We start from the raw sequence: 143,462 nt of genomic DNA, 5'->3' as shown, positions 1-143,462 counted from the left end.
TTACACATTGCTTTTAACAGTGAAAAACTGGACACCCAAATGCCGATCAACAAGGATTGATTAAATAAATTATGGTACATCTACATAAAAAACATACTCTGCAACCACTAGAAAGGAGGTAGTTTGATATGTGTAAATATGGGAAATCTGCAAAATGAAATGAAAAAGCAAGGTAAATTATTATATAAGATGCTCATATCTATGTTAAAGAAAAAATTATGTATGTATACCTACCCATATACAAGTACATACATGGAGATAGGCAGGAAAGCTAAGAAGCTCTTACTGATGGTTACCTCCAGGAGTGAGACTAGAAGACTAAGTGAGAGACTCATTTTTGTGGTCAGTCTATCCTTTTGAGCATTTGAATTTTATTTCACCATGCCAAGTTTTATTTACATAGTAACAGTAATGTTGAGATAGCCATAAATGCTGTATCAGAATTAATCTGCATAAGATAAACCAAACAAGACAGGTGCATATGATTCTGCCCAAAACCAAGATAACTGACATTCGTTAGCCCCTGGAGCCTTACTATGGATGTGATTTTGAAAATACTTAATAGTTTACAGATCCTCATATTTTCTACTCTCCCAGACCCTAGACAGTTGGGAAACTCTAGGTTGCAAACTTCTAATGTTGGTGACACCGCTGTATTTTCCACATAGGTGTCCTTAATTAACCAAAAGCTGGTTTATAAAACAAGGTATGCTCCATGGCTCCATGTTTTAAGACTATGAGCCTTCAGCCTGAGGTGAGACAAAGAATGGCACTGACACAAAGCCCAGTCTTACAACACTGAGACAGAGACACTTACTTTTGGAATTCCCACTCTCTGTTGTCCAGTGGACACACCTGCCGTGTTTTGAGCCAGCGAGAGATGCAGTGGAAGTGAAAAGCATGCTGGAAGAGAAGATACATTTTGTTAAAAATTACCGTGTAGGTTCAACCATCCACTAATAACATGTCTCAAATGCAGTAGGGTGGTTATGTACAGGGGGCTCAAGAAGAGCAACGGGAGACAAGAAACAGCGAGAGGCAAAAGGTTAGGACACCTACAATGAAACATCTGCTAGAAATGTCATTACTACTGAAGGGAGAAACTACTTAGGAAGAACAGCGTATGTTCTAGCAGTGAGCTCTCTCCCCTTCTCTAAGGGAGGTGGAATGTGGCTCCCTGGTCCTATCCAGCCTCTACATTCCTTGGACAAAAGCAGATTTCAAACTTCCCCATTCTTGGTCCCAGCTGCACTCCCCTCTCCTTGGAGAACAGGAACCCCAGGGGAAGAGCCTTCGCAGCCCCTGGCAGTGCACTACCACTGCCACCCAACCACCCACCCAGAGCTGAAGGGTACTTCCCTGACCTTCCCACACCCAGCTCAACTCCATTGAAAGAACTTTATTTCCAGATTTGTTCCTAAATATAGACCTATTACAAGAGCTCAGTACTCAATAAGCCTTTAATGGGTAAAGGGACTTTGTCTTAAAAGGGAATTAGATAAAAATTAGGGTAAAAGGAAGTATTATGATGAGCAAACTGCCCACAAACAGCTGAAAGGGCATCAAAGGACTTATTTCATGATCAAGATAGGAAGTAAAGCCCGGGGCTGGTGTTGTTTAGTGGTTGAGCAATGGACCTATGAACCAGGTGATTGTGGTTCGATTCCCAGTTAGGGCACGTGCTGGGGTTGTGGGCTTGATCCCCTGTAGGGGGCGTGCAGGAGGCAGCCAATCAATGACTCTCGCATCATTGATGCTTCTATCTCTCTCCCTCTCCCTTCCTCTCTCTGAAATCAATAATAAAAGAAACATATATATATTAAAAAAATAGTTTAAAATAAAGATAGGAAGTAAAAAGGCAAGAGTACCAAGAATACTGACAATACTGGTAACTGACAGGGAGCTCGGAGCTGGCTTTCAGATTTGGGAAAAGGACAGCCTGAGTGCCTTGCGCCTTGATGACCTGCGATGCTCATCACAGCCTCGGCAACGCCATTCATCCCCTCCCCTGGCCATACGAGGAAAGCACTAAGATAGAAGGGGCAAGTGCTCCTCCTCCTCTAACCTGTGAGGGGCCAGCTGCGGGGGGACGGGGAGAAATGCTGACACCCAAAAAACGATGGAAGCTCCTGTAGGCTTGGATTAGTAACAGCCTTGAAATCTAGTCAACTGTGTCTCCCGAAACACGCGAGGAATTTAAAGAAGAATCACAGTATGGCTTATTATCTTGCAAACTGTCCTCTGACAAAGACAAAATCTGAATTCCTTAATTAGGAGTGGAATCCACAGCTAGTACACTACGGATATTCAACAGGACAAATACTCGCCCAGAGTGACAGCTTTTGGACAATCCCTTTCCTGTTGACTCTCATACAACCCATTACGGAAAAACCCCCACAAACTTTCTAAAAGGCAGAAAGCTGAGCCATTTTTCTCAACCATGGGGACAGACTCACCGAAGGGTATCCAAGACACCCTTCCCCTCCCCCAGGAAGCACTCTGCAGCAGTACAGGGTCCTTGTGTACCCCAACCACCTCCAAAAATGAGGGAGGGGATGCAAATGAGGCTGTGTAACAGTGACAGCATCCCTGAACGTGCCTGACCCCAACCTTCTTCCTGTTAACAATCTAAGATATATTATGGGAACGTTGAGCAGTCTCAAAGCACGCTGACCAGCCTTCACAGTTTATAGAAGTTAACATTCCATCACTGAGCATTACAGCAACCCTGGCAGGCAAGACGGGTATTATCATCTCCACTTTACAGACAGGAAACCGAAACCCAGACTAGTTAAGTGACCTGCCTATTTCAAGGAGCTGGTTAGTAAAAGACCCAGAACTAGAACCCAGGACTAGCCCAAAGGTTTCTGCCACACCATGCTGGCTCTTCTTTATGGTAGGCTCTCTGAGTAAGTCTCTCCTTAGCCAAACTTGGGGGAAGCTCAATCTCTTTTCCTTCTACCAGAGAGTAACATGGTTCTTAGTATATGCCTGAATGCCAGGGAGGGCAAAGAGCTGTCCCTCAGCCAACACAGGTTTCTGTGAAACTGCCCACAGGACCCTGACAGAATTACGACGGTCACCACAAGCTGTGGGTGAACCTCAAGCACAGATAACTACTATCTCTCCAGTAACCACCACTACTCCAAATTTGTATTTATTTAGCATTATGTTTACTATGTGTCAGGAGGTATTTTAAGCACTTTGAACATAAAATCATTTCATTCTGATTACACTCTATGCAGTCTTTTGTTAGCCCTATTTTACATGAGGGAACCCAGGTTGAGATGTCAAATACCTGCCCAAAGTCACTTCATAAGTTAAGTGGCAATGACAGGGAATGGAGGTCTGATTCCAAGCCCCTTAGGCCTGTGCGATGCAGGGGCTGTGGGTCCTCTGTACCTGCAGCATAGGAGGTCCAGACAGAACAATTTTAGGTCATCTGACTAGGACTATATGGCTATAAATGAATTTTAACACATGCTGGAAATAACATATTTGATATTTGTTATCCTTCACACCTGTCACACCCTGGAAGGCCACACATTTAGTCCAACAACGCTGCACAAAACATTTCTGGCGTGAGCCATGTTAAAAACAAAACAAAATCAAAAACCCAAAATCTGAACTTAGTACATTTGCTACACTTAAAATGCACACATGCGCACACACGAACACTCAATTTATTCACCAAACTTAGTTCCACAGGACCACCTACCCTTTAAAAAAATCTGTTAGGAAGGTAAAGACTCCCCCTAACAGAATACTCCAAAACCTGTGCCATAGGCCCTGAAAGCAGTTCCCAAAGATGAATCTCCAAAATGTGGCTAAGAAAAGCGGCCCACTTTGCAGTTAAGACAAACTAGTGCCTCTGCAATAACTAGTAATTGTTACCTTGTAACAGGTAAACGGCACAAAGATTTCATCTTTTTCACTACTTATATACCTCCTGGGAGAAGGGTGAGCTAGTCATTTCCCCCACATATCTTCGAGACTGGCAAAGCAGGAAAGTGGGAATATAGTTACAAGCCGCACTGAGCGGGAGAGATGCTTCCTTACATTACAGACTCCCCACGCGACGGTGCACTCTTCAGAAGTGGCAGACGCCTGGTTAGCCTGGCATTCTATGCCTGTGGGAACAAAAGCAACAAGGTCACAGACCGCAAGAGCAAACTTTCAATCTATAGCAGTCCTACCTGCACAATCACACAATGGCATGCTTAGAGCAGGGTGAGGCGAGTGGTGGTGCAAACCTGAACGAAACATCCAGTGATTAGTCAAAATTGTTTTTTAATGAATGTGAAAAAGGGTGAAGGACAGATAAGGCGGAACGTGACTTAACAGTGTGCTTTGCAATGATCTCCTACCCTAGTTCAAGAACAGTACTGAAGAAAAAGGCACTTTTAAATTCTGAACATAACCTGACTTGTCCAAATGAAAATGATTCCTCCTAATTTGGTAAACTTCATAAACTCTTAGTCACCTCCTAACTCTTACTGTTTTGAGAACTGGCACCTTTTCCCTATTCTTGCCAAATGCTTCCTTGAAGGCCCTCAGAAAACCCAAGCTTGCCCGCCTGAGGTTCCAAAGCCTAGAGGGGTCAGGCAGACACATGTGAACTGGTACAAAAGCAACATAAAAGGGGTGAAGAGGCCTATGGCAAACTGCTCGAAGACATCAAATCTTAAGTCTTTAAAACACTGCCAACAAAGCAAATCTGTTCCGCCAATGGGTGAGAGGTCTGGGGCCCGCCACTTAGTGATGCTTATGGCCCCTGTGGTGATGCCGTCTGGTGAAAAGAGCACATTAATGAAAACGTACACAATATCAATTTCATCAAGGGGAAAGAGAAGGGAACCTAAAGAATGAAAATCTAAGATCGAGACGTGATGAGTTAAACTTTACTTGGGATAAAATTCAAGGAACAAGAATTACTAATGTAGCCCGGCCAGGCGTGGCTCAGCGGTTGAGCGTCGACCTAGGATCCAGGCGATCAGGGTTCGATTCCCGGTCAGGGCACACGCCAGGGTTGTGGGCTGCAGCTGATCGATGACTCTCTCATCATTGATGTTTCTATCTCTCTCTCTCCCTCTCCTTTCCTCTCTCTGAAATCAATAAAGATATATTTTTAAAAATAAATAAATCCTGACAAATTAGTTGTGTATTTAAAAAAACAAACAAAAAAAAGAATTACTAATGTATAACTTGCTTTCTCTGAGGGTGGTAACCAAATGAAGTCTCCTTTCTGAAGAAAAAAAGCTTCAGGGAAGTCTACTTAATAGGAGACAATTATTTCAATCTTCCATAGAAGGAAAATAGTAAAACTAAGAAAATAATGCTGCGATTTCAAAGGTTTTAAAGGAAAAGATACACTGTAATAAGGGTTTTCCCCCACCCTTTGAAAATACGAAAGTCAAAGAATCTGAGATCTCAGAACTTGCTTTTGCTACACAGATTCACACTACAAAGAGAATAACTGGATTTTCATTCTGATAAAAGTGGAGATCCAGTGTCTACGCAGTATATTCAAGAATTTATTGGGGCTGTGAATCCACTACCATATAAAGGGATGGCTGAGAAAATCAAATCTGATGTCCTTCAAATTAGATCCTCTCACATACATAAGGACTAGGTGTTATGAAATCAGCTAAATAAAATACACAATTATTTAAGTAAATAACAAAACTGCTTCAAGGTACATTATCATGCTTTTATTTTTTTAGATCTAGGTATTTTTAAATTATTATTATTGATTCTTGAGCCAGGAAGGGAGGAAGGGTGGGGAGAGGGGGAAAAGGGAAAGAGAGGGAAGGAGGGGGAGGGAGGGGAGGGGGAGGGGGAGGGAGGGAGAGAGCCATTGATGGGTTGCCTCCAGCACATGCCCCAACTGTGGGCTGAACCTGAAACCTGGGTATGTGCCCTGACTGGGAATTGAACCCTCCACCTTTTGGTGTATGGGATGATGCTCCAACCTACTGAGCCACACTGGCCAGGGCTAGATCTAGGTATTTTTAAGGGGCTCTATCTTTCTATGCCAAATGCAAAGTAGGCTCTCAGGACTTGAAGAGGAAAACAAAAACCACTTCCATAAACAGAGGATGGGGGACAAGTATACATTTGTTCCTTACCAGAAAATCCCTAACAAGGAACAAAAATATATAGGAGGGAGAGGATTATGATCTAGAATGTCAGATAAAATGGCAGGAACAATTACTAAATACAAGCATAAAACATTCTCACAAAATGTCTTCAAGCTTTTGGTGCAGAGAGTGTCATTAGTTCAAACAGGGGAAGGAACAGGGGAGGAGTCAACCTAGAGCAGACAGACAAGCAGCATGTAACCGGTTCTATCATACCCCTGGCAAAGGCAGAAGCTTAATTAATGTGATACACAAAGCTTGGGGACTTTTAAACTTCAATAAAAGCTAAGGAAGCAATGGCTTCACTTGGAAATGAACAGATTTTACACTTTCAAACACTGATGGAACCGTGGTTTTAGGAAGAGACTAACTTCTTAGGGACAAAGGCTGGGTCTAAGCCTTTCTGGGTGCCCTCTTCATCTGGAACTAGAGTACCTGAGGTAGTGGAGAAAATAACACCTAGCAGATTGTGTATTTAATCAACTCTGTAAAACACCAAAAAATGGGGCAATATAAAAGAAATATGAGGCTGTAGTATCAATTAAATAAATATGGGCATGTAGGATCAATTTGGACTCAAACAAGGAAGTCTTCAGACCAAGAATGCTTTGTAGCAGTCCAACTGGGAAACATAAAATAATCACTCTTATTTTTTACAGCTATTATATAATTATTCATTTAATGCCAGACCAGAATATATTAGAAAATGGCCATTGCTAAACCAAGAATCTTATTTTCATCTTTAACAAAATGTCTTTTTCAAGAATCACATTCCACTTATTTTTGAAAGAAAGGTCCAGTTGTGGCAATCAGATTTCTCTTTAGTGTCTGTATTAAACAAAAGGGTATGTTTCCTAAGGATAAAGATTTGATCACAGTCATTGTTTTATTCTGATGCTTAGCAAAAGGCCCAGGATATAAATATTTTTTGAATGAATAAAAGCTACAACTTGAAAATACTTCCATAATGTTTTCTTATAGTTCAGTATTCTACTTCTTCATCTAGCATTTAAAAGATGTGATAAAGCAGGTGAATACCTCGAGCCTACATTGATCCCCTAAATGGCCAACTCTAGGAGAAGACAGAGTATTAATGTCTTTGTCTGTTACGGTCTTTCCAAGAAGTGCATTCTCTTTCATCCAGAGAGAAACACAACAACTTAGATATAGAGGTAAAAAAATAAATAAATAAATCAGGGTTATAAAATCATTAACTATTTACAGAAGAGAGCCCCAAGAAAGTAAAAATTTCTCTGGGCACAAGTCCTTGTGAAAACACATAGCAAAGAAATTGGCAAGCATGTAATCGGATACTCCACCCAAACACATTTAGAAACGTGCGTGTGTTTTCCTGTGATGAACTCCTTCTATCTATATTAAACATCATGGTAGCTGCTGATCTGCTCTGTTGTGTGAAAAGGTAAACAGGGTCAAAACTCGAAACCAAGGGCAATAAGCTACCAACGACACCTGCCACGATCACTTTTCAACACAAAACACTGAATTGTGCTTTCTAAATTGCAATGGTCAAAAACTGCTCCCCAATTTTGTGTTTGTATTACTCACTGAGCAAATATTTAGTGAGAACCTGTAATGTATTGGGCACTATGCTAGATGCTGGGAATATAGCAGTAAATAACATGGACATGAGAGGGGACCAATTAAATTAAATGGTTGCTACAAAGGAAACCACGGGATGTCTTGGGAATATTGAACAGAACTGTCATAGCCTGTGTTTGTGTGTATGTAAGTATGTTCAAGGTGAGATGTGAAGATCAATTATAGGTTAGTTCTGAATTACTCAATGAAGTAGCCACCAGCCACATGTGGCTACTGAGCACTTGATACTGGCTAGTCTGAATTAAGATTAGACTAGATGTAAGTGTAAAATATACTTCAAAGGCCTAGTACAAAAAAAAGAATGTAAAATGTCTCACTTTAAAACACTGATTACATGTGGAAATTAAAATAGTTTGGATAAAGTAGGATAAATAAAATAATGTGTTTTTTTTTTTACTTTATTAATGTGGGTACTAGTAAATTTTAAATTATGTATGTGCATAGACTTGTGGCTCACATTTAGATTGGACAGTGTTGGGTTAGATCTAGGTAGGAGGGAGAAGAGGCAGAAAGAACAGTATATATAAGGGCTCTAAAAAAAGACCATGGATACTTCAAGAATGGAAAGCCAGAGAAACTACCAGAGTGAGTAGGAGAGTGACTTAAGATGAAGTTGGAGAGGTAGGTGATTTAAAAAATAAGTGCCTATAATTTCAATTCTAGAAAGCTGACATTTCTTTCTCCCACTTCTGATCTCAGTAACAAACCACTTTAGTATAAAAAAGTATTCTCAACTCTTCCTGGTGGGGTCAACATTCCAGCCCCTATTGCTATAAGGTTACTACATTAGTGCATTGAGAGCTATAATCAAATCCACCAGGTGAGGTAGACTATGTGGGGATTTAAATGAAATTTCTTTAGTGTAATTAATTGCCTATTTAGATGTTGGCAGTGACGTCCTCTTAACTGTTTCTGGGGCTAAGACTGAAAATTCTTACTTCTTAGGCTTCTTTTATTTACAAATCTTGCCCAGCAAAAACTACCTCTGATTGAATACTTTAGCTCAAAGTTTACTTTCTTCCTTTCACCTTTGCCTTTGAATCTGTGTATGAAATGGAAAATATAGAGGAATCAACAGTGCCACAATTCATTCTAAATGTGGCCTTCTCATCTTTAGACTGAACAGATTTATTCTGAGCTGAGTATGCCTCCAAAACATCATAAAAAACTACTCTATTTCAAACATGCCAATGGACTAGATGCAGAAGACCCCAAGTGCTCTATGCTTTATATTTCATAGTGAAGAATAAAATTGGTCACATCAGGATAGCCACAATCTCTGTAACCTTCTCAATTTCCTCCCATCCTCCTGCAATTACTTACAAAGATCCATAATGTGGTTCCTGCAGATGGCACAGTTATCAACCACAATATCCCAGGCCCACAGGGCTACTGCATTCCACTGCAAAGAGAAGATTGGGGGGGGGGAACAAAGTACTCTCCTTGTAATACACATACACACTCCAGGATTTCATGCTGCAGCTGCAGTTATCATCTCTTTGGCAACAAGGACCACCAAGCAATAGTTTTTGGATATTACTTTATTCTTATATTAGATAGCAACAGTAAGCTATACATATGCTCACCCATTCTCCAAATGGTTCAGTATATGAACATAAAAATTAATGTTACCATTTAATTTTACTTTTTCCTACAGCTTAAAATAATTTCATCAGTAAGCAAATCAGTAATAATTTTTAAGTGCCTATTTCAGGTTTACTATGCAGAGAGTTGAATTACTGTGCAGGTTCCCCTGGTAGTTGCATAAGAGCTCAATTTCTGCGTAAGTAAATATCTGCTCTTTCAGGCAGCTTTGGATGCACAAGTGGGGAGGTGAAAGCTAGAAACAGAATGAACTAAGATGATGATTGGATCATAAAATGGGTAATCGTGGGGTAAGCTGGATAACTAATTACCCAGTGTCAGTACACAGAAGAAGGTCACCACTTATATGTTACACAAGACTACTTCATAACAAACTAGAATTTTACTTAGCTACTACCATCAAATAACCTGATGTTCTCAACTTTTCATACTCAGACTCTTATATTTAGTTAAGATAATTCCAATAAGAGCTTATTTAAAAGTGGCATTTAAGTAATTTAACCTCCTGGCTTCTGCAATCATAAATATTCCCAAACTTCCTTTTCACCCCCTAATTTGGGGCCACTTTTCAAACTGTCATCTCTTCCAACCCAATTCTTAGTGTCTAGTAACTTCTTCAGCACATTTCACCCGACAGCTTCAACTTGGAGGAAAAATATCCTACTTCTATTACTCTTCAATATGGCTGCTGGTTGTAACCGAGCACGCAGCGCCCACAATGAAACGCCAAAAAACAACTAGGAGGGGAAATACTGTCTGTGTATACCCAGATGTTCCAGGAGTAACACCAGCAGATTCAAAATCTTCAAATTTGAATCTTCATATTTATTTCATCTTAGGTGGGAATTGGCACGTCTCTCCCAAACTGTTAGCAAACCACTCTAAGGCATTTCATGCAAAAAGACACGTTCCACATTTTTGGCTTTCCCACCTTTAGCAAGTCGTTCGCTACCAGTAATCAAACTTCCCTTAAAAGATACGATCCGGGCTCGGATTTTTTTTTTTTTTTTGGAGGGGGGTCTGAATATGTGACTGGAGCGGCTTGTTGTAACAAACCAACAGACCTCTCAAAAGCAACAAGAGTTACACTCAAAACACTTACTCGGCGGGGTTCGGGACAGAGAAGGGGCTAATGGTAACGCATGCCCCGATTAGGCGAGGACCGGGTAAGGGTCCCTCAGGGTCAGAGGGACCCGGACTTTCGGAAAGGGGCGGGGCAGGGAGATCAGCCCGGCTCCTCAGAGGCCTCCAATGCGGTAGGGCTTCAGGTTCCCGGCTTTCGCTACACAGCCCCACCCTCCACCCTCCGCACGGCTACTACTCCCCCTTCCACCCCCCACAACCCTCTCCTTCCCCCAGCCCCCCCACACCACCACCACCACCGCCACCCCACTCCAGTGACAGCTCAGACGCTTGGCTCCCTGGCCAACTCGCAACCCCGCGTATCTCAATAAGCACTTCCGTGATTGGCCCCTCAGCCTCTTAGTGAAACCAATACTGACATTGACAGTGGGCCTCAGTCATGCCGATCAACCCTAAGACCCGCCCCCCAGCTTCCTTTCGTGGTACCCGGTCATAGGAACGCCCTGAAATGAAGCCCTTTCCCTCGCGCCTCGGTCATCCTCGGGCCTGCCAGCCATATAAGCGCCTCTCTAGCTTCCCTGAGGAAGGCGCTGGCGAGACCCAACCTTTTTCACTTCAAAGCGTTTCTTGCCCGCGCCGCTGTTGGTGCCGCTCGGGGTATCCACATCCATTGCTGCCGCCATTTTGGAAACACACCGTCTGCCGCCCGCCCACTGCGCCTGCGCACCAGCGCACTCTTCGCTCCTCCTCCCGCCCCGGCACCGCCTCGGGCACCCCACCCCTTACTGGCCCGCGAGAGGTAGGTGGGGGGCGGAGCACGTGGCCACGCCTCTTAAAGGCGCTGGCGGAGTTTTTTCCCCCTCCTGTGCCGGCGGGGGAGGAGGCGGTGGCCTGAGCGGCTGGGGCGGGGCCGGGCGGGGCCGAGCGGGGCTGGGCAGACGCGAGAGAACCGGGTGAAAAAGCTCGACGAGACTCGCTCTTGTCGCCCTCCCGCGGGAAGGCCCCGGCCACACTGCTGGGGCGGCGGCTGCTTCCTCCACCTCGACCGCGACCTGCGGCCCCGCCCCGCCTGCCCGGCCGCCGCGCGGCCGGCGTGCCGGCGAGTTTTCCTCCGCCTTCCGTCGGGGGAGCGTCTAGGGCGGGCGCCGTCCCTCTTGCGGCCAAACCCTGAGTCCGCAAGCTGCCGGTTCGCAGGTCCTGCCCGGCTTCAGGGCCGGGCCCGAGATGCAGCCGCCCTGGGAGACCTGAGGCTGGGGAGAGCCGGGGCCCAGGCACCGTTTGGCTTCCTGAGTCCAATTCGGGAAATGCTCAGGATTCGACGGGGAGGACGGCGCTCCCCGAACGTCCTCCCCGGGGCCGGACAGCGGGCGTTGTCCAGCTCGGCCCTCACCTGCCCGCCTGAGAGCCCCGGAGGAAGGAGCGGAGCCTGGGAGACGCCGCCGTAGCCTGCCCGAAACACCTCTCCGCTGCAGGACGGCCTTTGGTTAAGGGACAGGGTTTCAACTCCCCGCTCTGGAGAGCGCTGCGCGTTTCCCGATCCTCAGCTGGTCATCTGTGGGGTTCTTTCTCCCGAATTTCGGTCCTCTTTCCGCTCCGTTTGCCATAGTCATATCTTTGGTCTCAGTACTTCCAATTTGTGTGACGCATTCAGCTATTTGTTCTTACTGGTCATTCCTTCCCAGCCAAAGCACCTGTACTTTATGTACCTGAGGACCAGGACCCCTTTTGCATCTCTAACCTTGTAGAGGTATAACTCAGCGAGGTCACTCCTAAATATTGTATTGGTTTATTTGAAAGCTCATATTTTCTCTCAGAAAATTGGAGAGCAGTGGAGTGCGTGGACTACATTGCTAAGTCAGAATAACTGCGATTTGTTCTCCTGTCTTAGTCATAAACAGGTACAACACATCTGTGAAAACAGGACAGCTTTAACTGGACTTGGAAGAGAAAATTTGTTTGAGGCTTTAAAGCATTATAGGAACCCTGCAAAGTTTTTCTTAGCTCGTTTTGTTAATGATTCCATAATAGGATTTCTGTCATCTGTTTATTGTGTCCCTACAAGCCCCTATATGAAGACGAGAAATTTTTGGTAAATTAAGACATTGAAGGCAGATTTATCCTTCATTCAACAAATTCATTGAGTATGATGCAGGTTCTGTTATAAACAGAGAGACAGTGATTAAGGTGTCAAACTCCTAATAAGGAAACAATGACTTAAGTCAGCAAATAGTTACATCAGAAAATCTCTGGTATCACTATCAAGATCATGAGATTGAGGGGAGATGGAAGCAACATTAAATTGGGTTATTAGGCCTCTTCGAGGAGTGACATTTAAGCTAAAGGCCTTATGATGACTTAAAGGGCCCTGCATGACCTGCTACCCATTATTTTATTATGCTTTCCTCCTCCTTCATAAGTGCTATATGTACCTTCTAACGTATTTTTCATTTACCCATTTATCAGGTTTATTGTGTTGTGTGTGTCCTTACCAAGACGGGATTTTGATTGCTTTGTCTATTGGTAATCAAAACTCCTGGAACAGTGTGCCCGGTACATAGTAGGTGCTCAGTGTGTATTGAACAAATACATTTGAAGCCTATTGAGCAAAGGAGGGTGGTAAGAGATGTTGGACAGCAGGCAGGGGCCAGATCAGGGGTTTAATTGCAGATGTTGTGGGAAGATATTGGAGGAATAAATAAGGAGAGGGGACTAACAGTGACATCATCTTTAAAATATTTTTTTAAGTTGTGAAGGAGGGATTGCAGGGATATAGGAGAGGAAACAGCAATGATTTCCAAGCTGTTCGATTTGTGTAGAGCTCCAGTAGGGAGATGAGTGATTTTAGGGGTGGTTCCATTAAGCTCTGAAAACTCCACGTGCTGTTTCTCTTTTAGAGATTTGTCTTGCTGTGGCGATTGGCTATGGCATTCTGTACTAGAATCTGCTGCATAAATCTAAGAAAATGTATTGTAGGTTTCATACAAATTCTCATCCTCCTTCATGATTTCACTCAGGTTACAATGTGATAGATTGTAATTTCACTTTAGTTCTATTCCTTTCGGTCATCCAGCCATTCAACAATTATTTCTAAAATATCTCCAGAACCTGCTGTGTGTCAACTACACTATGCTGGTCTAGATAAAAAGACTTCTGATATATTAAGTACTTGCAAAGGGCCCCTTTCATCATTCAACTTAGGATGTAGAGGCAGAGAGGCAAGTAAATTAATGACAATTCCACTGAACTTTAGGAAAAGGAAGTGCAGGGTGCTTTGAAGTAGAAAGTAAGTCCAGAGGGTAGGAGGATGTCCTCTTAGAGGAAATGGTTTGAGACTGAAGGATGAGCCAGACAAAGAGGAGTGGATGCAGGAGTATGCTGGTAAATTTTTAAAAACAAGCTCTTAAAAAAGAAAAAGCCCTGCCCTAGCCAGTTTGATTCAGTGGTTAGAGTGTTGGCTCGCGGATTGAAGGATCCTGGGTTCGATTCCGAACAAGGGCATGTATCTCAGTTGCAGGCTCGATCCCCAGCCCCAGTCGGGGAGCGTGTGGGAGGCAACCAATTGATATGTCTCTCTCACATTGATGTTTCTCTCTCCCTCCCTTCCACTCTCTCTGAAAAGCAATGGAAAAAATGTTCTTGGGTGAGGATAAAGAAAAAGAGAAAAGAAGAGAAAAGAAAAAAGAAAAGAAAAGAAACCCTGATTTAGTAGCCAGATTTCAAAATTCCTGAAAGTTTAACAGTTGCTCTTGTAAGGTGATGCAAGCTGGCTCCAGCACTCACACACACTGAGAGATGTGGAAGAAGGTGGCATTCCAGGTAGAGCCAGCTGTGTAGAAGGGGCAGGGAGCTGTAGAATGTTTAGTGTACTGATAAAGAAGCTTGGAATACCTGGAGGGAAAAGAGAAAGGGTGATAGAAGTGAGTCTGCAATGATGTGCAAGAGTCGGTTGTTAGCATCTCTTCCATATTTAGCAGTGTCATGTTGGTAGCTTGAAATTGGCCATAATAGTAGTATGTACACCATGGAAGTCAGAAAACACTACAAATCAGGGTCCCCCCTCACCCCAGAGTTGGTTGTTAAACATTTGCCACTGGTAGGGGCCAGGTCATGCATGACTGTTCAGTGGAGCCATGCAAAGTGTTTTGGTCTTTATCCTCAGTGATTGGAAGCCACTGAAGGGTTTTAACCAGTGAGTTACATGGTCAGGTATGCCCTAGGCAGGACTTCACTCCTGGGAAAAGGGAGTGTATATATTTTTCTCTATTCTTCCCTCTAAGTACAACTGGACAGAATATATTAAAAGTAAATAAATAAGACTTAGAGAGATGGAGAAAAGAAAGCAGACCAGTTAAGGACCTCAGGACTTAAGGAGTGATGTGGTAGTGAGTTCTTTTTACCTTGTACATCACAGACTTGGAGCTAAAGAAAGCTGGCAACCCCAGTGAGTGCAGACCAAAAAAAAAAAAAGCCCCAACAAAAGGCTGCTTTCGCTAGCAAACAGAACACTTTTAGACAATAACTGCCCTACTCCATCCAAACAATACAGAAAAAATGTGGCCCCACTCCCATCCATGCCAGCAAAGCTGAGTGGGGAGCCTAGTCTATACAGCTCAAATCTGTAACCGGGAGTCCCAACACCCATGCCAGGGTGGTATAGGTCAGTTAGGGAGTTGGAACTTTTGTCCCTTTGGCTGATAATGAGCTCCCCTACCCCTGTGGTATAAGAGGGACCCCAAGGGGGGTCTGGACTTTCCCACCCAGCAATCATGGTCACACCCACTGCAGTGTCAGTGGACACCATGTGGGAAGCTGAAACTCCCACCCTTGCTCAGCGGTAATGAGGAGCACTCCCACCCTTAGGTGTTAATGGGGACTAAGTGGGGAACCTGGTCTTCTGTCACCTTCCCCAGCTGGAGTGGTGTAAAAAACAAAAAAACAAAGCAGAGGTTTAAATAAGATCCAGAGTCCCATAACAATGCCTAATTTCAGTTGAAAATCACTCAACTTACCAAGAACTGTGAAATCTCAAGGTGAATGAAAAAAAACTATCAATAGTTGCCAACACCAAGATAAAAGAGATGTTAGAATTATCTGACAAACAGTTAAGAATAGCAATGATAAAAATGTTTCAATGAGTAATTACAACACACAAGCTTGAAACAAATGAGAAAATAGAAAGCCTCAGCAAGATGAAGAGAAGACTCAAATGGAAATTTTAGATCAGAAAAATGCAATAACTGAAATAAATATCTCAGTGAATGGGACCAGCAGCAGAGAAGGGACAGGAAAAAGATCACTGAACTGGAAGCTAGAATAGAAATTACCCAATTTGAACAAGAGAGAATAGACTGAAAAACAAAAAACCCGTAAAAACCCCTCTAGAGCCTCAGGAACCTATGGGACTATACCAAAAGATCTAACATTTGTGTCATCAGAGTCCCAGAAGGAAAGGACAGAGTACCAGACTGAAAAGGTAATTGATGCAATAATGGCTGAATACTTCTCAAATTTGGCAAGAAACATAAACCTGTAGATTTAAGAAACTTAGTAAACCCTAAACAAGATAAACCCAAAGAAATTAATGCCAAGACACATTGCAATTAAACTTCTGAAGACCGAAGATGAAGAAAAAAATACTGAAATTAGCCAGAGAGCCCGGCCGGGTGTGGCTCAGAGGTTGAGCATTGACCTAGGATCCAGGAGATCTCGGTTCTATTCCTGGTCAGGGCACATGCCCGGGCTTCGGGCTCGATCCCCAGTTGGGGGCATGCAGGAGGCAGCCAATCAATGACTACTCTCTCATCATTGATGTTTCTCTCTCTCTCTCCCTCTCCCTTCCTCTCTCTGAAATCAATAAAGATATATTTTAAATTTAAAAAAAAAAAAGTAGCCAGAGAGAACGACACCAACTGAAGAAAAATAATTTCAATGACAGCAGATTTCTTACTAGGAACCATGGAGGCCAGAAAGAAGTGGAAAAGTTGTGGGGTTTTTTCAGGACAAAAAGAAAACAAAAAGTGTCAACCCAGAATTCTATACCCAGTGAAAATATCCTTCAGTAATGAAGGGATAATCAAGACATTCTCAGATAAAAGAGATCTGAGGGACTTTGTCACTAGCAGACCTACCCAAAAAATGGCCAAAGGAAGTGCTTTAAACAGAAAGGAAACAATAAAACAAGGACTCTTGGAACATCAAGAAGAAAGAACATAGTAAACAAAAACATGGGTAAATACAGTAGGCTTTCCTTCTCTTGAGTTCTCTAAATCGTGTTTGACAGTTGAATTAAAAACTAGAGCACTGTCTTAGGAAGTTCTAAGTGAATGTGGAGGACGTATTTAAGAAAATTGTATGTTAAATAGGGAGGGTAAAGGGACATAGAGGGCGGTAAGGTAACTGCACTTCACTCAAAACTGGTAAAATGATGACACCAGTAGCCTGTCATAAGAAATATATATATATATATATATATATATATATATATATATATATATATATATATATATATATAATGTAATACCCAGAACAACCACTTTACAAAGAGCAGCCCTGGCCAGGAAACTCGGTTGGTTAGAGCATTGTCCTGATACACCAAGGTTGAGGTTCAATGCCCGGTCAGGGCACATACAAGAATCAACCAATGAATGCATAGATAACTGGAAAACAAATCCATGTTTCTCTCTCTCAAAATCAATTTAAGGCCGGCCGGCGTGACTCAGTGGTTGAGCATTGACCTATGACCCAGGAGATCAAGGTTCAATTCTCGGTCAGGGCACATGCCAGGGATTTCAGGCTTGATCCCCAGCAAGGGCGTGCAGGAGGCATCCGGTCAATGACTCTCATGATTCATGTGTTTTTTTTCTCTCTCCCTCCCCCTTTCTCTGAAATCAATAAAAAAATATATTTTAAAAAATCAATTTAAAAAATTAAAATATACAAAGAGAGATTGCTACTCATTGTTTGATGCACCTAAGCTCCAAAAGAGGGCCTATCCTTTCTTCTACTGGGCTCAGTCCAGGTGACCCCATTTTACCTCCCCCAGGCTTGACCACTATGCCATCATCAAGTTTCCCCTGACTCCTGAGCAGCCATGAAGAAGATAAAGACAACAGTACACTTTGTTCATTGCGGATGACAAGGCCAACAAGCACCAGATCAAACAGTCTGTGAAGAAGCTCTGTGTCATTGACATGGCCAGGGTCAACACCCTGATCAGGCCGTGATGGCTCCCAACTATGATGCTTTGGAAGTTGTGAACAAAATTGGGATCTTCTAAACTAAGTCCAGCTGGCATATTCTAAACATAAAAATTTTACATTGTAAAAAAAATACAAAGAGATGCACTCAAAACCATTGTAGATAAATCAAAGTGAAATTCTAAACAATGTTTAGGTAACACACAGGAAAGCAGGAAAACAAAAACAGAGAAATGAAAACCAGAGAATAAACAGAAAACAAAAAATAAAATAACAGACTTAATCTTTAATATGTCAGTAATTACAGTAAATTTAAATGGTCGAAATATACCAATTAAGAGACAAAGGTTGACAGAGTGGATTAAAAAACATGACCCAAAAATGCTCTCTACAAGAAATTCACCTCAAATACTATGATATAATATAGGCAGGATGCAATTAAAAGGATGGAAAAGACATATCATGAAAACATTAATCAAAGGAAAGCAGGAGTGGTTGTATTAATACCACATAAGGTAGACTTTACAGCAAAAGAGAATTACCAGCAAGATGGGGGACATTCTATAGTGCTAAAAAAGTCAATTCACCAAGAAGACATAGCAACCCTAAATATATATGCACCAAAAAAATTGTGCTGCAAGACGTGGGGAGCAAAAACTGATAGACCTAAAAGTAGAAATAGACAAATCCACCATTACAGTTGGAGGCTTCAACACCCCTCTCTCAACAGTGGATAGAACAACCAAACAAAATCAGCAAGAATATGGAAGAAAACAACACCATCAACCAATGGGAGCTAATTGACAGAACAGTCCAACAGCAGTATACATCTTTTTAAAGTATCATGGAACACATATCAAGAGAGACCATATCCTGGGCCATAAAATGAACCATGAAAAATTTAAAAGAATTGAAATCATACGGTATGTTATCTGACCACAATGAAAGCAAATTAGAAGTCATTAATAGAAAGATAACAGGAAATTTTACAAACACCAAGACACTAAACAACACATTTTAAAATCACCAATGGGTCAAAGATGAAGTCTTAAGGGAAATAAATAAATAAATAAATAAATATATATGTTGGCCCTAGCTAGTGTGGTTCAGTTGGTTGAGCATTGTCCCATGCACCAAAAGGCCTCTGGTTTGATTTCTGGTCAGGGGACATGCCCAGGATTTGTTTTGGTCCTGATGTGTGCAGGAGGCCACCGATTGATGTTTCTCCTCTCTCCTCTCTCCTCTCTCCTCTCTCTCTCTCCCCCTCCCTACCTCCCTCCCTTCCTCCTTCCCACTCTCTCTAGAATTCAATGGAAAAAATATCATTGGGTGATGATTAACAGCAAAAACAAGGTGTCAGTTTTCACCAAATTAATATACAGTTTAACACAATTCCTCTCAAAATTCCAGAAAGTTTTTTTGTAGTTACAGATAAAATTATTCTAAAATTCATATGGAAAAGCAAAAGAACTACAATAGCTAAAATAATTTTGAAAAGGAAGAATCACTAATTTTGAAAATGAATCATTTTGAAAAGGAGTCACTTTACCTGTTTACAAGACATTATGCAGCTACAGTAATCAAGACTATGTGCTATTGGTAGAGGAACAGACATGTGTCGATGGGACAGAAGAGAAAACTCAGTAAAGACACACCCAAATATGCCCAACTAAATTTTAACAAATATGCAAAAGCAATTCAGTGGAGGAAAGAGCATTTTCAACAAATGGTTTTGGAGCAATTGGACGTCCATGGGCAAAGAAAACAAGACAAACAAACAAAGCCCTTGACCTATTCTCACACCTTATACAGAAATGAGCTCTTCATGTATCATGAACTTAAGTGTAAAACATAACACTATGAAACTCTTGGAATAGAACATAGGAGGAAATTTGCAGGGTTTAGGGCCAGAGTTCTTAGACTTGACACCAAAAACATGATCCATTAAAGGAACAATTGATAAATTGGACTTCACCAGAATTAAAAACTTTGGCTTTGTGAAAGACTCGGCTAATAGGATGAAAAGACAAGCTACAGAGTGGGAGAAAGTATTTGCAAGCCATATATCTGACAAAGCACTAATATCTAGAATATAGAAAGAACTCTTAAAAGTCTACAGTCAAAACCCAAATGATCCAATTAGGAAATGGGCAAAAGACAAAAAGCTATTTCATCAAAGAGAATACACAAATGGCAAATCAGCACAGGAAGAGATGTTCAACATAACTAGCCATTAGAGAAATGCAAATTAAAGCCACATTTAGAAATCACTACACACCTATTAGAATGGCTAAAATTAAAAAAACAAACTGTGACAGCACCACTGTTGGCGAGAATGCAGAGAAACTGGATCCCTCATACGTTGCAGGTGGAGTGCAAAATGGTACAGCCACCCTGGAAAACAATTTGGCAGTATCTTTAAAAGGTAAACATGCAACTACATGCAAGTCAGCAATTGCACTCCTGGGCACTGATCCCAAAGAAATAAAAACTTCTGTTCACATAGAAATCCATACAAGGATTTTAGCAGCTTTATCAACAGTAGCCCCAAACTGGAAATATCCAGATGTTCTCCAATGGGTGAATGGTTAAGTTGTGGTACATCTATACCACTTGGCAACAAAAAGGAATGAACTATTGTTACATGCAACTGATGACTCTCCAGAGAATTATGCTGAGTGAAAAGAGCCAATCCCACGAGGTTACATACTGTATAAGTCTATTTATGTAACATACTTAAAATGACAAAATTACAGAAGTGGAGAACAGATCAGTGCTTGCCAGGAGTAAGGTATAAGGTGGGAGGGAAGTGGGTGTGGTTGTATAAGGGCAACATGAGGGATCCTTGGGGTGATGGCAATGCTGTATCTTATTTTTTAATCCTCACATGAGGATATTTTTTTCCATTGCTTTTCAGAGAGAGTGAAAGGGGGAGAGAGAGAGAGAGAGAGAGAGAGAGAGAGAGAGAAACATCAATGTGTCTGATTGGTTGCCTCCCATACATGCCCGGACCAGGGACTGAGCTTGCAATTGAGGTATGTGCCCTTGGCCGGAATCGAACCCAGGACCCTTCAGTTTGCAGGCCAACGCTCTAACCACTGATGCTCTAACCAAACTGTCCAGGGCTGTTCATTGATTTTTAGTGAGAGGGCAAGGGAGAGAGGGTGAGAAACATTGATGTGAGAGAGAAACATCGATCGGTTGCTCTGCATGTGCCCTAACCTGGGCCCGGGATCAAACCCGAAATCTAGGTATGAGCCCTGACCAGAAATCGAACCCCTGACCTTTCGGTGTCCTGGAGGACAAGGCTCCAACGGAGCCACACCTGCCAGGGCTATGCTGTTTCTTTTCACTGAGATGTTTATTTGGGGTACATTTTGGTATTAATGGTTGCATTTTGTAGTTATGTTGTGCTTCTATGTGTTGTTATGAGATTCTCCAGGCTAAGATTTATTGTAGAGGGAAATGGATTCTTCTTCATTATTTTGAAAAGAGAGGGAGGACATTCAGGCCTCTAGGAGAGTTGAGGAGAGAGGGTTCCCAATGAGTTATTTTCCTTGAAGATGGAAGGGAACATATTTAGCTAAGTTTGAGAAGGTAAAGTACTGACATCTTGAAGGGGGTGGACGTGGTTTGGAATGAGCTGTGGGAACCAGCATGCTGAGAAAGCACCCCGATCTTGGAGGTAGGAAACCTCCTTGTAAAGCCCTCTGCATTAACTAGCTTTAGCACTGTGATCTAACGGAAGTCACCCCATCTTTTAGCCTCTCCCATAAGGGGGTTGGACAAAGTCCCTAACACCCCTTTTACCTCTAAAATTCTGATGCTCCGTGAGTGCCAGCCTCCACCCGCCAGTTCTGCTTCTGCCTAATGCAGCCGCATAAAATAAGATGTTCTACACGACAGCTTTTCAAACATTTGGAACCAGCCATCATGCTCCTCCCTGCCTTTGTCTCTCCACCCAAAATAGCCTCCACTTTTTCAACCACTTTTTGTGACACTATTTCCTGGTAACTCTCCCGGGCATATCTTTTTAAAAACAGGCAATAGTCTGATTATTGCAGGGACCATGGGATTACGAACTCCTGTTATTTGGTGATACTGATTTAGCACATTGTTAGTTCTTATTTTAAATACTTAAATACGGTCAACCTTGATCTGCCTCTAGCCCTCCTCTTCCTCTTGGCCGCATGCTAATATAGTTAAAAATTTTTATTATGGTAAAATATACGTAAAATTTATCATTTTAAGCGTACAGTTCAGTGACATTAAGCACATTCACATGGTTGTGCACCCATCACCACCATCCATCTCTAGAACTTTATCTTCCCCAACTGAAACTCTGTCCCCATTAGACACTCACTCCCCAGCCCCCTCCCCCAATCCCCTCCCCCAGTCCCAGCAACCACTGCTCTACTTTCTGTCGCTATGATTTTGACTCCTCTGAGCACCTCATAAAAGTGGAATCATACTGATTGGTTCTTTTTCTGTCTGGTTTATTTCACTCAGTTAATGCCTTAAAGGTTCATCCATCTTGTAGCATATATCAGAATTTCATTTCTCCTTAAACGATATTCCTTTGTATGGATATATACATTTTGTCTAACCATTCATCTGTTGATGGACACTTGGGTGTTTCCATTTTCAGCTATTGTGAATAGTGCTGCTTTCAATTCTTCTGAGTATATGCTTAGAAGTGGAATTGCTGAATCCAGTGGTAATTCTGTTTAATTTTTTGAGGAACCATCATATTCTTATATTTTTGTCAAGGCAGACTCTTCAGGCTTCTGCAAGTGGACTCTGTGTCTGCTGTAACTACTTTACACAATGTCAAGTGCAATTTATTATGTGTAGTGATCCCTGTGGTGAAGAATTATTTACATATAATGTACAGTCACTGCCTAGACTATAATCAGTGCAGGGATTGGCTACAGTTTATTAGAGATCTTAATCTATGTAAAATCTATGTAACATGCAGAGAAGCATAACCAAACATTGAGCAATGAACTATTGAGTAACATTTTTCAGGAGGACTATTTTTATAAACACTTTTTTGATACACCATTGTAGGCTTCCCAATCCCAACTCTCCTAGGGAAAGGGAAGATAGCATTTAGTGACAACCATCCAGAACCACTGGGCTTTAAAAACTGGTAGAAATCTGGATCAGTATTTAAATAGTGTCAGACATTTTTATGTCCAAGGTAAGCTCTAGTCAGCATAATTCTAGATTTTATGATCTTAAATACCCTAAGTGATGTGCCCTGACATTTGTATGCTGGGAGATACTGATCCCCTCTGGAGCAGCCAGAGCCCGCTTACCTGTCACCGTATCACCAGGACCCCTGGACTCATTTAAGTGTGGCCAAGGAGGGGCACTGCCACCTGGTCGCTCACTTCAGCAGCAACCTTTGAGGGCATTGTTGCTCATCAAAGACAAGGAAGCCGGGGAGTTACTGGAGCAGTTGGTGTTTCAGGTACCCGAGGTCATGCTGGCCATGGTCGCCATGGGCCTGACGACTGGGCCAGGACTCCTTGCAGGCACCGCTCTCTGCTTCACATACACTGGGTACTTCTGACCTTTGTGGTCAGAGCTATGGGCAGGGTGACTATTCTAAAAATACATGTACATTCTGCAAGTTATAGCTTCATTATCTTGAAATATTGGATGCAAATGATTTCAATTTGATTGGAAATCTACATTATAAGAAATTTCATATTACATTTTGTCTGTGAAAATAAGTTATTAGATTTTTTAAATTTAATATCAATTGTAAATTTTTAAGATTTAATTCAGATACCATAACATTCCCTTTAATATAGACAATTCAGTGGATTTTAGTATATTCACAGAGTTGTGAAGCTACCACCACTAACTCCAGACAGTTTTCATCACCTACAGAAGGGACTTTGTACCTGTCGGCACTCACTCCCCAGATCCCACCCTGGGCCCCTGCGACTACTCATCTGCTTCCTGTCTCTATGGATTTGCCTATTCTGGACATTTATGGAAGTGGAATCGTACAATATGAACCTCTTGTGTCTGGCTTCTTTCACTAGGCTTAGTGTTTCCAAGGTTCATCCATGCTGTAGTATGTGTAAGTACTTCATTCCCTTTGATGGCTGAATAATATTTCATTGTGTGGATATACCACATTGTTTATATATTCATCAGTTCAATTATAAAATTTTGAATGATCATAAAAATTCAAAGTTCTAAGATTTTTGTCACCTACTTGTGCAAACAAGTTTCCTGTTGATGCTTTTTATGAAAAACTGAAGACATTATTACTAAAAAGTCTGGATCAGGAATTGTGTGTAGGTGTTTCAGCCTGTTATCAAAAAAGTCATGTTCCCAAAAGTCAGTCAGTCATTTATCGACATTTTAAAAATTATTTTTTGGAAGTGTTATACAAATGAAAATTTTTCTATAAAACACTGTATGCTATTTTCTTAGTTATATGATATGTAATGAATCTGTCACCTGTATATATTCCCAAGTTCCCCTAAGTGTATTCCCCTGTGCTGCACAAAAATATCTTGTGTGTGTGCCGGGGGTGAAAAACGTTGGCAAGCAGGCCTTAGAGCGCCCGGATGTTCACGAGGGCTCCTAGTGAGGAGATGGCTACACATCTACGTGGCTCTCTGGGAAAGTTCACATTTACAACCTCGCACACTGGTCCTACCTCCCCGCAAACACATCCTTTATAAAATGCTCATGGCTATAGTTTAGTCTTCAGTGCTACTGGGGCTGCCTGGAGACCTATGGGTCGGTCCATTTTGTGGAGAGTAAATCATTTTTGTCCCCAGCTTTCTTGAGGTATAATTGACAAAATTTTAAGATATTGTTAAAGGATGTCCCTCATCTAGTCAATTAACACCCTTAGTCAACTCACATAATTATCTTTTCTTTTTGGGAAAACATTTTAAGTTCTACTCTCTTATTAACAAATTTCAATTATCTAATACAGTGTTATCAACTATAGTCACCATGTTATTTATTGCACATTAGGTCCTTGAATCAATCTTTTAATGGGCTGGATCTAACCCACTGGTTTTTTCCCATCTGTGACTAGTAAGGTCATCTCAAGTTTGCGATCATGGTTTTGTGACAGCAGTCAATGAACACTCTGTAAAATAAAATATTTTGTAAATCAAAATGTCCTCAAAGTTAAAGCTGTAAACTCTAGATTTGAAAATAATACACATGTGCCATACACTTTTGTTTTATTATTTATTTTTAAAATGACAGTAACAAATGCTTTTCCCTTGTTGGGGAATGACATAACAATTTTCAGTGGAAAGGACCAGAAAAGTAACAGCGTTTTATCCAAATCGAATGTATATAATTGCACAAAAGTCATACAAAGCATTAAGAAATGCTAACAGAGATTACAGTTCTCTTAGATCCTCATGAGCACACCCCAAAGGGCCTTGATTTCATGGGAACCCCCTATCCGAACAACACTGATGCTCACCCCAAACTCTTCTGTGACACAGAGGCAGAGGTCAGAAGAGCAGCCAGGGGGAACCACGTGCTTCATGATAATGAAATTCTGCTCTAACACTGGGTTTTATGGTGTATTCCCCTCATTTTACTAAGAGCACTGAACACTCTTAGCTTGAAGTTTATTTGCCCAGGCTTAAAACTTAACCCTAAGAGCTTAAATTTAAAAAGTTAACCTGCCCACTCGGTGTTGCCCACTCAGTGGTTGAATGTCAGCACATGAACCAAGAGGTCACCGGTTCAATTCCTGGTCAGGGCACATGCCCAGGTTATAGGCTCAATCCCCAGGAGGAGGCAGCTGATCCATGTTTCTCCCTTTGATGTTTCTCTCTCTCTCTCCCTTTCTTTTCAAAGTCAATAAAAACATATTAAAATGAAACAGCTTTAAAATATATATATATTTAAATTAACCATAAAAACGTCTTCCAAACATGGTCCTTTACGCTGTTACCATCCTGGGCCATCACTTAGTTTCTAATATACTTTAACAAATAAGTTACATTACCATCTTTTACATGCCAGCTGAGGTATGCCAGATAGGGTCTGACTCTGTTTTATTGGTAGCAGTTGTTGGAAACACTGTTACAAAGGACTGAGGTCATAGCTGGACTGATGTGACAGTCACTATGCTTTACTTGGGATCTCTGACATGGCACAGGAGAGGGAGAGGCAGATCTCACGCATCATATTTGCAATCTATTATTAAGAAAGCTGAAGAGGTTATTGATTATGTATGTTTTTAAAAATATAACAAGCCCAATTTTTCTATTTAATTTACTACAATATCTTTATCAGAGGATTTAACTTGTTTCATGGATTTTTATTTTTTTTTAAATCCTCACCCGAGGATATGTTTTTATTGACTTCTAGAGAGGGAGGGAGGGATGGAGGGAGGAGGGGAAGGAGGGGGAGAGAGAAACATCAATGTGAGAAACATTGATCGGTTGCCTCCTGTACGTACCCCGATCGAGGATCAAACCTACTATCTAGGCACGTGCCCTGACTGGGTATAAAACGGAAACCCATTTGTTTGGTGTGCCAGATGATGTTCCAACCAAGCCACCTGGCCAGGGCTGCTTTAAGGATCTTAATCTCAATTAAGATATAATGTCTATGTTAGGAGTTTTCTCTTTCTGACCTTATAAAAATTAATGAGAAAATAATAATGCTTAGAAAGAAGACCCACCCAGAGAACTTGGAGTCACCATCAGATGTGCCTTCCTAACTTGGATGTTATGACTATGGGAAGAGAAGAATTTTTACTCCGTAGTCTGCTTCCTGATTATGGGGGAAATGGCAATTCCTGAAATAGACACATAAAAGTACATGGCAGAGGGTGTCTAGATATGCTTCCTTCATTTAGATGGTATTGTTAATGACTCGACCTCATCTATTCAATTCAGGGAGAAAAATTCCAGTGGAACATTTGAAAGATTTTTTAAAATTAAGGTTTTCATTATAGGAGAGCCTGGTCTATAGATGAAGTATTTATTATACTTAGGCATGGAGGGAAATGAGGGGCATTTCTGTGGTATGGCAAAGAATGGATGAGATGCCTGCACTGTGAGTGATTATCTGGTCACAGATCCTGGATATTTGCTCTGAGATGTTCACTATGTCATCTCGTGATGGTTCCGATAGCCTGATTCAAATGTTTAGCTGCGGTGGTTAACCTGGGACCCGAAGGACAATATATCTGGACTGGGGACTAAAAATCACCAGAACTCCACAATGGCCATTCTACCTACTTGCAACACCTGCACAGCTTGATTGGAATCTAACTGGAAGGAGTCTGCTTCACGTCCATGTATGCTGCTACACATACAAGCTGCCTACATTTAGCTAAAACGTTGAAGACCATAGGAGATGACTTTTCGAAAGAAAAGGAGCCTAGCCAGCGTGGCTCAGTGATTGATCCAGGAGATTGCAGTTTGATTCCCATTCAGGGTACATGCTTGGGTTGGGGGCCCAATCCCCACCCCAGTGTGCGTGCAGGAGGCAGCCAATCAATGATGATTCTCTCATCATTGATGTTTCTATCTCTCCCTCTCCCTTCCTCTCTCTGAAATCAGTAAGAATATAATTTTAAAAAAAAGAAGGAAGGAAGGAGGGAAGGAAGAAAAGGAAAGTCCTTATTCCAGGTCTGTAAATGAACAAAAGAAACCCAGTCCAAGGGTTGTTAGGGCGACAGAGGCCCAGGGGTGAGAAGCCTGAGCTGTAGATTTATTTTCAGTTCCCTTCTTTTGGAAAGTAGCACAGGACTGAGAAGTTGGCGGGAGGGCAGGCAGGTAAGTCCAGCTGTGCAGCCATCCATTCCCACAGCTGCTTAGGTAAGGTGAGCAAAGCAAGCATTTGTGGGTGACGCTGTCAGGACCCGATCTGTATCATTTTGGTTTATGACATTATCTTCGTCTCCTGATGAAGTCACTGCCTGTCTGCTTTGGGCTCTGTTCCTTGGGTTTTCCTGTTACAGTGGGCAAACCTCTGTCACATCAGGGAGTGTTAATCCCTTGGCCTGTGCTTCCCTAATACAAATATTTTCTTAAAAACTTTCAAATTTATGCTCCAACAATCAGCATGTTTTAAACATCTTGGGCTCGTACTCAGGTGGGCTCATACCCAAGTTTAAAGGAAGGGGACATACTAGTTCTTAAAGCTTCCCATTTTGACAGAAGCTCCCAAATAAACCATCTGCAATAACCTAGCTGTGCTCACTTTGCAAACTTGTATAAGTGAGTTCTTGTATAACTGTGTCCAATGCTGTGTTGAGAGAGAGATGACTCTTCCAGAGGTAACAGCAGAGAAAGAAAAGGATCTTGGGCTGCTTATAGGCACATGGTGGCACAGGAGTATTTTGTTTTCATTAGCACTAGAGGAAATCACAGAATGATAACAGGGATATCTGTGAAAAATGGGTGCCATTCCTCCCACTTTAACTGGGTAAGCAGAGGATCTGCCCTTGGCTAGGGCAGCAGCTTCAAGGGTGTGCTCTGAGGGCCAGTGCATTAGGAATCTATAAAGCAAGCACAGAGTCTGGGGAAGGAATCATCTTTAGACTGAGAACAGATGGATGCAGGTCTGGATCTGCATCAGACACCTATACGCTTTTCTTTCTCTTCCTTGTCCTTCCTTATCAAGAATCTACTTTCTAGGCCCTAGGCAACCAAGTGGCAAGAAAGGCTCAAAACTGTTATGTCTGATAGATATTGTTGCTGGAATCTGGATGGCAGCTGAATGGTGGGAGGCAGGACACCAGTGCCCATGAGGGCTCAGTGGCTCCAGTAGATGTGCAAGCTCTAGAATAGGTTGGTACGAGTACAAAGGCACATATTGGCCACACACAATCACTGACGGGTGGCTTTTTGTGTAGGCAGAGACCTTGGTGGTTTGCTCAAAATATAAGCATCACACAAATATGATATTAGCTGGGTCTCAGCAAAAGCACTGAAAGGAAAAGAGCTGGAGAGGAGAGAATTTCTGTACATTTAAATATGTTAACTGGAATGCATGAACATATGTAACAAGATCTACCTCTGTGTTTAAAAATTAAACTTGCCTAGGTCATTAATTCTACAGAATTGATGTAACTAAAGCTGCAGTAACAAACAGTCCAAAAATTCAATTTTTCAGATTTCTAGTTACTTAAAACAAGAGCACACACACAATTACATACATTCATAAAGTTCCCACACTGCCAAGTGAAACGCACATAGATGCACCCGCACAGACAACACTCAGAAAGCTCAGGTGCCCAGGTGCCCCGTGAACCTGAGAGGCACATGGGCTGCAATGAGGGTCAAGAGGACCTGCCGCAGATCTGCTCGATGTCACCAATCTCTTTGGGACAGTCTGCAGAAAGGATGAGAGGGGAGTCCTGCGTCACCACCACGTCATCCTCAATCCGTACCCCAAGACCACGAAGCTTCTCGGGCGCTTCTCTGTCATCCTCTGGGATATAAATGCCTGAGATGCAGGAACGAGAAGGGGCTGTTCACAAATGGCAGTAACCAGACGATCTGGGGCATGTAAGTTAACCTCTCTGTGTTACAATCACCTGTAAAACCGGGACCTTAACACTATCTACTTAGAGTCACAGGGATTAAATGAGACAATACAGATAAAGGTACCTGGTACGTAATGGTCAATAAATGCTGGCTGTCATTACTAGAACTATTATTATAGCTATTTTGTATACTAGACTACAGGCTCCATATGGTAATTCTGATTATGATTCTGTCATATTCTAGTGGCGCAAGCAGAGGACTGAAGTTACTTAATCTGTGAGTATGTCAGTATATGCTGGGAACTGATAGATCATATAAATGTGTTCTTTCTCTGCCTAATAGTCCCCTGGAAAAGGGAACTTTGCTAAAATAGATATAAGGTATTTTAAAATATATTTTAAAAACACTTATTTAGAGGTTATTAGCCTGATCAGCCAGAAGCTGCAGAAATACTCAAATAAGCCATAAATGTAACTGATGTACACGATGTAAAGTAAGAAAAACAGGAAGACTTTAATGAACATTTGGAAAATTCTAAGAGCCCAAAGTACCCTTTCTAATCATGAGGCCAGACAGACGTCTTTTCACATTAAAGAAACTGTAAACTTCCTCACCTGTACTCACCGTTGCTGCTCTGTGGCAAAAAGAAAAGATGAGCAAAGGAAGGTGTAGCCAAGTCTAAGGAAGCGCCCATGTACCAACTAGACTGGACTAAGTGGCACGTAAGGCCAGGTAGCAATGTGTGACTGAGTTCAAAGGGTAGTATGAAAGATGTGTCCCAGCTATAATCACTTAATTTAGAGATGAAAACACTTGAAATCTAAGAATGAGATCTGTTTTCATGACAAAATCAGCATCAGTATTGAAAAACTGACTCCTGTCATATCAATCTTCACCCTCGCCATGGCCAGCCTTTTTCTGCTGAAATCTGCCCAATGCTGCCCAGCAGGCATGGCTCAGTTGTTGAGTGTGGATTCATGAACCAGGAGGTCAAGGTTCGAGTCTCAGTCAAGGCACATGCCAGGGTTGCGGGCTCGATCGCCAGTAGGGGGCGTGCAGGAGGCAGCTGATCAATGACTCTCTTATCATTGATGTTTCTCTCTCTCTCCCCCTTCCTCTCTCTGAAATCAATGTTAAAAAAAAAAGAAAAAAAATTTTTTTAAAAAGAGAAAAAGAAATCTGCCCAATGCCTAGCATCACGCAAGCCAGGAACCGTTGCCAGCTTTCTCTGAAGCTTAGGAAAAAGGACTTGGATACTAAGAAGTAGGGCAGTGTGGGCAGTTCAAATCAGTTTACAGTGGAGTTGCAACTAAGAATGTAGTGAGTGTGAAGGTCTTTCTGCAGGAAAGCACTGTGGGCTTCAGTAGTATGAGCAGCCTACCACTACTACCTGGAGACTAGTACAAATGGGCCCTGGCAAAGCAGGGTTAATAAAGATGTACTTCTTATTATCTATTTATAAAGAGTAGTCCCCTTCTATTGTTTACTGGAGAAGTCAAATTAAACAAATTGTGTGATGTTAAATAACAAAGCTCAAGAAAAATCCAAAAATAAAGTTGCCTTCTACACTGGAGTCATTCTCCACCCCCACTCCTAATTATGTTGGCTCAGGTAAGAATAAATGATGTTTAACTTTCTATCTGACACTACTATTATGTGTCCCAAGGGGTCAGAGGCTGCTAATACCTCCCACCTCCTTACCTGGCTCCACTGTGATCACCATGCCGGGCTGTAGTGGGAGGGAACGGGGCATGTCTGGAGTGTCATGGACATCCATCCCGAGGTAATGGCCAACATGGTGAGGGCAGTATTTTCGAGCAGCCTGCAAAAGGTAATTGCCACAGCATTAGAACACTGGCCCCTTAAGGGGAAAACTGGGAATGTATAAATCAGTGAGATATGTGTTAATAGCTCCCCCATGGTTCTGCCACTATGTTTAACTTGTCCTTGGGCTACTGCTTAAGAGAAATGATCAACTGCCACCTTTCGTATGAATTCTGCCAATACATTCTAACTAATCCACATTTCCACTCCCACACACATGCTGACTTGGGTAACCCCAGTAATGATTATGGCAAATGAAAATCTCTTTTCTTAGGGGAGGGAGGGTGATTATGTTAGAATAGCTCTCTTTTCAACATCCACACACCGGTCTCAGGAAGTCTACTCTGCAGACCCTAAGTATCTTATAGCAACTTGTGGAGCAGGCTGAAACATCAAATAACACAGCAATTATTAGGCATTTATTGGCCTTGATATTTCTATCCATTAATTAAAGATTTGCTGGCTTGAGCAAGAGGAATTTATAGCTTCTTTCCTATTGATAAAAGAAACTCTGGCAGCCTAACCTGAGAGATGGGAGATGCCTTAATGGTCTCTTTGGCTTGACCACCCAGCATTTTAATTTAAAGATGAGGCTTTACATTTTTACTAAACACCATTACGTTTTGGATGCAGATGAAATTCACTAAAGACATGCCCTTGAGGATACTGTTAAAGTCTCAACAACATCACTGAAGTGACAAACACCCTCCCCTTTGACCTCTACCTTTTCAAAATTACCACAAAAGAATTAAGAGTTAATCTCTCCTCTTTTTTGTGTCACTTTCCACCTTGTACGCACCAGACTTCATTTTATGTCTTCTGACTGAACTAGTTATACAGAATGCAATGGACCAGAGTGTGCTGCCACCTTCTGGGAGAAGTAAGTACTGACTCCCTTTGTTGTAATCCCAGTTCAATGGAAGTCCCTTATAGATGGTCACAAAGACCATTTCTAAACTAATTAGCTTTACATAAAAACCGAGCAGCATGTAAGGTGTTCTTGAGAAGTGGAGTCAGAAGAAGTGAGGTACCTTGAAGGCATTATTTTCCTTACTGTTCTTCATGATCCCCAGCTCTTTAAGCTTCTGTCCTATCAGGGTCAGCATCATGCTGTAGATGTTTTCCAAGCTTGTTCCAGGGGAGCAGAGGGTCAGACAATCTCGCTGGATCTCTAGAACAGCTTCGTAGAGTTCTGCCTGAGCTGCTGTAAACCTGCAGACAGGAAAACCAAAGAACATGAATTTGGAATTAACTGATGCTGCAGGAAGTTTGTGACAAGAGAAAAATTCTGAGATGTTATAAATCAAATTACAGTGGTTAGACAGTGAGAGGAAGGGACAGGAATAGTTAACCAGTTAATAGCTCTGTGCCAGCTAACAAAAGACTGCTCATATTTGGATGTATGCTGGAGCTCTGAATCAACCCCCAGGTGCCTATGAGCCAATTCCCGGCCACCACTGCATCCAGCATGTGCATGAATTTCCAGGACTGCTGCCTGTAACCAATCAAAAGTAGTAAATATTTCTTCCTCTAGGCTGCATTCCTATCCTAGAACTGCCTCCCCTTCACCTTTTCCCACCTCCCTTATCCATAGCTAATGTCAAGGTTTTTCAAAACAACTTACGTTATTCTTCCCTAAAACATAATGTGTAAAAGTGCCCATCAACTCTAGAATGGCGAACTTCATGCCCCAGGACCTGATCCTTTGCTGGCTAGCAGTATGGCCCAATAAACCCTTTCTTTAAAAACACAAACAGCCTGGCCAGTGTGGCTCAGCAGCTGAGCATCGACCTAGGATCCAGGAGATCGCGGTTCGATTCCCAGTCAGGGCACCTGCCCAGGTGCCCAGGTTGTGGGCTTGATCCCCAGCCGGGGGTGTGCAGGAGGCAGCCGAACAATGACGACTCTCTCATCATTGATGTTTCTATCCCTCTCTCTGAAATCAATAAGGATATATTTAAAAGAAAACAAACAAGCAAACTTTCCACTGTGGAGTTATGTTTTGTTTAACATTTGCTTCTAAGTTTGATTTAGAGAAATTCCAAGGCAATGATAATGGGGCATTGTAGATATTTAATCAGTACCAACACGTCACTACTCACAGGGCCTTAATCATATCCTAGGTGCTCAACAGGAAGAGCAATAACCTTTCACACTAGGGCAGAAACAGTGCTTCAGACGGTCAGCAGATATACATGAGGTGAGGCTAGAGGGTGCACCCAGCCATGAATGCAGACAGAGGGCCAGACCAGGTCCCTCTTGGTCCTTTCCATTTTTACCATTAAAAAAAAAAAAAAGCTTAGGGATCCACTTCTTATGGGCAAAGCAGATGTCATGGGATAAACTAGTCGATACTTTGATTACTAATAAGTTACTAGTTTCTAGGTATCCTTAGAATAATAATTTCTTTAGCAACCATGGGGAAATAAGGAGAAAAAAATTGAACTGGGGTGGTATATGATATGTATTTTCATGCACTGTTGATGGGAGTGTAAATGAGTACAGCCAATTAAATCAAAGGCCTTCAAAGATGCTCATAAAAGCTGAGCTTGTACTTCTGCTCTAAGAGTCCATCCTAAGAAAACATTTGAAATTTTTAAAAAGCTGAATGTACAAAAATGTTCCCTGTTAAGTTTTTTATAATTATGATAGAATCTAAATGTCCCCTAATAGAATATTTAAGTATAACAATACAATGGTATAATGAACACCTACATAACCCAACTCCCAGGCTCAGCCACTATCAATATTGTTATGTCTGTACCCATACTCCACGCCACAGTACTAGTAAATATTTTTAAAGTTTTTTTAAATGTAAATTTTACATACAGTAGAATGCAGAAACCTGAGCCATGCAATTCTGACTGATCCTGATGAAGCTGGGGACACTGAACCCTTAATTCTGCTGAGTCTTCTTTGCCGGTAGAAGCAGCCCTTCTACCACCATCTGAGATTAATCCAGTTTTGACTGAGAACCAACAGGTATCTCTCCTTCGGTAGTTGCCTTGGTACTTGCCACTGGACTTTTAACTAGACTGTACTCCTAGCAGGTTCCAAAAGGTTAGGTACAAAGTGTAACTCACATGGAGGTGCATGGCAATCCAAAAAGAACTGCATGATTCCCTATTTATACAGACAAAAACCTGAGGATTATGTGTGGAAATGGACAGGAATGTGTAAGATAATGGTGGGAGGAACATAAAGTTGGATCAGGCTAAATTTATTGATATGGGTCCACTAAGCAGATTCTGGATTCAATGTTACAGCTCAAGGGGTCAAAAAGGCTCTAAAGTTTGTTTGGTTGGTTGGCTGAAACATGGGCCATAGGTATCCTATACTAAATGAATTCAAACTAGAACTGCCTTGCTATACTGGAGAAAGAATTCTGCCTCAAGACTGCAACATCAACTTTTGTGTTTCCAGCCTGACCTACAAATGTGTGAGTCAATTTCTTAAAGAAATCAATCATTATCAATCAATCAATCTACCAACCTACATACATATACACACATATACAGTATACACATATATGTATGTATGGATATGTAGGTTTTTCTAGGTGCCTGATCCTGTGATATGATGAATAAAACAGTCTTAAAAAATAATCAAGAGCTTTGCAAAGGCAGTTAACCTGAGCTAGAGGGGACCTGTTTATCTCTTTAACCATTTATCCCAAATATAACCATACTCCAAAGAAGCCATGGGATCTGTAGAAGACTTACCTGCCATTGACAGGCCAGGTACGGGTGATGTCACTCACATAGCAAGAAAATTCACAACCTCCATCCAGCAGCACCATTTCCCCATCCTGGAAAAAGCAAGATAGGTCAAAGTCAGTGACCTCTGGATTGTCAGTTGTTTCTTCTTTTAATTTAAATTCTTTGTGCCTTTCATGTTTATAAGTGTTTTTAAAAAGCTCTAATTTAAAGGAGACTAATCGTCTCTGGTTCCTTCTAATAACAGCATCTAAATTTTTCAAATGAATTCACACTGGCTTAAGATGGGTGCCATTGCACCCTGGCCAGGTAGCTCAGCTGGGTGGAGTGTCATCTGGATACGCCAAGGTTGCGGGTCTGATCCCTGGTCAGCACACATAGGAGAATCAACCAATGGTGCATCAATAAGTGGAACAAGGGGATGCTTCTCTCTCTCTCCCTTCCTTGCTCTCTCTAAAAATCAACAAATTAAAAAAAGGTTTTTTTTAATTAAAAAAAGAAAAGAAAGGTGCCATTGCATACTGGTTAAGCGCTTGGGTTTGAATTACTAGGTATAAACACCAGCACATCATGAGCGTTCCCATCATCACTATCACTATTAATCAACAGAATCCTAGATGAGGGTTTTATCTAGGACCTTTATTCAAATACAATTACTGCTCTTAACCATTTAACTTTGGAATATCACTTCTCTTCCTGCTCCCCATCAAAATGCATGTGGGGGAGGAAGAAAACTTTGGGTCTATCTCTATCTTAATACTTGTCATGCTATACTGAAATTATATACTTATGATCTTGAAGGCGGGGCATATCTTATTTATATCTAAATAAGCACAAAACTTGGCACGCCGTAATGATCAAGTGAGTGCATATATAGTAACAGTAACTTTGAAGAAAAGATGTGGTTTTTGTTTCTGGCAAAATGATAGAATAAATTTCCTGTTAGAAAATAACTAATGTTATCATGCACTTATGAGTTAAAAATATAGCATATATAAGTTTATATCGTTCATAAGCAAGCAGAACTAATTAATATTGTTTATCATGTATATGTAATACAAGCATTAAAAAAAATCAAGGGAATGACAAACAAAAAATGTAGGATACCGTCAGTGACCTGTGGGAGGGAGGCAGCAGGATGGCAGAGCATAGGGTACACAGGTAGATACACATATTGGTAATGTGCTAATTCTTTTTTTTTTTAAGATATTTTTAAAAATTGATATTGAGAGACAGAGGAAGGGGGCGGGGAGAGAAAAGTCGATGTGAGAGGGAAACGCTGGCTGCTGCCTCGTGCGCGGCCCGCCCTCCGCAGGCGCCCGGGCCGGGAATCGAGCCGCAGCCTGTCGGCGCCCCGCGCCCCGCAGCCGGGACACGCGGGCCGGGCGGTGCTCGCCTCCAGGAGAGCCACTGGTTCAAGGGGAGCCATTCCAAAATGTGCTGCGTAACTTACATGCTTGCTCCTTTCAGCCTTTGGAACTTAATACTAAAATAGCTCATTAAAAGTGGACTTCATAAAGGAATGCATAATTCTTTACAATTCTTTCCGTGTACAGTCACTTGGGGAGCAAACCTAGCAGATAAACTCCCTCACGCAGGCGACGAGCAGAGGCCTGGGGGCCCGCTGCCCCCCACGCCCCGCCGCCTAACTTTTCAGCGTTTACGTCCCTCACCTACGGAACAGGCATCTTAATAACGGCGCCTGCCTCCTGGCGCTAACGTGAGGGTCAAGTGAGGTAACGTCGGCAGAAGCACCCGAGAGGCCACAAAGCCCTTCCGTCCCGCAGACGCCTCCCCCGGCCCGGGCACCTTGATGAGCTGGTTGTTCTTCACGTAGTGCAGCGTGTTGGCCCGGCTGCCTCCCGCGACCACCGGCGGGTAGGCCAGGATGTCCGCGCCCCTCGCCCGGCACTCGAATTCAAACTGCAAAGAGCGGCAGAGCGTCACTGGGAGCCCGGCTGAGGCCGTCCCGCGCCCCGCCGGCTCCCGGCAGCCCCTCCGCGGGGGGCGCGCCCCGGGCAGCCCCGGAAACGGCCGCCGCCAGAACCCTGCGGCGCTGCCGGGACTTCAGCCTCGGCCCAGTCGGTCCCTCAGTGCTGTCATTAGGCCTGCTCCCTTCCTCCGAGTACTCTACATTCCCCAGGATTTTCAAATCAAGTCCAGAGGTGGGCACAGAAAACCTACGATCAAGGCTGAGGAAAGAGACAGTCACGTCAAGTTAGTTCATTCTCATTTAGATAAACGCCGGAGGTGGCCTGCATTTCTAACAAGAGCTCTGACTAGTATCGGCCTTTCCAACGGCTACCAGCCTGCACGCTCTGGAGAATTAAAAAGCGACGCTAGGCAAGTGGTAAGTCCTAGGAACTTCACTCCCAGGACGGAGCCCGCCGCCCTCCCGGCTCAGCCTCCTGCTCCTTCCCGCGTCCTGAGGCGGTAGGGCCTCCCCGTCACGCTCGCGCAAGCCCTTCAGTGGTTCCACTCGGCGCCTTTCCTCACTTACCTGTAACTCTGCGGACTTTAGGCTCGGCTAGTAAGTTCCCAGTGACATTTAAGAACCAAATCCTCTCCACTGACTCCAGCGGCGGCACCCCCGCCCGCCCCGCCGTCCCGCTCACCTTCGCGTACAGGAAGCTCTCTTCCACCGGCGCCTTGCTGGCAAACATGGTCTCCACGAAGGCCTGCGGGGAGAGCGGAGCGTGAGGCGCAGGCTCGTCTGAACGGCGTGCTCACGCAAACGCCCACAGTACCCGTTAGACGGAAGGGCACCTTTCCCCTCAACTTTGCGAACCTGAGTTGTGACTTTGGGGGCATGATAATACAGACTTCCGAAGGGGAACGTGTTGCTTTCAGAAATATTGACTGATGACATAGTCAGTGGACGTGTTATCGGAGAAAAAGGTCCCTCGTCTTTCCCCGTTGCTTGGAGGCCCCCACGAGAGGATGCGATACAATAAAAAGCTTTATTACCGTGAAATTACATCCCTGGGTTTCCAAAGTCTCATTTCCCTTAGACCAGCTGTAAAAGACGTGTAGTTAGGGGGTCAGTAAAGCTAGAAGCAAAGCCAGTGTCCAGAGTTTCCCTGCCATGTTGGAGCTGGGTCCAGTTCAGCACCGGGCACCCATTAGTCCATTGCGTGGGGGGGTCCGCGTGGCCGTGGGCCACACGGGAGAAGGCCAGGAAGCCAAGCGTGAGCCGTGAGCCAGGCATGCCAAGAGAAACCAAGAGAGCTTCTTTGTTTAGTGGATTACATATCCCAAATTCCTGTGCTTTGCAGTGGCCACGCCCTATGCTCCCAGGGGGGCCTGACAGGCAAGCACCTTCCCCCTCATCGCAACTTCACTGGGCATGCTTCTAATCTTCCCTGTGTGGTCCCCTTCCCCAGTGTTTTGTAGGGAACATGCTTATAATGCCTGGCCTTCCCTTTGTTCCTTTCCTATTATTAATAGCTAGCTAGTTACAGTGGCATCAGGAGGGCACCCAACCTTCCCAGTCAGAATATATATTGTATGCTAGAATAAGCTACATGGAAACACATTTGTCATTCGTGTAACAAAATACTTCAGTAAATTATGAATTCACAGTCCAGTCTACAGTAGGGTTTCCCAAGCTCAGCACTAGCAGCATTTTGGCTTAGATAATTCTTTGTTGTGGGGGCTGTCCTATTTAATGCAGGATACCAGTAGCACTCCTTGGTGACAATTAGTTATTGCCAAATGTCCTGTGGCAATTAATTCTCTATGATAACCACATTATATGTGTGTGTGTGTTTATATTTTTATAAACGTACCTGTTTATAATTCACTATGGTATCTTGTTCCAAATAGGATTTTCATTAGCTTACAGATACATAAAATACAAGATAGCATAAATTCACGGTAGAGTTAAAGAAAAGCAAGGCTTAAGGGATGAAGCTCAAAAAAATAATAAGGCACACTATAATGACCTTCACAATTACTATGACTGCTAGAGATGGGCCACAAATTTACCTCTGAGTTTTCTAGCAGCCAATGTGAAAAGAAAAACTCTGTCGCCATATAATTTCTAATGTCTGTGGGATAAAAATAAATCAGCTGCACAGGAACATGACTATATGATACTGTAACTAGAAAGGAATTTCCCTTGAGTTTGTTACATTCTAAGAGCGAATGGAATGTGTGAAGAAATTTCTGAATAAGGTTTTCTAATATACAAGGTAATGTCATCACCATAAAGCCCAACAGGGGAAAAGCCAGGGGGACGGCAGTGGATGTATCTGTAGGGCTTGCTCCCTTTTCTTCCTGATCTTTCCCCAGATGTTCTGCCCTTCCTGGCCTCCCTATCGAAATGGGTACTTCCCACCATACTCTCCCCTTCTACTGCTTCGTTTTTCTTCAGAGCATTTAATTCCAGCTGACTTTTTATCACATTTGTCCACTGTCTTGCCTCCCCTAGAATGCAGACTGAGGTCAAGGACACAAGGATGATGATCTGTTTTGCTCACCACTGTATCTTTAGAACCCAGAGCAGGGCCTGGCACCATAGTAGGTACTCTGCTATAAATATCTGCTAAATGAATTAGAAATTAAAATTAAAGGATACACACACACACACACACACACACAAATATTGATACAGAACTTGTTAGCACTACATTTTTAGTATGAAGCTAAAATGAAATAAAACAAAAAGTATGGTAGTTCTAATGAGGCTCCTTCACTTAAAAACAGGGATTTCTTTGTCTTTTTATTAATTTCCTTTTGAACCTTTACTGAAGAGCACGGAGAATTTTTGCAGTCATGGCCCCTTCACACTGCTACGCAGACTGAACCGAACAGAAAAGTTCCTTTTGCTTTCTAGGTGGTCAAATGCCTGATCTTGCTTCCTTGCTTTTAGTAATGAATGTGCCTCCTCTGAGTCCATTTCTTCACAGATGATGGTACATGGTTCACATGCTACCTATCCTATGTGTGGGATGTCTTTCCTATAAAGACCAAGGGGCAGACCTTATGACTGCCGCTTATTAGGGTTGTCTTGTCACAATGTAGCCCATACTCCCAATTAACACTTGACCTTACTGCACTAGGTGTTATTTAAACATTTGTATTTTGGGTCTTTAAAAATGTAAAATGGGCTTTCTTTGCATTTCACTCTGTGCATCTCATAATCAGAATACATCATGAGTAGGTACTGTACAGCTTACGGAGAAAAAGCAGGAATACGTTCATGAAGGTCTGGTGTGCATGTCCACATGGGGGTGATGGGAGAGCAGGGAGACTGACATTTGAGACTGTTCGGTATGGCCAGAGTGTCAAGCACACGCGGAAGAATGAGACATGGAGCTGGAAGGGAAGGCAGAAGGGGCCAGATCATGAAAGGCCCTGCATAAGCATTTGAAATTTAATCCTAAAAACAACAAGGAGCCACCAAAGAACTTTAAGTAGAAGAAGGACAGTCAGATTTGCAGGCACAGGCAATAGCAGAAGCAAGGAGACAGCAAAGGGACACTAGCTGTCCTACTGTGCTAGGCACAGGCCAAAATAACCCAGCTTGGTATTTAACCCAGGTCTGTCTGTCTTCTACACTATTCTGCTTCCCTAGGGGACTAGTTAATTAGATACAAGGGTTGGGGAGGACAATTATCTGGATAACTTTCATATTTCTATCTAAGGTAGCTAGGTCAATGCTGCTACTGTTAACCATGAAAAAGAATACAGGAGAAGAGGCAGGTCTGGTAGAGCTGGCCAAGCACAAGTTTAGAGAACTACAGGAAATTCGGGTGGAGATGTCCAGGAGGCAGGATATACGTTCAGCCACAGGAGAGATCTGGCTGGACAAGGTCTGAGTCCCACTGGGTTTACTTCTGCCCATATAGTCTACCAACTCTCCCCTCTGTAGAGGTTACTTAACTCTAACGGCAAGGTCCTTTACTTATTGTAAACCAAATCAGGCTGCAAGAGAAACCAATTGATTCGTATCACACAGGCTTACGCCCCAAAAGAAGGGAAACTTTCATTTGGACTGAAAAACACAAATATAGCATAATTATTCTTAAGGAAACTATTTTGCCCAAATATCCAAAAATCTTATGGGAAAATTCTACACCAGAATTGGGAACCCTTAAAGAATATGACCGCTGGTAGCAGTTGTTCATGAAGAAAAATAAGGCCAAACTCCATTTCCCTGCCCGATGTCTTGACTGGGTTGGTAGATAAAGAGAATTCCTCAGATTTAATACTTTTAAATTTTGGCACAACACTTAAAATAGTCTCTTATGATAACAGTGTGGACAAGTGATAGAACTGCGGATGCGAATACTCCTGGGTGGACTTATAACTGATTTTACACCTTATGCAAAGACATCTGATACCAACTTCTCTGGAGCCCTAAACACTATCCCACAGATCTGTTCTTGGCTTCTTCTGTTCCTTATTTTAAAAATCAATCATTTGAAGGAAAACAGACATACACTTCTCACATTTGTAATTAGTTGTAAGTCGTCTTTTCCATGGCTAGAACACTGGAGAGTGTTCTTGAAGGAGGACCCTGACAAACTGGAGCACCTACTGAGGAGGGTCACCAAATGAGGGAAAATCTAACAGATGAGGGAATAGTTCAGGAAACAGTGTTTAACTTTGGGAGGACTATAGGTAGACCTCAGAAAAGTAGCGTTCAAATGTTTTTGTGCTATTACGCTATGATGTTAATTCCAGTAGGTCTGGAATTAGCTTGAGAGGTTGTGGTCAAGTTCCTGCATAGAACTGATTCTGGTCAAGGCCTGAAACATTGATTAACAGTATTGAGAGGAGTTTCAGAGGAGTCTGTTGAAGCTTGTCAGTATTGGTAACAGTGAGAATTAATGGTTTGCACTTGGTTTCCATGAGAACTCCAAAGGGCTTTGTTGTTATATAGCAGGAATCTGCCAATATGACCCAAACCAGAAAAATCCCTAGCGGAGATTCCATTTTGGGCTCCCTGGTTTCCAGGTGTTCCATGCAGACATCTGTGTTTCCTGATCCAGGAGAGAAAATGCATCCTGCCCAGCTCTTACTGAGGGAAGACAACAGTAGCCTGCACCTGGCTTCTCTGGCCGCTGGCTGTGAGACAACCATTGGCTGTGGCAGGTATTCTTACTTTAATGCTGTACCCTTTTCTTGTAATTGTGGATTTGTAAGCATTGTCACATTGGGTCCTATGAGTCTTCTTTAACCACTGAACTGTTTAACTGCCACTATTATTGCATTTATTGTAAGGGAAGGAAATAAAAATTAATTTATGTTGTTCCAAGGAGAAACAACTATGATCATGGGTAGAAAATACAAGAAGGCAGATTTACTTTGCCTTGCAAGGTACTGAGCAAGTCTCTAGACGTGTTCACTAAACATCAAAGTTGAAGCTAAATGTTCACCTGCCGTGAAATTACTACATTACGTACACAACCTTAAGGTGCCCACTGAACCCTAAGAGCTTAGATTTTTTTCATTTGAAAACAACCTTTTCAGTAGGAATCACACCTGTGACGTCAGCTTCCCAGCAATCTGCATTCGTTCAATTTCAGCAGGAGATTTGATGAGCCGGAGGCGCTGGACCAGCTGCTGGACAGCCCGCACCTTGTTCTTGCTCTTGGTTTTGACGTCAGTCAGGCGCTGCATGTAGTCCGAGTGAAGCTGTGCGTGAGCGGGCCTCATCCAGTCATACCACAGTGTATTTGTCTCAGCTTAAAATGAGATGCCAAAACATCAATTTAAAATAAAACTAACAGCAGCAACAACAAATACCAACTGTCATAATGACTTAAACAGGAATCAAAACTATAAAACATGCAGTGTGACTCTTAAAGGGTTGAGCCTGAACTCTGTCAGGGCTGAAGTAATTGAAGGGTTTGATTCTAAATCATGGAAAGGTCATTCCCTGAAAATGGCAAGATATTCTGAGACCACAGAGACAGCTTTTCTGCCCCAATACAAAACTTTGGAACTACACAGATGGAACTAAAAACCCTTATTCAAGCTTTGATTTTATTTATTACTTACTAACTGTTAAAGAACCACTATTGAGCTCGAGGCATTGCTGAATAACTGAACAGAAAGGACAGAAAAAAATGTATTTACACCATGACTTTATGGTTAAAAGCATTCCATCCCTCAGAACTGGAGAAAGGATGTTCTCAGGGGCAATTATTCACGGCTATAGAAACATCTCAGTTGATAATATGTGCTAATCCACTCTTATCCAGGAAAGCTTTCCTTTGTCTCTGCTATGTATTCTCATTACATACAAGTACTGTTCACCTTTTAACTATAGAGACCCAAAGAAATGGCCTATAACTGGCCTGAAATATAAAATCATTATGAAAATGATTTCCGCTTACACCAAGTCTCCATTTCCTTTCATTTTTTCTTATTTATTTTCTTAAATTGAATTTATTGGGGTGACATTGGTTAATATAATTATATAAATTTCAGGTATACAATTCTACAATACCTTTTTTTTTTCCTGACAGTAGCCAATGAACAGCATTCCCAAACTACGTCTGAAGGGTTGTATGTTTTGTTGTTTTTTAAAAATATTTTTAATTGATTTTTAGAGAAAGGAGAGGGAGGGAGAGGGAGAGAGATACAGAGAGAGAGAAACATTGATGTGAGAGGGAAACATCAATCAGCAGCCTCCTGCACGCCCCCTACTGGGGATCGAACCAAAACCCTTTCAGTGTACAGGACAATGCTCAACCAACTAAGCCATACCAGCCAGGGCAAGGGACAAAGTAATTTGGAACATGACAGCCAGCAACTAGTTCAAGAAAAAGAAAAGCTAAAAAATGATTCTGTGCTCCACGTTCATGAAGACTTCGAAGATTATGAAAGTTCCACTAGCTTAGCTGGGTAATTATCTCTACAGAATTCAAACATATTAGAACAGGTATATTTAAGCAAATATTTTCTTTCCATGGAGTCTTTGTAGGAAAAAAGTCCAGTAAATTCCATGATGGTTGGAAACAATTTTGAAATTCTGTTTTAGAAACTGACTTCAGAAGTTATATATAAATCACACGAGAGAAATCAGACTAAAATTTTACAATCCTTGCCCCAGCCAGTGTGGCTCAGTTGGCTGAGCGTTGTTCCATGCACCAAAAGGTTGCCAGTTCAATTCTCGGTTAGGGCACATGCTTGGGTTTCAGCTCAATACCCTATAGGGGGTGTGCAGGAGGCAGTGATCTGTGTTTCGCTCTCACACTGATGTTCCTCTCTTTCTCCCTTCCTCTCTCTCTCTTTCAAAAAAAAAAAGAAATCTTTAAAATTTTACAGCCTGGCCAGGTGTGGCTCAGTGGTTGAGCATGGACCTAGGATCCAGGAGGCCGAGGTTCGATTCCCAATCAGGGCACATGCCCAGGTTGTGGGCTTGATCCCCAGTTGGAGGCATGTAGGAGGCAGCCAATCAATGACGACTCTCTCATCACTGATGTTTCTCTCTCTCTTCCTCTCCTTTCCTCTCTCTGAAAATCAATAAAGATACATTTTAAAAAATTTTAAAAAAAAATTTTTACAATCCTACATTATTTTGTCTAAAATTAGTATTTTCCAACTTGATCATCTATCTTATTTAACACATTTGGCTCTAAGTGACTTTTGGATACTTTAAAAATGCTTCTAGAGCTACAGATTTACAAGAATCACTAAGGAAAGTTTATATGGTAGTATAAGTTCTGCAAAGTTCCAGAAAAGGAATCCCAAAACATTCTGAATGATCATAATTTCACCAGAATGTAGAGAAAATGACTATTTTGAAGGATATGAACTGTGAATAGAAATCACCTAAGAATCTTATTCAAATGTAGATTCCGATTTAGTCGGTATGGAGTGGGGGCCTAAGACTTTACATTTCCAATATCTACTATGCATTTGTAATTCTAATATGCATCACCAGGTGATTCTGATGCTGGTGATGCACGGATCATTCTTTGAGAATACTGCCTCCTTTTGAAGAGTTGGCAAAAGCAGTAAGAGGCAGGGGTCAAAGGTCAAGAGACTGGTCAGTAATCTTGAAGAGTGGCCATGCCCATCCTCTACTTTAGAAGGAAATTCACTCTCTATGATTTCAAACTAGGACAGTTAACAGTTTATGTGAAGGAATAATCTAATAAGATTTAGCAAATGAATAAATGAAGTCTTTAAAGTAGCCCAGTCTTGTGGAAAAAACCTGATGTTCCTTTCTTGGTGCTTAAGGGAAACACTGCTATGGATAATCACTTTAGGACACGAAGAATTTTGTCTAAACAGGCAAGGAAGGTCTTAATCCCGATCTGGCCTATGATTTGACTTCTGTTCCCATTTGTTACCTTTCAGTTTGGATGCTAGATGTTGAAATTCATCCAGCGTATAGGCTTCGTCCACACCAGTTAGAGCTATTGCTCCATCAGGGCCAGATCGTGGGCCATCCCAAAGTTCTCGACTGGGGTCTCTCCGAGGCACAAAAAGCATGGCCTTGTGTGCTGGTAACTGCTTGCCAGGCAGGCTTTGAAGGACCAGAATGCTATCGGGCTCTTGGAATCCACACAGGTACAGGAAATTGTTGTCTTGATGGAAAGTATAGGGGATGTCATTGCTCATGTAGTATGTAGGGTTGGACAGCAAAACCACTGTCTGATCTGTCCCACTCTGGCCTTGTGCTTCCTTGTGGATCAGAGACATTAATTTGTGTCTGCGAAGTGCATATTCCACCTGGGATAGTCCTGGAGTCACCTCCCCTGGAAATGACAAACAACAGTGATGCTTTGCTTTTCTATAGTACCAATGTATGTAAGGTAGTTTAACATTAGATGAAGACACCCAAGCTCATTTCTTCAATTTATGCCAGATTTCTTCATGGCACATGGAGAATTATGGAGATAACCTGGGTTTAAAAGTTCTGTTCTATTGTAAAAATTTGAAGGGAAAAAAAAAAGTTAAACATAGTTCTGCCTGAAAACTGAGATCATGATGTCTTTAGATCTCTTCCAGCTCTTTGGTTCATTCGCATAGTCATTCAATCAAATACTTATTGAGCATTATTAAGTAGAAGACATTGTCAGGCCCTTAAGTTTCAATATATAAGGTGAAGAGAAGGTCACATTATGTTCCCCAAAAGAACATAAGCTTCATGAGGACATAGATTTTTGTCTGTTTGTTCAATGTTATAGTCCCAACAGCTAGAATAACAACTGGAATATAGTGGGCATTTGATAAATATTTGTTAAATAATCTACAGGTTTTTAAAATTTTTTATTTGATTTGAGAGGCAATTCCACTCCAAGATCTTAGGCTCAACACATGTTTGGTTTTAGACTCTACTTATCTAAAAGGCTTTCCTGATTAGCCCAAATCACATTGATTTGTCCCTTTGAATTTTTTTAAAGTTAACTATTTCATGTCACACCTATAGCTGCATATAAATATAATCCTATCATACTAAACTCTTTGAATAGTTAAACATTTCCTCCCTTTGCCTTCATTGCTTGACTCCACTCCCTTTCCTCCTCCATCAGCACCACACCCACGTCTGTCATCTTGTATGCATGCTTTCCTGTTTTCTTAACACTCATAAAATCATACACACATATACCATATACCTGCAGTTATGGATAGTTTTGGATACTAGTGTTTTACAAAAATGGGGTCCTATACACTCTTTTCTGTAGCTTGCTTTTCTAACACAATAATCATGGAAATCCCTCCCACCAAGTCATCTGGCACAGCTTCAATTCATTCTACTTAATGTCTTCATAATATTTCTTGGAGTGATGCATCGTAACTTACTGAGCCATTTCCTTACAGGTGGGCACTCATATTGTTTTCAGTTTTTTGCTGCTATAATAAACATCTTTGTACTTATTTATTTTTAATCTCACCTGAGGATATTTTTTCCATTGCTTTTCAGAGAGAGTGGAAGGGGGAAAGACAGAGAGAGAGAGAGAGAGAGAGAGAGAGAGAGAGAGAGAGAGAGAGAGAGAGAGAGAGAGAAAGACACACACACACACACACACACACACACAGACACCGATTGGTTGCCTCCCACTCACACCCCCGACTGGGGCCAGGGATTGAGCCTGCAACCCAGGTACATGCCCTTGGATGGACTCACACCCGTGACCCTTCAGTCCACAAGCTGATGATCTAACCACTGAGCAAACCAGCAAGGCCAAAATCTTTGTACTTATATCCTGGTACTTTAAGTCCTATATACTGGTGCTTTTATTTGTATGGGATAGTCCCAGGAAAGAAATTGTTGGGTCAAAGACCTTTGAATTTTCTTAGTACTCATGTTCAGTTCATGCAACTCAGTTGTTTAATGAATGAAAATACTTTTGTTTTTCCTATGTATAGATTACCTCTCCAGCAAATTCTGTAGTTTGCATTCCACTAAGAAAGTGTTAATTTTTAATTTAACTTTTATGTATCTGTAATATAAAAAACTTACGTTTTTATTGATGAAGTTGGTAAGAAATAAAAGAGAGAAATAAGAGATGGCCTTATTGGCCAGTTTGAATCAGGCAAAACAACAGAGCTGGGCCTGGAAGAGCTCACCTCACATTTCTTTTGGGATTGAGCTGGCTAAGAGTCCCCTAGGGCTTTTGGGCAGAATACTGAGCCTTGTCCCAGAGCCAAAGAACAGCTTAACTATTTATCCCTCTGATAATGATTCATGTTAAGTCTGCCACAGTTACCCAACACTGGAAATTTCCCAACTGACTCAAGCAGTAAATACTCTTATAGAAGCAGAGGCTGGTTCTAACTGGTGGGCTATCTGGCATTTCTTTTTTACTTTTTTATTTTCTCCTTTTTCTGTGCTTTGCTTTGTAATAAAGTCCATGTAATAAAACTAAATAAAAAAATCAATGCATTTTGTGTTTTTCTTTTAATTTTGGAAGGCAAGAAAATTCACAATTTTAATGACCTTAATTAATCTATATTATCTCTCATTTTCATTAACAGCAGAGTATGCATTTATAAGTTAGAAAGTAATTTTTGAAAAGAGATATAATTAGCCCTGGCTGGGTAGTTCAGTTGGTTAGAATGTCATCCTGATACATCAAGGTTGTGGGTTTGATCCCCGGTGAGGGCACATACCAGAATCAACCAATGATGCATCAAGTGGGCAACAAACTGACATTTCTCATTCTTTCTCCATTCTTCTCTCTCTCTCAAATCAGTAAATAAAAAATTAAAATTAAATAAATCAAAGCAGGATTGGAAAACCATCTTTCCTACCCTTCAAAGCATTCCTCTCTTTGCTGGATCTAATTTCATAAATTGAATATTTGAGAAATATTTAAAACACTGGCTACATTTTCCCACACTTCCTAATTATCAACACTATGGGGTGGGTCATTAACTAAATGCTTTCAAGCTTCTGAAATACCAAAGTGACAAAGAAAAATTACTATGGTCATGACAGAAAAATTATCCAAGGAAAAATACACCTTCCCTTATCATTTCAAGAAGGGGGGGAAAAAAGATGATAAAGTGATGAACTTTAACCCTAGAGGTAAACCTGGCAGTTGTTATGGCCTTTGATCACAGAACCAACCATTACAGAAAACCTCCGCTGAATTTCACCTGAGAAAACTGTGTCTGATAGACATTCTGGCAACTTGGTCAAACTGTAAAGTATTAAGAAACAAAGTTAGTATTCTCTCATGTGGAACCAATTAAGGGCTGAGGGGCCATTCTAACAAGCTTACTCAGGCAATCGAATGCCTAGTTGTCACGAGCTGGACTGTGTAAACAGCAAAGCCTCACAGTCAATTCTGAGATTCTGCAGCCGGGAAGAAAAGCTCTCGCTGGACATTTAAGGATTGGGCCTAGAAAGAGAATAAGAAAAACATTCTTCGTATTTAAGAGCCATGTAGAAAGGCCAGAGAGGAAAACTATGAAGACTGAAAATGGGCAGACAGATGCAGGTCTTTGGTACAATCTAGGTATGTGTTTTAATTATTTCCTGAAATTAACTAGATTAGGATTTGAACATGGTCTGATTCTGAAGCAGCATTCTTGAAAATAATTCTGTTTAATATTAGGCAGTTTTTATTGTATATAAGGAAGTAGTTCATAAACTGATCTACTACTGGATAGTTGGAGAAAGGGTGTAAAGAAAGAGCTAGTAAATGTTTCCGTAATAAAATACATCACAGACTTATCTGAAAAAATCAAATAACCAAATAACTAATAAAAAAATACTCTAAATAGATTTATTTGCATATATTGGAAAAAAACAAGCACATAAAAAGGGTACGTATTGTATGATTTCACTTACATGAAATTTAAGAACAGGGAAACAACCCATGGAGATAGAAACCAAAGCAGTGGTTAAGAATGCAGGTGGGGATTGACTGGAGCGGCATGAGGAAACTTTCTGGGGTGAAGATGTTCTATATCTTGACTGGGTGTGTTTTATATTGGTGTATAACTTTGTCAAAACCCACTGAATTGCATATTTAAGATCTGTGTAATTCACTGTATATAAATTTTACCACATTAAAAGAAAGTATATCACTCTCTAAACTTTTATATCAAGATTTCTCAGTTGAATTTATCAAAAATATTACAAAAGAGACTTTAAAAATATTTCCAGATAGTATTCTTTGGCACAGGTGTTAAATACTGTGCCGAAAACAAACAAACAAACAATTTTGTGGTTAAGTGTGGACTCCGAGTCAGATTGCTGTGAGTTGAAATCCTGGCTTAACAACTGACTTGGGGAGAGCTACCAATCTGCTCTGTGCCTCGGTTTCCTTATCTTTAAAATGGAGATAATAAGTCCTGGCTGGGTGGCTCAGTTGGTTTAAGCATTGTCCTGTACACCAAAAGGTTGCAGTTGTGATTCCCGGTCAGGGCACATACAAAGGTCAACAGACCAGGGAGTCCATAAATGAGCGGAACAACAAAAATCTATGGCTTCTCCTCCCCCCACCTTCCTCTCTCTCTCTCCCTCTCTCTCTCAAATCAATAAATGAAAATTTTAAAAAAACTATAAACAATCACTGAAAGATGGATACCTAACTGTGAAACTTTTTTAAAAAAAATATATCTTTATTAATTTCAGAAAGAGGAAGGGAAAGGGAGGTAGATAGAAACATCAATGATGAGTCATCGATCAGCTGCCTCCTGCATGCCCGGGACTGGGGACCGAGCCCAAAACTGGGGCATGTGCCCTGACAGGGAATCAAACCCGGACCTCCTGGAGCATAGGTCAATGCTCAACTGCTGAGCCATGCTGGCCAGGCTGATTGTGAAACTCTTAAGGGAAGAAGATTTGAGAATTATTATCTATAGCCCACTCTAGAACCAATCTTTTCATCATTTTAAATACTATACTTGATAATAACAATATAATCGCAGCCATTTTAATCCTCACCCGAGGATATTTTCTCCATTAGTTTTCAGAGAGAGTGGAAGGGAGAGAGAGAGAGAAACATCGATGTGAGAGAGACACATTGACTTGTTGCCTCCTGCACACCCCCAACCAGGGCTGGGCATCGAGTCTGCAACTGAGATACATGCCCCTGACTGGAATTAAACCCATGACCTGTTGGTCCTCAGGCCAACGCTCTAACCACTGAGCCAAACTGGCCAGGGCAGCCATTATATTTGATGAGGTAAAAGCATTCCCTCACATTGTGGGCCCCATGGCAGTAATTCTGATTACTTCCCAATGACTCTGTTGACTGCTATAGTTGGAGGAAAACCACAAAGTGGTTCTGGATATATCTGACAAGATATTCTGACAGCCCAACTTTTGAATAGCCCTTTCTTAAAGCACTCCAAACTGTATCTCACATGCTAAAATTAAGCCTGCTTAGAAGTGTAAAAATGTCAGAAATACAGGTTTTTGGAACAAATGCTTCATTAGGCATGAATGCTTCCCATTCCCTGAGAAGTTGCAGTGTTTGTGGGAGAACACCTTGCTGTTCTGCTAGTGACAGCATTACTCCTGTGGCAATGTCAGGGAACTATGTAAGTGTCTGTCTTGTACAGATATTATAAAAAGTAGATCCACAGCTCCTAATAGTATATAGCTCAGAATCACTTGCCTTCCTACATTGGATCACTTTTATTTCCCCCCAGGTAATAACTCATGATCCAAGAGGATGAACTGATATTTCTGTCTCTAGAGACACAGTCCTTAGCACAGGGATGGATGGCAGTATCATAAAAAAGAAGAAATGGTCTGTAATGCTAAGATTTCTTTAAGAAAATTGTAAACTGTAAAGGTCACTAGGACTACCTGGGGGAGTCTATCTCACTCTTTATTTCCATCTAAAACAGTAGTAGTGCAACCAGAACAGAATTCCTTTATCTCCCATGTTATTCAACTGAGTATTTTCAAGGTTACTGTTGCTTCAGGAAACTTGGGTAGGTATGGCCAAGAGAAATTAGCTCCCCAAAATTCAGAAGGAACTGACACAGTAATTTCACTTTAAAAAAAATTATTTTAAGAAAATAATTTATTAGTATACAGAGTATACACACACACACACACACACACTTTACATTCACTTTTTATACCGTTAACATGTATATAACATACATAGCAAACAGTCTAGATATAGAGGTGATCACTCTTACAGTATGATTACTAGTTTCAAGGCCTGGAAAATGCAGCTCACCCTATAAAAGTAGCTCACCACAAGAAATCAATAATTTTCAAAGCTGGGAAAACTTAATATCAATTCTACTTTTTAAAAGAAAATCGAAGCTACAGGTAGGTTGATAGGGTAGAGAAACACTTAAATTTATGTCAGCTGGATTGCTATTAAGCTTACCTTACAGCTTTGAAAAACTCTGACTTCTTGTGTGTTTCAGTGGTAAGCTGCATTTCCTGAGTCTCAGCCAACTGCCCAGCAGGAATTCCAGTCTGGGGAAGAATCAGCAAAAGGAAGCCCTCACTGAGACACACTGATATCATTCACTGAGTGGAGACAGTGAGAGTAACATATTTCTAAAGGCAGTTTAGATTATTAATATCTACACTTTCATAGAAAAAACAGATTTAACTTCTCATGGCAGAAGCAACAGTTAATTTCCCTTGAAAACCTGGCTGCTTTTTCTACAGATCACTTGGTTTCACTCTACCTACTCTTTGGGATGATATTCACTCACCACAGTTCATCCCTTATGCTTTTTTTAATAAAACAAAATAAAACAAAAACATTTAGGCATGAATTTGAGCGATAGTGAGGACACATCTAGCAGCAACACTGGAGTCTTACAGCAGAAAAAAATACTAGGGAGGTAAACTTTTATCAAGTATAAAAATTAGTGAAATAAATAAATATCAATTTTTGCATCATCTTTACCAGTGCTACCACCTCTCAAAGCTGTGACAACCGGACCTGGAAACCTTATATAACATATATATAGAAATATTTTTGTTAAACAAAATTTTGAAATGAGTATTAAACACTTTCAAGAAAAACACTTTTTCAAGGATGACACACAAATTCGTGACGTGTTCCTTTTTTAAAAAAAAAACACAAAATGTTTTCTAAAATGTCTTTAACACAGTTCACTAGGAATCAATAGTTAGAACACAATTGTAGAAACTGAGTCTTAGAAAGTAATAGAACTTTTAAAGAAAATCCCAGACATAATTTTCACTGATAATTCTGAATTGTAAGGCTTATAGTGCTGTCAGCGGAGTACCAGAAGCCACATGTGGCTATTTAAGTTTAAATTTAAGTTATTTAAAATAAAATAAAACAAATCATTTCCTCAGCTGCCCTGGCAACGTCAGCACTGCAGCAGAGCGAGCATGCAGCGCCCCTGGCGGCGACCCCGCGGAGCAGCTGCAGGTGCGGCGGCGGCCGGCCGCGCCGAGGCTCACCTGGCCGGAGGAGGTGCGGGTGCGTGGCGGGGCTGGGCTGGCCCAGCGGCCGGCTGGGCGTCCTCTGCGGGCTGCGCTGCAGGCCGTAGGTCCGCTGGCGGCACGGTCCGCACCCTGAGGAGAAGCGGAGAGGAGGAAGTGGGACCAGGGGCCGAGGAGGCGCCAACAGTACTTACGTGCGCTTGTCTGCCAGCCTTGGCACGCCTTAGCAAGACGCAAACTAGTGCCACCTCGGTATTCATAGGGCCCTTGGTCTCTGCCAGCCGGAGCCTGTGCTGGGCCCTAGGGTACGGAAATCACCTCTGGACCCTTAGTGACTTCAGCTGCTGCACACGCGTAGGTTATTCCTCTCAGAATGTGCTTCAGGCTCCAGCTTAGCTCCCTTCTCAGCCCGGCCCCGCCCACTCCAGCAGCCAGCCTAATTCGCAAAAAAGTATCGCAGCCACCCTAACCCACGGGAAGAGCCCAGCTAATCAGTGCATCATAGCAGCATTTGCCTTCAAGTACGCAGTTCTCTCTCGTTTTTAATGTTTTCATTGATTTCAGAGAGAGAGGAAGGGAGAGGGAGGGAGGGACATCGATGAAACTTCAACATCCACCGGCTGCCTCCCACACGCCCCCTACTGGGGACTGAGCCTGCAACCGGGGCATGTGCCCTGATGGGGAATTGAACCAGCGACCTCCCGAAGCATGGCCCGGGGCTCAACCCCTGAACCACCAGCCAGGCAAGTAGCCAGTTCTCTTGGTCTAAAATGGCCTTTGCTTGCTTCTGGTTACCCAACTTCTCAAAAGTCAGTTCCAACATCACAATCTCGGAAACTTGACCTTAAAACTCCCCAGCTCTACTGCTTCTGATGCAAATACCCCTCCTCAATGCTCCTGTGCTTAACTCCACTTTAAGACCGATTACACTGCACATAACTGCTAATTTAGTTTGCTAGTTTACTATAAACTTTTGGAAGGCAGGGGTCGTTTGTTACTTGACTTTATTTTCCCCAGTGATTAGATTTGGGATGTATTTTTCAAAGTCAAAAAGCCAACAAGTTTGGCTTCTGATTAAATGTAGGGCATAAAAAAGGGAAATTAAGGACGATTTCCAGGTTTTTTGCAAGTGGGTGGAGGGTTGTGCCATTAAATGAAAGGAAAAGACTGAGATAATTATTGGCTATTCCACTGTAGAGGTCAAAAAGTCTTAAATTCAGGGAGAAAAATAACAGATTAGATATGTAAATTAAGGTGTCACAAGCACATACGTGGTATCTAAAGCCTAGGATTGAATATTACCTGTGTTACACTTTCACACTCTATTGAAATTAGTTTCTCAATGTTTTTCCCCTCAAGTATATGAATTCCTGGAGAGCAGAATTTTCTAACTCCTCTCTGTATCATAGACTCTCAATACACGTTCGTGTAATGTCTAGAACCTAAATTCTTAAATCCTGGTCCAAGAAATGAGATAGAGTTGGAAAGAGCAGAATTGGAATCAGACAGACCCAAGTTTAAATATCAGATTTTTCACTAATGAGCTAGGTTTCATTAGGCAAATCACTTTATCTTTCAGAACCTCCAGTTTCATATGAACACAGAATATTTATTTGGCTGGAATGCTGTGACAGTTAAATGAGAAACTGCATGTAAGTCACTTGCTACAGGGTCTGACCCAAAAGTGGTACTCAAATAATATTCAATATTATTATTATTGCTATTTATTTTCAATGATAGGCGAACATAATTATATTTATACCATACATACATGTAAGCATATACTCTGTAGAGAAATGAAATTGAGTTTAAGAGTTTTGCAATACTTCCAGTTAACTGGTATACAAAAAGTAAAAAAATATTCAAAGCCGGCAAACGGTCTTGAAAGACTGTCTAGAAACACACACTATTATTTTCTATCTCATTAGACTATCATATAACCAAGGTGTTTACAAATGTGATGGAAAATAAAACAAAATATAGCGGAGGAAAAACAGAGACAGATCATCATAGGGAATTTCCTAGGACAATAAAGTGAGCCAGGAATAGAATTTACATCTTTTTAATTCAGGTCTAGCCTACTGATAATTTAAATTGCCCCCAAAGAAATCAACTTTGGTTGAGTGCGCTTCTAACTGGACTTTCTATCCAAATTTCCCCACATACAATTGATTCTCTTCACATTATAAATGTAAATCAGATGCATAATTCCACCCCCCACCCCCACCGCATGGGTTCCCACTAGAAATGAATGCTAGCTTTATTTATAATGGCTTAAAAGTGGAAAAAACCAACATGTCCATCCACATGGCTAGTAGCTACTGTACTGGATCATCACATGGCTGACTCTTTGCCACCTATGTCTCAGCTCTAATGTCAATGCTTCAGGGCCTTTCTAAAACCAATCTAAGGTAGCTGTCTGCCATCACACTTTTTTTTTGAGCACTTATCACATTATCTCCAATTATTTTTATTTATTCTTTGTACTCCACGATAGTGTAAATACCATGAAAAATGGAATTTTTTTTTGGTTCAATACTGTTATCACCAGGGGCTAAAACTGTGCCTTGCACAAAGTAGGCATTCAGTAATTATATATTGAATACATAAGTACACAATTTTAAATCTTTAACTATGTTTTTTAGTAGTAACTTTTAAGTGGGCAAAGATACTATGTCAAGTGACTCACCACTGGCATGCAGAAAGCTTGTGTAGCAGGCCACTTCTCCAGAAAGACTCCCCTGACCCCCCAGTTCTGGGGTAGGTGTCTCTCATATGATTACTTGGCATCCAGTGCTCCCCCATCAATGCCTTTATATTGTAACTGAGTTTGTTTGTTTTTATGTCCCACTGAACTGTAATAAGGATCTTGACTGAAATGAACAAATGTCAATAGCTTGAATACATTTTTCACATAGTTCACGGCTTCATTTTTCCAAATCAAAACATGGAAACACTGGGAAGTAAGTGATTACGGCTCAGTTACCTAGAGGTTACATTATGCAAGTGGCATGCTGTGGCCATCAACAACAGGTTCCACTGATTTATGAGGTATTGAGGCTTCCAAAGAAATATAGGGTAAATCATCCAGGGGGTTCAGGATGGTCTGGAATGACTCTGGACTAGCTCCATTTGGAAGGTCTAGTCCCTACCCCAACCCCAGAATGACACCATAATGCAGCCCTCTCTGACATCAGCTTGCCACACAATCTAGTACCCTATCATCTCCTAGCAGTGGCCCACAGTAACATTGTCTTCAATGTAAAATGTGCCTATTTGCAGTCACTCTACCACCACCACCAGCACAGCCTGAGCTGAGAGGAAATCACCGTTCTCACTACCCAACCACAGCACCTTCTTCCAACAATTTGTTAAAACATGGTAGATTACTATGAAGTTCTAGGAGTGCAGAGATATGCTTCATGTGAGGACATCAAAAAGGCTTACCATAAAGTAGCACTTAAATGGCACCCTGATAAAAATCCAGAAAATAAAGAAGAAGCTGAGAGAAAATTCAAAGAAGTAGCTGAAGCATACGAGGTATTATCAAACGATGAAAAACGGGACATTTATGATAAATATGGCAAAGAAGGATTAAATGGCGGGGGTGGAAGTAATATTGATGATTCTTTTGAGTATGGCTTCACATTCCATAAGCCAGATGATGTCCTTAAAGAAATTTTTGGTGAAAGGGACTCATTTTTATTTCTTTTCTTTGAAGACTCACTTGAGGACCTTTTAAATAGTCCAAGAACTTCCTACGGAAGCAGAAACAGAGGTGCAAGATCCTTTTTCTCTACCTCCAGTGAATATCCAGTGTTCGAGAGATTTTCTTCATATGATACAAGATATACACCACATGGTTCACTGGGCTGTGAGGGCATTCATTTTTTCTCTTCTCCAGCATTTGATGACAGTGGGATGGCCAACCATGTATCTTTTACAACTTCACATAAAACTGCTAATTCTGGTATTGGCAGAAATACCAATACAAACAGAATTATTGAGAATGATGAAGAAAGAGAAGTTGAAGATGACAGCGAGTTGGAGCCGTTCCTTGTAAACGGTGTGGCAGATGAAGAGGACTTGGCAGAAGAACGCAGCTGGAGAAGGCGATCATTCAACAATTATTCACCCAAGTCCTACAGCTCCAAACATGCACCTCAATATACTTGTGTGGAAAATGAGCAACATACACCTTCGGTCACCAGCAACAGGGATCCCTCTGTTTTCTCAGCAGGACTCAAAGAAGGTGGTAAGAGGAAAAAAAAGAAGCATAAAGAGGTGCACAAGAAGTCAACCAAAAGGAATCATTAAATTGACTCTTCAGACACATTATGTTCATATAACATCTGAATGTGGCTCTTTGTTTTGATTAGTCAGAGTTTTGTAGGTAACTTTTGTTTAATATAGTAAGACTATGTTTTAACACGATTAGCAGGTTGTGGACATCTGGTCAGTGGTTGTTTGGATTAGGTATGTCTGAAAAAGTTGTGTTTGTGGTGACAGTGATGTTAATAATTTGTAAAGTGGCAAAGATTAGTTTACTTTTGTTTTGGAGCTAAATGTTTACATATCAGTTTTTTAGTATAGTTTATGGTCTATTTCATTATTTTTCTTTTAATGAAAACTACAAACTTTCTGAAATATGTATAGCATTAGGAACTAAAAACGTACTGAGACATACAGGTTCAGAATATATAATTACTCATGAAATAACTTTTTCCAATAGAGGCAAAGCATTTGACACAGAACTTAAAGACATTATAAATTAAAGTATAAAGTATTTTCTTTTAAGTTAAAAATAGCCAGACTCATATTTGCATACCCATATTCACAGCAGTTATCATTCACAGTAACCAAGAGTTGGAACCAACCCAAATGTCAATCAATTAATGAATACATAAAATATTTATACATACAGGCATGAAGGGAATATTATTTGGCTGCAAAGAGAGAGGAAATCCTGTTATATGCTACAGTGGGACAGACTTTGAGGCATTATGCTAAGTGAATAAGCCAGTCATAGGAAGACAAATACCTTATGATTCTACTTATATGAGGTATCTAAAGTCAAATTCATAGAAACAGAAAGAAGAATCATGGTTACCAGGGAGCAGGGGGAGAGGGAAAAGAAGAGTTGTTAATTGGTATAGTTTCAGATTTGCAAGATGATGAAGTTCTGGGAATCTGCTTCACAACTGTACATTTTAAAACAATTAACATGATAAATTTTATATGTATTTTACTGTAACTTTTAAAAAGCCAGACTTACCATGAATTCCTCAGAGCAACCTGCCTATGTCACGTGTGATAGGCCATCAGTGAATCACTCCAGACAGGAAACTTTCTATTTTCCTTTTGAGTATGTACACAGGATCTACAGATACATTCCTCTAAAATACCGCCTTTAGCCATTCTAATTGAGGGTTATGACAGAAGGTAGATGAGTTACAGATATACTGGACAATGAGCAAGTGGTTTGAGCTCAATGTTTGAATACATTTGCTTCTTTCAAATTAACCTAGTTTAATATCAACATGATTACTTCTTAGCTTCCTTCAGTTATTTAATTTTCAAAATATATTTCTTTTCAGCCTGTTGCTTTTATTCATTTAACAGTATTTTTTAAAGATTTCTTTTTATTGATTTTATTAGCGAGAGTACCTACTGTTTGTCAGATAGTGTTCTAGGTACCGGAGGTACAGTAATGAACAAAGAGCAAAAACCTTAGCTGTCACAGAGTTCACAAACTGGAGAGAAACGATAAACAAGTATTAAGTAATTATAATGTGAGTCATAGGTGCTAAGGAAAAAAACTTAAGTAGGGGAAGGGGATAGAGGTTTTGGAGTATGAAAGCTGAAAAAAAAATTAAATACCTTTTTTTTTGAGAGAGAGATAAAGGGAGAGGGAGAGAGAGAGAAACATCGATGTGAGAGCATACACCAACTGGCTACCTCCTGCACGCCCCCTATCGGGAATCAAGCCAGCAACCCTGACATGTGCCCTGATCAGAAATAGAACTGGCCATCTTTCAGTACGGAGGACGACACCCAACCAACTGAGCCATAGTGGCCAGGGCAAGAGCTAATATTTTAGCTAAGGTAGCCAAGGAAAAAGGATGGTTACATCTGAGTCAAGATCTCAAGGAAGTGAAGGAGTTGGCCATGTAGATACCTGGTGAGAGAACTCCAGGCAGAAGGAATAGCAAGTGGAACATTCCTAAGGCAGGCTGTTTGAGGAACATGGAGATCAGTGGTAGATGACTGAGAAAGTAAATGAAGTAAGAAAGGTCAGACCATGCAGGGAGTGCTGATCACAATATGGGCTTTTTTACTATATGTGGGACAGGAAACCACTGAAGGCTTTGATCAGAAGAGTGACATAATCTGATATATTTATACAGGCCCACTCTGGCTGCTGTCATTGAAAGCAGGCTCAAAGTAGGCAGGGATAGAAGCGGAGACATCAGGCTACTGCTACAAACCAGGCCAGGGATTGTAGTAGCTTGGTCCTGGGTGGTGGAACTGAAGAGCCGTCAAATTCTGGACATACTCTAACAGTAGGGCCAAACATTCGCTAACAGGCCAGATGCTGAATAAGGTAAGAGTCAAGGGTTTTGGCCTTAGCTACTGGAAGCAGGGAGTTGCCATTATCTGAGATAGGGCTGCAGGTGTTTTTGATGGACTACATTTGAGATGACCCAATTTATTAAGCAACTGAAAAGAAATGCCTGCATTGACTTGTATCCTGCATGTTCCTTGTCACTGAATTCTTCCTTTTTCAGCAATAAGATGCATTGATATTAACCTTTTAGCTCTTACAAATATAATTACTGTAAATTTTAATGTAACTAATAGATAGGAGCAAATAATCTAGCAGCATGAAAACCCAATCACCTTTGGCAAAAAACAGTTCAGTGGTATTTAGCAGTACAATAAATTTGGAAACCAGAAAAAATTGTATCTACTATTTTTAAATGACTTGTAGTAGTGTGAAATTCTTTTTAAAAAATATATCTTTATTGATTTCAGAGAGAGGAAGGGAGAGGGAGAGAGAAATGTCAATGATGAGAGTCATTGATCAGCTGCCTCCTGCACGCCCCCTGCCGGGGATTGAGCCCACAATCCGGGCATGTGCCCTGACTGGGAATTGAACCATGACCTCCTGGATCATGGCCGATGTTCAACCACTGAGCCACACCAGCCAGGCAGTGTGAGATTTTTAAGTTGGTAGGTGGGTGGGGAGGAAAGGTCATTTATTCTATAGGAGATAAAGGGAACAATTAGCACTTAAAGCTTATTTTCAGGAAATAAAATCATAACAACCTAGGTATTTTATTTTTTTTAAATGTTTTTATTGATTTTTAGAGGGAGAGGAAGAGAGAGAAACATCAATTCAAGAGAGAAACATGGATTGCGTGCCCCCTACTGGGGATCGAGTGGGCAACCCAGGCATGTGCCAACCTTTCGGCACACAAGAGGACACCCAAACAACTAAGCCACAAGGGCCAGGGCAAATGATATAGTCTTTTAAAATACAACTTACTTATGCACCATTAGTGCTTTACTTTGCTTTTTCTCACATGACTAGATCATGTTAATATTTGCATATTCCAACCAATGAAATCACTCTTTTTCTTTTTTAATCCTCACCAGAGGACATGCTTTCTGGTGAGAGAGGAAGGGAGAGGGAGGGAGAGGGGGTGGGGGAGAGAGAGAAACATCGATCAGCCGCCTCCTGTACAAACCCTGACTGGGGATCAATCCTGCAACCTAGGTATGTGCCCCAACCGGAAATCGAACCCATGACCTTCTAGTGTACAGGACACTCCAACCAACTGAGCCACGCTGGCTAGCACTGAAGTCACGCTTTTAACTGCATGACTTTCACAGATGAGAAAGCTTCCTATAGTACTTGATACTATTTACTCACAACCTTTCTAAAAAAGGGCAACCAAGAGCACCACAGACAGTAAAAGTTCTATTTCTGAGCACTTCAAGTCAGTGAGTCTTCAAATTCTAAAACTTAGTAAAATCCCAGGATAACATACGATTTACAGCCCATTAGTGCCTTTCTTGAGCTCCTATGTCATTTGAGCCAAGACTCTATTACTATTCTTTGCTATAGTGTCACTTATCTACTGTTTATCACCTTGGCTAGACTGTAAGCAACTCCAGGGAACTGGAGATTCATCCACAATGACTACTAACTCAAAAGTTATTGAATTAGTAGTCATTGTGGCCCAATAACAAGTTCCAAAAGGACTCTACTAAGCCAGAGTTAAGAACTAGTGGTATAACAGAAAAAGGACTCGATGGCAATACATCTAAAATTCCTGACTTGCTACTTGTGATCCTGTGTTAGTTTCCGTTCTCCATCAGTAAAATATCTGCCCTAATTTATTGGACTTGTGAAGACCCAAGTAGATCATTCATTTATTCAAAAAGCCTATGTATATAGTATATAAATAAAATGATAATGTAAGAGGTGGTTAAATTTATTTATTCTACTGAGGCAAAATGACGCATAATATTTTTTTGAAAGACCTTGGTGTGTATAATACAGTATCTAGTCCTAAACCTTGATTAATCAGGTTTTACACAAAGCCTTAAATACAAAAAAGTCACAAGCAAAAGATGGTTACAGCTCCAAATCATAGGTTGTGGCCCCTGTGATTAAGACTAATTATGACTTGGTGAACACACAATATGACATACAGATGTATTATAGAATTGTACACCTGAAACCTATATAATTTTATTAACTAATGTCACCCCAATAAATTCAGTTTTTTAAAAAGACTAATTGCACATCTATTCAACCACTCCCATGAGCACTTCAAGTCAGTGAGTCTTCAAATTCTAAAACTTAGTAAAATCCCAGGATAACATACGATTTACAGCCCATTAGTGCCTTTCTTGAGCTCCCATGTCATTTGAACCAAGACTCTATTACTATTCTTCGCTATAGTGTCACTTATCTATCACCTTGGCTAGACTGTGACCAACTCCAGGGACAGCTTTCTGCAGCTTAACTATTAGAACTGAAGAGCAAGATCTGTGCACTAGACAATGATTACCTTTTACTTTCTTTTTTACAGTAATCTGCCTTAATTTAATTACCATTCCATTTTCAATAAATTCAAGTATACCACCAGCATAAGAAACATATGCCAAGACATAGCTTTGATGTCAAGTACCATATGCTCTGGTTCACTCACTGTTCACATACCGGCCCCCAAAAGTGAAATATCCAATGGCAGATCACCTGCAAGGTAGATGATTCAGCTTTCACTGAGCAAGTTTTATGTTCATGAGATCAACTGCTTGTGATACAGTACACCCTAAAAAATGGGCTCCCAAATTTCTGGACTCCATCCTGTTTTTACAAACAGAGCTTTCAGACATAACACTTCTCAGGGGAATTGCTCAAAGGATTTGTCCTACTAAACATGTTTCTTGCACATTCTGGACCAGGCTCTTAAGTCAACTCTTTGAAAACACGAAAACTGAATTTTAGGTTAACCTAACAGAAACAAGAGCTACTTGGTATGAGACACTTTGTCACCTAAGCAAATGTAACTGACACAACTTCTATGAGTTCAAGTAACTTTGAAGACCTCTAGGGGATGGCCACACTTTTCTCTCTGCAGTCATTTCAGCTTCCCAGAATACCTCAACGGATACCTCGGCGGGAGAGAGAACAGAGGGCCCATTTCCAGGAGCAGCAAGTAAAGAAGAAACCAGAGGGGCGCAACGAGGGAGTGGAGGCCCCAGCAGAAGGGTCCGCCGAACCAGCGACCGCCCGAGACCAACTTGGATCCCTCCGGGGCGCCTCAGGCTTCGCAGAGAGCAAACCCTGGAGGGGACACAGTGGGAGGTGAGGCTAACCTGAGAGGCCGCGGGAGCTGGCTAGAGCGGGAACCCGCCTAGTTGCTGAGAGTAACCAAGGCATGCCGGCCTCGCACGCGCGTCGGGAGGAAAGGAGGAAAACCGCGCGACGAGCCGCGGCTCGCAGCGCTGCGTCGCCAGGAAACCGAGCCAGGCGCCCCACCCCTTCCGGCCGGCGCTGCTGCCGGGGCCTTTCTCGTGCGGCGGCGCAGATGCTGACGTCACGCCAGAGCGGTGGGTGACCACCGCTATGGCCGGTCCTTTTGGCGCTGTGACGTCGTGCTCCACTTAATGCTCGCGCTTGCGGAGTGTCCGATTCTAAGTGACTCTGGTAGGGGCTGACAGCTCCGGCCTCCTGGAAAGCACCCTGTGGGAAGCCGATTCCCTCCGGAGAACTGGCTCAGAGTTGAGAGTGTAAGGAAGCGTGCGGACAGAGGCAGGCGAAAGCTCGAACAGCCACGCTTCTAGAAGGTTCTAACCAGTGCGCAGGAGCAGAGGTGAAGGGAGTAGGAATGAACACGCTAAGGACCCGGGGTCACGAGACCGTTGGGGGAGGAGCCCGCTGCCGGGGAAGTTCTGGTCTGTTCTGCCTCGCGGCAGCCGCCCCCTTCCGCGCGGTCGCGCCGAGGTAGCGCCCGTGCCTAGAACCCCGCAGCACCCTAGCCACGCTTGCCGCCTCCCTCGCTTCCCTACCATGGACCCCCGCAAAGTGAGCGAGCTTCGGGCCTTCGTGAAAATGTGTAAGCAGGACCCGAGCGTTCTGCATACGGAGGAAATGCGCTTCCTGAGGGAGTGGGTGGAGAGGTGAGACCCGGGCCTGCGGACCGTTGAGGGTGGGAACCGGGACCACCGGAGGGGGAGCTGGGCCGGGGCTGGCGCGGGGCGGAGGAGCGGCCAGCTCGGCGACGGGGGCCAGCGGAGTCGCCGCCTCTTCGTAGCTCGTTCCCTGGCCAGGAAAGGGAGGTGACTTCCAGGGGCTAATGGAAAATCGGGTAGCTTAATACAGAGGCGGGGAAGGACGAGGCAGAGCTGGCTCCCTGCACCCTGAAGTCGCCAGGGGTGTGTTTTGGGCGAAGTATAAACTCAAAAGATTGCTAGGACTTGGGCACTGGGCACGAGGGGGGAGGGTTGAGAGCTGCAAGACTTCGCTTTCGCGTGGAGTTGTTTTTCTTGAAATCTCTGGTGTCCTGATTGGGTTGCAGTGTCGCACAGCAGCTCCTTTACAGACTGTGCCTTTAAGTAGTGTTGTAATATTGGTTACTGATTTCATAAAGTTATAAAAACGGTAGCTGTATTTAATTGCCTTTAAAGTTATAGCGGTTCCAACTGCGTATAATTATTTTGAGAATCACCTCCGTAGTAGTAGTGTCATTACTCCCAAGATTTTTCAAGGACCTGTGTGTTTCCATGATCTGTTCTTGTCATCTTTAGAGTACTTCGCTACGTGCATGGAATTAATTGTATAGGCATTGTGCCAGGTGCTAGGAAACAGTATTAAGCACAGCCTAGGGATACAGGTGAATAAATACAGAAATTTGTTTTGATATTTACCATATAATAAAGATTAGTGTTCTATACATTGAAGGGGATTTAAGGGAGAATGAAATCTTCCCAGAAATGATTTTTAAAAATCACTAGTACTGGTGGGGAATTTAAGAGAGATTACATACAACTTGCACCTCATGGTGGTAAATAGCCACAGTGCGAGGCAATGCGACTTCTAAGATCTGTTTACTTTAGTAATATTTTTATAGGGGGTGGTGAACCCATAATTAAATATTTGAGAAAGACTATTTTGAAAGACTATCTCAGGAAGAAACAAAATCTATCAGTGTTGTCTGTGAGGGTATAATTTTTTTCCTCACCAGTTTTCTAGAATTTTTCTAAGATTTTTTAAAGTTTTTTTATTGATTTGAGAGAAACATCGAACCCGCAACCTGATTATGTGCCGTGACCGGATTTGAAGCTTCCATGTCTTGGTGTACTGGATGATGCTCCAACCAACTGTGCCACACTGGCCAGGGCGCTACTACAAGAATTTTGCGCATGTTATATATATGAAATTCTGAGGACACTTAAAATTAGTTACCATAGTAGCTTGATAACTACTGTTAATAACTTGATGATCCAAAAGCATCACTTAGGATGCATGTATGCTTTCGTTCTCTAATATTTACTCATTAAAGGAAAGTGCCTACAATTAATAAATTGTTCCTAAAATTCCAGGTGAAGCAGAGACATACCACAGGAAGAAATAGCTGGTACTAAGAGTGAACATTATATTGAGTGGATACTATGTTTTGTTCCACTCCTAGAAAGAAAAAGAGGACACTGAAGAAAATGTTAAAGCACACAAGAACAGTGTTGTAACTTGTGCTGGAGTGATTATGGCTATGTAGAGAATTCCAGTTTAGATTCTGGAAAATATTGTTAGGCATTATTTCCAAAAATTAACCATGTCTTTATTTTAATGTTTTCCATAGGTAATCCCAGTTTTTATATTTTTCTTGTTTCTTCCTAAATTGTTGATTTAAGTATGGGATGAAGCATCTTGGCATGTGTAGGGGCCTTATTCTGAACTTAAATAGAAATATTAACATAGATGCTTTTGCTATGTCTCTTTCAATCTAAATTAAAATTTTTGTATTCTCTTAAGGCCTTTGCTTCAGGTGTATGAGTTCCTCTTTTGCATAGCAGTCTTAAAGCAGTCCAAGATTGTAGGAGATCTGGCAGATGTGGAGACTTCTAGGTCCAGGAATATTCCTAGGCCTAATCCTACTATGAGGGTTCCACAAGTTGAAACTATTTCAGAGTTCTTTCCATTCTGGGTTAGCTGTAGATGCCCGGGCTTAGACAGCAATGGACATTTGCTTATTTGTCATCATTTCTACTATTGTTTATAGCTTAACATTTTATTTGCTATTGAGAATTTATTAGCTTAACAACCTTTTAAATTGGACAAAAAGAAATATGGAGAAAAAATATTCGGCCTAGTAGACAGTGGGCGTTCAGGGAGACTACATTGTCTTTGACAAATATGTTTTGACATGTTTTTGCTTTTCTAGAGGGAGAAGCAGGTCTGACACTATTTTCTCCCATTTAACAACTTGGTCTACTTTGTATCTTACATGTGCTTTTCAGTAACTTTTCTTTTCTTGATGAGAGAGAGACAGAGAGAGACATCAGTGTGTTGTTCCACTTATTCATTGGTTGATTTTTGTATGTGCCCTGACTGAGGACTGAATCCCCAACCTTGGTGTATCAGGTCAATGCTCTGACCAACTGAGCTACCCAACCAGGGCTTCAGTAAATATTTTAAATGACATGAACAGAAAGCCACCTACCGTCAATGAATTTAGAATATAGCACCCAGTTTTTTGAGCATATGCATAAGTAACTATAGCATAAAGTAGATTGAATGTTATAGAATTAAAAGAATAGTGACTGGTCTTGTGTGATTCCATATGAGGAAGGTCTCTGCACCAGTCCTACTTGATAGGAGGAAAAGACAAGAGGATTTAGTCATAAGCTAGATTTAGAGTTCTTACATTCCAAATTTTAGTTAACTACTGGAAGGTAGCACCAGTTTATAGGTATAGAAATTTTAGTTAATGCTTTCAAGATTTAAAACAAATTAGTTCCCTGCCCAGGTTTCCGGCTTGATCCCCATTACAGCGCATGCAGGAGGCAGCCAATCAATGTTTCTAAGGCAAGTTTTAGTTGAGTCTTTGTGACCTTCAGCTTTTACTATTGTGGAGTGCCCTTTAATCCACTGAATATTTTAGTCATTGCACTGTTGCATGTAGCCCACATGCTTCAGAGTCTGCCCCAAATGGAGCATATAGCACTAATTTTTTCTAGTCTTATTTTCCCTGTTTTAGCGTTGTTTGTACAGTTAGTCCTCACCTAACATTGATAGGTTCTGTGACTTTAAGCAAAATGACATGTAATGAAACCAGTTTTACTATAGGCTAATTGATATAAACAAGAGTTCGGTTCCTACAGCATCTCGTCAACCTTATAACAGCATTATATGAAGACCTGGTGTATGTAATTCATGGTGTTGCTCTGGAACATTTGGGGTGATCCTGGAACATTTGGGGTGAAAAGGGCTTGCCAGTGCCAAGAGGAAGTACTAGTGGGTGAAGTTTCGAGGGGAGGAGAAAATACATAATGTGGGCGTGTGAATAAGCAAGAGGAATCTTTATAGGCCCCAGTCAGAGGAAACAGTTTGAATTATTATACAGTGACTTCATAATTGTTTCCTGAAATGTCTTTTTTAATTTAATTGCCATCTTACTGGATTTTAATATATCTACTGAATTCTAAACTAACTTGTTCAAATGATTTTATGTTTTTCTGCCTCTTTTCATCTGGGAATGGACGCGGAGAAGCTATGTAATTGTTTCTTAGGCTTATTGAGGCAAAGAATGAGTAAGATTTTCATTAACCAGTATGCTAAAAAAGAAATAAAATTTTAAGCTGAAAAACCCTCTTAATGCTGAATTATTTAAATTAATTGAGTTTTTACTCTTTTAAAGTTTGAAAAGGTAATCTGAATGTCTTTTTTCCCAGTATGAATAAATGTTGCTTGGCTTAGTGAATTTTACTTTTCTAAACAAATATCTTTTTTTCTCATCTTCCTCAAGCATGGGAGGTAAAATACCACCTGCTATTCATAAAACTAAATCAGAAGAAAATAAGGTAAGTTATGAGTTTTGTTTGTATGTTCAGTAGTAAAGGACTATAAGGTCTCTTAGGGATTTTTTTAATATATATAATTTTTTTTTTAATCCTCACATAAGGATATTTTTTCCATTGATTTTTAGAGAGAGTAGAAGGGGGAGTGAGGGGGGAACATTGACGTGAGAAACATATCGATTGGTTGCCAACCAGGGTGGGAATGAACCTGCAACCCAGGTACATGCCCTTGACCAGAAATTGAACCTGAGACCCTTTAGTCTGTGGCCCAATGCTCTAACCACTGAGCAAAACCGGCCAGGGCTTTTTTATAATTTTCTGAAATATGTTTTTACTGATTTCAGAGAGGAAGGGAGAGGGAGAGAAAGTTAGAAACATCAATGATGAGAGAGAATCATCGATCAGCTGCCTCTGCCCCCCCCCCCCCGGGGGGGTGGAGCCTGAAACCTGGGCATGTGCCCTGACCAGGAATTGAACCATGACCTTTTTGGTTCATGGGTTGACGTTCAACCACTGGCCAGACTCTTAGGGATGTTTTTTAACTGCTGCTCTTAAATGACCACTACTGATTTCCCCAAGGTCACTTGGATATAAGATTTTTGTAAAATTTCTGTTTGGATAACACATCCCTGGAAACTGATTTAAAACTGAGAATTTGGGGTTGAATGTTCTCTGTGTTTTAGAATAAATAATATTCTTTTTATGCATGACCTGTAAGTGGTAAGCTTTGTGATTGAGTGCATTTGTAGTCTTCATCATTGTATCTTTAGCACCTAGCACAGTGTTTTATGCACTGTAGCTACTTTATTAATATTTACAAAGTAAATGAATAAATAATCCAAATCAGTAATTCCCAGTATTTTTTAGTGTGGTTCATGGTGTTGCTGTTTTATTTAGAATCCTAAACAAAGTTTTTCTATTTCAATATGGAACTAGAAGTTATATCTTTGAACAAGTGAAATAAAAGAAGTAAAGCTAACACCCCAGAAGTAGTTATTTTCTTAGATGAATTGTCTGTCAGAGTTTGGTAGTTTCTGAGCCCTAGACAGGATGTTTTGCCATGTGATAAACATGTATTAAGACAAAAGTATATTTAACCTATACCTCTGCTCTGCTAAAAAAATTTGTAGTGAAAGCATTTTGATTTAGAAATTATGACTGGTTTGTTTCTCAGTCATGCTAAAGCATCTGGTACCTTGTACATGGTAGAGACTCAGTGAATGGATATACAGACCACACTGGTTACTTATAGGATGGGAAGGATATATGGGTATACTCTTTAAATTCTTTGAATTTTCATCATTTGTGAATTATAATTCCATAGTTGCTTATTGGGAATTCTAAAACTCAAAAACTCTTGAAAATATTAAACTTAGTAGATTTGTTTGGCACTAAAACATTTGAGTAAACATGAGGCTACTTAAGTTTTATTATTATTATTAAGATATGTTTTTGTTGATTTGAGAGAGAGAAGAAGGGAGAGGGAGAGGGAGAAGGAGAAACAGCAATGTGAGAGAGACATCTATCTGTTGTCTCCCATACGGGCCCCGAATGGGGATCAAACCCGAAATGTAGGTGTGTGCCCTAACCGGGAATCGAACCCCCACAACTTTTTGGTGTACGGGACAATGCTCCAACTGACTGAGCCTCCTGCCCAGGGTGAGGCTATTTATAATTTTAATCCCACTTATTATGAATGCTCAAACCTTATTTTGCAGAAGTAATGTGTTTAATTATGGAGAGTTGTGGACTTCAGTGCCTGTTGAAGGTGTTACATTATATATGCGTCTGTATTAGCTTTCTAAAATCCAAAATATTTTAAATCCTAAAACTATCATCTAAAAGGTTTGGGTGAGGGGCTGGACCTATATAAAACTTTAAAAGAAACGAAGACAGAAAACTAAAATTTGTTTACCAAAACAAAACAAGAAAGGAAACATGCATGAAATCCAATGCATGTGAATAGTTTATACATAAAATTGTGCAAATTAGTATAGCTATATTGAGTATGTTATTAAATACTGATAGTATTGTTTGCCTTCCCTTTGCTAGGAAGAAAAAACAGATAGTAAGAAGGTGGAGGAAGACATAAAGACAGACGAACCATCAAGTGAGGAAAGTGATCTAGGTGAGGAGGTGGTAGTTTATACTTGATAACCCTCATGATGAGATCCTGTGTTGATTTTTTACTAATTTAACTAAATCAGTGCTATCTGTTAGAAATATGATGTGAACTACATTTGAAACTTAAAATTTTCTAGTAGCCACATTAAAAAAATTAGGTGAAATTAACTCAATATACTTAAACTGATCTGTCTAAAATATTAACATTTTAATATATAGTCAACATGGAAAGGTTATTAATGAAATCTCTTTTCATATTAAGTCTTCAAAATCCAGAGACTATTTTAGACTTCTAGCATATCTCAATGCAGATGTTACGTTTTTGTTGGAAGTACTTGATTTGTATTCAGACTTCATGAAATTAGTAGTTGAAAATTTGTTATGTACCCAAGTAGTTACAAATATACTTAGAAGTTTTCCAGTAATGGCATTGAGAACCAAAAAAGTACTCTTTTTTTTTTTTTTTTTTCTTTTTAAGATTTTTTAAAAATCGATTTTTAGAGGAAGGGAGAGGGAGAGAGGGAGAAACATTGATGTGAGCGAAACATCAATTGGCTGCCTCCTGCACGCTGCCCTCTACTGGAGATTGAGCCTCCAACCCAGTCACGTGCCCTAACTAGGAATCAAACCAGCAACCTTTCCATGTGTGGGACAACGCCCAACCAACAGCCACACCAGCCAGGGCAAAAAATTATTTTCTTTTAGTATTTGCATCCATGTTAATAAAACTGGTTCATTTTAGAAGAGTTGTTACCTGTGTCATGAGTTTGGTGGAGGTTTTGTTGTTGTTTTTTAAGATTGCAAAACTGATAATATAAATCTCTTCGTAAATTTTGAAGTCCTTTGAGAGACTGTAAATACATACTCCAGTTATTCTGGGCAATCTCTTAATTCACAGAACCTATCTAACGGCTAAAGAAAAGTACTTAAAATTTTGAATCAATTGACCTTTGTTGTTATTAGCAAAGGCTTGTTGTTTGGGGGCTTAATTGAAGATCTTTAACTTTTTGTAAAATACCTTTTTTAGTCTTATAATTTTCTAACAATTTTCATAACTAATTTTTTTTTTTTTTACCAACTCTGTCTAAAAACATTTTATTTTTTGTGCATGAATTCAAACTGTTTTATAATTAGATAAAGCTTACAAGTTCAGTTCCTGTTAAAAATTGATTAAAAGAAATTTTTTGTTGGATGTTAATTCTGATTTCAGGTAGCTAATTTTAAATTTCTATTTTTGACTGTTAAAAGTAAACTTTTTATCAAATTTACTATTTGCTCAAAATATCTCCTAATATTATTTATTGTTTTTAAAAGTTTATATATATGTATGTACACACACACACATATAAAAAAACCAGTTATTTTGCTAGATTTTCTGTAGCAAATTGTGGTTGTCCATTATGAAATTTACAACATACCTCTTTCTAGCCTTCACTATTTTGGTTAGAGTGTGCTGGCTTTGGAGCTTGATTCTGCATCATTATTTTAAAATGAAAATTTATCCAAACTTTTTAAAAGCAAAAATGATTATATTAATATTAACTGTTTCATTATGATTCACATCAAAGTATCACTATAACTTGTGCTATCTGTATAAAATATTTTTTAAAACATTACAATACATTGATGTATAGAGCAAGACATTGGAACTGAATCAGTTTGTTGAAACTGACTAAAATCAGTGGTGTGTCAGTGTATAATACTAGAAAACATGCATTTGCCAATATTCCCACTATAATACAGTGATAAATACCTTACATAATGCAACAGTTAAAATGGAATGTAGTCTTACCAAAACACTAAAGTTGTGTTTAACGGAGAAATATTTTCCAGTGCATTATTTTAAGTAAAAATAACATACAGTAAAAATACTCAGTTAATTAGCTGTACTAACCATAGTTCATTAGTTTTTAATAGCCTCGTGCGTCATTTTTTTCTTTGGCAGAAATCGATAATGAAGGTGTGATTGAACCAGACACTGATGCCCCTCAAGAAATGGGAGATGAAAATGTAGAGGTAAGTTCAATGGCTTACTTTCTACTTTTTGCAGTGATTTTATGACTTAGTAAGACAAGGGTAGAACAACCTCCTAAGTTGGGATGGAGGGGAACAAAGGTACTATCTAAGGCAGAGTGTAGAGAGGAAAATCTGTTGTTTCATGTAAAAGATTAAAACTCATCCTGTATAATTTCTTTTTTTTTAAAAAATGTTTTCATTGATTTCAGAGAGAGGAAGGGGGAGGGAGAGAGAGAGAAACATCAATGACGAGTCATTGATCTGCTGCCTCCTGCCACCACCACCCCCCCCCCCCCCCGGGGGGGCCGAATCCAAAACCTGGGCATATGCCCCAACTGGGAATCCAACAGCAATGTCCTGGATCGTAGGTCGATGCTCAACCGCTGAGCCATGCCTACTGGGCATGTATAAATTCTTATTCAGGTATTATAATTATTCTTTTGGCTTTCTGGAGACTAGAGAAAAATGAGTAAAAGTAGGGTTTGTGACCACCTCATTCCTGAAAAGTCCAAATTGCTTTCTTTTTCTGTTTGCTCTCTTTACTATTCTAAGTCTGCTTTTAATTTTCCCCTAGATAACTGAGGAGATGATGGATCAGGCAAATGATAAAAAAGTGGCTGCCATTGATGCCCTAAATGATGGTGAGTGATTTTTTTTACTCTTTGTTACATTTCTGAGATACTCCAGATACTCTCTTCTGTACTGTAGTAACTGTTAAATAGTGGGGAAGGGAACTTAAATTTATTGAATATCTTATACTGAAGAAGAAAGTGTCCTATTTTCCACTCAACCCCTCCCCATTGATGAAGAGGCTGAAATCACTCAGTTATCAGTTACCTTGCTCCAGGGCATAGACAGATTCTGATGTGATTCACACTCTGCTTGCCTTGAATCTTTCTCCACTGAGAAGAGGCCTTGGCTTTGAAAAGGTGAAGGACAGGACAGGGAGGAAGAGGACAAAAGTAGGATAAATGGGTACGGAAGGAAACTTTGGGTAATGGGTGCACGATGCAGCATGCAGATTATGTTTCGTTGAGTTGTACACTTGAAACCTGTATGGTCTTGTTAACCAATGTCACCTCAACAAACTCAATTAAAAATAAAGTCATTGATTCCAATTTGGGGACATTATTGTTTACCTTTTAAAAAATCCTCTTTTGCCTGGCTGGGCCTGGCTCAGTGGTTGAGTGTCAACCTAGGATCCAGGCGATTGGGGTTCGATTCCCGGTCAGAGCACGTTCCTGGGTTGTGGGCTCGATCCCCAATCGGGGGGTGCAGGAGGCGGCCGATCAGTGACTCTCTCACCATTGATGTTTCTGTCTCTATCTCTCTCTCTCCCCTTTCCTCTCTCTGAAATCAATAAAGATTTTTTTTTTTTAATTAAAAAAATAAAATAAAAAATCCTCTTTTGTTATGATCATCTCTTAATACTGTTCCGATAAGCCTCTTTTTTTTCAAGAGAGTAAAAATCACGTAGGACTTTAACCAATGGGATATAAATGGAATCTTGGTCTGGTACATCCTTGGAGGCATGTATAAACTATAAAAGATAAGAGTACAATGCAGCCCGGCCAGGCGTGGCTCAGTGGTTGAGCGTCGACCTAGGATCCAGGCGATTGGGGTTCAATTCCTGGTCAGGGCACATGCCCGGGTTGCGGGCTCGATCAATGACTCTGTCGTCATTGATGTTTCTATCTCTCTCTCCCCCTCTCCTTTCCTCTCTCTGAAATCAATAAAGATATATTTAAAAAAAAAAAGTACAATGCAAAAAAAAAAGTGAAAACTCTCTAGAAAAGTATTAGAACAGTGGCCCTCAACTTTTGAAATAGTAACACCCTTGACAAATAATGTTCATAGGCATAACACTCTTGTTGTAGTCTGCATGTTAGATCCGCTTCAAAAAATCCTATCAGAGTGGGAGAGTGCTGATAGTGTTCAGTATATTGTTAATCAGTTACATTTTTTATAAGAAAAGTCATTAATTAGCTTGAGTACTATGCACATCCCTTCATAGCTGTGTGGTAGTGTGTCACAATGCCATTGTTGAAAGATGCTGGTGTGCATTTGGACTTCATCCATAAGCTTCGAAGATAACTTAGTTTTATTTTCAAAAGAGATTAGTATTGATTGCTGTTTCAAGTTGGCAAGCACTATATTTACCTCCATTTTTTTTGTAATCCCACCACCTTCTTAGCTTAGGTTCTTATATTTATACTATTGCAATTGTCTTAATACTTGGCCTACCTGAAATACCTGTTTCCTTTATTGATTATTCTTATTTAGAACAGTTTTTGTTTGTGTTTTTTATTGATTTTAGAGAGAAACATTGATTTGTTGTTGTTCTATTTATTTATGCATCATTGGTTGATTCTTGTATGTGCCCTGACCAGAGACTGAACCTGCAACCTTGGCATATTGGGATGACGCTCTAACCAACTGAGCTATCTGGCCAGGGCCTAGAACTGCTTTTTATTGTTAAACACACTCCCTTACTTACAACCTGCGACTAGTTTTTTGCATATATTCTGAAGATCTTCATCATAACATTAGACCTGCTAGAGTCAGACCCCATATTTTGCCTTCCCAGCCTTGTTCTCTTCTTTTTGAGTATTAACCTTCCATTCCAGCTAAACCTTGCTCTCGTACAGTGTTTTTTACTTGTGCTCTACTGCTTCTCTGTAAAGTTCTTCCTCTGTTTCATCTTTAAAAAAAAAAAAAAAGTTTTTATTGATTTCAGAGAGGAAGGGAGAGGGGGGAGAGAGATAGAAACATCAGTGATGAGAGAGAGTCATTGATCAGCTGCCCCCTGCACGCCCCCGACTGAGGATCTAGCCCACAACCTGGGTATGTGCCCTGAGACTGGGGGATCCAACAGTGGTCTCTTGGATTGTAGGTCGATGCTCAAGTGCTGAGCCATGCCAGCCAGGCTATTTCAGCTTTTAATTCATACTAATCCATGGACACCAGCCACTTCTCTTCCTGAGTGTTCCTTTTCCACACTATAATTTTTTAACATTTCCCTACCACATAAGATTTCTATGTACCCAACATTTATTTGGTGCTTTCTACATGCTTGGCAGTTTTATTATGTTTTAATGTATATTATTTATTAAAACCTTATAGTACTCCCATTTTACAGATTAATGAGTAACCTGAGGCTCAGAGAGGTTTTGACTTGCCCAGGATCTTAGTGTATCATATTGTCGACTCATTTATTATGTCACTTATTTTGGCTTACTGTCTTTATTTTTAAAAATTCATTTTCTTATTGACTTAGCAATATTTAATAAAATGAAAATAAAGCTGCCACCACCTAAAGTCATGTTCTTGTTTTTCCATATTTGCTTCCAAGCTATGTTTGTTTGTAAATTTAATCTAGTTCTAATTTTAGAATATGTACAATTTTATAGTATATTCTAAAGGGATAAAATACTAGTATTCTAAGTTAAGAATTGTAGGTTTAGACCCCACCTGGGTTTGGAGAGTCAGGAATATAGTTAAACAGTGGACTTACGGAACCACAGTGCTTGGGTTTGAATCCCAGCTTTGGCAGTTACTCGCTAGGTAAACTTGGGAGAAGTGACTCTTCGCCCGTTTGTTTTCTCCTTTGTAAAATAAGAATAAGAGTACCTACCTAGTAAGTCATGGGGAGTAAAGGAGTAAACGTGTGAGATATGCTTAGAATAGCACCATGTATTCTCGTTAAGTAAGACCTTGGTGTTTCCAGCAGTTACGTTATTAGTAGTATTTTTATTATGCTTTTTCAGTTTAGTGTATTTATTCAAGTATCTATTGAAGGCTTACCATGCTCCAAGCAGTATTTTAAATGCTGGATATATAGTGGGAAATAAAACAGCCCCAAGTTCTTTACCTCATGAACCTCACATACTACTGGGGAACAAAAAGTAACAGGTGCAGGTGATGATAAGTGCAGCGAAGAAAAGTAGAGCTGAGTAAAGGGATAGTCCGTGATGGAAGTTGTGTATTAAATAGGGCTGTTTGGCACTGTGAAGAGAGCAAGGCAGGTGAAAAAGGGTTTTCGAGACAGAAGAGCGAGTACAGAGCCTAACCACGAGGCATGTGTAGTAGTTACATAGGTAGTAGCAGAAAGGCCAGTGTAGCTGGAGTGTGGTGAGTGAAGGGCTAAGTGGTAGAATTAAGGTAAAAAGCGTGCCTGAGAGGGGAGAAGGTGGGGGAGGGCGCTGTGAGGAGGATGGACAGGTCTCTGACCGTGTAGCCCATGCTGTGGACCCAGGACTTGTCCTTAAGTGTAACAGGAAGCCGTTGAAGGGTTTGACTAGGGGAGTTTTGTAGTGACTTGAATTTGCTTTTGTCTTATTTTTTTGTTTTTATTTCATTTTATTTTATTCTTCGTTTGTTTTGTTATTTTGGATTTGCTTTTGAAAAGGATTATTCTTGCTAGTTTATGTACATCAGATTTGATGGGCAAGTAAGGATGTGTTAGTTCATTGGAGAAGTGAAAGCTAAAACATGAGTCGATGTGCCAGAAGTATATTAGGAAAATAACCTGTGAGGGGAAATGGGGGACCAGAGGGAGCCAGAGGAGTCTGGGAAGGTAGTGAGATGATCGTGTAGGTCTCACCCTGTGTGGGAGACGGAAGGAAGGTTGTGTGGGAAAAGTCTTCAGCTATGGGTGTGTTTCTAAAAAAGTATTAGGAAGCCAAAATTGCCCATTAGAGGGGTTGCACATTTCACAAGAATGGGCCTGCCTTGGTATCTGCTTTATTCAGTCATTAGCTGGGAATAGCTTATGAAGTATATGCTTGAGCGCAGAAGATGGGGTGCTCAATCATTTACGCTTCCCACAACAGTTCTAAGGTGCATTTTTATGACCCCCACAGAGGGAAAGGAAGAAATTGAATCTTATTGTTGTAGTTGAGGTGGCTAATGATGGTGGCTTGGATTAGGGCAAAGGTTCCCAAACCCTCCCTGTTTACAGTGCCCTTAGTGTCTTGTCTTTTTCACAGCACTCCTATGCCAAAAAATTTGCATTTAGCATTTCATTTATAATATAGCTTTAAGTCTAAACAATTTAATAAGTATCTATGTCCTAACAAGTTACTGATTATTTGAAAAAATAATTTATACAAATTTAAGAAAAGTATATTTAATTTTATTCTTAACTGACTGTGTTTGTTTTCCAATAAGCTGAGTATATAGGTTGGGCACTAAACAGCTTCTCAAATCTTGGAATCAGATTGGACACTGCCACCCTATTCACATCTGTTTTTCTTCAGTTCTTAATTTTTATCATAGCAACTATGAAGAAACAGTTTTTCAAAGATACCAAAAGGAATTTAGTGATTGATCCAGTGTTGAAACTGAACCATGTCGAGCCAGTAGTTTGCTAACAAACTGTCCTGTGACCCATTGGTGCACAGGAAATCTTGGGACTAGGGTGATAAATACGGAGTGGTTGGTTAGGTTCTGGATATATTTTGAAAGTAGAGATAAGACCATTTAGGTTTTAGATTGGGGAGTCAAAAATGACTCCAAGGTTTTGGACTTGATATAAATTAATATAGGCATACTTTGGAGATATTGTGGGTTGGATTCCAGGCCACTGCAATGAAGAAATAAAGTGAGGTGTAATCTTTTTGCTAATGGAGAGTCTTGCCCTCAATTTGTAAAAAACTCAACATCTATGAAGCACAATAAAATGAGAAATGTCTGTAATTGCCAAGCTATTGCCTCCTATTTTGGTAAAAATTTAATGGAACGTAGCCTTACCCATTCATTTATGTATTGTTTATAACTGCTTTCCCACTACAACAGGAGGGTTAAATAGCTATGATTGTTAAGGTCCACAAAGCCTAATATATTATTATATGGCCCTTTGCAGGAAAGTTTGCCAACCTCTTAGACTAAGTGGAAGAAGCATTTATTTAATCAGGAATATTAGGGATAGGGATGGGGTGAATAGATTTGGAGATGGGGTAGGAATTAAGATTTAGTTTTGAACATGGTAGGTTTGAGTTGCTTGTTAGACATCCCAGAGTAAGTTGTAATAGACATCCGTAGTAACTAGTAAGACTGAACATTGTTCCGCATTGTTTCATGAGTTCTATTAGGTCCTTTACACATTTACTAACTGGATAAATAAATTTTCAAAGTGAATTGTGGCCTTTACTTTGAAATTCTGTCCGTATCTTGCGTTCCTGTGTTTCCTATGTCCAAGTAAATTAGACTTTATGCAAAGAACTGTTCTAATTCTATAGTCTGTTTTATTTGTTGAACGACTTCACTAAAGGGACTAATAAAGAAGCTAACTCTGTGAATAGATACAATAATGTGGGTTGTGCTCTTCAACAAGTTCTAGTTTTCTTGAATTTTTATCATTCCTATGAATTAAAATAATTCTTTTCAAAAATAATTTTTTCATAAGCCCCTTGAATATAGTAGGAATACTTTTTTTATTAAATTTAATTTTATCCTTTTAACTTAATGGATAAAAAATTTTAATGGAATAAAATTGATTTATTCTTTAAATTGTATCCTTTTTTGTGTGTGTGTTTATTTTTAAAATATTACAGATTTCCCTTTTTCTCCCCAGTGACCCATTCCACCCATCCATTTTTTCTTAATTAAAATTAATGTGAGTCCTGAGAGAGTGATACTGTCTCTGTCTTGAGTGATTTACAGTATAAGTTTGGTAAAGTTTTGCTCTTTTTTTTTTTTTTAATTTTTAAATTTTATTTTTTAAAATATTACAGATGTCCCTTTTTCTCCCCAAAGGTTTGCTTTTAGAGCTAGCTTTGTATGTTATTTTAGAAACTAGTCCTTTTTTTTCCTGATCTAAATAAAAAATGTAAAAGACTGCCTGGCTGGCGTGGCTCAGCCGTTGAGCATCAACCTCTCATCCAAGAGATCGAGGTTCAATTCCCGGGCAGGGCATGTGCCCGGGTTGCCGACTTGATCCTCAGTGGGGGGTCATGCAGAAGGCAGCCAATCAGTAACTCTCATCATTGATGTTTCTCTCCCCCACTCCCGTCCTTTCTCTAAAATCAATAAAGATATATTTTTTTAAAAAGTAAAGAATGTGAAAGACTAACTGGACAAGAGACCAACAATTTTTCTTTCTTTTTCTTAATTTTTTTTTGTTGTTGTTTAAAATATTACAGATGTCCCTTTTTCTCCCCAATGACCCGAACTTAATATTTTTTATCCTCTGGCTATTTCTCAATAACTTTTTTTTCACTTTAGGTGAACTACAGAAAGCCATTGACTTGTTCACAGATGCCATCAAGCTGAATCCTCGCTTGGCCATTCTGTATGCCAAGAGAGCCAGGTGAGAACGCTAAACAAAATAGCATCCCCTGGTGAATAATTTCCCATCATTTATTTAAATAGACTTGCTTCTGTAGCAGTCCCAAAGTTGGTGTTGTTTTAAATGAATACTTTTTAATATCAGACTTATTTTTTAGTGTCTTCATCAAATTACAGAAGCCAAATGCTGCCATCCGAGACTGTGACAGAGCTATTGAAATAAATCCTGATTCAGCTCAGCCTTACAAGTGGCGAGGGAAAGCACACAGGTAAGTAATGGAATTTATTTATTTTCACAACTCTTTATTGAAATCTGATGTTTTTGAACATGCTTTTCTAAAAACCAAAATTGCCTAAAGATTTAATTTCTAAGTAATAATTGTGTGTATGCCATATGAAAAATTGAGAGAATACCATAAGGAACAAATAAGAAAATAAAAATTCACTCCTTTTGTTCAAAGAAAGCCACTGTTACAGTTTTTTATCACATATATCCAAATTTATGGTAAGGATTTTTCTCAAAATTATCTCCGGGAAAAGAGAGTTGCCTTTGTCTACCAAACTCACAGTCGGGACTTTGTCTGGAAATAAATGACAAAGATTTATCAGGGTCTTAGGGGCTTCACAAACTAGAAATACAGCTAAGCAATACCCAGAGTATTCTGAAGAAGAAAGAAAAGCTGAGGGTTCTCAAGTAGAACGTTACATTCTTGAGAAGAATCGGTTCTGCATTCTTAGCCCACAGGTTGGTCCAAGACTGTCATCATCAGATGTCCTATGGTCTGGACAATGAAACATTTTCATCTTGAGGTCATTCTGAAGGTTTCATGTATGTCCAGGCATTGACACACAATGCATTGATGTACATCTGGGTATTGATGCAAGACTGGAAAGTTTAAAAGTTTAAGTTCCTGGAGTTGGTTAAAACAAAAATAATCATTTCCTTATGCCTCAACCCACTTAAAGTTAATAATTTGGAAGCTTGACCATAGTGACTCCATTTTATTTCTTCACTCTATTCTTCACTTTGTGTCAGTATCCTTACAAATTTTCTCTTATTTTCAGATTTTCTCTTTGCAACTTAACATTAAACAACCAATATATTGTAGAAGAAGGAATTCACTAGCCTCCAACTACTTCAGTCAATGCTAAGTCATCTGAAAAATCAGAAAAAGGGGCAAATAAAGAGGTGAATTTAGCCCAGATTAGTAATCATTCCTGGAAGCAAAACATTGTTGTACAAATGGGTATTTGTGGCTTGGAGATGAAGTGTCCAATGGCATTGACATCTTACATGGAATGAACAAGTGCTGTACTTCAAGTGTGGGTGGAGGTGAAGATGATTATACTTGGGCCAACTGTGTTTAAGTGACTCAAAAAAAAAGTAGCTCTAGTGATTATTAAGACACGTGTCAGTGATACAGTTAAAAGGTTGGAATGAAATTTACTAATGCTCTGTTGGTACAGGAAAGCTCATGCATTGCCATTGATCCTCTTGAGGCCCCAGTAGTATTTGAGCATTTTCTTGTCTTCTAGTAGAACATAGAATGGACTCATCTTGTAATTTGCCTGTCCCAGACTTGGAAGTAAACCATTTTCTCCAAGAAACCATAGTTAATTTTAGTGGGGATTATATTTATCGAAACTAAAGTTGGGCCACTGGATGTGTTTATTACTTCCGTAATAGCCTTCTGTCATTTCAGTGGACAAAATCAGAAAAAACATTTTTAAAATAATAATTTTATGAATTTTTTAGTTTATACTGATACTTTTGATTAAAACGCAACATTAAATGTTTTTTGTATTTTTGACACTATTACCTCAAGATAAAATCTTTGCCCCTAATATATTTACCTACTTGTGTTATCCTACCATATACATAAAATTTTCAAAGTCATACCTTGGAGATAATATCTTTAAGTAAAGTTTAAAGGTTTTTTTGTTGCAGTTTTTATCTATATCCCACTGAAGATATACTGTCATAATGCCATTTTAAATTACTTGAATTATTATTTTATAAATATGTTTTTATTGATTTTTTTAGAGAGAGAGGGAGCGGGGAGAGAGAAGCATCAATTGGCTGCCTCCTGCGCATCCCCTGCAGGGATCGAGTCCAAAACCCAGGCATGTGCCCTGACAGGAAATCAAACCAGAGACCTCTTGGTGCAGGGGATGATGCTCAACCAGCTGTGGCACACCAGGAGGGCAAGAAGTCAACTAAGGTTTTAGACATTTTTTAGTAGAAGAATAGGTTTAAAGTTAGCCATAAAGGAAATTTAAACTTCTTCAAAGTTTTATAAAGTAGAACATAGTAATTGAATTGGTTCATGAAAATTTTTGGTTCAATATTTAACTTCACCCTCTTCTATAACAATCCTTTTTTATAATAAGGAACAAAGACACCAAACTACATAAGTGAATATGTATGAAAGACTCTAAAATGAGTTTAAATCTGTTTCAGACTTCTGGGCCATTGGGAAGAAGCAGCCCATGATCTTGCCCTTGCATGTAAATTGGATTATGATGAAGATGCTAGTGCAATGCTGAAAGAAGTTCAACCAAGGGTATGTTAAAGTAGAGAAAGGGGAAGTCATTGCTGTAATGCTCCATGGCTCTGGTACTTAGCCCCCATTAGTAAATTATCTGCAAAATAGGTTCAAAGAAACAACCCTTTGAAAGTTTCATCTGTAATCACTGAAGTTTGTGCTCAACTCAGGAAATCTCATTTGGTTTTCATGCTTTCATTTTTCATGCTGTATTATAGCAAGCTCCATTACTTTGTTTGCGCGCCTTCAATAGAATTATAATGAAAAAGAAATGAAAAAGGGGACAAATGGAAGATCTATAAAATGCGAGCCAAGACTGAGTTTGACCTGTCCTTATTTATCGTAGGTATATATAGCCACAGTATAAACATGAGGAGCCTGTGATAGTTAACAAGTTCAGCCTTTTAAAAGTGATAATATTGAATCCAAAAGCTAGAATATTGTTTCAAGGTAATTTCTATCTAAAACTGTTAATTAAATTTTAATGCATTCACATGGTAAATCCTTGAGCTTTGTGGGAAGTTATACTGCCAAGAATTTATTCCCGAAGGTTTTAAGGTAGTGCAAATTTAATTTAACTTAGCTACTAATGTGAGAGACTTTTATTTTCTCATAAGAGAGCTAACTCAGCAAGGTTATTGTGAGATATTCTAGAATATGAGGTTCTTAAAAAAATCACAAATAAGCTAATGTAATGGTTGAATATGAATCATTTAATTTATTCTTTGAATAAGTAATAGATTCCACGTACTTGTCATGAACAATGTCCTAGTGCCTGGTATACATATTTTCTTTCTTAGTTCTTATAGCATTTCTGTAAGACTTACATGTTTCTCCTCCCCAATCCCTCATTTTACAGATGAGGAAAGTTACATATAGTTAGGCTGGCAAATAACTGGTATATGTGTTCCCAGTTTCTTCCTTCCCATGGCAGGTACCAGACAAGAATTGCCGTGCAATTTGAAACCTAATTGTCTTCCTTGCCCCAGTTAATTGTTTGAGATTTATAACACTTCTAACTTCAAATCCTAGCCTCTTTCCTCTATTTCACAGTGGACTTGTAAAGCCTGAGTTACCTCTGGTCTTTTTCTATCAGGTAAATCTGTCATTATTCATAACTATGTCTTAAACACCTCTCCACAAAGGAAAGTAGTTCTTTAACAAAACTGTAGATATGAATTGGCTTTATTCAACTCTTACAACATTTTTCTGTGGTCCTTTTTTCCTAGGCCCAGAAAATTGCAGAACATCGGAGAAAGTATGAGCGGAAGCGGGAAGAGCGAGAGATCAAAGAAAGAATGGAAAGGGTTAAGAAGGCTCGGGAAGAACATGAGCGAGCCCAGAGGGTAAAGTGTCTATAGCTAAACCATTAAAGGGAACATAGTAGATGAGATCTTTTAGGATATTCTAGTTCTTGAGGGATAATGATAGAGGGAGTTTTCTTTCTCTTTCCTACTTAATTTGTAGGGATACTTTTAGTCTTTAAATTCTTAAGTGAGTTTATATTTCACCAACTTATATTTAGTTAACAAAGTCATAATATATATAATCTTGAAGAAAAAAAAAGTTATCCATAATTTATCTACAATATTGTTGCTGCTATTAAGATTTCTTCTGTTTTTTTCCTACATTAGCCTTTTTGTATTAATGCCATCAATTTTATCTACTTATTTTTAATATTGTTGAATAAAAGGACATAAAGTTGTATTATAATTATATAGCATTACATCCTAATTTTTGTCACTTTATATTTTTAAGCATTATGCTTGATTTTGGGGATTATAGTTTATAATCTTCAAAAGTAATTTTTACATTTATATATCTCCTGGTGACTTTATAGCTGGTTATGAGGGAAGTTTAGGTATATTTCCATTTACTTTATGTTTAAGAAAACAACAAAAACAAAGTCAGTAAATCTCTAGTTGTATTTGTTGTTTAGTTACGTAAGGAGAGTATGGAAAAGGTGAACTTGGGAAACAAAGGTCATGGGAGTTTTAGTAATCTAACCATGTGCTTTTATTTTGGAATTTAAAAATAATAATTTAGTTTTTATGAGCATGGACAGACATAACTATTATAAATTGCTTTCCAGGTTTTTTTTCCTTTCCAAAGTAGAAGTAAAACACTACTTAGAATCATTATCAAAAGTAATGCTTATTGAGAAATCCAATTGGAAATTTGGGGGTGGTTGTAATGGGGTGCATCCTTTAGTCCATTCTTTCCATTTGAAGTTTTTCATTCTTTTAAGTCATATAACTACGTTATTTTACAATTTTTTCCATGATTCTGCGTGGATAGGGTAGGGGTGGGGAGCAGGACTTTGCTCCTCTGTTACATAATTTATTTTTTCTATTAAAGGAGGAAGAAGCCAGACGACAATCAGGAGGAGCTCAGTTTGGCTCTTTTCCAGGTATTTTAAAATAAAAATTAAACCAATTGGTATTGTAAATAATTGGAGAATATTCTGATTTGAGGGCTCTGATACATTTATTATATTTAATACCCTTAGTCCCTAGGACACTGAAGAATCTAGAATGTTAGCCTCTAGAAAGTTTCATTCTAATAAAAATTTTATGTTAGTGGAAAGACTGTTATTTTCCTAACACTTTGAGCAGTATACCTTTTAAAAATACCTGGCATTTATTGAGGCCCAAGCATTGTATCTTTATTAAAAGACTACAGGAATTGGTTGTGATGGATTCAAAGTATTTCTAAATATCTGTAATGGAATTTTGTCTATTAATACTCATGAGATAGTAGGTAAAAGTGCTGTATGAAATTATGAGGCACAAAAAATGTTTTAAGTCCAGTGTAAAAATAATACACACTCTTCCCTTTCCTGTAAATGTCAAGTGATCTGAATTACTAGCGAGGCAAAGCCTTGAATGATACCATAGACCTATATAATACAGGTAGAAGAGTAGTTAAAAGGGCACTCAGAATGAATGAATACTTCCTGAAATGAAATTTATATAAAAACCGGGAAGATATTTTTTTCAAGTTAATTATTGTAATGGGGAATCAGCTGTTTAATAGTAACCAGCTTTCTCTATAGGGTTTATAGAGGCAGCTACAGACCGCTTATGCTTCTATGCCATGGCTAAAAAACATAGCCTCTATTTTGAGAGATCATGTGCCAAGCAACTAAAAAGGGAGAATATATATTGGAGATGACTTGTAGTTTGAAAAGGCAAGAAAATTTTAGTTCATAGCTTACTTCCTATTTATAATATGAATGATCTTATGTCAGGTACCTTTGTTTTAGAAAATGACTACTAATGTAGACTAGTTGTAGAGATAATTTTTTTTTACATAGTTTTTATTATCTAGATTTGACAAGCAGGTTGGCTAACTTACTGAATTGGGTCAGTAATTTTTTATGGGTATAAACTAGTTTTTCAGTCAGGAGCAGCAAGAGAAACTAGAAGTTTTTAGATTGCTTAGATCTCCTTATCTGTGATTGTTAGTTACTTACTGGGCATGTTTAAATTATTGAGCCAGGTGGTAATGACTTTGTAGTCCATATTTCTGCCCCCTTTTTTGGTTTTATTACATTGACCCCTGATTTGTAGAATACATTGTTACCTGTATTTCCCTATAGAATTATATTGGTATAATTGTTATTTCAGAATACTTCCAGTGGACATAAAGATAGTGAGAAACTGAGTAGAAAATAATTTTGGCGTATACTAGGAGAATGAAATCCTTTTTGCTACAGCATTGTTCTCAGTGTAAAGAAACACCAGGAGTGCTTGTTAAAAATGCAGATTTTCAGTTTCACTTTCAGAAATTTTGATTCTGTCTAGCGTGGACAGCTTTTTATAACAAGCATTCTGTGTAGTTCTTGAAGGAATAACTGCTCTAGAGGAATATAGTTTTGGGGTTTTTTGATGAAGAACAACTAAACTCTTATGAATTAACTTTAAATTAAAACAAATAATATTAAATTCTGTAATTCCAAGGGACTGTTAGCTTTTTATTTTAAGGTAAGATTAGTTTTCTTTTTTTAAGAGTTTTGTTGCTAGGGTAAAAAATGAATCAAGAAGGTAGCACACTTTGATTTATAGCCTTGTTTTTTAAGAGAAAGTTTGAAGGTAAAAATTGTATCTTGTTACATCGTTAGAATGTTCAGACTGTTTTGTTTAATAGCATAGTACCCTTTTTCTTTGTGCATGTATGTGTGTTATTTTAATGGGTAGTGTTGATGCAAGAAACATCCAGACCTGTAAAGAAGTTGTTGTGTGTGTTTTTTATCCTTACCCAAGGATATGTTCATGGATTTTTTTAAGAGTTTATTTGAGCCAAAACTAATGACAGTTGCTGGGAAGCAATGTCTCAGATGCTTTGGAGAATAACAGTTTTACAATTTCTCCTATGAAATTAAGGAGAAACATACCGCACATTACATGAAGTTGGGGAAAAGCAAGGTGGGGATTGGATTACAGGAGAGTTAACAAGATTATGTGCTCTCTTGAGGACGGTTACTAGTTTCAAAGGTGTGTTAACCTAGATGCACAAAAATAATGGACAGGGCTGGCTTAAGGTAAAGATAAACCTTTTACTAAAGAAGTTATAAACCTGGGACCTAACTACCCACTATGACCTGCCCAGTTAGTAATTTATGATCGGATCACCCTGTGAAGTTACTTTCTATATATCTCCTTTTTCATCTGTAGTAGAAAATAGTATACTATTGGATTACTTGGGAATTTGGTTGATGTCTATACAGTTTTTTTCATTTATTTTTGTAGGTGGCTTTCCTGGGGGAATGCCTGGTAATTTTCCTGGAGGAATGCCTGGAATGGGAGGAGGCATGCCTGGAATGGCAGGAATGCCTGGGCTCAATGAAATCCTTAGTGATCCAGAGGTTCTTGCAGCCATGCAGGTGAGACTTAGAAAAACAGAGTGGAACTTTATTAGTACTGCTAAGGCATTTCTTTCATAATTCTGTGTGGGGACAAAGGTTACTCTGTCAGCCAAGTTTTATTGATCTGAATTACCAAGTAGCTAACTCTGCACGTGTGATACTCTTTTTTTTTTTTTCCAGAATGAGGAGCTTAATTCTTTTTTTTTAAGATTTTTTATTGATTTTGAGAGAGAGAGAAACATCAGTTGGCTGCTTCCTGCATGGTCCATACTGGGGATTGAGCCCTCAACCCTGGCAGGTACCCTGCCTGGGAATTGAACCAGCAACCTTCTGGTGCACCGGATGACGCCCAACCAAGCCATACTGGCCAGGGCACTTATATATATATTTTTAATCCTCACCTGAGGCTATTTTTTCCATTACTTTTCAGAGAGAGTGTAGGGGCGGGGAGAGAAACAGAAACATCGATGTGAGATAGACACATCGATTGGTTGACTGGGGCCAGGCACAGTCCTGCAACCAAAATATGTGCCCTTCGCCAGAATCAAACCCTGGACCCTTCAATCCAAGGGCTCATGCTCTAACCACTGAGCCAAACGGGCCAGGGCAGGGTGCTTAAATTTTTTAAAATTGTTTTATATTTTTTATATCTTTATTGGTTTCAGAGAGAGGAAGAGAGAGAGACAGAAACATCAATGATTAGAGAGTCATTGATCGAGCCCACAACCCAGGCATGTGCCCCGACCGGGAATCGAACCCTGATGGCCTGGATCCTAGGTCGATGCTCAACCGCTGAGCGATGCCCGGCAGGGCAGTTTTCCTTTTCTTTATATCAAGATTGTAGCCCAGCTGGGCGTGGCTCGGCGGTTGAGCATTGACCTGGGATCCAGGCGATCGGGGTTCAATTCCCGGTCGGGGCACATGCCCAGGTTGTGGGCTTGATCAATGACTCTCTCATCATTGATGTTTCTATCTCTCTCTCCCTCTCCTTTCCTCTCTCTGAAGTCAATAAAGATATATTGAAAATAATAAAAAAATAAAAATCTTAAAAAAAAAAAAGATTGTATATGCTTTTTTTCATTAGTTAAAGTGACTTGAGTTTGACTTTGAAGGGGGCATTAATAATAATTTATATTTCAGGGACTTGTCCAAATCCTCAGTAATTTGGCCATGATAAAATTATAGGTCTAAATAAATAGATAGGATTTAAGATAATAAGCTTGGTGACCCATAGAATTTTTAAATGCTTTCTTTGCAGGATCCAGAAGTTATGGTGGCCTTCCAGGATGTGGCTCAGAACCCAGCAAACATGTCAAAATATCAGAGCAACCCAAAGGTTATGAATCTCATCAGTAAATTGTCAGCCAAATTTGGAGGTCAAGCGTAACGCCCTTCTGACAAATAAAACCCTTGCTGAAGGAAAAACAACTTGGATCACCCAATGGATGTCGCAATAATACAAACCAGTGTACCTCTGACCTTCTCGTGAAGAAAGCTGGGGTGCTTTGAAGAGAATCCCTACCCCTCTGCCCCAAATGCAGCTGTAACATTTTACAGTGGTTTGCCATTATGGTATTTGTTCAGATAATGTTTTCCTACTAGGAATTATAAAGTTTAAACACTTTAAACCTTAAAGATATTTAAAAACAAATTAAAAGGGTGTGTTAAACCCTACATTTTTCTTTACTAATCATTTTGGTGTTTTCCTTTGAATTAATTGGGCAAAGGTACTTAAGTATGGAAGATTTATTGCTCAGTTTGAGTGAAATAAAGGTTTATTAGTGGGAAGCAAATATTTAAATAGATAAAGTTTGAGTTGGATATATGGTTACCTCAGTAACCACATATTGTGTGGTTAAATACCCATTTTGATTTATCTTCTTAAATGCTTTGTTTTTTAAAAAATGATTTATTTTGAACTAATAGGGACTACCAGTAGAGCAGTAGGACGTGGGTAGGGACTGGAAGTATGAGACAGGGCAGCTGCAGTCTTAGATTTTGTATAACACGTACCCTTGTACAGATGCATTTAAATCTTACACTGTGGTGAAGGGATGATTTTTATAATGCTGGAGTAGAGTTGGATTACTTAGCTCTGTTCTTGTCTGATATATAAAATAAATGTTTCATGTTATTTCCACATAGGGGAAATAGGGAATACTTTTCTTTTTGTATTTCTATGTTTAAAATTACCTGTTGTGGTTAGAAAATACCCACTCTTTGCCAGCTTTCAGTTTGTTTTTACCTTTTTCCCCTTCTTTGGCTACAGATAGTCCTTTTTCACTAGCGTCATTGCTGCTAGTGAGAAATTCACAGCATAATTGCTTAAGCATACTCAATGCTGGGTTTAATTTAATATGTAATGCATACAGTGATTGACTACGTAGGGTAGTACCCATAACAGCTGTAGTTTCCTTCTTGGCCAGGAGATTTCATATTTAAGTATTAGATTTCTATTTTGGTGAAATCTTATATCAAAAAATGTTGGAAGGAAGGATTCCCTTTGGTGTTTGGTCTTCTACTTAGGAAATAGCAATTGAGTTTATCTTTGTATTTTGGAGAGAGTATGAGGTTTGAATTAATTGAGATACATAGAGGAGAACCTAAATTCTTGATCCAGCATGAATTATAAAATTGATGAGATCCATGGTGGTTCTTTATTGTAGAGTTACTGGTATTATAAAAGATGTATTGTTCTCATCAGCTCTTAAATACTGCAGCTATATTTTCACCTCTTTTTCCCTCTCCAAGGATAAAGAAAATTGTTTTCTCTTGTATATTGAATTCCTATATTTAGACCAAGTCCAGACACTACCAGGAATTTCTAGGTTTCTACCTGTCTTTCAATTAAAATGCTAGTGTTTAAAAGCAGTTTCAAGGGGTGAGGCCCTGTGTACTTGGCTTAGTTGAAGAATCAGTGGTAGGAACAGTAAGGTAAATTCCATGGAATACATTTCTGAAATAGCACATATCTGAAATCATACGTTGATTCAGATTCTAACCCTTTGCTGTACGCGAGCCGATAGAAATGCATCTGTTACATAAGTGAGAAAAAGCCGTATGCTAACTGAGCATGCTTTTTACACCCTTTAGAAATACTCGGCATATAAACTAGCATTTGAGCTTGCCGGTGTTCTTTTTGTTAAGTGTGTGTGCGCCTTTCCCAGAGTTTGCAGTGTATGCTGTGAACTCAAGAAGATCGGTTGCTTTGGAATTCCAGTTGTATGTGATTTGATTGCTCAGCTCTACGTCACCTGAGCACATTCTAATGTTGCAAATACTGACCATGAATGGGTAAAAGTAAAATGGGTCTTCTGAAAACGTGTTCTGTGCTTTTAGAGTTTTAAGTTCCACAAATAAAAAATACATTCATTTTCATAGAAACTCAGTATCATTTATAAGCAGAAATGTTCTTTTTTTGTGCTAATAATACTGTAAGCAGGAAAGGTAAAGGAGGTGGGGGGGTTTTCCTGCTTAAAAATACATAGTTATTCGTTATTTCTAGCTACATTATTAAAAATAAAGTATGGTTTCAAACTGGATATTGACTCCCCAATCCCCCTTTTCCCCCCCAGCATATGTTCAATTTTTTTTGTCTCCAGCGCTCCTCTTAAGTTATTTACTGGCAAAGTAGACTTCAAATTATAAAGTGCTATTAACAAGAACCCACAAAAACACATTAGCCCTAACTCAGCAATTTTCAACCTTTTTTATCTCATGGCACACATAAACTATTACTAAATTCTGTGGCACACCAAAAAATGTATTTTTTGCCAATCTCACAAAATAGGTATGATTTTTATTGATCTACAAAAAGAAAAAAATAATAGTAATTACCTGCCCTTCTTGCTCCAAAATAACACTTTAAAAAATCAGGTGCCTATACTTGTGTATGAGGATGCCTGGTACCAAGAATTAACCAATTAGATGCAACCTTATTATGCAACATGGCCAATAAATGCAACTGTATTATTCGACCTATATATTTATGGTTAAAGGCAGCGCATTCCCATCAGACAGCTATTGTTGTGTAGGCTGTTGTCATATCTAAATTTGACAATCTATGGAAAACGAGGTCAGTGCCCCCTGATTAAATAGGTATTACATGTTTTAAGAATTCTTGGCAGCACACCAGTTGAAAATTGTTGGCCTAAGTAAAACAGCTTTAATTTTCTTTAGGGTAGCATTCCAAAAGTAAGCAATTCTACCATGCTCGGGTAGTTTCCATTTCTGGGTCCAAAGGTACTTGCTCTGGTGCACATCTTCTATCCTGAGGAAACAGGAGATGGCTCCAGGAAAGCAAATGCTGAAATACTGAGGCTAATATATGGAATTAGCATTGTATTCTCATATCCTATTGGTCAGCTCTTTCTTTGTCTTGAGGCCTAATTTTTTTTTTTTTTTTTAATCTGTCTTGATTGATTTCTGAGAGAGGAAGGGGGAGAGAGAAACATCAATGATGAGAGTCATTGATCAGCTGCTTCCTACATGCCCCCTACTGGGGATTGAGCCTGCAACCTGGGCATGTGCCCTGACCTGGAATCAAACCGTGATCTCCTGGTTCATGGGTCGCTCAACCACTGAGCCACACCGGCTGGGCTGAAATTCTAATTTTAAAACTGGATTCTAAGTATCAGGCTGAGCCAGAGTAGCAAGGAAGTAAATAATATAATTGATGTTCTGAAAGTCTAGGTATTTGGTATATCAATTAGGATATCCTTAAGGTCACTCACCCAGATCAGTAGGGCATTTTGGGTTGCAGTATAGAGATCTTAATTAATGCTGATTAAAATATTTTGTACACATTTTGTGAAAGTTTGACCAGAGGTGCACAGTCCCCTCCTGGGAGCACGTCTGCGCCTTTCCCTCTCTTTCCCCCCAATAGGTGTGCATATCCTAAACTCTAAGGGACTCAGTGAGACTTGTAACCAGGGGAGCAATGGGCAGCAAGTGACAGCTGGTCCCAGGTTACCCCTTGAACCCCTGTCCCCAAGGCCTGCTTTTCTCTGACTTTCCAGTGAGCTGACAGCAGCCCTGTCTTGGCTCACTTGTTCCCCATAATATTTCTAGAGAGCTAAACAGCCCCACCTAGGCTCTCCTGTTGGTGGTTGTATCCTAAACCCTTTCTTGTTTCACTGTTACCAGTTCTCAAAAAACAAACACGTGGGAGCCACATACATGAAATGATCCGTTCTGGCTAGGTTCCTTTAAGCTCATTTTGAACTGATAGCATGGGTGTAAACAGAATGATGCTGAATTTTTTGTTGTTCATAATTTAGGGAGCCCTCTAAGGAAAGTAATTGTGAATTAGATGTAGAAATGTTTAAAACAAGCAAATAGCTCATGGTTTCTAAAAATTGGAAATAAACACAACTACAAAGTTCCATTTAATAAGCAGTGTACCTATCAGAACAACAAAGTTCCATTTATGTGTGATGCACCTATGTAATTGCTACATTTTTCACTACATACTGTATGACAGTTTTATAGTGTTTTCAGTAGAATAGAAGATAATCCCATCTTGAGCAGGTTTTTTTGATAGCTGAATATGCTATCTGCTCTCAGCTTATGCCCTACAAATGGGAATTTGAGAAACTCATTTAATCACCATCATAAAGTTTTACAGCTATTGTTAACTATACTTTTTTTTTTTTTAATGTCTTTATTGATTTCAAAGAGAGAGAAGGAGGAGGAGAGAGATACAGACACATCAGTGATGAGAGAGCCACCGATCTGCTGCCTCCTGCACATCCCCCCTGGGGATTGAGCCTGAAACCGGGGCTTGTGCCCTGACCTGGAATCCAACCAGAATCTCCTGGATCATTGGTTGATGCTCAACCGCTGAGCCACGCTGGCCAGGCTTGTTAACTATACTTGTTACCTATTGATTTTAGGGAATTTTGAGGGGTTTTAATGTATGGGAGATTAGGGGAGAATCTCAATAGAATATTCATCAGCTTTATGCTGATGCACCAAAGTGAGGTTTATTCCCTTAACTTCATCTATCCTTGGGTGTGGTTGGCAAATGGCACTAATTGGATTTCTGTTATCTCCCTGAGTAGGATGATTTAAGCTACTTACCGTGCCCTGATTGGAGAGAAGTGTAACCATTTACTCCTAAGTGTCCTTGGTAGGGAAGATAGGATTTTTTTATTTACTAGATGGCTATAAACTGCTTGGCCATTTGTCTGTTTCCCTACATTGCTTTTCATGGCTTACTAGCCTGCCTCAAATTATTATTTTTCTTAGTTTTTGAGAACACAAACACGGTCCCTCACTACACAAATTATGCAGTCAAGTTTCCCACATTTGAGGAAGTCACAGGGGTCAAAATATCCAGAGTGCAATGGGAAAACCACCTTAGTGATCATGGTCTCTCTCAAAACGCCCTCTGCTTGACTTTTGCAACAGACCAGCTTGCCTCTGTTTCAGTGCCAGAATTCTATCTTCATTGGACTTTTGGATCTTGCCCCTGATGTCAGGACCCAAGGGAGTGCTGGGATTATTCCTGGAAGCCATTTCTTACAACAGGGTCTCTATCGGTTACTTTAACCATACCTATAGATACCACTAAATCAAACTCTGTTTTCCCAACTAACCTTTTCACCTAGTTTGTGGTCACTGTAGAACCACCCTAAATGAAAGGTAGCTTAAGTGGAAAGAGATCTTAACCAATAGCAAGATGTTTTCTGAAAATTTTGTGCATTTGGGCCAGGTAAATTGTTAAGGCCCTCTTCTGAGGAGTAAATGTGATAAAGAGCATAAAGCACTGACCCTGGCATGTACTAAACACTCAAAAATTACCAATGAAGGTATTATAAAACTTGCTGGTACTGAAACTGATAGACACCCCAGTAAAGAAATGAAATTGGAGTCCTGAAGCATTGTCTCAATATAATTTAGAGTGCTAGGTTAGAAATATGGTATCTCTAGTTCTGTGTAGTTTGGTTCGTTTTGCAACATGAGAAAAACAATTTAAGTATTTTATAAAGTGTGGCTACATAAATTTCATAATCCTTACAGCAAATGAAGTTGTTAGTACTGTATTAACATTTCACAAGAGGAAACTGCTATAGGCTGTGGGAAAAGGCACCAGATATCTGGGTGGGGTCACACCAACCTGGGTTCAGCAAACTCTGTACTTGAGTTCTGGCTAGGAAAGAATTCAGATCCAAGACCAAAACATTTATTTAGTAAATCACTGAGGTAGAAAAGTAATTCCTAGAAGAAATGGGTTTAGGAAACAAGTTACAGAGGGGCCCTTGGAGCTTGGGAGTAAGGGTAAGGCACTGGAGGGAGGGGAGGAGGAAGAGAGAGGTGCAAGTGTGCTTGGGAGGAGGAGAGCACTCTTCATCCGCAGGCCTATGGGTTTTAAGGGTGGAGATTTTAGGGGAGGTCCCAGGGGAAAGTCTCAGTAGAATATTCAGCTGCTTTCCAGGTGTGTTCTTTCAGGGTCTAGGTCTCCACTGATTGATTGGGGGGGACCAGGGCAGGGGGTCATTGTCCAACGCATCTGGTCCTGAGGTCAGCCATGGAGTCGGCTGTCTGGTTTTGCTGCTTTTCTGGGCCTGAAATACAACCGAAGCCTAGATGTAATCTCTAAGGAGGAAAGGTCAGGGGATCCAAACCGCAGGATCAGGATATGCTAGCAAAGGAAAGCCATCCTGGGGGTGAGATCCCACCCTACAATTACCAGTTGCTAGACACCTGGGGCTTCCCACCCTGATGGCCTGGCCCATCCTCCTTGCTCTGCTCATGTCCATCTGCCTATCACAAAACTAAAAGGTTAAAGACTTTCCTTGTTGCAGAGTATGTTCTCATTTGCATCTGATCATTTTTGACTTCCTGAAGCTCAATTTCTCTTTCTTCCACACCCCAGGATTTTTCAGAGGGGAAAACCTTGCCCAATTGACAAATACTGGCGAGTGCCCAGCGGCGGGGCTCGGTGGTTGAGCTGACCTGTGAAACAGGTCACAGTTCCATTCCGTAGGAGGCGTGCAGGAGGGAGCTGGTCAGTGACGCTCATCACTGATGTTTTTCTCTCTCCCTATCCCTTCTCTCTGAAGTCAGTAAAGACATTTTTAAAAACTAGCGAGAAACAAAAATACTAGCAAGAGAAAACACGAGTCCAGTCGCAGAGAAACAGGGAGATTTGAGCCCCCCATCTTGCCAGTCATCAGCTTGTAGAAAAGGGCCATCTAGGCTTTCGTAGTTCCCACTGTTAAGTGAGTAGGTGCTTTGCACAGCTGGCCAGGTTTCGCGAAGCTCTAGGAGGCTGTCCTACCGCTCTGTGTGGGCTCTGAGTGGTGGAGCCAACACGCTGCTCCGCCCCACGCACTTCCCGGGAGCCAATCAGAGCTAAGAGGGCGTTCCTAGGCCCGCCTTTCAGTCTTCCCGCCCTGGCGACTTCCAGCTGGGAGACGGCGCTCCCTACAACCCGGAAGTAGTAGTCCCGGAGGAGGCGGGCCCGAGAGGGTGGAGCTTGTGACGCTTCGCGCCGGGCTCTGGCTCTTGTCTCCTCATTCTGCTGGCCTCGGTTCCTGCGGGAAAAGTGTGGCTGGGTCTGAGGGGAACCGCACCAATGGCTTCCGTGCTGTCCTACGAAAGCTTGGTCCACGCTGTGGCCGGAGCCGTGGTGAGGCGGGGTCTTCACGCCCGGGCCGCTGCGGGGTGTGGGGCTCTCGGGTCACTGCCCGGGATGTGTCTGGGGGATGAGCATGAGAGGGAGGCGTGTGGGTTAGGGACTGGCGTCAACTGCCGTGACTGTGGGGCGGAAAGGAAGGGGGCAGAGGCGAGAAGGTGCTGGCAGAATTTGGTGTGAGGGCCGGTGCTCACCCTCTGGCCCTGGCTGCCGCTCTGGCCACTAGAGTCTCTCTGGGATGTAGACAGCGGTGGTCCCACATACCCCCAGGGCGTCGGGCAGAGGAAAATTGCAGTTTTCTCTGCCTTGTGAAATTTAAAAGCTAGTCTTCTTCCTACCCCCCACACACCCTGCACACAAACTTCGACTCCCTTGGGCCAGAGGAAAACCTAGGTGTGATGCCCTGCAGCTCAGTCACATCCTTTAACTACAACCTATTTTCACACACTTGCTGCAGGCAAGTGGAAGTGCTTACCAAATAGAATATCCCTTGCCAATATTTATTGGTAGAAGATACATTAAAAAAAAAAAATCAAGGTCAGAGTTACTTTCTACCACAGGTGTGCTTTCCTGTGAGAGAGAAGCTGGGTTGCTGGGCTTCTGGATGTCTCAGTTCTGCTTGACTCCCCTGCCCCCTTTCCTTGACACTTTCCACTCTTGACTTGGGTAACAGCTGCTTCTGGCTCTCATCTTATTTCTCCAACTGCCCTTCCTCATATCCTTCTGTAGCTGTCAACACGCACCTGTAGCAGTTGGAATCAGAGTGACTTCAGAGGAAGATCACTGATCCGCCTCCTTTGAAACTCAGGGAGAACTCATGTCTAAAATTTCCTCTTGGCTAAAATGTGACGTTAGCCAATAAATGTTCTGTGCAGACGAATCAGGGCTGGACCCCCAACTCCATTATTTGTTAGATAGGTGGCCTGTAAACCTCACTTTCCCAATCTGTAAAGTGGGGCTATTGATACTTACCTCACAGAGTTGTTACGAGAATTAGGTGGCACAGTAGTTCATGGCAGTGCCTGAGTCAGGAATCTCGGTTCATTCCTTAAACTGGAAGAGCCTTTCAGCCAGTGTGAAGAGGCTGAGTTGGAAGCTTGCTTGACATGCTCTAGGGTGGGTGTGGATGTCTATGTTCCTGGAGTGGAGGGAAAAAGGCAAAGAGGCAAATATGTTTCAGGGGGCCAAATTGTGTGAGACTTTAACTCTGAGTGGGAAAGAGAGCTAGGTAGCTTTTGGAGGTTTAGAGCATTCAGCAACTTGCTGGTTTACATTTTAAACATGACCACCCTGGCTGCTCTGTTCAGAGTGAACTATAAGGCAGCAAGAAAACTGTCAGAGAGATAGTACATCATCTCAGGCAAGCGATGATGATGGCTTGGACCAGGATGGTGGTCGAGAAGGTGGTGAAATGTGATCATTAACCTGGAATATATTTATAAGATAGAGCCACCGGGGTGTGATGGTGGATCGGATATGGGGTGTAACAGAATGAGGGTTGGTTGACTCCCAAGAGTTTTTGGCTTCAGCAACTGGAAGGATGATGTTCCCATTTACTGAGCTGGTGAAGACTTTGACGGAGCAGGTTTTGGGGGAAATGTGAGTTTGGTTTTGGACTCGTTAAATTTGAAATGCCTAAGTGTACATGGGACTAGATGAGTTCATCAAGAAAATGAGTGTGGACTGAGAAAAGTCTCAGAGACCAAGCCTTGGAGCACCACCATCAAGAGGGTAGGGAAATGAGGTAGCACCAGCAAAGGAAACTAAGGAAAGCCCGGTAGGGTAGGAGGAAAACTAAGAAACTGGTGTTCTGAAAGTCACATGGAGAGGGGTGTAGACCAGCTGGGCCAGATGCTACTGATGGGTCAGATAAGGTGAGGGCTAAGAGTGAACCATTGGGCTTATCAATAGGTTTATCAACATGAAAAATCCAGGGGTTGCTCTCCCAGGAGGGAGAGTGCTGGAGGGCACTGGGTCCTCTGTCCTAAAGGTTTTAAGTAAAGGTGGAGATTTTAGGGGAGGTCCCAGGGGAAGATCTCAATAGAATATTCGGCAGTTTTCCAGGTGTGTCCTTCCAGGGTTGTGATCTCCTCCACTGGATGATTGGCAGGCACCAGGGCAGCTGGTCCTGAGGTCAGCTGTGGCTGGTTTGGTTGCTTTTCTGGGCCTGGAGCTGAAATACAACTGAGGCCCAGATGTTACCTCTAGGGAGGAAATGTCAGAGGGTTCTAACTGCATGATGCACTCCTTTTTCTTCTTAATAAATGCCCCTCAGTGAACACCTTTATCGCGTGCCTTCTAAGTGCCATGCGCTGGTCTGGGTGCTAGAAGTAGAGTGGAGAACAAAGTATTTTTCCTCATGAAGTTTGCATTCCGGTGGGGGAGCCAGACAATAGTTGAGTAAACAACAAAAAACACACAATCATTTTAGATAGTGTTAAGCGTTATAAAAGAAAATAAAGGAGGGTTGGCAAACTTTCTGTAAGGAGGCAGGTGGTAAATATTTTAGACTTTGTGTGAGGTCTCTGGCAGCTACTCAGGACTGCCATGATAGTGTGAAAGCAGCCATTAACAGAAACTAAGTGAATGGGCAGAGCTGTGTTCCAGTAAATTCCTGTTTACAAAACTAGGCAGTGGATTTGATTTGGCCCTTTGGCCAGTTGCCTGGCTCTTGCTATAGAGAGTGACTGGAGGACGAGATGATACATTTCTATTTAACCTACAAAGACATTTCCATTTTCCCCTCTTTTTATTGTCTATTTTTCTCTTGTTAAAAGTTCTGCTTGAGATTATACACCCTGAATTTGCTATGGTATTTCTCCCATAAGCTATGTTAGAGTATTCAATAGATAGACTTGTAAGAATAATTTTTTTCTCTTGCTTTCCCTTGGCTCAGTACTGTTCCTAGCACATACCTGAGTGAGAATTTGCATCCTTTTGTTACTCGTTTGTTTGCTCAAAAGTGGTTCTCAACTCTTTGCAAACCTCTCTATTAAGTAAAGTTAAACCACACAACATGGGCCCTATTTTCTTATGGTTGCTACCAAAGGTAAAAAATTTCATTACAGTTGGTAAGAAACTTGGCATTGCTTTTAATGGTAATGTGGTGATGGCTCGTATTTACTTAAACGTCCTGAGTGAGATGTTCAACCAAAGCTTTGAGGTGATTGAGGAGAGTCAGCTTAGCATGGCGGTTAAGAGCACTTGAGCCAGGCAGCCTGGCTTGGAATCTTGGCTGTGCACCTTCCCCAGCTATGTGACTGGTATAAACTCCAAGGCTGCCTGGATTAGTTGCTTCTCCTCCCCAAAGGATTGTTAAATCGTTGTTTAAGATGTCGATTTACAACCTTTTTGAGTTGATGTTTCATGTTTGCTTTTTCACTACTTTCCAAGTTCTGTACTCTCTCACATCAAGTGTGGTATTATGCATACACACACACATTTTAAAAATTAAAATAAACAAATGAGTGATTTTGAGTGTTTTGTGGTACACTGTGGGATAACTGCAGACAATCTCAAGTATTTGAAAACTAGAATTGTACTGTTTCAGGGTAATGCTATATTTCTAACTGATGACTATTATGTATGATACAATCAATGGCCTCATATGTAAATAATTCTCAATTTTGAGTATATTAGATTAGCTTTGAAAGGTAGATTTTATTTATAGAAATGTATATTTGTAATTAAAAGAGATTTTACTATTCTAGAATTTGAAAAGTGAGATTGGTTCAAATTCCCTGGGGGCGGGGTTTAGACACCGAAACAGACTTTGAAATTGTAATACTAATAATTAGTAACTTTCAGGGACTTCTTTTTTCTCTGTTTTTTATTTTTAAATGTTTTTTAATTGGATAATTTATATTTTAAAAGAATTATATTTCATTGAATAAATGCTGACTTAAAAATTCACATCACAGAAATATGAGGCCTCCTTTCTCCTCCCACTCTGTGACTCAGTCCAAGCATACCTAGCCTTAGAACTATGTAAGAAGGCTTATTCAGAGCACTTTTCTCAACTTGGTATCAGAAGAGAAAATTAGGCCCAATTGTCTGACCCTGTACTTATACACTAAATATTACACTAAATAAATAAATTTTTATTTATTTTAGAGAGAAAGGAAGGGAGAGGGAAAGGGGGAGGGAGGCAGGGAGGAGGAGGAGAGATTGCTTGGTTGCCTCCCGTATGCACCCAGACCTGGGACGGAACCCACAACCTGGGCATGTGCCCTGACCCAGAATCAAACCTTTTGGTACACAGGATGTGCCCTGACCCAGTGACCTTTTGGTACACAGGATGACAATCAACTACCTGAGCCACGTTGGACTTTTTACCATATACACAAAGTACCTACCTTTTAGAAGTAGAAACTAAGTAGGGGAACTTCCTGATTCACTGTATAAGGACTTCTGGATATAAAGATCAGTGAAAGAGTCCCTGTCCTCAAGAAGCTCTTCTTAAGTACAACGTAGAAGAGTGTACAAGGCCCCTGGTGGTACCAAGGAAGATGAGGTGAGCTTCACGTGCACCTATGAAGGTGATGGGAAGTCCCCCAAGGTTAACATATTTAGACCAGGCCTTTTTCCCCCCCTAATGTTTTTATTGATTTCAGAGAGAGGAAGGGAGAGGGAGAGAGAGATAGAAACATCAATGATGAGTCATTGATTGGCTGCCTCCTTCACACCCCCTCCTGGGGTTGGAGCCTGAAACCTGGGCATGTGCCCTGACTGGCAGTCGAACTGGGATCTCCTGGATCATAGGTTTATGCTCAACTGCTGAGCAACCCTGGCCAGGCTAGACCAGGTCTTGAAGGAAGAGTAGGAATTTATTAGGCAAAATGAAATAGGAAGGCAATAAGAGAATTTTAGACAGGACAAAAAGCATATTAAAAGGCCCTAATGTATAAATCAGCATTCAGGGGATTTCAAGCTAATTCTGACATAGCTGGTGTAAAATGATTGGAGAAAGTAGAAGGATATGAAGTCGGAGTGTCATACTATGCAAAGATATTTGGGTTAAAGTATATCAGAAACAGTGTTTGTTAAAATGTGGTTACATCTCCCTCATTATCTGTTTTCTCTGTGTTTATATACAAATAAGCATTTACACATAGTTTTTTTGTTTTGTTTTTATAACTGGTATGGAGTTTCATATCCTGGGTTTTGGGGTTTTCTTAGATGTGTTTGTTTCAGAATATAAAGCATTTCCTCATGTATATCATTTAGAGTTGTCTGGTTGAAAGCTGGAGAAACAGTTTGGGTGATTTAACAAAAAGAAAGTTTATTGGCAGGCTCTTTGGGAGCTCTCAGGATCAGTGGGGAGGCTGAAGACTTGAAACAGGAAGGAACCAGCAGACTACAAAGAGATTTCTGAACCAATCACTAGAGAATGAATGTCTGTTGGGCACCGCCACTGGAAACAGTGGATTCTGTCCCTATTTCTTCTTCCCCTACAGCTCCTCTAGCCCCTATTAGCCATGCTCAAGGTCATATGCCCACCCTTAACTGTAACAGGTGGAGGGTGGGCACCTGGGTTTACCATCCTCCCAAGATTGCATGTAGTAGGAAGAAGTAAAGGAACTCAGCCCACCCTTGGGAGAAGGGAATGGTGCTGTATGGCCCAAAACATCAGGTATGTACTATATACTGTCATTAAAAGACTTCCATAAGTTAATTCTCATTCCTCACAGCAACATCAACAGTTAGGTGTTGGTCCTAAAATTACAAATGAGGAAATTGAGGCTTGGAGTTTTACAGTTACTTATTATACAGTATGTATTATAACTGGGACCCAAACCTTGGTTTGTTTTATTCCAAAGCCCATGCTCTTTCCATTAGATGCTCAGGTGTGTTATCCACTAGGCCTTTTGTTTCATTTGTATATCTGTCTGTATATAGGTGTGATTGTTACATCAAGAGAAAGACTTATATTAATTCTGGATTGGGCAAATAACATATTGTTTTAATATGAAAGCCACAGTAAGTGGCTTTCAATCTTTGTAATTTCATTAGCTCAAGATCTACCACTGAAAATGCATTTTAGTTGCTTTTCTTTTTTTAAAAATAATCCTACCCAATAACGCCATGTACTCTATCAGGAGATGCTGTACATTGATTTCAGTGGTGCTGCTATGACTCGAACAGTTTTGGACTCTTCTTGGAAATTGACATTGGAACTAGCATTGCATACCCCCCCCCCCCGTTTTTCATCCTTGAAGGGTGAAGCATTTTGGAAACGGTCAAATTTGGTGACTTGGTTGGTAGGCCAACCCAAACATCATTATTTGTACATAAAAGGCATGATTCTCTGCTTCTATATTTATGTGTGTCTGTCTCTGTTATTTCCATAATATTGCACATGCATAGGGAACAAAGTCTTCACCAGGTTTACCCCACTATTTCATTCTGATTCTGTCTGTGGTATTAAATACTTCAGCTCAACTCCATGAGTATTTGTGTTAGCCAAATTAAAAAGTAGACTTTGGATGTTTATTGACTTTTACAGGAGAGACACATCCCAGAAAATGCGTAAACCATCTATGTTTTTGATATATAATCTGATATGTAGATGCTGATATATTATTAAGAAATCTAGGTGTCCGCTATGGGATTATTTACAACAGAAAGAGAGCCAGAAGTGCCCAGGAACTTAGGCTGAAAATGATTTATGTGACTTTGCTTGCCATTTTCCTCTCTAGCTGTCATCTGTCTCTTAGGCTGCCCTATGGTATTGCCAGCTGACTTAAACAAACAAACAAACAAAACCAGCCTGGGCCAGGTGGCTCAGTTGGCTCAGTTGGTTGAAGCATCATCCCATACACCAAAAGGTTGTGGGTTTGATTCCCGGTCAGGGCACATATCTAGGATTCGGGTTTGATCCCTGGTCGGAGCGTGTACTGGAGGCAACTGATTGATATTTCTCTCTCACACTGATGCTTCTCTCTCTCCCTCTCTCTCTAAAATCAATAAAAACATATCCTTGGGTGAGGATTAAAAAAACAAAATAAACAAAAACTGGGTGGTTGGATTTTTTTGCTATTTAGTCATTAAATAATTACTTGTTGGGTTCCTGCCCTTGAGATTTTTATGGTCTAATAACGAAAAAATCCTTAACAACTAAATACAGCACAATGCAATGATTACTAAGAAATAAAATTTTGTGCACAGGATACATGATACTGTTAGAACCTAGGTGAGAGAGTAGTTCAATTTATCATCTCAAATTCACTATGTCTAAGATTGAACTAGTAATTTCTTTTATATATATATATTTTTAAATTTTATTTTTGTTTAAAATATTAAAGATGTCCCTTTTTCTTCTAAATGACCCGTTCCACCCCGTCCCATCCCCCTCCCCAGTCCCTCTACCCACCATTGTCTGTGTCCTTGAGTTGTGCATATATGCATATAAATTCTTTGGTTACTCTCTCCCCCTCCACCCACCCACCCTCCTCCATCCCTCTGACATTCGTCAGTCTTATCTATGTTTCCATGTCATTGAATCTATTCTGTTCATCAGTTTATTAAGTTCTTAAGATTCCACGTATAAGCGAGATCATGTGATGTTTGTCTTTCTCTTCCTGGCTTATTTCACTTAGCATAATTTTCTCCAGGTCCATCCATACTGTCCCAAAGGGTACAAGACTCTTCTTCTTTACAGCTGCGTAGTATTCCATGGCATGAATGTCCCACAGCTTTTTATCCACTCACCTCCTGATGGGCACTTTCCAGATCTAAGCTATTATAAACTGTGCTGCTATGAACATCGGGGCACATATATTCTTTCTGATTAATGTTTCAGGATTCTTAGGATACATCCTAGGAGTGGAATCACTGGGTCAAAAGGCAGCTCCATTTTTAATTTTTTGAGGAATCTCCATACTGTTTTCCATAGTGGTTGCACCAGTCTGCACTCCCACCAGCAGTGCACCAGGGTTCCCCTTTCTCCACACCCTCACCAGCACATGTCATTTGTTGATTTGTTGATGGTAGCCATTCTGACAGGTGTGAAGTGATACCTCATTGTGGTTTTAATTGACATCTCTCTGATGATTAGGGATGTTGAGCATTTTATCATGTGTCTCTTGGCCATCTGTGTGTCCTCTTTGGAGAAGTGTCTATTCAAGTCCTTTGCCCATTTCTTAGTTGGGTTGTTTGTCTTCCTCTTGCTGAGTAATATCAGTTCTTTGTACACTTTGGAAATTAGTCCCTTATCAGATGCATCCTTGGCAAATATGTTTTCCCAGACCATGGGGTTCCTTTGTATTTTGAGGCTGTTTTCTTTTGCTGTGCAGAAGCTTTTTAGTTTGATATAGTCCCATATGTTTATTAAAAATATGGAATGCTTCACGAATTTGCGTGTCATCCTTGTGCAGGGGCCATGCTAATCTCTGTATCGTTCCAATTTTAGTATATGTGCTGCCGAAGCGAGCACTGAACTAGTAATTTCTTAAAACTAGGTCCCTTTTTTGACTTTCCTATTTTTGTCAATGGTATCTTTATTCCTGTGACTTTCTCTTCTCTCTTGTAATCCACATCCAGTAAATCAGCAAGAAATATTGATTCTCCCTGTTACAGTTCCTCTGGCAGATATCCCTTTGTTTTTCAGGCTACTACTCAAACTGATTCAAATACTTACCATTTTTTATCAGATGTACTTTGCTAGAGCAGTGTTTTTATTTGTGGTCTAGTTTTTCTGGTTGGAAGCTCTTGAGGTTATTTGGATAACTCCTTGAATATCTATTGGTGTGTCTTTTAATCAGATACCTGTGTAGAAAGGGCCTAACTTCAGATTTCTGGGGGGTGGGGGAGTTCCTCCCAGGTTTTGTCATTTTTCTAATTTTCATATCCAGGGTAAAATGGTTGCTGTTTTATATTTGTTTTGATTTGCTTTTGTTTAGTATTTGTTACTCTACTAAACTTTATAAACTTTTGGGAGGCAGGGGATTAAGTTAGAAATATATTTAAATATACAGGGAATATAGAAGAGTTGTGTTAGATGTTATGGGGTAATAGATTCAAAATATGATATATTACCAACTTGCCCTTATACAAGTTTTCATGAAATAAAAATGAAGTAGAATAAATAGTAAAGGATAAACACATTCATAAATTTTAAATATTTTAATATTATTTAAAATAATTTAATCAATATTTTAATATTTATAATGTAAAATATAACGCAATTTCTGTTTCTAACTAGGGAGCTAATCGAACTTTCTGAAAATTTCCCTTTATAATAACCTGTGTAAAATGTTTAAAAAAAAATAAGTACTCAAAAGCATTAATAAGGTGACAAGAATATAAGGAACTCTCAGACTGGAGAATGGGTAAAGGCAAGACCCAGGGGCAAGGAGAGCAGTGTTTGTTCTGCATAAATTGCTTTATCAGATAAACATGAACTTCATAGCTTCCAGAGATTCAGGTAAGGCGAGAAAGTCTGTCCAAGATGACTTTCCCAAAGGAGTCCCAAAGGAATATGCTATAAATGTGAATAGGAAATAATCTTACTTCTCCCCAGGAAAATCAGCTATCTCCAACCTTGGCATTGATTGGGGGGGGGGGGGGAGGTAAGGTGGGGAGTGGATCACCAGTGAGATTTTGAAACCACAAGCCCTCCCTTAGGTTGTAGCCCAAATTCCCAGTACTTGCATGATTTGAAAACCTAAAGCCAGTAATTTAACTTAGAGTGATTCCAGGGTGGTGGAGCCCCAAAGTGCCTGACAGATATTCTTTCTAGAGGTACTTATCTTCACGAGGTCTAAAAGAATGCCCCAAAATAAAATTCTAAGGTAAATGACCAGTTCAATCCAACTAAGTAAACTCAGAGAAGCAAGGCATTGTGAACAAGAAGTGTAGACAACAGCAACAATCAGAAAACGGAATGTTTAGTCACAGTCTTAAAAAGCTATTTAGTGCCCTGGCCAGGTGGCTTAGTTGGTTGGAGTGTCGTTCTGTATACCAAAAAGTTGCGAGTTCGATTCCTGGTCAGGGCACATACCTAGGTTTCAGGTTTGAACCTTGGTTGGGCACATACAGGAGGCAACTGATCGATGTTTCTCTATCACATCAATATATTTCTCTCCCTCTCTCTCTAAAGTCAATTAAAAAAAATATATCCTTGAGTGAGGATTAGGGAAAAAAAGCTATTTAGTATATATAAGAAAATAAAAGAAAGGCTAGAAAATGTGTACAAGGAACAAGAACCTAAGATTGGGTGAACAGATTTGAAAATTGACCAAATAGAATATTGAGAAATGAAAAGTGAAATAACTGAAAATTTAAATGGATACCTGGTAGTTAATTTAAGCAAAAATCTTAACTGAGAAGGGTGGGACAAGAAGCAGGTCTAAATTCTCACACTCCATAATAAAAGGTAAATAATGTCTACAATGGATGGAATCAAAAGATATCAGGATTTTAAAAAATTACATGGAGGTGTGTCAATTCCAAAAGAAATTCTAAAAGACCTTAAAATACTTGCATCTGGGAAGGAAGATTGGGTAAAATGGAGAGGCGTGGGCAGAAAATACTAAATTTTGTCACTTATATTAATTGACTTTTTAAACTATGTGCATGCTTTGCTTTGATCAAATAAAATGTAAAACTAAAATATTTTAATGTGTAGCTATGAATTGATAATTGTTGAAGCTGATTGATAGGTTCAAATTCAAGCACAGGTTTCTCAACATACACAGGTAAAGATAGGATTAGTGAGCTAAAGTATAACTGACACCTGATTCTAATTTGCAGTGATTGTAGTCAGGAAACCATGGAAATTTTTCTTCATTTTGCTGAGAGAATAATTTACTACCTATAATGCCATATCCAGTGATAATCTTCAAAACATAGGTGAAATAGAGACATTTTTAGACCATCAAAAACATTTTGCCACAGGAAGGATTCTCACTAGAAGAAATTCTAAAGGATGTTCTTTGTTTAAAAGGTGAGTGATCCCAGATGGAAGGTAAGCGAAGGAAGAATGAAGAGCAGAAAAAGTTGTAAATATTGTATGTTGCTAAATCTCAACAAACAGTAACTATCAAATAATAGCCTTCTATCCCAATCCTCCATCTGGGGTGGAACCACCACCAAGATGCAGATTTTCGTGAAAACCCTTACAGAGAAGACCATCACTCTTGAGGCTGAACCCTCAGGTACAATAGAAAATGTAAAGGCCAAGATCCAGGATAAGGAAGGAATTCCTCCTGATCAGCAAAGACTGATTTTTGCTGGCGAGTAACTAGAAGATGAACGTACTTTGTCTGGCTACAGCATTCAAAAGGAGTCCACTGTTCATCTTGTGTTGAGACTTCGTAGTGGTGCTAAGAAAAGGAGGAGGTCTTACACCACTCCCAGGACGAATAAGCATAATAGAAAGAAGGTGACGCTGGCTGCCCTTAAGTACTACAAAGTGGACAAGAGTGGCAAAATCAGTCGCCTTTGTCGGGAGTGCCCTTTAGATGAATGTGGTGCTGGAGTTTTTGTGGCCAGCCACTTTCACTTTGACAGACATTATTGTGACAGATGTTGTCTGATCTATTATTGCTTTAGCAAACCGGAAGACAAGTAATTGCATATAGGTTAATAAAAGTCATGAACAACAATGACAGATTATCAAATAATATTATTTTGTGGATATTAAAAAGAAATAAAAGAAGTTAGAATTAAAATACATGATAACAGTAGCATGAAGGGTAAAGGAAATGAATTAAATTTAAATTTGTATTTGGGAGGAAGATAAACATATTAAAAATTTTTAGAATCAATGAGCTGGGAGTGTATGCTATAATCACTCAAAAGCCTGTAAAAGGATAGAAACAATATATATATAAACTTCCAGAGAAAAAAATCAATTAGAAAAAAACTCTAGTCAAATAGGAAGCAGGAAAGGGCAGAAAAAGCACGCAGAGCATGTATGAAAGATAGCACAAATAAGATGGCTGCTAAAAATCCAAATGTTAATTAAATGCTTTGGTTAAAATGCTAGATTGGTTTTAAAAAGGGGAAAATGCTACTTATAAAGATACAGCTAAAAGATATGGATACTGAGTGTTTGAAAATAAAAATGTGAAAAAAGACACACCAAACTAATACTAACCAAAGAAAGCTGATAAAACTGTTAACATCAAATAAAATAGACTTTATAGTAGTGTCATTACTGGGCATCAAGAGGATGACATCATTGAGGAAAAGGCTCAGTATCTGAGGAAAATAAGTAATTTTATGTTTGTGTTTTTCTAAATGTTTAAAGGAGAAATTAGCAAAACTTTAAGAAGAAATATACCAGTCTGGCATCAAAATGGAAGGTTTGATATATCTCAGTAATTGATAGAACAAGCAGGGGGGAAAACCAAGAATTTAAAGGATGGAATAATGTATGTAGCAAACTTGACCTAATAGACATATACAGAACATTGTACCCAACAACTGCAGAATACATTCTTTTCAAGCCAGACATGGAAAAGTTATAAAAACCGATCATTTACCAGGCTGTAAAGCAAAACTTAAACTTTGAAAAAGTTTTGAAATAGTACAGAATGAGTTGTTGCATCATAATGCAATCAAGCCAACAACGAATCACAAAAAGATAAATAAAAAACCCAAACGCATATATACTTGGAAATTAAGAAACATTTCTGAATGATCTATGGGTTAAAGAAGAAATCATAATGGAAATAAGAATTTACAACTGAATGATAGCACAGATAGGGCATATTAAAATTTGTAGGTGTCCCTGACCTGGGTAGAGTTGTACCCAGTTTGGTGGGTTTTGTGTTATATCAGCCAGGGACAAAGTAACTCCTTGTTTATCCCAGGTTGGCTTTGGTCTGTGCACATGCCTGGTTCATGCCCTGGACACACTGGCGTTGTGGGGGAGAAGCAAACTTGTAGGTACATTGAAAATTACAAATCATCTTTGAAAAAATTAAAGACCTGAATAAATGGAAAGACATCCATGTTCATGGATTGGAAGACAAATGTTAAGATGACACTACTCTCCAAATGGATCTACAGATTCAGTACAATCTCTCTCAAAATTCCGGTTTGGTTTTTTTGCAGAAATTGATTTAAGAAATTGATAAAATTCATATGAAAAATGCAAAGAACTCAGAATAGCCAAAACAATTGTGAAAAAGAAGAACAAAGTTGGAGGATTAAGATTTCCCAATTTCAAAACTTAGTACAGAGCTACAGTAATCAAGAGAGTGTGGTACTAGCATAAGGATAGACAGATTAACAGACTAGAATTCAAGAGTCCAAAAAATCAATTTGCGTTCAATTGACTTTTGGCAAGGATGCCAAAACACACCAGTAGGGGAAGAAAATAGTCCTTTTAAAAAATGGTGCAGGGACAACTGGATTTCTACATGCAAAAGAATGAAGCTTGACTCCTACTTCATACCGTATACAAAAAGTAACTAAAAATGAACCACAGATCTAAATGTAAAAGCTGGAAGTACAGAACTCTTAGATGAAAACAGGCATAAATATTTATTACCTTGGATTAGACAATGGTTTCTTAGATATGATACCAAAAGCACAAGTAATAACATATATGTAAATTGGACTTCTACCAAATTAAAACCTTTGTGCTTCAAAGACCTTTCAAGAACGTGAAGACAGGCCTTGACTGGGTAACTCAGTTGGTTAAAGCATCATCCCAATACACCAAGGATGGGGTCTCGATCCCCGGTCAAGGCATATACAAGAATCAACCAATGATTGCATAAATAAGTGAAACAACAAGCCCTGGCCAGTGTGATTCAGTTGGTTGGAGTGTTGTCCTGTACACCAAGAGGTGGTGGATTCAATCCCCGGTCAGGGCACATGCAGGAGGCAACCAATCGATGTTTCTCTCTCCCTTCCTCAATCTAAAATCAATAAAAAATAATAAGTGGAACAACAAATGGATGTTTCTCTCTCTTCCTCTCTAAAACTAATCAGTAAAAAAGATACACAAGTAGCCAATAGATACATGAAAAGATGCTTGACAGCATTAGTCATCAAGGAAATGAAAATAAAACTACAGTGAGATACCATTTCACACCCTCTATGATATCTGTAATTAAAAGAACGGATAATAAGTGTTGCAAAGATGTTGAGAAATTAGAGTCCTCATATTTTGCACGTGGAAATATAGAATTGTGCACCCACTGTGGAAAACCTTTTGGTAGTTCCTCAAAATGTTAAACATAGAGTTACCAATACAATCCAGCAATTGCACTCTGAGAGAACTGGAAACATATCCATGCAAAAACTTACACAAGGATGTTCATAGTAGCATTCATAAAGCCAAAAAGTGGAAACAAGTTCAACTGATGAATGGATAAACAAAATGTGATGTATCTAGAATATTTTTCAACTATAATACAGAATGAAGTTCTGATTCCACAACATGGGTGAGTCTTGAAAGAAGCCAGTCACAAAAGTTCATGTATTTGATTTCATTTATATGAAATGTTCAGAATAGGCAAAATAGAGACAGAAAATAGATTATTGTTTTCCAGGGTGCAGGAGGAGGAGAGAATGGGGAATGACTGCTAATGGGTATGGGTTTCCTTTTGAGGTAATAAAAATGTTGTGGAGTTACATTTTGATGATGGCCACACAGCTTGTGGATATATTAAAAACTACCGAATTGTAAAGAAAAGAAAAACTTGTGAGATACAGCTAAAATACCTAGAGGAAAATGTATTGCCTTTAAGTCATATTTGGAAACGAAGAAAGACTTAAAAGTAATGAGAAGCATCCATCTCAAGAAGTTACGTAAGAATATCAAAATAAATCCAAAAAGGGGAAAAAGGAAGGCAATAAAGATAAGAGAAGAAATTAATGAAATAGAAAATATAAACACAAAATGTCCTGGCATGTCATATATTTTTGAGAATAAAAATTTGATTATGAAAATAAAAACTATACATTCACATATTGTTGGTGAAATAATTATCCCACTCATCCCTAACAAACAGAATCCGTTAAGTCATGGTACTATCATTGTTGTCATTAAGGTAAGGAAATATGCGATATTCTAATGACTTCCAAATCTTCATATTTATCCCAGAATCTCTGGAACTCCAGACTGATATCTGGTTACCTCCTGGACATCAAGTAGAAGTCTTTGATATGCTTAAATTTTAGCTAATTCAAACCCAAATTCAGTATCTCTTGCTCCAGAATTGCTCCCCCTGCAGTGTTTACCATCTCAGTTAATGACAATACTGTTACCCTCGTTCTTTAAGCCAGAAACCTAAGAGTGGTCCTTGAAGTTCCTCTTCTCCCTCTTCCCACATCTGTTCAAATCGGTCACTAGAATGGTCCTTAATATACTTAGCAAAAGCCTTTGACTTGACCCCCTCACCCCTAGAGGCTTTCATCCCACTCTTGATTTTGCTCGCTGTCTTTTAATGATACAAGCTTCTGAATGTCCAGAATGGCAGTTCACTTCCATCCAGACTTGTGCTTGCTTCCCCTTTAGCATCCTATTGGATGTTCTTTATTAGCTATGTAGTACCCATCATTAAAAAAATGCCTCTAATAAATGATTCTCTCTAAGGTGTCAATTCTAGGCTATATTTATTCTTCATAGAGTTACTTACCTTTTAAAGAGTTTCCTGGAGAGGACAGTGGCCAACCCAGAGGTAGTATGAAGTTTTCAACATTGTATATCACACTAGTGTGATACCATCAGCTGAAAGGTATAGTAGAAGCGATGTGTTAAATACTCTTAAAAATTACTGTGGACCCTGAACAGCTTTTGTTTATGTGATTATAACTCAGTATCCATTGAGAAATCATCAAGACATTTATTCATTAAAAACATGAAACCTATTACATGCTAACATTTAACTTTTTAAAACTATTATTTAAAAAAAAAAAAGGCGTTTTATATTTTTGTAAAACCTCTCTTTGACATAACAGAAGACAGCTGGATCCTTTTATCTGCTTCTACATTCAGTCTGCTGTAATATTACACATCATGTAGCCTCTGGAAAACTTTATTACACACTGAGAAAATGAGAAAGAAACAGGTAAATAATGCCGTAGCATTCTTATGAAAGAAATTTTGATCCTGCAAACCCCTGGAAAGGGTTTGGGGACTTCCAAGGATGTCCATACTGTACTTTGAGAATGCCTAGGCTACATTACTCTCTTGTATTCTGAGGTCTTTAAAAAAAATTTGCTTTTTCTCCACTTCAAAACTAAAACATACTTATTGTTAACCCTTAATTGTTTTCCCTCCCAGTATAATCACTGTTAAGTATTTCTTGTTTGATTTTCTAAGATTTGTGTATGTGTGTTTTTGTTGTGTACACTTTTATATGTGGGAGAAAGAGTAAAGGTTAAAAGTCATTTATATCTTGATTTGAAAAAAGGTAGAGAACTGAGGTAGAACAGTGAACAGTAGTACTCGGAGTCCGAGGGATTCTAAGTCCATCTCTGCCACTCTGGCTTCAGGCAGACCTCTTAGCTAACCCTGGCCCAGACTCCTCAGTTCTCAGGTGAAGGGACTCCACTGCTAGGTGATCTCTAAAGGCTTTCCCAGCTCCAGGTACCAGTGCAGTGTAGGAACTAATTTATTTTTCCAACACTGAATGGTTAAATGCCAGAGGGAGATGGTAGAATGTTAAGTCTGAAAATGTTTTGGTGAGATACAAGAAGGTTTTTCTCTGGAAATTGATTCTTTTAAATTTTAATAATTGTCAGCAATACAACTCCCACTCAGATAGGATTCTGTGGGACTCAAAACAATGGATTTATTTTTATGCCTCTCTAGCAGAACAGTATTATACATTGTGGTTATCTTCTTGGCATTTTGTGCCTTCTAATTTTATGTAAGGGAACATACAGTCCTAGAGAGAGAAAAAAACTGATTATTTATGTAAAGAGGAACTTAATTCAAATTCTGAAAAATCATGTGCTTATGTAGCTTAGCATAAGACTCGCATATATAATATTTTCCTTCTGGTAACTGCTGCTTGTGAAAACAGTCATCTGTGTGTTTGCTTGGCAAGGAGACATATAGCAAGTCCCCAGTGTACAGAATAGCTATGTTTCAAATTTACCTTTAGCATTTGAAATACATTTCCCTGTGGATATTAAGTCTACTTGTAGGTGCATACAGCCAAACATTCATTAACAATTTCAGGGCGTATGCTGTGCCATGCTCTGCTGGGTTTTCGGACTAGTCCACAAAAAATATTTGACACATAAAATAGGCCCCATATTAGTACCTTTTTAAAGTGCTAGCTTTTCATTCTGTATCAGTAATTTTTTAAAAAAGTTTTAATTACAGCAGTGGTTAAGAGTAGGCTCTGGAGCCAGGCTGCCTTTGTTCAAATACTGATCTGTCCCTGGCAAGGTATATGACATTAGACAAGCTGCAAAACCTTAGCATGTTTCCTCGTCTGTAAAGTGGAAAGAATATGGTACCTAACTCATTAGATTGTTGTGAAGATTAAATGCTTTTTAGTAAAATTCATGTGTAATTCACATAACAAAATTAACTATTTTAAAGTGTACAGTTCAGTGGTACTGAGTACATTCACAATGTGTAACTCTTACCTCTATCTCACTTCAGGCATTTTGAATGGATAAACAAAATGTGGTGTCTGCACATAGTGGACTGTTACTCAGCCACATAAAGAAATGAAGAACTGACACACGCTACAAGGTGGATAATAAACCTTGAAAACATGCTAAGCGAAAGAAGCCAGACCCAAGAGGTCACATGTTACATAACTTTTTATGTGAAATATCCAGAATAGATACATCTATAGAGACAGCAAGCGGATTAGTGGCTGTCAGGGTTGAGTGAAGGGGGAAGTGGGGTGTGCCTGCTTAATGGGTACAGAGTTTTCTTTTGAGGTGATGAAAATATTTTGGAACATGACAGAGGTGGTGGTTGCACAACACTGAATGTACTGAATGTCGCTAAATGGTATACTTCAAAATGGTTAATTTTATGTATGTGAATTTCACTTCAATTTAAAAATAATGGAGTCTTTTAAGCATTTAGACTGACAGAAGATTCTCAGGCAACCAGAGCTGAAGAGCCTGTGGGTTTCTATGCTTAACACTATGGGTTTCTACACTTCTTTCAGGCCTCAGTGGATTTCCCTTACTTTCCCGTGAGTTCAGCTAAGGATTTAAAGGGTGTTTGTTGTATTTCTTTTTACATTTTTAATATTTTATTAAACAGTGGTAGGTATTTTGTAGCACATTGTCTAGGTCACATATTGCTAGAAATGGAAGCCCCCTTTTCACCCTTAAATTTTTTTTTTTAATCCTCACCGGAGGATATGTTTTCCGTTGATTCTAGAGAGAGATGAAGGGAGAGGGAGAGAAAGAAACGTCAATGATGAGAGAGAATCATCAATCGGCTGCCTCCTGCATGCCCCCTCCAGGGGATCGAGCCCAAAACCTGGGCATGTACCCTGACCAGGAATCGAATTGTGACCTCCTAGTTCATAGGTCAGTGCTCAACCACTGAGCCACACCGGCTGGGCTGTGGTGAATATCTTGACTGAGCATGGAGGGTAGAAGTAGTTATCTCTATGATTACTGGGTATTTTGGTTTCAGAGCATCGGAGCAGCAACTGACCTGTGAAAGGTTAAAAATCCATTTACCTGCTATCTTTGACATGTGTCCTAGGTTCCAAACCCCTAAGATTGATTTTCATCTCTAGGGACCCACTACATTTTTTTTCAGTATCAGTGAGAAAAAATATTTCTTCCAGAAAATGTAGTACTTCTGTTTAAATACATAATTATAGAAGTTTGAACAGTAATAATCCCAATAGGTTAAAATGTTGCATGCATTTGTTTGCTGAAAACCTGATTTGACCCATCGTTAACAGTGAACTTTTGTTGGTTTAAAAGTTGTGGCTCATTGTCTTGTGATGTGTAATGACTAAAGGCTTTTCAAACTTTTTAGGGCAGCGTGACAGCAATGACAGTGTTTTTTCCTTTGGATACAGCTCGACTTCGACTTCAAGGTGAGTTTCTTTTGTAGTCAACATATTCCTGTTCATTTGATGTCAGGAGGCAAACCTATTTCTCTAGAAAGTTCTAAATTAGCATAAGGATATTCTGTTTCATTAAAGATCTGTTGTCCATTTTCACTCCCTTAAATACTCATCATCATTGCTATTTCCTAATTAATAGAGAGGCATTCATGGATGAGTCAGAGCCTCAGGCATTTTCTATTCCGAGATAAACCAAGTGGGCTGTCACTAATAAGTTTTGAATCATTGCCATTCTTTCTGATAAATAATATGACTTTTAAAAGGCACAGTGGAGAGTTTTTGCTGGGGGTAGATTTTCTCAAAAGAGAAGAAAAAGTAGGAAACATAGAGGAGCCAAATACCCACTGTCTTTGCTCATGTAGGCATGCACTCCTAGTTTGCCTCTTGCTTTATAGGATTGTGCAACTCTCTATAACTCCTGCTTGTTTTTTTGTCAATATTTCTCAACTTGAAATTATAAACCTATGCTAAAATGTACATGAAAAGACAAGAGTAAGTTGAGCTTTGAATAAACGAATTCCTATGTTAAAACCCTTCATTACTGCTATCTTTTATTTTTTCTTAAATTTTTATTTATTGATTTCAAATAGAGGAAGGGGGAGAGAAAGAAACATCAGTGTGTTGTTCCACTTACTTATGTATTCATTGGTTGCTTCTTGTATGTGCCCTGACCTGGGATCGAACCTGTAACTTTGATGTATCGGGACAATGCTCTAACCAACTGAGCTATCTGGTCAGAGCCCTGTCATTTATTTATTTATTTTTTGAGATTTTCTATTGATTTGTAGAGAGCGGGGAAGGGAGAGGGAGAGAGAAAGAAAAACGTTGATGTGAGAGAGAAACATCAATCGGCTGTGGATCAAGCCTGAAACCTGGGCACGTGCCCTGACCAGGAATCGAACTGGCAACCTTTCGGTGCATGGGACGATGCCTAACCAACTGAGCCACACCAGCCAGGGCTCATGACTACTATTATTTTGCTTATTTGTTTGTTTTGTTGTTAATTCTCACTTGAGGATATTTTTTCCATTTAATTTTAGAGAGGGAGGGAGAGAGGGAGGGAGGAAGAGAGAGAGAGACACATTGATTGGTTGCCTCCCCATGTGCCCTGACCAGGGTGGGGGATTGAACCTGCAACCCAGGTACTTGCCCTGGACCAGGAATCGAACTGTGACTGGTTGGTGCTCAGGTTGACCTCTAACCACTGAGCAACACCAGCCAGAGCATGACTTTTTAAAATTAACTTTATTTTTTAATTTTATTTATTTTATTTTTTTCCTCCTTTCCTTTTGTTTTTATTATTTTATTTTTTTATTTTTATTTTTAATTTTTTTTTGGTTTAAAATATTACAGATGTCCCTTTTTCTCCCTAATGACCCATTCCACTCCGTCCCATCCCCCTCCCCAGTCCCTCTCCACACCATAGTCCATGTCCTTGGGTTGTACATATATGCATATAAATTCTTTGGTTACTCTCTCCCCCTCCACCCACCCACCCTCCTCCATTCCTCTGACATTTGTCAGTCTCATCTATGCTTCCATGTCATTGAATCTATTCTGTTCATCAGTTTATTAAGTTCTTTAGATTCCACATATAAGCGAGATTATGTGATGTTTGTCTTTCTCTGCCTGGCTTATTTCACTTAGCATAATTTTCTCCAGGTCCATCCATACTGTCCCAAAGGGTACAAGACTCTTCTTCTTTACAGCTGCGTAGTATTCCATGGTGTAAATGTCCCACAGCTTTTTTATCCACTGATCTACTGATGGGCACTTTCCAGATCTAAGCTATTGTAAACTGTGCTGCTATGAACATCGGGGTACATATACTCTTTCTGATTAATGTTTCAGGATTCTTAGGATACATCCTAGGAGTAGAATCACTGGGTCAAAAGGCAGCTCCACTTTTAATTTTTTGAGGAACCTCCATACTGTTTTCCATAGTGGTTGCACCACCAGCAGTGCACCAGGGTTCCCCTTTCTCCACACCCTCACCAGCACATGTGTGTTTGTTGATTTATTGATGGAGCCCTTCTGACAGGTGCGAAGTGATACCTCATTGTGGTTTTAATTGGCATCTCTCTGATGATTAGGGATGTTGAGCATTTTCTCATATGTCTCTTGGCCATCCGTATGTCCTCTTTGGAGAAGTGTCTATTCAGATCCTTTGCCCATTTCTTAATTGGGTTATTTGTCTTCCTCTTACTGGGTAGTATGCGTTCTTTGTACACTTTGGAAATTAGGCCCTTATCAGATGCATCCTTGGCAAATATGTTTTCCCAGACCATGGAGTTCCTTTGTATTTTGAGGCTGTTTTCTTTTGCTGTGCAGAAGCTTTTTAGTTTGATGTAGTCCCATATATTTATTTTTTCTTTTGTTTCTCTTGCCCTAGGAGATGTATCAGTGAAAATTCCACTACGTGGGATGTCTGTGACTTTACTGCCTATGTTTTCTTCCAGGATTTTTATGGTTTCATGACTTACATTTAAGTCTTTTATCGTTCTTGAGTTTATTTTTGTGTATGGTGAAAGTTGGTGGTCTAGTTTCATTTTTTTGCATGTATCTGTCCAATTTTCACAGCACTTATTGAAGAGACTGTCTTTACTCCATTGGATACTCTTGCCTCCTTTGTCAAATATTAACTGACCATAATGGCGTTGGTCTATTTCTGGGGTCTCTGTTCTGTTCCATTAAAATTAATTTTAGAGTTTTAGGATAGGTGATAGTTTCATGTGACTCAACTCAAAAAACAAAATATATAAAAAATATATATACAGTACAGTGAAAAATCTTGCTCTGGTCTGCCCCTTTTCCCCTTTTTTCTTCCCTGCAGATAATGTCCTTATTAGTTTCTTAAATAGTTTTGCAGAGTTTCATTATAGAGTAGCAAGCAAATAAGAATATATATTCTTTTGTCCCTTACACAGAAAGCATACTTTTCACATTGTTCTATATCTTGCATTTTTCACTTAACAGCATGTTCTGGATGCCTTCCAAATCAGTGCTTTGGGTGCCTGTTCTTCCTTCCTTCTAGCTGTAGAATGTTCCATGGTGTGAATGCACCATAACTTGTTTACCCTCCCCCTATTGGAGAATCTTGGGTTGTTTCTTCTCTTTTGTAGAATAGACTTGTTCATGTGCCGCTTTGTTTCTGTAAGTTCTATGGGATAAATTCTCAGACATGGGATTGCTGGATCAAAGGGTAAATGTGTTTGTAATTTTGATAGCTATTGCCAGATTTCCTTCTATATAGGTTTCCTAATTTGCCATCTTACAAGCCATATAAGTACCAATTTAATTCTTAAGAAATTGGTTCCTTTCTTCATTTTTATATTTTCAAAATATTCTTTAAGTGTGGGCATGAAATTTGAAGTTAATTAAGGTAGGTTTGTTTTCAGTAAGAATGCCAAGAAAAGTAGAATTCTCATCCTTTTGAGACTTTATTTTTTAGAACAGGAAACAGAGCACAAGACTAAAACTTTGGGAGCTTGAGTTTTAATTCTGACTGCTATCAATCACGTGTCCTTCACAGCTTTTGTGTCTGCAGCCTCTTCTCTAAAAGGAAGATGGTAGTTGATTTCCTTTCTACTTTATAAGATGTTTAGATAAAAATGAGAATATGTAACTTTGAGGAAAAACAACAAGAGAGCCTTATGAACATAAGAAATAAATTTCTCTTGTCACGTCTTTGAATATTAGGTATCGAATTAAAATACTGTGGTTCACGAATAACAGATACTCTTTTCTTCTTGTAGTTGACGAGAAAAGAAAGTCCAAAACTACACACATGGTGCTCCTGGAGATCATTAAAGAAGAAGGCCTGTGAGTACTTCCGTGTTCATCTCTGTTAGCCAGAGCAGCCTCATAGTAGATTCACGGCCTGCACTCCTTTCTGTCCATTCTCATAACCTTACAGTGGTGTGACTTTGTAATTGCCCGACTTGTAAGTACATAGGTATTGTCCTTTCCTTCAAGTTCTGTGGTTCACCATTTTGATTCTTGATTGTAGAGTCTTCCATGAAACCAATGTTTTGTTTTATGAACAGTAAACCGAAGAACGTAGTAGTTGTTTAGTTCAGATTCATTCAGACAGATGATGTACTTTTTTTAACTTTTTATTTGGAAATAATTTCAAATTTAAAAAGGTTGCAAAACTAAAAAGAGTACAACGAATACCACTATATGCTTTACCCAGGTTCACCAGTAGTTAGCACTTTTTTTCATTTGTTTTGTCATTTGCTCATGCATTCTCCCTCCCTTCCTCTCTCCCTCCCCTTCTTTCTTTATTACACATACACCACACATACCCCACACACAAATTTTTTCCAAATTATTTGAGAATAAGTTTCGTACCATACATCAAAGCCCTTTGCCCCTATGACATTGACATTAAAAAAAAAATTTTTTTTAATATGTTTTTATTGATTTTTAAAGAAAGAGTAAGGGACAGGGGGAGAGAGAGAGAGAAGCACTCACCCCTACTGGGTATAGAGTCTGCAACCTGGGCATGTGCCCTGATCGGTAATCAAATCTTTGACCTTTCAGTGCACAGGACAACTCTCAGCCAACTGAGCCGTACCAGCCAGGGCTGACATTGACATTTTTAAAGAGTATAGTCAGTTCTCCTCCAGTTTTTAAAAAATAAAAATGTTTCTCATTTTAAGTTTTCCTCATGCTCCTTCATGATTAAATGAGGCTGTGTATTCTGGGCCAGAAGAATGCATAGGTGATATCGTGTCCTTCTCAGGGTGTCACATCTGGAGTCACATATTGTCCACCTGCCCTTCATTGATTAATCATGATTTTTTAGATTCGAGTTAGCCACTGAATAATTTTATTTTCCCTCTGTTGCAACTATAAGTAGTCTATAAGGAGTTACTTTATTTAGTATCAGTATAGACTCAAAAATTTCTGTTTTTCCAGAGATTTACATTTGATTTCTTTACAGTTGATTACTTTATTATTTTGATGCTCAAATTGTTCTAGGTTTGGCCAGTCGGAACCTCTTAGTCTGATTCCTATGCTCTTATAATATGCCCCCATCACTTTTTTTTCACTTACGTTCTATATTTATTTTAAATATTCTTGCCCTGTAGTAAAATGTGAATGATGCTGTATTAGCTAACAGCCACGAGGAAATTGTCTTTAATTTTCCATAATAATTTACTAAAGGAAAGCAGTAAATCAGCTATTGATTATGTATTGTTTCTTTGGTGTCATTAGTGCTAGAAAAGGTTTCTTGGTTTGGGCATCCTTCAGAATGTCAGATGTGCGCAGTGTGAGTACGTTGTATAGGAGTGAGCTTTGAGAATATGTGAGTGATGATCAACGTTTCCTAGGACTTTGCCTATTTCTAGTGGATTTTGTCCATAATCTTTACTTTGCTTATTGTTTTTTCCCTAGCCTGGCCCCATATCGAGGATGGTTTCCAGTTATCTCCAGTCTCTGCTGCTCCAATTTTGTCTATTTCTACACTTTTAATAGCCTCAAAGCAGTCTGGGTCAAAGGTCAACGTTCTACCACTGGAAAAGATCTGGTAGTTGGATTTGTTGCAGGTAACAAAGTTTTCTGAGTATGAAATATTTTTATATGTTAACACTTACCTTGTCCGCATAACCTTTATGAGGTTATTTTAGCACATAGTTATGCTACAAAGAATATAATTAGTTTTCTGACTTGGCTGTGTGTGTGTGTGTGTTAAAAACACATAAAATTTACCATCTTAACAGTTTTTAAGTGTATACTTCAGTAGTAAGTTTAGACACATTGGTGTGAAACAGATCTCCAGAACATTGTCATCTTATAATGTGAAACACTAGACCATTAAATAACAACTCCCTTTTCCCCCTTCCCCTAACCCCTGGAAACTACCATTCTACTTTCTGTTTCTATGAATTTGACTACTTTAGATGCCTCATATAAGTGGAATCATATAGTATTTGTATTTTTGTGATTGGCTTATTTCACTCAGCATAATGTCCTCAAGGTTCATTCATTTTATAGAATATAACAAGATTTCCTTCCTTTTTAAGGCTGAATAATATTCTGTTGTATATATATATATACCACATTTTGTTTACCCATTCATCTATTGATGGGCATTTAGGTTGTTTCCACCTCTTGGCTACTGTGAATAGTTGCTGATATGAACTTGAGTTGTGCAAGTATCTCTTCGAGTCCCTGCTTTCAATTCTTTTGGATGTTTACCCAGAAGTGAGATTGCTGGGTCATGTGGTAGATCTTTTTTAAATTTTTCGAGGAACCACCATACTGATTTCCACAGCACTTGTGCCATTTTATAATCCCACCATCAGTGCACCGGCATTCCAGTTTCTCCACATCCTCGCCAACACTTGTTATTTTCTGTTTGTTTGTTTGTTTGTTTTATAGTTGTCATCCTAATGAATGTAAGGTGATATTTCACTGTGGTTTTGATTTTCATTTCTCTGATGATTAGCAGTGTTGAGCATCTTTTCATTTGTTTTTTGGCCTTTTGTAAATCGAGTTATTTGATTTTTTTATTGTTGAGCTGTAGGTATTCCTTATATATTCTGGATATTAGCCCCTTATCAGATATATGATTTGCAAATATTTTATCCCATTTTATAGGCTGTCTTGCACTCTGTTGATTATATCCTTTAGTGCTCAAAAGTTGTTTTTTCCCTTTTTTTGTTACTCCTCACCTGAAGATATTTTTCCATTGATTTGAGAGAGAGAGAGAGCGAGAGAGAGAGAGCACCATTTCCTCAAATCAACCATCACCATCTCTCACTGATGGTGGACCATTGCTCTGTTCTGATCTCCTTGTCTCTGAGGTCTTCCTCACTAGTTTTCAAACAGTGTCAGAACTCAAAAGAACTCAAGTTTGAGATTTGTTCACTTGGGAAAAAAAATATTAGAATAGATCCAAGGTTATCCTGTACAGAGGGAACCTTCTTTTTTATATAATTGCAATAAACAACAATCCAGTCTGATTTTTATGATTGAGACCAAGTTTTTGTATTATCTTGATTTTAATGCATTTCAGATTACTGTAGTGTATATGTATTTACATTTAAAAGGTTCTGGCTCACTGTTCAGGGCTCACTCATAACTTTCAGTGAAACTACTAATTCATGAAATATATGATGAGATATTTTCCTTTTTAATTGTCCAAAGCTGTTTGTTTGTGTATCTGACATCCCATTATGCTTTGCTTCTTTCTTTTCTAACTCTTACACAATTTATAATTAAGGTAGATTCCTCCATACCTGACACAAACTAGATTGGTATAGTAAGGCAATTAGTTTTAAAAAGTCAGTTATGTAAGGAATATTGTAAATTCCCTACTTACCTTGGGTGTTTTAATTTAAGATGTATGAATATACTATTTCAATCTTTTTAAAAAATATATGTTTTTATTGATTTCAGAGAGAGGAAAGGAGAGGGAGAGAGAGATAGAAACCTCAATGATGAGAGAGAGTCATTGATCAGCTGCCTCCTGCACGTCCCCTACTGGGGATTGAGTGCACAACCCGGACATGTGCTCTGACCAGAAATCAAACTATGACTTCCTGGTTAAGAGATGGACACTCATCCACTGAGCCATGCCGGTTAGGCTATTTCAATCTTTTAATGTATGGCCAAGGCATATTGGTTCACTGATGGGAGTTTTGTGCTTTTATTTCTTATATAACCTGTACCTATAATTCTTTGCCTGCACTAACAGATACAACTGACATAAGCAGGTTTGAGAAAAGACATAATTCACTCTTGGTAAGCATAAAACCCAGTGGGATGGAAGTTGATAAGCATGGGCATACCAGAGAGTGGCCACGGGTATTCGGTATGCTGTGGACATCTGTCAGTATCTTTTAAAGGGAAGGAGAAACACAGATTTATCTAGTGAGTCCATTATATAGACCTGGTTAAAAGTGATTCCAATGTAATAATACCATTCTAATTTACTTACATTCTGAAATGTTTTCTTGAGAAAAAGAGTGGAGTCAGGGTAGACATGCAGGGAGAGCTGATGGTTCAGTGTCAGTTGCGAGTATCATCTGTTACATGTCTTGTCAGATTGATGGCTGAGAACTGCTGTTCTGAAACCCAAATCTGATTGTCTTTTCCCCGACTTCAAAACCCTCAGTGTCTGTCACCTGCGTACAGAATAAAGATATGGCATCCTCAGTATACAAGGTCCCCACCATGTCTGGGATAAGAGCCTAACATGTAAGAACTGTTGTGGTGCTGCTTACCTCTCTAGCTGTTCCCATCTCCATGCCAAACTGTGATTCCTTGAATATACCAAGCTACTTAGTAACTCCATTCCTCTATTGCTGCTGTTGTCCGATTGAGTACTTCATTGTCTGTCTGATACAGTCTTACTGCTTTTTTCATCATATTAACTCCTATTTATTCATCCTTTTATTTTTAGTTCAAGCTACTTACTTTTCAAGAAGCCTTCTCTGAAGATTTCTCTACCACCCCCAGGTTTCATTCTGGATTAGGTGCCCATTTTTTGTGCGCCAACATCGTAGATGCCTCTGTCTCAGTGCTTGCTCCACTGTATAATCATAGTCTACACTTTTGTCTTTATCTTTTACTAGGCCTTGAGCCGCTTAAGGTAGAGATTACACTTTTGTTATCTCTGCATCCCTGGTGTTTTAATACAGTGCCCAGTACGTGGAAGGTACTGATTAATTGTTGAACGAATGAATGAAATTTAAGGGCCTGCTCCTCCTGTAGTCTGCATTTTACTAAGTGGCAACTCTAGTCTTCTAGCTGCTCTGCCAAAAATCTTGAATCTGTCCTCCCTCTCTGACCCCACCTCCAGCCTATGAGCGAATCCTGTGGCCTCTTTCTTCATATGTATGCAGTGCAGCTACTTGTTTCCACTTTGACCTGAGTCCAAACCGCCATAAAATCGTGACTGGGTTATCCTCAGAGCCTCCTAACTGATGTCCTGCTTCCTATTTTGTCCCCTTCAATCTGAATTCAACACCACAGCCAGTGTGATCATGTTAAAACATAAGCAAGATCATTTTATTTCTCAAAGCCCTCCATTTGCTTCCCATCCTGCTCGGAGTAAAAGCCACCAGTCCTTACCTTGCCCTATAAAGCTCTGTATGACCTGGGCCTCCTAGTCTCCTTTTCAGTCACACCGCTGTAGCCACACTGGCCGCTTCACACTGGCATGCTTCTGCCCCGGGGCCTGTGTATCTGCTATTTCCTCTGCCCAGCTCACTCCCTCACCTCCTTGAAGATCTTTCCCCTAAATGGCCACAGTGCCCAAAATAGACATCCCAATAATCTGCTTAAATTTTCTCCATAGCTCTTGTCCTCTAACAGCTTACATATTTTACTTATTTATCTTATCTCATTACACCATTAGAATGTAAGCTTCACGAGGACAGGGATTTTATTTTTATTTACCGCTGTATCGTCAGCACCTAGAACAGGGTTGATCGCATAGTGGACACACAATATATATTTGATGAGCAGACCATGAATGAATGACTTGTGGAAGAGGGACCCTACTTGCTCTATATTACCCAAAGGAATTGGGCCTGGATCACAATACTCATAAAGTCATTTCAGAGTTGCTAATTCATACCTCAGGTAAAAATCCTTTACTAGCTAAGAAGATAGATGTAATATCCATAAAAATAAAATTTCTAACAGCGTTTGGAAGAAATAGATCATTGGGATGAGAGTGAATTTCTGTTTTTTGAAACTTTCAAAAATAAAGTGAATAATCACTTGGCGATTGGATTGGAACAGTGGTTCTCAACTGAGGCTGATTTGACCCACAGGGAACATATGGCAAATGTCTGGAGATATTTTTTGGTTGTCACAACTAGAGGATGCTGCTGGCATTTAGCTGGCAGAGACCAGGGATACTGCTAACCATCCTACACAGTAGCACCCCTCACACACACCCAAATAAAGAATCACCTATCCAAAAATGTCAGTAGTGTCACAGTTCAGACCCTTGGTCAAATGAATTTCCAGAGGTACTCTTGGAACTTTCTTTTGTGAGTTTTAAACTTCTCCTTAGAACATGTTTTTATATCTTAAAACCTTTGCATTCTTACAATAATTAGAATTAGCTTTGTCTTCCTTCTGTGAGTCCTGTTTTTATTATAATCACTGTAGAATGAGTTTCATTATTTCCAAGGAAAACTAGGAACTGTACAGGGGTGGACAAAAGTAAGTTTACAGTTGTGGGTACATGAAACAGAGTTTATTCTTGTATTATAATTATAACCTTCATGTCTTTTTTAACGCAAGCATCTGTAAACCTACTTTTGCCCACCCCTATATTGAAATTCTGCTTGAAACTTAGAAATTTAATTAAATTATTTATTTTCACAGAAGAAAACCCATATAGCTTGATAACCTGGGGAAAACTTGGGGAAAGAACCTTACAGATAACTTAAATGAAGAAGAAACCATTTTAATGAAATGGGGATTTTTACAAATAACTCCTTTTGAATGCCAATGGTGTTACCATTGTTGTGACAGTTCATATTTGTTTCCTGCCCTCCAACCGTACCTCTGGTAAGGCAGATTTGTTCCTTTTGTGCATCTAGTTGCATTCTTTGTAGAGAGACAAATGGTTAGATTTATGGCCTTGATCTGCCATTTTCTTGTATCAGTGGTTGTTGTGCATATTTCCCACAAGTGCGCAGCCAATTAGCATACTTCATTTTTGTTTTCTCTCCTTACCCAAGGAGACTCGCTGCTGATAAACTATTCATTTTGAAGATTTCACAAGTAAATAGCTGTGTTCCAATTATTCCTTGAATTGGTGAATAACTTTAGTGAGTGGGTTCAGTTTTACTGTTTTTTATCTCTTAATTTTGGTTCTGTTTTCCTGTAAATGATTTTTTTACCAAAAAAGAAAAGAAAGAATATAGAAGTATTTGAATTGGGAGAAAATCAGTCTCCTGTCATGAAGTAGGTAAAGTATTAGTATTCGCATCTTAGAGCTGAAGTGACAACCACAGCTTGGAACTAGAAAAAGAGTTTTCTGTACAGGTTCATAAATAAGCGGACGGTGTTCTTTATCCCTTCAGCCTTACCTGTTGTGCGCTAGTAAGAGTTGGAATCGCTCATCATGACCATTTATAGTTGTTTTTCCAACATGAAATGTTGTCCTTTGCTTGGTAACATAGGTTGTAAGTTTCTAGCAAAGTTTTGGATCCTCAAGTATTTTGAGTGTCTTTTCCCAGAACTCATAAAATTAATAGTGTTTAAAAAATACCTCTATCTATTTTGGCTTAGAGGATGAATAGAGTACTTGAACTTCTCGGATAAAAAGCTCTGAAATACAAAATGTTCTTACAAGGACTTTATATTCTCTTTAAATGATGTAGTGCATTTTTGTACTTGAGATTGTCCTTAGTATCCTTGCAGTCTTTCAACTCATGGTAATAAAGGGGATATGAAAACAGAATTTTAAGTAATGGTTAAATCTTAATCTTGGCTGCATTGCCTCTGACATGTTTTATGTCTGCCTACCTCTTGAATAGAACATGAAGGAAATTTTGATTTCTAAAGAATTTATTTAATGGGCAGCCTATTTCATTTGTTTAGAAAGGTATGTACACTGTGCCTGGCAAGTATTCATGGCTTGTCATCTCTGGTTCTGATCTCCTGTCTTCATCTTAAAAAAAAAAAAAAAAAATGTAGTCTCCTCAGTAGCACTTTTTAGCCTGGTTTTTCTGGCTATTGACTTTTCTGTTAAGTGATGTGTACAGTGCATTGAATAGGGATACATTATAAAGTCTGGGCAAATAGACATGTATTGATATTTTTCTATCTTGGCCTCTTGGGCACTGGTGCTTTTTAAAAATGAGACCAGCAGGCACCTCTAGGTAAGACTTAATCAAGATTATGACCAATGCCTCAAGTGACAGTGTATGAATATATTGAGTCCTAACTAACAGTGACTCCCTGGTGCTATGTGAGTCTATAAAAATACAACAAATACATCTCATAAAATTATGTGATAATGTCTTTTATTTTAAGAAATGTGTCCTCATAATGTTTCTGAGAGAGAGGTAGAAAAATATTTTACTTTTGCTCTGTATGTGACAGATGAAAACAGTTTTAACCTCTTGGCTGTTGCATAGGCTTATTCTTGAATAGAACATGGGTTTTCTGTATACCTGGCATGTTTTGAGATTCCTTAAATCAAAACATTCTTTCTCTTCCTTAGGATTGCACCTCTTGGTTCTTCACAGTGTGGCTAGAGCCAGATAGCTCCATGTATGGTTGCTGAGTTTGTTCATTGGTTCATTTGTTCAATATTTATTTAACAAATATTTATAAAGTATATACTGTGTGTCAGGCACTCTGTTACAACTCTGTCTGGTTTGTTTGTTTTTTAAATCATTTCAGGACTGATGAGGAATATATTAATATCTCAAGATGGTGTTAAATTGGGATCATGTGTTTTCAAAAAGAAGCACCTGACTCATTGTGTTGTTCCACTCTGAGGCAACCTTGGGGGGGCCAAGATCCCCATCCTTAAGCTTGTAAGGATCATGATGCTTGCAGAGCTCTTTCAGGTGTTTTGTGACAGTTCATAACTACTGCTTGCTGCCTGCCTGTCCTAATTTCCTAAGTGATGAGGAACTCTTCTGTAATCATCTAGTCCCTTGTTGAAGCACTTTCCAGTGTCACCACTTTCTCCCACTTGTCACCCATTATACTAGATCCAACTCACTTAAAACCATGTGAGCTACTTATGGGAGAGTTGTAAATTGTGTGTTTTATATGATGTTGTCATGCACTTAGCATGTGATCAATAAACCACTTGTCTCTTAAAGCTGTTTTTGAAAATTTGTATTTAAAACTATGTCAGAATTGCTACTTTGGAATCTATATAAGTTGACAAATAGATTGCCTCCTATTATACAAATAAGGAAACTTATTACTCTTTTCATGTGGAAAGGTACTACTGCCAGCCATTTTGCTATCAGCAAGGCTTCTGAATTGCTTCTAACAGTAGTGGCTTGTGTTGCACCCTGGCACAAAGAGGCACCTTACCTTAGGTGGCCCAGGAGGACAGTGGCAGAAGAATAAATGAAACATTGGTGTGTAGCTTTAATATAAGACAGCAAAGCTTAATAGGTTACATTTTGCTTTGTCTTTGCCCCTTCCTTTTTAAAGGAGTGGTGAATGTGTTGCTGACAACTCCACTCTGGGTGGTAAACACCAGACTGAAGCTGCAAGGGGCAAAATTTAGGAATGAAGACATTGTACCAACCAGCTATAAAGGTATTATTGGTAAGTGTCTCTGGGTGAGTTTCTATTGAAGGATTTTCTTTTTTCTTTGTATCTGGAATTTATTGCCACAGTAATGCTATATGACATACAACCTCAAATCTCAACATCCAATAGTAAGCATTTGTTTAGATCACATGTCTGTGAATTGACAGGGATTTGACTCATCTAAGCTGACCCCAGCCTGGGAGTCTCAGCTCCACGGGTCTCATCATCTTCCTGGCACCTGCTTGAGCATATCCTTCTCTTGGTGATGGTGACACGCAAGAGGACACAGCATATTTTGAGCCCCTTTTTGAATCTTGACTGCTAACATCCTGTTGGCCAAAGCATATCACATGGCCAAGCCCAAAGACAAGGGGTAGAGAAGTAACTGCTACCATGGAGTGTGGGTGGGAGGGTGTGGATATAGCTGAAGAAGAATCTACTATACTTTTTTTATTCTAGTGTTATCTTTGGCTAGAGATACCAGATTAATGTCTTGTATCTATGAGCTTCTGCTTTTTAATAGTATCACTCTGCCAGGTTCCTCTTTCCTGTGTTTGTAATGAGGACAGTGGTTTTCTTGTAAGTCAGTCCTATAAAATGGACTCGAAGCAACTGTCATCTTATCTGTTTTATGGGCCTTTGTTGTGAAACATGTGGGCTATCAAGTCACAGTTCTCTATGATACAGAGTTCCCAGTGGTGGTGATCACTTAGGAAAACTTGACATTCTGACCCCAGATTGTCAGGAGTTCCCTATGATTGAAGTTCTCTCTCAATAACTTGGTGACTATCAGTGTCTTAATTATCAAAAAGTAGCTAACTGATGAACTTGTCCTAATATATCATTACAAGAAGGAAATCTTGATAGAACCATTTGAACGGAATTCACCTTGTCTTCTTTAGTTAAGGGATTGTCATCAGATGTCCTTGATTTCTTGCTTAGATGCTTTTCACCAGATCATTCGAGATGAAGGAATCTTGTCTTTGTGGAATGGCACATTTCCCTCCTTGCTGTTGGTTTTCAATCCTGCCATCCAGTTCATGTTCTATGAAGGTTTAAAACGACGACTTTTAAAGAAACGAATGAAGGTAATCCTGACTTTGAAAGCAGCAAACAGTAATCTTCTGTTCTTATTGTTCAGGTTGACATGATTCATCTTTCTTTGCTTTCCAGCTTTCTTCTTTGGATGTGTTCATCATTGGTGCAGTAGCCAAAGCAGTTGCCACCACGGTCACTTATCCCATGCAGACAGTACAGTCGATTCTGAGGGTGAGTGCTGGGGTTCTTCCTGCATTTAGTCAAACAACGTTCTAAAATACATGGTTTCTCTGTGTAAAGAAATGTTAATATTAATAAAGCAATAGGTCAGTTGGTAGGCCAGCGCATTCCTCATTCATTTTTTCATTTGTCTTATATTCTGCTAACCAGCCTATCAGTTGGTTTCATATTTGGTTTGGAAGGAAGTTTACATTTGCAATTTCTTAGGTAACAGTGTCTCAGAAAATGCACATGTGGAGGAAGTTTCTTAAAGGACTCAGGAAAATATAAGTTTGCTTCCTTCTCATTCAAGTTAATTTGCTTGGTGCCCTAGGGCAGACTATCCTTTACAGAAACAGAGGTTGATTCCTTTAGTTTATTCTAGAGGAATTAATGGTTTTGCTTTTTTTTTTTTTAACTTTTCCTGTCCACAAAAGAGAAACTTTATTGAGGCCCCAGGGTCACAGGCTTCAGGTAAAAGGCTGCCCTGTGGACCCGAGGAGGTGGCGGAGGGGCCTTATTTAACCTTCTTCTTGGGGCACAGCTTGTTGGTGTCACCGCCGTTCTTCTTGAGGCAGTTGACAGCATAGGGGTGCAGGCAGCGGTAACACTTGGGGCAGATCATCTTGTTGCAGTTGTACTTTTGGACGAGCTGGTGGAGGGAGGGTTCAGTGATGCCACCCCTCAGACAGTGTCAAGTGCAGGGTGGATATTGTAGTCTGAGAGAGTGTGGCCATTCTCTAGCTGTCTGCCTGCAAAAATCAGACACTGCTGGTTAGGCAGGATGCCCTCCTTCTCTTGGATTTTAGCTTTGACATTCTCAGTGGGGTCACTGGGCTCAACCTCAAGGGTGATAGTCTTGCCAGTCAGGGTCTTTGCAAAGATCTGCATCTCTGCGTCTGCTGGGGAGGCTGCTCCGACGCCTCGCTGAAGAAAAAGAGCTAATGATTTTGCTGTTTTGGAACACTTTAAAATTTCTGGGTTATTCATTGAAATGATTGTTAAGTGCCCACTCTGTGTGAAGAACTGGGTACACATGGTGAATAAAGTAATCATAATCCCTACCTTCATGGAGGTAATTGAGGAGAGAACGAACAGATAGATAAGCAAAATAGGTAATTACAGACTAAGAAGATAGCTTCGATGAAGGAAGGAAGCCGCATTCTGTGACTTAGTGGAGGGGTGCTTGATGGGGATCTTCTTAGATAGGGTGGCTGGGGGTGGGCTCCTCAGAGGAGGCATATATAAATCAAGACTTAAAGGGAGGGAAGGACCCAGCTGTGGGAAGAGCATTCTAGGCAGAGAGATCATGATGTGCTAAGAGCTTGGCAAATCCTAGGAACTGAAAGGAGGGCAATGTGGCTGGAGAATGGCTCAGGATGAGATTGGAAAAGTAGCAGGAAAGGTCTAGAGTTTACTCTCAATTCATGGGAAGCCTTTGAAGGGTTTTTACACTAGGGAGTAATGTGGTTTGATTTACAATTCTAGATTAGCGAGGCTATTGTGATGTATTGGTCAGAGGCTAAGAGAAAGGGGGCGGGGAATCAGGTAGGCCATTTCAGTATACAGGTGAGAGGTGATGGTGGCCTAGAGTAAAGTGGTAGCAGTGGAGAGGAGAGAGGAGACATGGAAAGCGTTATGATCTGTTTTGGAGAAAGAAATTCAAAGGACTCATTGATGCATAAAACGGGTAGCAATGAGAGTATGTCAGTTCAAAACATTATTACCTTCTCTTAAAAGTATTTTTACTAATGTGTTATTTAAAACTTGGCACTTAAAATAAAGGAATTCAGTAGCATTCAGATAATGTATTTTGACACTTTTATAATGTAAACAGATAGTGTGAAGAGTTTACACTGTAGTAGTTCTAATTGATTAGCATTTATCAGAACTTCTTAAAGGACTGGAAATTAAGCCGTACATACCGTCAATATCTGTGTCTTCATCGTGGGCATGTCTTTTTTTCTTTTGAGGTAGAATTTTCCCCACAATTCTCTGTAAAGTGAAAATTCTTGTGCTTGCTTCATGGAAACATGTTTCTTATTTTCACTCATTTAATTGAAATATTTCATTGAAAATAGAGGATTAATGAAATGTACATACTAATTGGATATTTGGATTACTGTAAGGTTTAAGACATCACTCCCAACAGAATTTCCCCTGAAGGTAGAAACTAAGGTAGAGAAAGCAGTACTAAACCGTTTTTATTCTTCTTCCCCAGTTTGGACGTCACAGGCTTAACCCAGAAAACAGAACACTGGGGAGCCTCCGCAATGTTCTCTATCTCCTTCACCAGCGAGTACGGTGAGCTTCGTAGATGCTTCGCGTTCTCTCCTCTTTCAGCGGCCCCTGTGCCAGGGAGCGGTTGGGTTTGCTTACCTTGCACTACTGCCTTGACCGCGGGAGCTGGAAGCCTCTGCCTTGGATACTGTGGTCAGACAGTTTTCATTTTAGGGCCTTGGTGCAGTATGACAGTACTTTGGGAAGTTAGGGAAGAGGTCAGGTCCTTATTCTTTGTTAGTTACAAATATTCAGAACTCCTTTAGAACGGGAACTCTCCCAAATCTAACACAGAGACCGTTCTGCCTGAGTGGTGCTTCTGTCAATGGCATACCCTGTGATCTCTCTCATAGATAGAAATAAGCAGATATGATAGAGCAGTGGTCATAGTGAGGAAGGAAGCAGGGAGTAGGAGGAGTAATACCGATGATGATGACGGCAGTAATGATGATGATAAGAGGAATTACCATGTTTGAGTGTTTGCTTTGTGGCAGACACTGAGCTTGACACTTTATGTGGGCAGTCTCACTTAATCCCAACAATAGTCCTGTGAGGCATGTACTTTAGTCATTTCCCTGTTTCATTTAGAGAAACTGATCCTTAGGGACAGCAAATAAGGCAGGGACCTCCTTTGAAGCCAAAACTGCTATATTACTGGTCCTAGGTGTAAGATATTTGAAGATAAATAAATTTATTATAAAAATAGAACATGCTTGGGATAAAAAATAAAATCAAAGATACACAATTGGTATAAAGTAAAGAACTGAATGCTCACTATCCCATGTGCTGGCAAGAATGTGGAGCAACCAGGACTTTCGTATGTTGCTGGTAGAAATGTAGATGGCACACTCACCTCGGAGAGCAGCTTGACACTTTTGTAAAAAGTTATACACACTTCCCATAGGACCCAGCCATTCTGCTTCAAGGTATTTTCGCGAGAGACATGAAATATATCTGCACAAAAACTTGTACACAAATGTTCATAGCAGCTTTACTCGTAAGAGTCAAAAACTGGAAACAACTCAAATGTTCATCATTGGGTGAATAGATACTTAAATTGTGATATCGCTATAGAATGGCATACTACTGAGAAATAAAAAAGAAGGAATTGTTGATTCATGCAACAACATGGATGAATCTCAAAATAATTATGCCAAGTGAAAGAAGTCAGGCATGATTTCACTTATATAAAACTTAGAAAATGCAAATAATCTGTAGTGACAGAAAGCAGATCTGTAGTTACCTGGATCCAGGGTAGGAGGGAGGGAATGATTACAAAGGGATGTGAGGAAACTTTTGGGGGTGATGATATGTTCACAATCTTGAATGCAGTGATGGTTTTCGTGGGTCTGAACATCAGTCAAAACTTATCAGACTGAAGTCAGTTAAACTTCAATAAAGCTGTAAGTACATGTACACTTGCTCTTTTCTCTCTTTCCTCTCCCTTTTCTGAGAGGTAGTCACTGTTAACAGTTAAGAGTATATAGGGTGCCCAGCCGGTGGCTCAGCGGTTGAGCATCGACCTAGGATCCAGGAGATCGAGGTTCGATTCCCAATCAGGGCACATGCTGGGGTTGCGGGCTCGATCCCGAGTCGGGGGCAGGTGGGAGGCAGCCGATCAATGACTTTCTCATCATTGATGTTTCAACTCTCTCTCCCTCTCCCTTCCTCTTTTAAAAAGAGTATATAGGGTATATATTCCCAGAATATTATATAAAACATATATTTTGGGTGTTCATTTTTATGTAAGTTGGATCAGGTGGTAATACTGTTTTGCAACTTGCCTTTTTATAAATTTAATATCACAAACAACCCTTCACATCAATATCTATAAATTTATCTTATTTTTTAATAGTGACAACTTAGTTTTCTGTTACATAATGTACCATAATTTATTGACCAATACACTTATTGATGGATAGTTTTTCCCCCCAGATTTTTGCCTTTACAAACATTGCTGAATAAATAGCCCATAAATTTAGCTTTGTACACCTGAGTGATTATAATTACAGAGAAAATTCCTTGAAGTGGAATTACCTGGTTTAAAGAGTTTGAACATAGAAAATTTTGATAGGCATTGCCATGTTTACCCTAAAAAGTGACACCAGTATCCATTTCTACCAGCATTGTGGGAGTTAAGAACAATATCACTAACAAGAACGTTATGAAGGTCGTGTTAACCAGAAATCAATAGGGTTAGGTAAATTTTCAAATCCAGTGTGTTTTCATGTCTTTTATCTTGTTTGGTTCTCCCTCAGCCTTGTGCGTGTGGAAGGGTGACTGTATTCCCATTGTTGCAGATCAGAAAACAGGGTTAGAGAAGGAAAGTGATTTGCCCAACACCAGACGGATGAAGGCAGAGCCAGGTGTTCAAACTCAGGTGCTCATTAAGCACGCAAGAACTATTGGATGAATGAAGAGCATTCCATCTATCATGATGGAAATGTCTGCCCTTGTCCAGTAGGGTTGCCGCTAACTACATGTGGCTGTTGAGCACTTGATATATGGCCAGTGCATCCGAGAAACTGAATTTTTAAAATTAATTTTAATTGCCACATGTGGTTAGTAGCTACCTACCATATTGGACAGTGCACTGTAACATGCCTGGCCTCTCCAGACTTTTGATTGATTAAGAATCACCTGAAGTGCTTGTTAAAATATAGATTCCTGCCTCCCCCTGGAACAAGGTCTTGCAATCTTTGTTTCTAAACAAGGCTTGGTGATTCTGATGAGAGTGGATATAAAGAAAATCTGCACTACACCTGGATATCTCTCCTGTACTACTCACACAGAACACTTCACTCTGACACTCTGGTCACCAAATGTGTGTGGGGTTTTCTCACACCAAGCAATGTTATGCATGACACCAGCTGGGTGTCCTACAATTTAGCTCAATGCTGACACTATCCACCCAGAGGTGGTATCAGATCTCACTGGTTAAGGTTTCAGTCCCATGAGACTTCAGATGCTAATCGCAAGTAGTAGGTCCCCAGGTTACCATAACTTCTCTCCAACTTGGCCGAGTATCGGAGGTTCCCATGACCCCTTCCTCCTGGGATTTAATTATTTGCTAGAGTATCTCACAGATCTCAGGGAAGCACTCATGTTTACCAGTTTATTAAAGTGTGTCATACAGATGAACAGCCAGATGAAGAAGATGCACAGGGTGAGGTCTGGGAGGGTCCCAGGACAGGAGCTTCTGTGCCCACGGAGTTGGGGTGCATCCACCCACCTGGGAGCTCTTCAAACCCCATACAATGGAGTTTTATGGCGGCTTCATCATGTGGGCACAATCTGTCAACTCTTTGTTTGGCCCTCTCCCCTCTCTGGAGGATGGAGGTGGGGCTGAAAATTCCAAGCTTCTAATCATTGCTTGATCTATCTGGTGATGACCTCCAGCTCGCCCCCCAAATCCAGGAGTCCACCAAGAGTCACCTCATTACAATAAAAGACACTGCAGTTACCCAGGATATTCCAAGGGACTTAGGAACTCTGTCAGGAACCAGGGTCAAAGACCAAATATTAGAACAAGAGGTGACCCTGTTGCTCTTATCATTCAAGTAATTTACAAGGGTTTTAGGAGCTCTGTGCCAGGAACCAGGGACAGAGACCAATGCACATATTTTGTTATTTCATAGCAGACCTCACCTTGAGAAACACTGAAGTGGACTTTCTTGGAGGAACATAATTCACGTTAATTAATGAACTAGAGATTCATGGGTCAAGGCTTTTCATTCCTATTTATCACATGATTTGCCCCAAATAATAGGCGTTCACACATAGCAAATATAATAAATACAGAATAGCTTGTGCGTGGAGCACTTGATTAGCTCTACTGTCTCAGTGTTCATGCTGTGGATAGGCCTGGAGTTGCTGATGAACTAACGTATGAGATCAGTTCACTCTCAACAAATAGCTGTGGAGAAATCATTTACTGGGAACTCTTGGTTCTAGCTGAAGCAGTCTTCTCCGTGGTTAGAGCAGTGGTTCTAAAGGGCCGGTCTTCACCTGGGAACTTATTAGAAATACAAATTCTTGAGTCCCATCCCAGGCTTAATAAATCAGAAACTGGGGGGATGTGACCCAGCAGTCTGGTTTAACAAGCCCTTCAGGTGATTCTGACGTGCGCTAAATTTGAGAACTGAAAATCTGGAAACTTAATTATCTAAACCAATTTGCAGCTCTCCTACTATTTGAGGACTGTTACGTTGAAATAACTGAGTTGGGAGAGTGTTAAAGATCTAAAAATTCTTAGTTAGATCTCAGATCTTGGCATTAAGATGGTTTTAGGATCTGCATCCTATCTGGGACATCGTCAGCAATCCGCTAATTAATGATGATTATAAAGACAATGGCTTGGTGGCTCATGAATACTAAACTTTAACCAGTCCTCAAGTACCTCTATACATAGTAAGTACTTTGACAACAAAATTCTGTTAATACCTAAAACTTCCATTGCTTGTTTTGATCCTGAGGATAAACCTTTGCAAAGTAGCTATCAAAGTAGCCTATTTATTTGATGCAGGAGTTGACTTATAAAGAAAACCTTTTCTTTTTTTCAAACTTCTTTCCTTTCAGGAGATTTGGAATAATGGGACTCTACAAAGGCCTTGAAGCCAAACTGCTGCAGACAGTCCTCACTGCTGCTCTCATGTTCCTTGTGTATGAGAAACTGACGGCTGCTACCTTCACAGTTATGGGGCTGAAGAGTGCACGCAAGCACTGAGACACCTTCTCCGAAGAGTGAGGACAGTGCTCAAGATGCGGGTTTCCTCCTGCAAAGAGAAGCGATTCTTTTTTTACTCTCGCTCTTTCTACCATGAATTTTTACCCTCATTGGCTTCAAAAGTACTTAAGGGTAAACATAGAATATAGCCAGCTGAACCTGTCACCAACTTAATTTTTATGATGGTTGGTTGAATTTTGTGGGGGAGGTTGGACAACGAAGAGAAAGCATTATTGAAAACCTAAAATTGAAAGTTTGTGGGGTTAATTGGTTTTCTTTAGGAGAATGGACTATTGCTCTCATGTGTAATCTTTTCTAGTTAAAATCTTTCTTAAATTTACCAGATGTTCTCTTTCCCTGGACCTTCCCCCTGGTTCTAAGACAAATTCAATACCCTGAAATTCTCATACACGTTTTATGTCTCAATCTTGGTATTTTCCTCACTGAAAATAATATTATGAGTATGCCATGAGAGCGTGATTTTATTTTTGTTGGCTTTTTTCTGCTTAAGGAAAGGTGTCTTCTTTAGTACATAAGCTATTTATTTGATGGGAGAAAGTGAAAATTATTAATCTCAAATGATTCTCTTATAAGCTATTTGTAAACATCACTTATTCATTAGTATTTGACATAATTTTAAAATATTTATTTTGAATCAACTCTTTTATTATGAAAGGCTTGAAGTTTTATGTTCATTCATACAAGCCCCAATCAAGTCAAGCCCCAATAACTTGTCAGCACCAAGGACGTGCCCTTTAATAAGGTGTTACATTGGATTTACAACTAGCTGATAAAAATCACAGAAAAGGGGAAGGGAGCAAATATCTCGTGTAGGCTCTGGAATATTATCTCCCTTTGTAAACTCTTGGAGGAGGCTGTATTTTTTTTTTTGACAATAAACATCTGATTGAGATTATTTCTATTTGGAAACATTCCTTAGAGTCCTGCTACTCAGAGTGTGGTGCGTCAAGCAGTAGCATTGCCATCATCTGGGACTTGGTTGGACTTGTGACCTTCTGAATTATATTCTGCATTTTAACAAGATCTACAGGTGATTCATACATTAAAGTCTGAGAGACCTTAGCACACCTGACCCAACAGAAGATATGATTGTTTTCAATTACAGAAACAAAGACAAAGATTTTTCTCAAAGGAAAGATGGACTAATGTTTTAAAAAAGCCTCTAAAAAAAACCGGGACTATGTCATCATTTACTTTTCCCTCCTAGCACAGGTTAAGGTGGTAGGACTTGTATTATGTAGCTAGAAGTAAAGTGAATTTGGACATCTCAAGCCACTCAAGAAACAAACTCTTGACATTAGTAGACCAACTCTTTGGTTCCTATGACTTAGTTTTTGTCCCTATAACAAAATGACAGGTTTTTTATTTATACATGTAATTTGGTCAGAGAGAGTAATAATGTCTGTGGACTCTGGTATTAAATTCCATTTTGAGAGTGGAAATTTCTTTCTCTTATTTTCTCTGTGGCCACTGTGGTAATTCCAAAATATGTGATTAGCAAGTTAGTAATAATTGAAAGATCATTGTGTTGTTCTGGAAAATAAGAATTAGGAGGAGCTACTAACCTGGACACTAGACTGAATACTTGTTCCCTATTTAAGGCAGAATGGTAGGCAGAATTGGCCCATTGCTACTTCTTATTTTACTTAAAGTTTGTGTGTGTCTGTGGTGAGGCTTGGGTGGAAAGCACAGAACTGATTTTGATTTTTATGCAGAAAAAATGATCATAAAGGTGCTATGTGTACTTTTGTTTTTGTTTTAATTATATAGCTCACTTTGGAACTTGAATTTTGAGCTCAGGGTATTGTGGATTGGTATGTTTGCATAATTTCCAAGTCAAATTATATAGTTATATTAAGTGTTTATGATGTGAGAATGTATTTGGTGCTTTTTTCTGACTTTTGTGAGGGAACAACTTAATATTGAGGTTTAATGTTCCGTAGAGAAGCTTATAGACTCACTAGTTGAAACTAGGCAATGACTCACCCAGTTTTATAACCTTTGATTAAGAAGTTATTTAAGAAAACTAAGGAGTTGGGAAATTAAAATTTTTCCTTTTGGTTCTTTATGCAGTTTCTCCAGAATGTGAGGATTAAACACCTTAGAGATTATATTAGTGTCACTGCAGTAGAAAATTTAATTTCTGTAAGTATTTAATGTGCGTTTTGAAGTGGACATGAAAATTTCTACCCATGTCTGTTTTATAGTTAAGTTTGAAACACAGAAATAGGATTTGCCGTAAGAACAGAAGCAGTGGGAGTTAGAATCTTAGGTACTATTCCCAGCTCAGCCACTGACTAGCAAATTACGTCACCTCTTTGTGCGTCAGCTTTTTGATAAGTGGAGATAATAATACTCACTACCCACTTCAGAGGACGTTTGAGCACTAATGATGTCAGCTAAATCCCTTTATGATCGTGGGAGAGGAAGATCTGAGTGAAACTTGTGACAACGCTTAGATTTATATAGCAATTTTCCTTCTTAAAGCTTATACACTTTCTCATTTTATAATCCCAATATCTCTGTGAAATAGGTAGGGACAAATAACAATATCTCCATTTAATTAACAAGGAAATTGAGACAGAACTATCAAATGACTTGCCTGATTGGAGCCAGGACTAGAGTGTGTTTCCTGCAATCTAAAGGAGTGATTAAAAAAATGGGTTCTGGAATTAGGTTCAACTCTGGTCCTGTTCCTTACCAGCTGTGGGAACAAAGCAATTACTGAACTTGCATAAAATTCCGCTTCCTCAACTGTGAAATGGAGATCTTGATAAAACTACCTCACAGTGTGGTTGTGAGGATTAAATAAGATCAATAAATTGTTTAGCACAGTGCTTGCAGCATGAGAAGAGCTAGTAAATGTTAGCAGCGACTATTATTATAATATTATGGATAAGGGATACTGCTGTTTGGATAGATCTGGTTCAGTAGAAAGCACTCTGCGTTGTGAGCCGGACCTGAGTTCAGATTTTCATTCTATCACTTAATAGCATCATGACCCCAGACAAGTCACTTCTTTACCTTTCTGAGTCTACACACACACATCTTTAATCCTCAGAACAGCCTTGTGGGGTAATCATTGCTATTGGACAAAAGAGGACATATATGTATGTATATGTGTGTGTGTGCATGCGTGTCTGGCACAGTACATAACATATATAGGCTTAATAAATGCTGTTTTTCTTCATTGAGAAATAATTGATATCACATTAGTTTCAGGTGTACAACATAATTATATATATATATATTGCAAAATGATCACCATAATAGGCATCAGCTTATTATGGAAGCCTTTCTGGAACTTTGCTCCCTCCTACCCACCGACCCCTAAAGATCTTTCTACTCCTAAAATAGTTTGTGCTATGTCTATCATTGCACCTGCTACATTGTATTTTGTTTTTATTTTTATTTATTTTTTATATCTTTTTATTGATTTTAGAGAGAGATAGAAACATCAATGCCAAGAGAGTCATTGATCAGCTGCCTCCTGCACGCCCACTGCTGGGGATCAAGCCCACAACCCGGGCATGTGCCCTGACCAGGAATCTGAATTGCGATCTCCTGCATCATAGGTCAGTGCTCAACTGCTGAGCCATGCCAGCAGGGCCACATCATATTTTGAATCGCGGTAGTCGTCTATATCTCTGTCTTCCCCTAGATACCAAGTTCTTTCAGGGTGGGAAATGAGTCAAGTAGCAGAGTCACTCGTGGTAGGCCCTCAGTTGTTATACATGAGTGTTTTTGGCTTAAGACAGTGCTGACCTTTCTCTAATCAAATCCATCTGTTAAGAGTTTGCATGTTTTTAGAATTTTTGCACTCTTGTGTTTTGTTGGTGATGATTAGTTTTTCACATTTCTTTTCTTTAATTAGTTCTCACTTCTTTGAAGTATACTTTATTTTGCTAGTCACTTGGCTTTAAAGATTTTTTTTTTCTTTTTTTTTTTTTGCTTTAATTGGAGTCACCGAAATTATCTACCTCAGTGGTATTGTTTATCTAATCCTTTCATGTATACTTCATTCTTGTTTTTCTTTAGTTTCTGTTGACCCTACTGGCAGAGTAGATGGCCAGCCAGATAGGTGATTCCCTATGTGGGTGTTGTGTGAAGGACTACATAAAATTGTAAATTTCTATTCCAGGAATAGCATTCTATTTACTTATTCAAGAAATCATTTTGAATACCTACCACTATGCCAATTGCTGGGGTTATCCCTGCTCTCATGTAGCTCATTGTTCAACATGGGAGTCAGACAAAAAACAATTTGGAATTCTATCACTGATGAGTTCTGACGAGAAATGTACTGTAAATATTCAGGAGTTGCTTTGGGAACATGGGGAGGCCGGGCCCAACTCTGTCTTGGTCTATGTGATCAGAAGGCAACATATGATTTAGGAACACACCAAGTAATGGGGAGAAGACCTTCCTGACAGAGGAAATAAATAGCATTTGCAAAGAAGATAATACTTTCTTATTTGTACACGGGTTTGAATTCCCTGAGTTGAACACATGCTGGAATGGGGGAGGGGGAAGAGCATTAGGCCACTGAGAGCCCACATGAAGCAAGGGAGAAAAAGTGAGCAGGACTCTGTCCTGTGTCACAGTTCTGTCTACAGTCAAACTTGGATCTAAAGAAAGAAGATACAGGGCGAGGCCAAAGTAGGCTTACAGTTGTTCTATGGAAAACAATACAATAATTAATAAGTAATACAAGAGTAAACTCCATTTTGCATACTCACAACTGTAAACCTACTTTTGCCCCACACTGTATATTCCCTGTACTTTATGAATTTAAAATATAATTTGAGGCATACTTTGATAATTAGAGATGACATGAATCATTTCATTCTACCTCTGAAGATTAGGCGGCAGGAGCAGTTTAGGTTAACTGAATTGCTGTGACTCTCAGTGTCTGGACTTGCACCTTACCTAGTCAATGTGAAAATGTTTACTTGAAAACAGTTCAGAGCCTAGCTGAGGCTAAAACCCTGAGTACTTTATCATGAGTAACAATTATAAAAGCAGTGGAAACATTAGGGAAAGGGAATTTAAAAATTGAGAAAGTCCTCTTTATTTTTTAATTTGCAATTAGTTTATAGGTGCGACATTTACAGACTTTCTAACACATTCATTCTCACTTTGTTCTCTACTGTGAAATTTATCTTAATAACTTATACTGTATAGGTGGGGAAATTGAGACATGGATCTGGCTCAGGTCCCATAGCAAAGGATCAGGAGTCAAAAACAGGAATTCAGATCTTTTGATATTCTATTTAATAATCTTTCACTCATACTGCTTGGAGATAGCTGTATTTTTTATTTTGGCTTAAAATTTTTCTTATAGCTTTTGGTTTTTCTTATAATACACAGTCATTATAAAAAAATATAGAAAAGTGAAGAGAGTGAAGATATATTCCTATATATTTTTATAAATATATGCCTGTATTTCTATTGCCTAGAAATTATTGCTAATATTTCAGCATATTTGTTTCCAGACTTGTTTAAATGTGTGCATACACCAATTACATACACAGATATATTTATAGATAGGATTTTTTAAATGAGATCAATCTAATTTTGTAAATTTTCATCTCAAATATAACTTAATATCAGTAAATATCTATCTCATAATTTTAGGTGCTCCATAGAATTGCATTGTGTGAGTATCATTATTTAGACTCCTATTAATGGACTTTTAGGTTGTTTCCACTTTTTTGCTTTTATAAATGTAATGATTAAATTCTGAATTTATGCATCTTTTTAGATTTTTCTAATTATTTCTTTAAGAAAAATTTTTAGGAATCCAGTTACTGGGTCAAAAGATAAGCTGTGTTCAAGTTTACCCAAAGAGAGGCACTGTTGGAACACTAATGAGAGATCATCATGCAGCCCTCTTGGATTTTTTTAATAATGTGTGACCCTTCACCTTTGATCGTCTGACCTGCATTATCTTGGTAACCATTTCATTTTTTAATTTTGATGTGCAAGCTGTAACATTTCATCTCTCGAAGTGTAACAACACATTGATTTCCTTAAATAAAGATATCCCTTTGAGTGATAAATTTGAAAGAAAAAAAAAAGATAAGCTGTGACATAGCCCAGCCAGTGTGGCTCAGCAGTTGAGTGTAGACCTATGAACCAGGAGATCACGGTTCAATTCCTGGTCAGGGCACATGCCCAGGTTGTGGGCTCGATCCCCAGCTGGAGGCATGAAGGAGGCAGTCCATCAGTGACACTCTCATCATTCATGTTTCTCTCTCTCCCTTCCTTTATCTGAAATCAATAAAGATATAATAAAAAAAAGAAAAAAGATATGCTGTGGCATGTTATTAAATTAAAATGTCATTCTGTCCCTTCATGTTCACTGTCACTGTTCACTATGTAAACACTTTGTTTCTTTCTTCACCTCTATGTTGGCAGAAGTTCCATTCTTAGTGTGACAGGGAGGAAGCACTGTTGTACTCCAGGGGCGGGCCTTCCTTGCTTTTTCATTTAATTTTTACAGCCACCCTATGAGATAGAGTTAAATGAGGCCTATCAAAGGTAAGTGTTACAGGAGTTTAGAGCTGAAAATCATATGTCTTCCAGCAGGTAGCTAAGATCAATAAGTATTACATACCAGAGTGTAATAATAATGGCTACTATTTGTTGAGCACCTACTATGCCCCAGTTGCTATAGTGTATGCTTTATGTGTATATATATATGGGGGTTTTTTGGTAATTTTTGTTCAAAATATTACAGATGTCCCTTTTTCTCCCCAATGACCCATTCCTCCCCGTCCCACTTCCCTCCCCAGTCCCTCTCCACACCATTGTTCATGTCCTTGGGTTGTGCATATATGCTTATAAGTTCTTTGGTTACTCTCTCCCCCTCTACCCACCTGCCCTCCCCCATCCCTCTGAGATGTGTCAGTCTGATCCTTGATTCCATGTCATTGAGTCATTTCTGTTAATCAGTTTATTAAGTTCTTTAGATTCCACATATAAGTGAGATCACATGATATTTGTCTTTCTCTGGTGTATTTCACTTAGCATAATATTCTCCAGGTCCTTCTATACTGTCCCAAATGGTACAAGATCCCTCTTTCTCACAGCTGCGTAGTATTCCACGGTGTAAATGTTCCACAGGTTTTTTATCCACTCATCTACTAATGGGCACTTGGGCTGTTTCCAGGTCTTAGCTATTGTAAACTGTGCTGCTATGAACATAGGGGTGCATACATTCTTTCTGACTAGTGTTTCAGGACTCTTGGGATATAGTCCTAGAAGTGGGATCACTGCGTCAAAAGGCAGCTCCATTTTTAATATTTTGAGGAACCTCCATACTGCTTCCCACAGTGGCTGTACCAGTCTGCATCCCCACCAGCAGTGTACTAGGGCTCCCCTTTCTCCACACCCTCGCCAGCACATGTCATTTGTTGACTTGTTGATGGGGCCATTCTAACAGGTGTGAAGTGATACTTCATTGTGGTTTTAATTGGCATCTCTCTGATGATTAGGGACGTTGAGCATTTTCTCACGTGTCTCTTAGTCATCTGTATGTCCTATTTGGAGAAGTGTCTATTCAGGCCCTTTGCCCAGTTTTTAATTGGGTTGTTGTATGAGTTCTTGTACACTTTGGAAATTAGCCCCTTATCGGATGCATCCTTGGCAAATATGTTTTCCCAGACCATAGGGTTCCTTTATATTTTAAGGCCATTTTCTTTTGCTGTGCAGAAGCTCTTTAGTTTGACATAGTCCCATATGTTTATTTTTTCTTTTGTTTCTCTTGCCCTAGGAGATGTACCAGTGAAAATTTCACTATGTGAGATGTCTGTGATTTTACTGCTTTACGTATATTATTATTTAATTATCCTACAAAGGCTCCAAAGCCCATATTCTTTTCACAATTTTCCCCCTTGAGGTTTGCTCTAAATGAGAATCACAGTTCCTATGCCTTTGTTAGATGGCAGGGACCTGATTTAATCATTTTTTGAATCACTGTGAACGTGGGATTCCATTGGGAAGTGTCTCTATAGAAATGCTTTATGATTATGATGGTTCTGAAAGTCAAAGAAGACTTTTACAATTTACCTTTGTTGACTTTTTAATTAATTAATTTTTATTTATTATATTTTAAAATCCTCACCCGAGGGTATATTTCCATTGCTTTTCAGACAGAGTGGAGGGGAGAGAGAGAGAAACATCGATTGGTTGCCTGCCACACATGCCCTGACCGGGGCTGTGGATTGAGCCTGCAACCAAGGTATGTGCTCTTGATGGAACTGAATCTGGGACCCTTTAGTTCGCAGGTCAACAT

The 143,462-nt window shown here is 39.7% G+C and overlaps 5 protein-coding genes and 2 pseudogenes across 9 annotated transcripts in view; 4 read left to right on the top strand and 3 right to left on the bottom strand.

The window, feature by feature from the left end:
• RBX1 (ring-box 1) overlaps nt 1-11,199 on the bottom strand; it is a gene marked incomplete at its 3' end in the record, with an annotated part of 14,077 nt that extends 2,878 nt beyond the window's left edge. Inside the window, exons 1-4 of one of the 2 annotated variants that reach the window (XM_081128827.1) lie at nt 11,054-11,199; nt 9,084-9,162; nt 4,060-4,130; nt 818-903 (exon numbers count right to left, since the gene is read on the bottom strand). In XM_081128827.1, coding sequence (XP_080984953.1) covers nt 818-903; nt 4,060-4,130; nt 9,084-9,162; nt 11,054-11,131 — 314 coding nt within the window. In that variant the 5' untranslated portion in view covers nt 11,132-11,199. Of the gene's footprint in view, nt 1-813; nt 904-4,059; nt 4,131-9,083; nt 9,163-11,053 lie in introns of those variants that run through there. The other variant, XM_081128828.1, reaches the window with a different exon arrangement.
• Nucleotides 11,200-26,011: 14,812 nt separating this feature from the next.
• XPNPEP3 (X-prolyl aminopeptidase 3) lies at nt 26,012-62,570 on the bottom strand. 2 transcript variants are annotated; one of them, XM_081129133.1, is made up of 10 exons: nt 62,407-62,570; nt 52,531-52,644; nt 45,008-45,415; nt 42,186-42,388; nt 37,310-37,372; nt 36,504-36,617; nt 34,701-34,786; nt 32,010-32,190; nt 30,856-30,976; nt 26,012-29,113 (listed from the first exon to the last, which is right to left on the bottom strand). In XM_081129133.1, exons 1-10 carry the CDS (start codon nt 62,468-62,470, stop codon nt 28,947-28,949), a joined length of 1,521 nt encoding a protein of 506 aa, XP_080985259.1. In that variant the 5' UTR covers nt 62,471-62,570; the 3' UTR covers nt 26,012-28,946. The 2 variants fall into 2 exon arrangements, with proteins under 2 accessions (XP_080985259.1, XP_080985260.1); XM_081129134.1 differs by lacking the exons at nt 52,531-52,644; nt 62,407-62,570 and adding an exon at nt 51,470-51,559.
• Nucleotides 54,665-56,829, top strand: DNAJB7 (DnaJ heat shock protein family (Hsp40) member B7; the record flags this gene model as incomplete). Its single annotated transcript, XM_081129135.1, has 1 exon — nt 54,665-56,829. The coding sequence occupies exon 1, from the start codon at nt 55,891-55,893 to the stop codon at nt 56,827-56,829; it is 939 nt and encodes a 312-aa protein (XP_080985261.1). The 5' UTR covers nt 54,665-55,890.
• Nucleotides 62,571-62,623: 53 nt separating the features above from the next.
• ST13 (ST13 Hsp70 interacting protein) lies at nt 62,624-87,640 on the top strand. The gene is made up of 12 exons (XM_081129440.1): nt 62,624-63,210; nt 67,056-67,110; nt 69,160-69,235; nt 71,177-71,247; nt 71,822-71,888; nt 78,472-78,556; nt 78,693-78,803; nt 80,996-81,098; nt 82,310-82,426; nt 83,439-83,490; nt 85,832-85,965; nt 87,206-87,640. The coding sequence occupies exons 1-12, from the start codon at nt 63,101-63,103 to the stop codon at nt 87,332-87,334; spliced, it is 1,110 nt and encodes a 369-aa protein (XP_080985566.1). The 5' UTR covers nt 62,624-63,100; the 3' UTR covers nt 87,335-87,640.
• Nucleotides 87,641-94,401: 6,761 nt separating this feature from the next.
• SLC25A17 (solute carrier family 25 member 17) lies at nt 94,402-136,058 on the top strand. The gene is made up of 9 exons (XM_081130391.1): nt 94,402-94,582; nt 113,526-113,586; nt 117,372-117,438; nt 119,020-119,171; nt 126,778-126,894; nt 127,822-127,967; nt 128,053-128,148; nt 130,358-130,440; nt 134,995-136,058. Exons 1-9 carry the CDS (start codon nt 94,529-94,531, stop codon nt 135,140-135,142), a joined length of 924 nt encoding a protein of 307 aa, XP_080986517.1. The 5' UTR covers nt 94,402-94,528; the 3' UTR covers nt 135,143-136,058.
• On the top strand, nt 105,661-106,160 carry LOC308552387 (ubiquitin-ribosomal protein eS31 fusion protein pseudogene; annotated as a pseudogene). Its single transcript has one exon. The product of its transcript is annotated as a ubiquitin-ribosomal protein eS31 fusion protein pseudogene (transcript).
• Nucleotides 128,654-129,030, bottom strand: LOC308553340 (ubiquitin-ribosomal protein eL40 fusion protein pseudogene; annotated as a pseudogene). The gene has a single exon. The product of its transcript is annotated as a ubiquitin-ribosomal protein eL40 fusion protein pseudogene (transcript).
• Nucleotides 136,059-143,462: the final 7,404 nt, after the last annotated feature.

The sequence above is a fragment of the Miniopterus schreibersii genome (assembly GCF_964146895.1).
Source record: "Miniopterus schreibersii genome assembly, chromosome: 2".
NCBI classification, from domain to species: Eukaryota; Metazoa; Chordata; class Mammalia; order Chiroptera; family Miniopteridae; genus Miniopterus; species Miniopterus schreibersii.
Note: the sequence above shows the minus strand (reverse complement) of the source record. Positions and strands in the feature narration are given on the sequence as shown.

Coding starts and splice junctions, on each gene's coding strand:
- XPNPEP3 (XM_081129133.1), bottom strand. CDS start 62,470: ATGCCTTGGTTACTCTCAGCAACTAGGCGGGTTCCCGCTCTAGCCAGC. Junction 45,416..52,530: donor CCCGCACCTCCTCCGGCCAG/GTGAGCCTCGGC, acceptor TGTCATTTCCAG/GGGAGGTGACTCCAGGACTA. Junction 37,373..42,185: donor CTGGGAAGCTGACGTCACAG/GTGTGATTCCTA, acceptor CTCTCCCCGCAG/GCCTTCGTGGAGACCATGTT.
- ST13 (XM_081129440.1), top strand. CDS start 63,101: ATGGACCCCCGCAAAGTGAGCGAGCTTCGGGCCTTCGTGAAAATGTGT. Junction 71,889..78,471: donor CATTGATGCCCTAAATGATG/GTGAGTGATTTT, acceptor TTTTCACTTTAG/GTGAACTACAGAAAGCCATT. Junction 81,099..82,309: donor TGAAAGAAGTTCAACCAAGG/GTATGTTAAAGT, acceptor CTTTTTTCCTAG/GCCCAGAAAATTGCAGAACA.
- SLC25A17 (XM_081130391.1), top strand. CDS start 94,529: ATGGCTTCCGTGCTGTCCTACGAAAGCTTGGTCCACGCTGTGGCCGGA. Junction 94,583..113,525: donor ACGCTGTGGCCGGAGCCGTG/GTGAGGCGGGGT, acceptor CAAACTTTTTAG/GGCAGCGTGACAGCAATGAC. Junction 130,441..134,994: donor CTCCTTCACCAGCGAGTACG/GTGAGCTTCGTA, acceptor CTTTCCTTTCAG/GAGATTTGGAATAATGGGAC.